A 142,215-nucleotide genomic window follows, 5' to 3' on the forward strand; every position below is an offset into this window, starting at 1 on the left:
GGAAGGATGCAAAAATCTTCGCAAGCGGCGAAGCAATCACATTTCTCGCTTCTCAAAGCAGCTGAGGACAAATCTGGTCCTGCCCTGGTGAGTTGTCAATCTTAATGTTTGTCAAAATTTTTAGCACATCAACTTCCTCAATCTCTATCCATTCCAGCTTGCTTACCTGCTCCTCAATGGTTTCATTCACTACACGGTCCCTTTCTTTAGTAAAGACAGAAGCAAAAAACTCATTTAGGGCTTCCCCAACCTCCTCAGACTCTATACACAAGTTCCCTATGCTATCCCTGATCGGCCCTACTCTTTCTTTGATCATTCTCTTATTCCCCACATACGTGTAAATTGCCTTTGGATTCTTCCTAATTCTTCCTGCCAAGCCTTTCTCGTGCCCCCTCCTGGCTCTCCTCAGACCATTTTTGAGCTCCTTCCTCACCTGCCTGTAATCCTCTAGAGCTGAGCAAGACCCTTGCTTCCTCCACCTTACGTAAGCTGCCTTCTTTCTTTTGACGAGAAGCTCCTCTGCTCTCGTCATCCAAGGTTCCTTTATCTTACCCCTTCTTGCCTGTCTCAGAGGAATTTCATCACTGACAGTGCAGTACCCCCTCAATACCTGTACTGAGACTGTCTGGGTGATGCCACAAGATTCACACCCAGTTTAAAACATCTTAGTTCCCAAAACAGGATCAAAGAGCCAGCACTTTGCAATGGAGAGAAACATATTCCTCAGTGTGATTCTGACAAAGTGATGATGGGGATAAATTGTTTTTGAGTAGACAGGGTTGCAAAACCATTTCCCTGGAGAGTAATTCAATCATTTCCCAGTTCCATCCTTGTCGAGCTGTAGACTTATCTCCCTCAAACAGCTGAGCAATTTCCCTGTAAATTTATTCAGCTCCCAGCACCTTCAAAGGCAGATTTGCTTTTACAGATAGCTGGCATAGACATGATGGGCTGAAATGCCTACTTCTGCACTGCAACCGTTCCACCTGTCTGCTCCATTTGCTCCAGCCGCCTGTATCATCCTGAACTCTGTCACCAGCCTCCTCACTTCAAAGGCATTTCAAAACATTTGCAAACTTTGAAATTGTGCCTCTTCTGTGTCCAAGTTCCAGTCATTAATATTTCTCATGAAACATAACAATCATAACTGGGAACACCCAGGATTAATCTTCTCTCTTTTTGTCTGCGTTCTGTTTCTTATTCAATTTTGGGGCCAGTTAGCCACAGTCCCTTCATTCCCAGCAACTTCACAGTTGCCAGCACATCCCTGATGAAGGGCTGCAGCCTGAAATGTCGATTTTCCTGCTCCTTGGATGCTGCCTGACCTGCTGTGCTTTTCCAGCAGCACACACTCAACATTAAAGGTTTTTAGGACAGTTACTGTGGTGCCTTTGCGATTGCCAAGTGACATTTTTAATCGTCAATCAATATTCCTTTCATAGATTCGTAGAATCCCTACAGTGTGGCAACCTTTGGCCCAACAAGTCCACCCCGACCCTTCAAAAGCTAACCCACCCAGACCCAATCCCCTACCCTATTACCCTATATTTACCACTGACTAATGCACCTAACTTACACATCACTCAACACTACAGGCCGTTTATCATGGCCCATTCACCTCACATGCACATCTTTGGATTGTGGGAGGAAACCCATGCAGACACGGGGACAACATGCAAACTCCACACAGACAGTCGCCTGAGGGTGGAATTGAACCCAGGTCCCTGGCAGGCCAGGTGAGGGCGGTGGTGGTGGCTTCCACTTCCTGGCATCCAGTTTAGTGGGTATCACATTCCCTGGTCACACAAGATGCAGGAACTATGGCAGTAATTCTTTTATTAATTCTTTCACAGAACAGTACAGGTCAGGAATCTGGGTTCGACACCAGCCCAGGCTGACTGTAGGGAGTTTACACGTTCTCCCTGTATCTGCATGGGTTGCTGTCGGGTGCCCTGGTTTCTTCCTGCAGGTTAGGTAGGTTGGCTGTGATAATTACAGGAATAGGGTGGAGTGCTTCTCTTTCTAAAGCATGGGGCTTCTATGATTCCTCAGGATGAAGGCATTGCTGACTGGGCCAGCATTTGTCGCTGACCTGAATTGCTCATTTAAAAGTCAACCACATTGCTGTCACATGTAGGCCAGACCAGGTAAAGATGGTAGCTTCCTTCCCTGGAGGCCATTAGTGAACCAGATGGGTTTTTCTGATGATCAACAATGGATTCATGGTCATCATTCGATTCTTAATTTTTAGATTTGGAGATGCCGGTGTTGGACTGGGGTGTACAAAGTTAAAAATCACACAACACCAGGTTATAGTCCAACAGGTTTAATTGGAAGCACACTAGTTTTCGGAGCGATGCTCCTTCATCAGGTGGTGAAGGAGCGTCGCTCTGAAAGCTCGTGTGCTTCCAATTAAACCTGTTGGACTATAACCTGGTGTTGTGTGATTTTTAAATTTTTATATAGTGAGGTGGTAGTGACACCTATTGGTAGGACTGGGACACTGCAATGTGACAGAGAATGTCACGACAAAAAGCTCAGAGAAACAGGATTCAGGGAAAGATGTACTTCCTGATTAAACTGGAGGGCAGATAGATGGTGATCAATAATGATAATCAGAGGAATAATTCAAAAGGAAAAGTAGAAGGTGAAACATCAAAATAGAACATTTTCTATGTCAAATTGCTTTAAAGTTGCATTTAATTTAAACCGTAAAACTGTAAGACGTAAGAGCAAAAGTGGCCTTTCAGCCTATCAAGATCGCTCTGCATCCAATGAGGCATCTGCAGTTGGGCATTTGTGGTGGTGGAGCAGTTTTTCAGCAAGATGATATCTCCAACTCCCTTCCTCAAGCCTAGTCTCCTTATCGTTTACTGAGTGCCTTTACACAGCAATCCCCTTGTTATCAAAATTATCTTTGATACAGCCTTCTGCACTACGTGATCAATGTCAAATAAAGACAGCTGAGTCAACAGTGTTTGCTTGTCACACTCCTTGAGTGATGAGTTCCACCCTGGGATTAATACCAGTGACTTCAGCATGAGACACCGAAACCAGCCCTCATCACCAAGATAAGGGGTTTTAATGGTGGCGGGACCCACAGACATTGCTACCATTGACTTAAAGATGGAGTCAAGTGGGCAGTGGGTCTCAGTCATTCTCCCACTGGATGACATGCCCTCACTTCCACCACCAAAGATGTCAGAAGGGAATTGCTTACATTCCACCCGATGAGTGAGTTACTGCTTAGAGATAGTCTCTGAGGAGCAACATCTGCCCAAATTCAAGGATTCAGAGGCCATTCAGCATCCATTGCTCATGTGCTCATTTTTGACAGAGACCTTCAGATCCACAGCCCTGTCTCTGACATCTCTTATCCATGGTGCAGGGCAGAAGACCGTCATGGTATCTTCTAATGTGCTGCAACAACCGGTGTATAAGTGAATGGTTCTGAAAGGGTGAATGTTGAATACTGCATTAAGTTCCACACAATCTGATGATGCTTTGCAGGTATGACTGGAGTAAAGCAGAACTTTCTCGGATCACATTGAGAGTAAGCTATATTCACAAGTTTTCTCTTGTCTTCTCAGAGTGGGTAAGATAGTGGATTGTTGGTGAGAACTGCTACTTCACATTATCAGGGGACCTGGGCTCAATTCTAGCTTTGGACAAGTGTCCATGTGGAGTTTATGCATTCACAGCTAAAATGATTATAGAGGAGTTGCTTAATGTTTTTCATGAGGTATGGATGATCCACAGAGATACAATCAGATGAAGGGTCAAATTTTACATCAAAATTATTCAAGGAAGTTATGGATAGCTAGGAATAAACAATTCAAGTCCACTGCATACCATCCAAAATGACAGGAAGTATTAGAATGATAGCATCAAACTTTAAAGACTGTGATGAGGGCTTATAATCAAGACTATACAGAGGATTGAGACAAAGCAATTCCATTTGTACTTTTTTTGCTATTAGGGATGCACCAAATGAATCTTGAATTATTTTTTGGCATGAAGTGAAAGGATCACTGAAATTAATTAAGGAAAAATTGGGAGAGTCAGAGGTCAGAGACCATATATGTGGATGATGTGTCAACTTTTAGGGAAAGATTTAGGGAAAGGGTGAGTTGGCTAGATGTCATTTAAGAGTAGCACAACATGTGATGAAACTGGAAGCTGACAAGGAATCAAATATTTGGGATTAATCTAGTGGAGATAGAATATTAGTGTTATTTCTCAGTGGTAAATAAACCTTTAAAAGCAATGTCTGATGGGCCTTATTAAATTGAAAGGAGATTGAGTGCGATGAACTATTTAATAAGTATACCATGACACAAAGTGTGTCATGTGAATGTGCTCAAAAGGTAGTTTGATAGGGACAGAAAGCAAAATGAGAATGTGTTACTGTTTACAACACTAAATGAAGAAGCAAGTTCAGAATTGGACCTTCCTCAAATTGAATTGGAAAATGAGGAAGTTCTCAAAAATTGGCATAAATTATTGAGTTATCATACAGAGGGAAACTGAAATGACTTGAAAGAGTTATTACAATCTCATGGAGAGGTATATGGGAAAATGCTGGGAAATACTAATCTAATTCTACATGATGTAGAGTAAGAAACTGTTATTTCAATTCAGCAACATCCTTATCAACTTAACCCACTAAAATTGGCACAGGTTCAAAAAGAGATTGAGTGCATGTTTGATAACAATATAATCAAAGTGAGATGCAGTGACTGGAGCTCACCCATAGTAATGGTGCCAAAACCAGATGGTTCCCAACAACTACCACAAGGTCAATGCAGTTACAAAATCTGATTCATGTCCAATTCCACATTTGGAAGATTGTGTTGAGAAAACAGAACAAGCAACTTATTTTTCTCAGTTGGACTTAGTCAGAGGATTCTAGCAGGTACTTTTACTGAAAGAGCGAAGAAAATTTTAACTTTTGTGATACTAAATGGACTGTACCAATTTAAAGTCACACCATTTGGTAGGAAAAATGCACATCAATATTTCAGAGACTTGCCAATATAGTCTTTTCAGGATTATCCAATTGTGTGGTGTACATCGATGATCTGATGATTTTAAGTCACACATGGAAGGAACATTTGCAGCATCTTTCAGAATGATTCAATCGGCTTCGGGAAGCAGGCTTGGTGACAAACCTGTCAAAGAGTGAGTTCGCAAAAACTCAAGTCTCATTCCTGGGCCATGTTATAGGACATGGACAGATGGTCCCACAGGGTGGGAGTTGCCCATACCATTAACGAAGAGAACAGTTTGTGGGCGGCACGGTGGCACAGTGGTTATCACTGCTGCGGCACAGTGCCAGACACCCGGGTTCAATTCCCACCTCAGGCGACTGATTGTGTGGAGTTTGCACGTTCTCCCCGTGTCTGCGTGGGTTTCCTCCGGGTGCTCCGGTTTCCTCCCACAGTCCAAAGATGTGCAAGTCAGGTGAATTGGCCATCCTAAATTGCCCATAGTGTTAGGTAAGGGGTAAATGTAGGGGTATGGGTCGATTGCGCTTTGGCGGGTCGGTGTGGACTTGTTGGGCCGCCCACAAACTGTTCTCTTCGTTAACGGTATGGGCAACTCCCACCCTGTGGGACCATCTGTCCATGTCCTATAACATGGCTCAGGAATGTTTCCACACTGTAATGTAATCTAATCTAATGTAATAGAATCTAAAAAAGTACTACGACTCCGGGGATTGAATGGTTTTTATCAGATGGTTGCATGAAATTTTAGCAGAATGGCTACTGACTTACAGACTGACTTACTGAAGAAGTGCAGAAATGTCAGTGGACGGCAGCCTGTCAGAAAGCATTTGACAGCCTGAAAGCTGCATTAACCACTGCCCTAGTGCCAGCCACACTTAACTACACAAAGCCATTCAAGGCGGCAGTCAATGCGAGTGATGTGGGTGTCAGTGCTTTATTCTTACAAAAAGGTATCGAGACAACAGCAAGACTTATTGGGTATTTTTCCAGAAAATTGAATGATCATCAACAGAAATATTCTACACTTAAAAAAGAAACTTTGAGATTGGTGTTGGCATAATAACATTTTAACATTTATATTACCAGTATAAATGTCTGAGACATTTGTATGTACTGATCACAATCCCTCAAAGTTCAAGGAGAAATTTAAGGACAAAAATTCCAGACTGTTTAAATGGAGTTAATTAATGCAGCCATTCAATTTGAAAATTATACACATGGCGGGATGAAAGAAAATAACCAATGATGTGTTGTTGTGACTTTGATGAAGAAAAGCGAAGGCTTTTGGTGGCAGAAATAAATAGACTGAAATCGGCTGTAGCAGTGAATGTTTGCATGGTTAGAGTCAACATAATATATATGTATTGTAGTGCACTAATAGAGAAAGACTAAGAGGTTTTAAAAATAAAGCCATCTTTGTATGTTGATGGTTTCCTTTTTAAGGGGGGGATGTTGTAGTGATTCTGTGGCCTTTAGAGGGGTATTTTGTCCTTTTTTAAAGCAAGAGATTGAATGAGAGGTGTCGAGCAGTACGTGCTAATGTAAACAGGTGTGAAACTTTGGATTTTTTTAAAAAATTGAGACAATAGAAACGGCCTGGCTGGGTATGACCAGATCTCACTGAACAGGATTTTGAGTTTTTCGACTTTTTTCAGCTTTGACATTAGTCAGCAGTTGCTTCTGGGTTCTCAACAGAGTTTGAAGCTGCAGTAAATGCCTCTCTGGGTTTTCTCTTGATGTTTATCCTTTTGGGTTGCTGGAGTTACCTGTGAGGCAAATCAATTTTCTGAATTTGCCTCCTTTTTTTTGCCAAGCTGGGTGTTTATGGGATGTTACTATACTGGAACAGTTCATTAACAATAGTTACGGTTTGTATTATTTTGTTAAGTTTTCCAGTAGAGTTAAGTTATTGTAAGTTTTTTTTAATCATCGTATTTTAATTGTAGTGTTTGAATAAATTGTGTTTTGCTTAACACTGAATAGTTTGACCAGTCAAATTGCATCTGGAACACAGCACCTCACATTTACCTTTGAAATATGAAAAAGTTAGGGTCGAGGCTACTTTCTTAATATATTTTGAGCAGGTCTAATCTGGCCCATAATAAAATGCCTGATGGGACTTCGGGACAATGTGAGTTAAAAGAGAATGAACAGATCAAGTAAGCTCTGTTTGTTTGTGAGGCTGGTCCTGGACACTAATTGCAAGCTGACCCTTGATTACATGATTCTAAGAGACAAAATTCTGAGACACACCCAGTTTAGCAGCAATGTCCTTTAGAACCTAACCAGCTCGATCCGTACTGCTGCTGCTGACCCCCTCTCAGTGGCAGACATCGAAACTCCCACCCACTCCACAAAATACATTTTATGCCCCTGCCTTCCTCGATGACTCCTCTAAAGTGTTGTTCAACATAGACAAGGACTGATTCATCAACCAAGGGAGAATGGTGCATGATAATCAGCAGGAGGTTCCCTTGCCCTTGTTTAACCTGAAGCCATGAGGACACCCAGGGCAACTCCCTCCTGACTGTATGTCCACTGTGCAGTCACCTTTGCTGGGCCTGTCCTGCCAGTGGAACAAAACATATCTCGAAATAATGGTGGTGGTGTCTGGGACTTTGTCTGTAAGGTAAGATTACATGAGTATGACCACGTAATTTCATTGCCTGACTAGTCTGTCAGACAGCTCTCCTAATTTTGGCACTAGCTCGCAGATGTAAGTCAGGAGGACTTTGCAGGGTTGACAGGGCTGTTTCTACCATTGTCTGTTAAGGTGCCAGGTGACTCATTTGGTCTCCTTTCTTTGTTGAGACTTTATAATGATTGGTACAACATTGCTGTGGGTCTGGAGTCACACATAGACCAGATCAGGTGAAGCTGGCAGGTCTATTTCCCTAAAGGAAGGACATTCATTATTAGAATTTTTTCTGGCAATTGTTTCATGGTCATCAAGAGATTCATAATTCTGGAATTTTTTTTATTGAACTCACCATCTGCCATGAGTGGGACTCAAACCCAAGTCCCTGGAAAATTTCCTGAGTTTCTGGCTTAATGCTCAATCAATAATATCACTAGGCCATCATCCCCCTTTCATTGGAGATACAAAACCAGTGTCTAGAAATGGATTTTTCACTAAGTCTGAGACAGGTTGTTCAAAGTCTGGTTAGAAACTATTGGAGTGACTATTTCAGGGCCTTTGATGGTTTAATTTCAATGCGTTGTGAATACAGAGATAGAAAGGCTGTTTTTGTTCATCTCTTTGTCTCTGTGTCATATCAAGATGAAAAGCTTCAACAAGGTGTTTGTCTTTTCAGTAATATTCATTTTCATCAAGAGATAGTTTATAATAAACCCAACGTTTTAAAATGGAAATGCAATTGCCCAAATATTATACAAAGCTGAATAATGTTTTGAGAGATTACGAGAAGCAGTGTATTCAATGGTGGAGTTTTATAACTAAAGGAAACACAAAAGTCATCTCTTCCAAAAAGTTATGGTCCCTTGGCATGTTGTAAGATTTCAGTTTAATGCAATACAGGCTTTTCCCAGGTTATGAATACCTGAACTTATGAACTGACCTCCGCAAAGCCTATTATTTTAAAAATATTGAGTTACATACAGTGGTTTGTACTAACTACTACTTTGCACAATGCTCAAAACATTGCACGTTTTCAACGGTTCATCGGCACGAGGGAGAACAATGCCACATATAGCTGAGGACATTGCTGAAGCCAGGCATGCTGTGGTTGGTATTGAGAACAATCAACTGCAGTTAGACATCAGTGAAGACGGTGTCTTAGACTTTCTTAAATCCCATGCCAAAGACCTGACCAATGAAGACCCTATGGCGCTGGAGCAGCAGATGATAGCATTTGATGAAGGAGGCTGAGACCTAGAAACCCCAGAACCCAAGATGTTTTTGATGAAGGAGTTAGCTGAAGCCTTTCTGTCATTGAAATAGGGATGGCAAAGTTAGAGGAGCAAGCTCCTAATGCAGAGAGGTTCACCAAAGTTTACCGGATAGTTACCGACGGCCTCAGCTGCTACAAGGCCATTTACAATGAGAAAAAGAAAAGCTCTGTTCAAGCCACCCTTGATGTTTACTTTAAGAAATTGGCTTCTGAAGTAAACCCCCCACTCTGCAGCAGCAGGATCAGACCCTGACTCTCCAGTAGTTGTATCAATCCCTGACTCTCCAGCACCAGGTTCTTCCTTGTGAGTACCAGGCCCATCCTCTCCAACATCAGGCCCATCCTGACCAACACCAGGCCCATCGTCCAATTAATAAAGTCATCTTAATTATTCATTAAGGTCCCTTCCGGTATGCAAAACATGGATTGGAATGAGAGTAGGTGTTAACCTTTAATCATTATCTTTTCTTTCTAAACAGTTTAAGAAATGTTTCTTTCATGTTTTTTATATCTATATACACACACACATATTCTCTCTCTCAATTATCAATACTGCACTGTAGTTACATCTATTATTATTATTACTGTATTATTATATTTAAGATGTTTTAGGTAAAATATATACAATATACTAAGACAAACATTTGACTAATTGACGCTAGATGTGAACCGTACGTAACTGTTCCGACTTACATACAAATTCAACTTATGAAAGGAAGTTAAAAACGGAACTCACTTGTGACTGGGGCACTTCCTACATTTACGTAATACTTTTGATTTTTCATGAAACGATGAATAGGAACTAAAGATTTGTAGAGATGAGCTGCCTGTTCTGCAATTACCCAAGTTAGTACACATTACTTTCAATTAAATTTAAGCTGAACAGAATTGGATTGAATTTACAGAATTTGCCACTTTGCATCAATTTTGTGTGAAAGTGATTTAAATCATTTACATTTGTGGGATTGCTGTTTTAAGATACACACACTGATTTTGAAATTCCTGTTCATTTCTCCATTCCCAGTTGTCTCTCCTGGAAATTGGAAAAAGACTGTACATAAAAATCAGGACAAGTCCCACCCAGCCAATTACCACCCCATCAATAGACTCTCAAGTGATGTAAGGTGTCACAGACAGCACTGTCAAGCTGCACCTGCTCAGCAATGACCTGCTCAGTGATGGCCAGTTTGGGTTCCACCAGGGTCATTCAATTCCTGACCTCATTACAGCCTTGATTCAAACGTGGACAAAAGAACTGAACTCCAGAGGGGAGGTGAGAGTGACTGCCCTTGACATCAAGGCTGCATTCAACTGAGTGCAGCATCAAGGAGCCCGAGCAAAACTGGAATCAATGGGTATCAGAGGAAACTCTCTGCTGGTTGAAATCATACCTGACCCATACGAAAATGGCGTCATTGTTGGAGATCAGTCATCTCAGCTCCAGGATATTTCTGCAGACGTCTTCAGGGTCGTGTCCTAAATCCAAGCATCTTCAGCTGCTTCATCACCTCATTCCCTCCATCATAAGGTCAGCAGTGGGGATATAATCACTGATGATTGTGCAATGGTCAGCACCATTTGTGACTCCTCAGATACTGAAGCAGTCTACCTTGAAATGCAACAAGATCTTGACAATATCCAAACTTGGACTGACAAATGGCAAGTAACATTTATGCCACACAAATGCTAGGCTTTCGCCATCATCAATGAGACATTCTAACTACTGCCCCATGACATTCAATTGTTACAATCATTGAATCCCCCACTGTCAACATTCTGGGGGTGACCATTGACCAGAAACTCAGCCGGACTTACCATACAAATACAGTCACTACAAAATCAGGTCAGAGGCTGGGAATACTACAGCGAGTAACTCACTTCCTAACTCCCCAAAGTCATATACAAGGCACAAGTCTGTAGTATGATAGAATATTCCCCACTTGCCTGGATGAGTGCAGCTCTAACAACACTCAAAGAACTTGACACTTGACAAATCAGCCCACTAGATTAGCACCACATCCAGAAGCATCTACTCCCTCTACCACCAACACTCAATAGCAGCAGTGTGTACTATCTACAAGGTGCTATGAATAAATTCCCCCAAGATCCTCAGACTGCACCTTCCAAACTCAAAACCACTACCATTCAGAAGGACAAGCACAGCAGATACATGGGTGCACCACTATCTTCAAGTTCCCCTCCAAGCTACTTACCATCCTGTCTTGGAAATATATTGTCTTTCGTTCACTGTTGCAAAATCCTGTTCACTGTTCACAAAATCCTGGAATTCCTTCACTAATGGCATTGTAGGTCAACCCATTGCAGGTGGACTGCAGTAGTTCAAGAAGGTAGCTCACCACCATCTTCTCAAGGACAACTAGGGACTGGCAATAAATGCTGGCCCAGCCAGGGACACCCATATTCCACAAATGGAGAAAGAAAGACAGAAAGCAGGAGGCTGTAGGTTAGTTAGGATGATGCATTGTCATTGGAACAATGTTAAAATCAATTGTGACAGACATTAAAACAGGGCTAATAGAGAAATTCAAGGCAGAGACAACATAATTTTGTTAAAAAAGAAATCACATCTAACCAATTTATTGGAGTTCTTTGTGAAGTGGATGCAATGTAGACTTTCAGAAACCATTTGATAAAGTGCCACATCAATGGTTACTGCAGAAAACAAAGGCCTATGGTGTAAGGGGTAACATCTTGATATCGAATAGGAGGAAGGAGAGTACACATGTGGGTCATTTTCTGGTTGAATGGGCATGGTGTGCCAAGGGATCAGCACTGGGTCCTCAACACTTTACGATCAAAGTAAATGATTCAGATGAAGGGATCTGAAGTAATGGTGAAGGGGTTTGGCCCGAAACATCGATTTTCCTGCTCCTCGGATGCTGTCTGACCTGCTGTGTTTTCCAGCTCCACATCTATTGGACCTGAAGTAATGGTTGATCAATTTGCTCACAACAGGAAAGTAGATAGGAAAGTAAGTGATGAAGAGGATACAAGGAGACTACAAAATGATATAGGTACGCTAGATGAGTGAGCATAAACCTAGCAAATGGAATACAATGTAGGAAAATATGAAATTGTAAATTTTTGCAGGAAGACTAAAACATCTAAATGGTGACACGTTGCAAAGGAGACTGGATATCCAAGTGCATGAATCACAACAGTTTAGTTTGCAGGTACAGCATTTAATTAAGAAAGCAAATAATGTTGCTATTTATTGCAGGGGAAATGAATACAAAAGTAGGGAGATTATGCTTCACTTACACAGGGCATTAGTGATCTAACACCTGGAGTAATGTAGACTGTATTGGTCTCCAACTTTAAGGAAAGATGTAAAAATGTTGGAGGCTGTTCAAAGAAGGTTTACTGGATGAATACTTGGGAGTCCTAGTTCAGGATTCTCTGAGGGTTAACATGCAGCTTCAGTTGGCAGTTAGGAAGGTGAATGCAATATTAACATTCATTTTGAGAAGGCTAGAATACAAGAGAATAGTGTACTGCTGAGTCTGTACAAGGCTCTGATCAGACCACATTTGGAACATTGTGAGCAGTTTTTGACTCTGTACTTAGGAAATATATGCTGACCTTGGAGGGTGTCCAGTGAAGGTTCACAAGAATGATCCTGGGGATGGAAGGCTTGTCATATGAGGAACGGTTGAAGACTCTGGGTCTGTACTCGATGGAGTTTAGAAGGATAAGGGGGGATCTGATTTAAACTTACAGCATATGAGAGGCCTGGATAGAGTGGACATGGAGAAGATGTTTCCACTGGTAGGAGAGACTAGAATCCGAGGGCACAGCCTCAGAGCAAAGGAACAATCCTTTACAACTGAGATGAGAAGCAATTTCTTCAGTCCGAGGGTGGTGAATCTGTGGAACTTATTGCAGCAGAAGGCTGTGGAGGCCACGTCATTGAGTATATTTGACTTAAATACCTATCAGAGATAGGTTCCTGACTGGTAAGGAAATTAAGGGTTATGGGGAGAAGGCAGGAGGCAGGAGAATAATGGGGTTGTGAAACATATCAGCCATTATCGAATAATGGAGCTAACTCAATGGGCCAAAAAGCCTAACTCTAGCCATTTATCTTATGATCTAAAAGATAGTAGAGGCAGAATCTCTGAGTACTTTTAAGGCAGAGGTAGACAGATCCTTGACAAGCAATGGGGTGAAAGGTCACTGAGGTAGGTCGCAATGTATAATTGAAGATTAAACTAGATTATCCATTATCTTAATGAATGGCAGGGCTGGCCCAAACAGCCAACACCTTCTCCTAATTTTTTTGCCCATCTTTATATTGCTTTGAACTGCGGAACTTATGGGGCATAGCAGAGGGCACTGATGCTTGGTATCATTAGTATAAAAGCAATAATCAGTCATATTGCAGTGCTGGGGAAGCGAAAGTTGAAATGAGCCTGGGGCTTTAGTATAACATTACTGTGCTGTTGGCTGGGTAGCTCAGAAAAACAGGGCAGGAACCATATAACACACATCGCCCTTTAGGTGGGTGTATGCTCCATAACAGGGAGAAAGTGAGGACTGCAGATGCTGGAGATCAGAGTCAAGAGTGTGGTGCTGGAAAAGCACAGCAGGTCAGGCAGCATCTGATAAGCAGGAGTATCATCATTTCAGGCATCAGCCCTTCTTCTTATGCTTTATCTTATGCTCCAGACCAGCTGTTAGTCTGATGAAAACCCTCCCACAGAAGCTGTGGTTCTGATCATCTGTTTTCAGCTGGAAGGGAGGGGGAAAGGAAGCAATGCTTTCCAATAAATCAGGAAGTATTCAAAACAAAACAAATTGGCTCAATTTCACTGCCTAAAATCGCAGCACCTAATATCTTGTCCTTTTGACATCTTGAAATATTTGTTGAGTTTAAATGCACAGTGAGATGATTAAACTTTACTAAGTTAATAAGATCACCATATTCTGTGCCTTTAGTGAGGTTGAAGCATCATATATTGATAATTTGCATTGTGAAGAGTTGCCTGATTGAATATCTGCTTTCGAGGTGAAATTAGTCATTCATCTTTATCTGCTTATTATTTCCTTTTCCACATTTTTCTGAGCATCCTATGTTGGATATAATCCAGTTAGTAACAGGCAGATAAATGCAGTAAAACAGGGTCTAATAATGTTCCTATGAGCAAAGGCTAAAGAGGTTAGGACTGGAGTTTCGAAGAATGTAAGTGATCCCACTGAAACATATGGGATTCTTAATGGGCTTGACAGAGTAAAGGCTGAGAGGATGTTTCTGCTGATGGGAGAGTCTAGGACCAGAGGGCACAGTCTCAGAATAAAGAGCCAATTTAAGGCTCAAGTGAAGAGGAACCTCTTTTCTCAGAGGGTTGTGAGTCTTTGGAACTCCTTGGCACAGAGAACTGTGGGGGCAGCATTTTTCTGTACATTTGAGGCTGAGAGGGCTTGACAGAGTCCTAACAGTGTGCTTGCAAATTTTGGATAAACAAGAGTGTAATGTGATAATATTTTAAGCTGTATACTGTTCCACTGACTTGATAATCTTAAAAAGTCTGCTGAAAGCAGAGGCTCAGGTTATCCACAACTTCCATTATTAACACTGCTTCACTGACCAGACATGAAAACAAGAACATTATATGTCTTTAAGAAATGGCTGAACGATATGTATTGATTTGCTGCTAACTGACAAATCCTTGTTATATGATTTTTTTTTCTGTTTTCTGTGCTCGAGGTAAAAAGTCATTTTGTCTGTTGATTCGTGAGACATATTCCTCATGATTTCCTGATAAATGGCCCTTGCCAGAAATGTCGACTCTCCTGCTCCTCGGGTGCTGACTGCCCTGCTGTGCTTTTTCAGTACCACACTATCAACTCTAATCTCCAGCATCTGCGTCCTCACTTTCACCTATATTCCTAGTGCCTTTCTGTTTTGTTAGAATTTTGAAAAGATGCCCTTGCTCTGAAGCTGGCAAATAGTGATGCATACTCCAGAATCTCCGATTTCTAATTTGGCACATGTGAAACTTTACACCTGCTCTTTATTATACATGTCAATTTCTGTTACCGGCTCAATTTTTCACAGAAGCACATTTACAAGTTTTAGGATTGCTGTTCCAAGGCAGGTATAGTTCAGTTGAATGATCAGCCTCTGCTTTTGCAGAAGCAGAACTTGTTCAGACCTATGTTACATACCTTCAGCTATTAAATAGTTAAATTCACCACATATTGATGAAAGTTAATGGAATTTTCCTCACAGGCTAATGTCCCTTTTGAAGAGCTATACAGGCTTGAAAGAATTGGAAAGATTTGGGATGAAGTGAAGCGTCAGCTGTGGAACTTCTTCCATAACAATGTACAAATGAACATAATATGTGTAATGATGTGGAGGTGCCAGTGTTGGACCGGGATAGATAAAGCTAAAAATCACACAGTGCCAGCTTACAGTCCAACAGGTACTTTTGGAACTATACCTTTTCTGTGTGCTGCTCCTTCATCAGGAATTAGGCAGGCAGGATCACTGGAAACAGATTAAAGTGTCATACAACTGGTGCGAAGTATTGAACAAGACTAGATTGCTGTTAAGTCTTTAATCACTTGGAATGGGATTGGAGATTTCAATTCATTAATATGTAATTCCCAGAACTTCTTTCAAGTCATATTCCTCAGATAACTTAAGGTTCTATTATAAAGAAAGTGACATCTCAGCTCAGACATTACATTAAATGTGTGAGCTTAGAGTCTGTCTGTGTCCCAACTTTTAGGCAGATTGTTTCTATTTCCAAAGCAGGAATTTATAAAGTCTCACATGGACTGACTGTCTGCAGAATTTGTGCTTTTTGAACAAAATAGAATGTATCTGTAAATACAAATCTGCAAATGTAAATTCATAGTCTTATATGTATGAATGTGTGTGTATATGCGTGCATGTGTGTGTGTGTGGTAGAGAGAGAATGTGTGTGTGTGGGAGGGAGTATGTGAGTGTGAGTGCATGTGAGAGTGTGTGTGCATGTGTGCATGTTTGTTAGTGCGTACTTGACTGTGACAGAGTATATGCCTGTACACATGATTGTGGATGTGTCCGTGTGTCTGAGAGACAGCATGTGTATGAGAGGGTTTCTGTGAGTGTGATCAAGTGCAAAAGTGTGTGTATATATGTGTGCGTATGGTGTAGTGGGTCACCTGTAGTGTGTCATGAACCCAAGATTCCCGTTGAGGCCACCCTCATGGGAACCGAACTTGAATATCAGCCTCTGCTCAGCAACTCTGCGTTGTTGCGTATCCCAAAGGCCACCTTGAAGGACGGTCACCCGAAGATCTGAGGCCCAATGTCTTTGACCGCTGAAGTATTCCCTGACAGGGAGGGAACATCCCTGACTGGTGGTTGTTGCGCAGTGTCCATTCATCTGTTGTTGTAGCGTCTGTGTTGTTTCGCCAATATACCATGACTTGGAGCATCCTTGCCGGCAGCGGATGAGATAGACAATGTTGGCTGAGTCACATGAGTACCTGGTGCGCATGCGTTGGATGGTGTCCCCATTTGCAATGCTGGTATCCGTGTCGACACTCTAACACATCTTGCAGTGGTTGCCACGACAGTGTTGTATGATGTTGTGGTCATTGTTGTCCTAAAGGCCGGGCAGTTTGCTGCGAACAATGGTCTGTTTGAAGTTTGGCAGTTGTTTAAAAGATGTAGAGGCAAGGGGAAGATCTTGGTGGGGTGCTCTTCTTAATCGATAGCAAGTTACAGGCTGCAAAGAACATGGCGTAGTTTCTCTGGTCCTGAGAAGTAGTGTATTGGTCACCGGGACAAGGTGTAACCTTAACTGCACAGCCACCTCTTATCTCTTTCGCTTTTGTTACCATGATTGTGTTGTTTGTGATCGAGAAAACAGCACATCTAAGGTGTTTAATATTTCACTACTTTCATTGTTTCCTGTACCTGGTTTTTTATGGCCTGTTTGTACTGAGTCTGTACTTTGTATGATCTTACCATGTCAATCATTCTCATACATAGTAACAGGTGAGACAATCATAGATGGCTACCATAAGAATAAATTGTCTATATTTTAAAAGAATCTACAATACCTCATGATTTATAAATGACTAACACACCCTCTTAATGGACATCCCATAGGAATGTTGGTTTATGTTGAAGAGGTTTATTTCGCTTGTTATTAGAATGTTCTGGTTAGACCACACTTGGAATATTATGTTCAGTTCTGGTCTCCTCATTATAGGAAGGATGTGGAAACTTTCGAGAGGAATGAAGACAAGTTATGCCAGAATGCCTGGACTGGAGAGCATGCCTAATGAAGAAAGGTTTGGGGACCTAGGGCTGTTCTCACTGGAGTGATGAGAGATGACATGATAGCGATGTATAAGATGATGAGAAGCATAGATAGAGTGGTCAACCTGACTTTTTCCAAGGGCGGAAATGGCTATCACGAGGGGGCATAATCTTAAGGTGATTGGAGGAAGTTTAGGGGAGATGTCAAAGGTTGGTTCTTTACTCAGAGAGTGGTGGGTGCATGAAATGCACTGCCAGCTATGATAGTAGAGTCAGATACATTGGGACATTTAAGTGAATTTTGGATAGGAACATGGATGGTAGTAAAATGAAGAGTATATTGGTTAGTTTGATCTTAGAGTAGGATAAAAGGTCGGCACAACATCGAGGGCTGAAGGACCTGTACTGTGCTGTACTGTTCTATGTTCTAAGACATTCCAAACCTCAAATAGCAAAATATTTTAAGATCAACTCTTAAATATATTCAGTAATTACATGGAGGTAGGAAAACAGTTAAATTTAATTGGAACAGGACTGTGTTGCAAATTTAACTATTTTCTGTTGTCTTTGCTGCGTATGTCAGCGAAGTACAATCAACTAGATGCTGCCTGCACTACTGTATCTGTTGACAAACAACTCATCTCAACAAAGGACATTTCCTGAGCAAAGCAGCCCTTAAAACATTGATGAACTTCTGCAGCCATAGAGATATACAGCATGGAAACAGACCCTTCTAACTCATCCATGGTGATATTTCTGTATAAATCTAGTCCCATTTGCCAGTATTTGGTCCAAAAAACCATCTTAACCTTTCCTATTCAGACACCCATCCAGATGCCGTTTAAATGTTGCAATGGTACCAGCCTCCACCACTTCCTCTGGTAGCTCCTTCCAGACATGCACCACCCCCTGCGTGAAAACGTTGCCCCAAGGTCCCTTTCGGATCTTTCCAAGTGTATAAGTCCTACTCTGATTTGCTTTTCCAAAATGCAGCACCTCACATTTATCTGAACTAAACACCATCTGCTACTCCTCAGCCCATTGGCCCATCTGATCATGATCCCGTTGTACCTAAGGGAACCTTCTTTGCTGTCACTACAACTCCAATTTTCATGTCAATTGCAAACTTACTAACTATACCTCTTATGTTCACATCTAAATCATTTATATTCATGAAAAAAAGACATGGACCAAACACTGATCCTTGTGACACCCCACTGGTCACAGGCCTCTAGTCTGAAAAGCAATTCTTCACCACTACCCTCTATCTTCTACCTTGAAGGGAGTTCTGCATCCAAATGGCTAGTTGTCCCTGTGATTCATGAGATCTAACCTTGCTAAGCAGTCTCCCATGGAGATCCTTGTCAAATGTCTTACTGAAGTCCATGTAAATGATGTCCGCTGCTCTGGCCTCATCAATCCTCTTTGTTATTTCTTCAAAAAATTCAATCAAGGGTTTGTGAGACATGATTTCTCATGCACAAAGCTGTATTGGCTATCCCTAATCAGTCCTTGCCTTTCCAAATACATGTAAATCAGGCTCACTGGTATATAGCTCCCTGGCTTTTACTTATCACCTTTTTTTTTTTGGAAAACATGTTTTGGGCTGGGATTGTATTTATGGACTTACACGCCGGTCGAATAAGCTTTGAACTCACGTGAAGTATAAAATCCCAATGGACATTGATGCAGTGAAACAAACAAATAAAATAAAACACAGGTTTGTTTCATTGGTGTGTGTGAACAGAATTCCTGTCACTGAAATGCACAACCAACTGCAGACTCTCAGCAAGTTCATAAAAGTTCAAAGGACAAAATCCGATTTAGAGACAGAAATATCCAAACTATGATCTGCAGGCACTGCACCACCTGCAAGCCCTGTCCATCTGACCTGCCGACTACAATAATTTGCTTTTCTCCAGTCTTCCCTGGATTTGGACAACACATTAACTCAGAATGTGACCAATGATTGAGGAAGAGGCAAAGTATGAGTGTTATTTCCAATCTCATGGGGACAATTTAATTTTAATGCCTCCTGCAAATTTCCCAAAAGAGATGTTGGGTATTGACTGGACAGATTGTGTGATCTGTATTACTCACCACCCACCTCCCTCTGTACTGTACATGCTGGAAATCTAAAACACAGAAAATGCTGACAGTACTTAGCAAGCCTAGTGGCCTCTGTAGACAGAGAATGTTTCTTGTCAGTTACCTTTCATGAGAAATCAGGAGTCAGGACTGGGGAACAGGGAATGTGTGTGGGAAGTGACTAGAGACAGAAGGACTCTGAGTGAGTGATAGGATATAAGGCCCAATAGAAGATTACAAAGATTGGTTGTTGCTAATCCATAGATTTGAAAAGATTTGGAACATTTTGACCATAACAATGCTGGGTTCAGAAAAAACATTGAGGAGAGTAACAAGTAAATGCTCCTTAACCTGAAGATAAGGAACAAAAAACAATTTTAAAGCTTCATGGATCCCATTATTGTTTATTTGAGATAGCAAGCCATCCTGTATTCTGTTCGCCATTGAGCTGGCAGTGTGACTGGGGCTAGAGGCTCCTGGAATGAAGACTGTACTGGGGAAGGGGGTGTGAATACATGGTACGTTTCATTACAAGAGAAAATGGGACACTGTGGGGTAGATCTATGGACCCTATTCTGTGCAACGTTATTGAGTACCTAACTCTTTTAGAAGAAATCAAAGCTTCTGCTGTCCAGGTATTTTAGGATGGGCCGAACAATACAATAAATATCACGTCCATTGGCAAAGCAAGAAGTGTCATTGTTAGAAATTGTGGCATTGAATCAAAATTCCTGAAGTGAACATATTCTCTCCTTGAACAATAACTCTTATACAATGGATGGTTATTTCTGACACTGAATCAAAGTACAATCATTTGAATGATCCCCATGGCTGCTGAGTCCATTGAGGTTTGGTGCAGCTCTTTCTTCATCATTCTTCTTTGTTTCATGATGTTTTGTTTTTCCTTATCCCCCCCAAACCCTAGTCCAGGGTTGTACATGGCAAAACACAAAACATTTTTATCACTATGAACTGGGCAGTAATCTGGTAGAGTGGATCACACAATGTTTTAAAGAACTAATGTCATTTTCATTGCATTTCATTGAATAGATCTACCCCACAGTGTCCCATCTTCTCTTGTAATGAAACAGACTATGTGTTCACACCTCCCTCCCCAGTATAGTCTCCATTCCAGGAGCCTCTAGCCCCAGTCACACTGCCAGCTCGATGGTGAACAGAATACATGATGGCTCGCTATCTCAAATAAACAGTAACGCAAAAACAAAGTTAGACTGCATAATCTAATCTTCTCACCAGAGTAGGAATCATTAGTGCCAAAAATAGGATTTATGCTATCATTATAGGGCCACTGTGGTTAAATCAGATTAGCAACTTGGACAAAAGCCTCTATTGCTGCTTTTGTGATAACTCAATGGGGAAAGGCATCACATGGTGAGAACTTGGGCCATACAGATTGGGGGGTTCTTCAAGCTTGATGCCCAGCCTGTACTAGTGTACCTGAAACAGCTGAATGATGCAATTTTCAAAGACGGAACAAGAAAAACTAGCAACGACACCCACCCCGATTACAGGCTCCTGACTTCTATTAGGAAATGCATTTGGTGCAGACAGGAATAGACGTAGGTGCATTGTCCCTGTAATCATCTGATCTGACAGTAATATTTGGGCTCAGATGTGCAGAATCTGGCAAAATACTGATGGCTGTGGCCTAACTCCCTCAATTTGGAGAACAAAGTGTTGTCAACACTTTTGTCTTTAGATGTGATGTTGGTGACACTGACGAGGACAAGGTTCGTTACCCATCTCTTATTATCCTGGAACAGATTGTCTTTGTTAGGTCATTATAAAGGGCAGCTAATGACCAATCACATTGCCATGAATCTGAAGTCACATGTAGACTAGACTGGATTTCCTTCTCGGAAGGGCATTAGTGAACAAGATGGGTTTTGAACCACAGCGATGATCAGTTCATGAGGTAAAAACAATGACTGCAGATGCTGGAAACCAAATACTGGATTAGTGGTGCTGGAAGAGCACAGCAGTTCAGGCAGCATCCAACGAGCAGCGAAATCGACGTTTCGGGCAAAAGCCCTTCATCAGGAATAAAGGCAGTGAGCCTGAAGCATGGAGAGATAAGCTAGAGGAGGGTGTGGGTGGGGAGAGAGTAGCATAGAGTACAATGGGTGAGTGGGGGAGGAGATGAAGGTGATAGGTCAAGGGGGAGAGGGTGGAGTGGATAGGTGGAAAAGGAGATAGGAAGGTCGGACAAGTCCAGACAAGTCAAGGAGACAGTGCTGAGCTGGAAGTTTGAAACTAGGATGATCAGCACCAGATGATCAGTTCATGGCCACTTTCACTGAAACTCGTGTTCAATTCCAGAATTAATTCCAGTTGCCAATGTGGAACTTGAACCCTTACCCCCAAAGGTCAGCCTGGAAGCCTTGATGATTAGTACAGTGCCATTACCACCAAGTCACCAGCTTCCCCATAAACTAACCTAATTGACCATTTCATCTTGCTCCTTTTCCATACAACTCCTCACAGATGGCCTTGTTAAAACCACCTTTTGCATCCATCCATAAAAGCCATCACAATTTCATTCACTTCACTTCTGAAAACTTCTCCATTCCTGTATGTTCCCACACTGTCTGGTCCTGTAGCCTTTTCCTTCTGTTCTCGCCGCTCTTGGCAGAGGCTTTTGGCAGTCTCCTGGCAGAGGCATCTCAAACAAACTCTCTTTGATTCTCAGTAAAGCAGTGTATTCTTCTCATGTATCCCAGTCTTTGAAAGTGTATTCAGATCTACCTAAGAGAAAAAGAGATTGTCAGTTGTCTGACTCCTTGCTCACACTGAACACTGCATCTGTCACTTCTTTTCCATTCAAAGAGCCTCGATAAAGACAGGCGAATGTTGGTGAGAATGGATTGACAATTCTGGTGATTAACCAGGCAGCAGGCAGTGGTACAGGCCTGGACTTTATGGAGCATCCGCACTGGGCAGGGTGGAGGGTCAGAGAGTGAAGTTATAAGAGCTGTCCATCAGCAATTTCTCAAGAAGAAAAGCCATTAAACTTGAATTGACGTGTTCTGGTTTGTGTCATCTTGCATTCCTCAAAAAGAGACTCTTGTACAATCCAAAATAATTTGGATCCCTTCAGTCAACACTGACGGAAGTGTCAATTACTTTAAGGAGGAACTGCTACCCCTTTCTCAGGAGAAAATCTACCCCTGAGAGTTACTAGCCAATCAGACAACTGACTGCTCTGTAGTCTCACCATGATACAGTGGCCATTGCTGGGGCTACAGGCTGCCCCACCAATTAATCGACATGTTGTGCCGTTTCAGTCAATGTTTGTCCCTCAGGTATAGGGACCCTGGTCTGCAAGCTTATACTCAAAGCACTGACTCTCCTGCTCCTTGGATGCTGCCTGACCTGCTGAGCTTTTCCAGCACAACACTGTTGAGTCTGATCTCCAGCATCTGCAGTCCTCACTTTCTCCTCTGCGGTCTGTAGGCTGATCCAATGGAGGGTATGTGCTACATCTGGGAAAGTTTTGCTTATTTACAAGACATGATTGAACCCGAAATTATCAGGACTCACACCAACATTGAGGTGCCATTGGGGATTTATGTCCAACAGATGCAGTATCCCTACTTTGTTCATGAAATGTTCATACTTGGTGCATTTAGTAAAGTTTTCCTTGTTGTTTTTGAAAATCATCGGAACTTCAAAACTTTGCAAGTTACTGCCACTACAAGCAAGCTTCACCCAGTGACAGCACATTGTGGGGATTCAGGTGGCATTTTCTGGCCTGAGTCTCTGACAGGCAGGTCGCTCTGGAAGAATTATAGCAGGAAGTTAGCCGGTACATACTGCCCTCAGTAAACATGCCCTGCTGTATGTAGTGTGAGAAGCGAAATGCCCATATCACATGTTCTGTGTCATTGATATGTTAGATATTCAATCCTCTGCAACACACTATAACCCACCCTTCACAGTGCTACAGGTCATTCTGCTCTATTGTGACAGTTGTGTTCCTCTGCAACCTCGCGCTGTAGCAAATTGTGCTGTAGATTACCGCGATAGAAAATTGCACTGTAGAAGATCAGTAAGAGAAAATCATTATGGTGGTAAAAACAATGACTGCAGATGCTGGAAACCAGATTCTGGATTAGTGGTGGTAGAAGAGCACAGCAGTTCAGGCAGCATCTGAAGAGCAGCGAAATCGACGTTTTGGCAAAAGCCCTTCATCAGGGATAAAGGCAGAGAACCTGAAGCGTGGAGAGATAAGCTAGAGGAGGGTGGGGGTGGGGAGAAAGTAGCATAGAGTACAATAGGTGAGTACCCGTTCAGCAGAAGGTTCGCACGATCCAAACAACTTCCACAATTCATCAATTACATTATAGCCAATTCGCTTTGACTAAACACACGTTATAGCAGAACGACCTGTGCTTCACAACTTCGGCAAAGTCTATCCTGATCTTACAGCTTAACAAATGTAATATTAAATTAAAGTACCACTGACAGAAGTCGGAAATTAATTGGAAAAATGCTGGAAATACTCAGTAGATCTGGCAGTATTTTGAAAAGGTTAACAGAGTTAATTCTTCAGGTCTGTGACCTCAGCATTTTGATCAAAGTTTGTTGATCTGTAACAGTAGTAAGGATGTAATGCAGCCTCCCAGAGTGACCTACATTGATGTGTCGGCCTCTATAATCATAGGAGAGATCATATATCACAGTCCCACCCTTGTTGGGAAAACCGATTGCAATAAATCAGTGGCAGAAATGGGTCATTGTGAGGAATATGCTCCCTGGTTAAACAGACTCCTATTGAGTCACTGAATATTCATTATCTCTGACTGCTCCACAATTTAATGTTGATATCAGAATTCTCCCCAAACTCACATGAAGGTGGCGCTAAATAGTGATTGTCGTGCTGGTTTTCCTCATTAGATTAGATTAGATTAGATTCCCTACAGCATGGAAACAGGCCCTTCGGCCCAACTAGTCCACACCAAACCTCCGAAGAGTAACCCAACCAGAACCATTCCCCACATTTACCCCTGACTAACACACCTAACTCCACGGGTAATTTCATCTTTGGACTATGGGAGGAAACCGGAGCACCCGGAGGAAACCCACGCAGACATGGGGAGAATGTGCAAACTCCACACAGACGGTCGCCCAAGGTGGGAATTGAACCTGGGTCCCTAGCACTGTGAGACAGCAATGTTAGCCACTGAGTCACCATGCCATCCCAGTGATGCCAGGCCGAAAAATGGAAGGAAACACACTTAATGCTCGAGAAATTAAAACCTTAGAAAAGTATTGTCATCCTACCAGCAGATAAGGGATACATGACTGGTATTTTGAAAAAAATCTGACAACCTTAAAAAGGCAAATGCAATTTGACAAAGGGCCAGTTAGACTCGAAACGTCAGCTCTTTTCTCTCCATACAGATGCTGCCAGACCTGCTGAGATTTTCGAGCATTTTCTCTTTTGGAGGCAAATGCACTAGTTGCAGATACCAACATTTACCAGCAAGTGGCAGTAAACCTGACCCCACAATTATTAAGTAAAAACAATGACTGGAGAAGCTGGAAACCAGATTCTGGCTTAGTAGTGCTGGAAGAGCACAGCAGTTCAGGCAGCATCCGAGGAGCAGTAAAATTGACGTTTGGGCTTTTGCCCGAAACGTCGATTTTACTGCTCCTCGGATGCTGCCTTAACTGCTGTGCTCTCCCAGCACCACTAATCCAGAACCCACAATTATTAAACAGAATCTTATCCTTTTTAACAGCAGTTTTAAAAATCAGGAGAATCAAACAGGACAGACTTCCAAAACATGAAACTAGATGGATCCAACACACCACGCTTCTATGGATTACCCAAATTGCACAAACCAGCAGCCCCCTCAGACCCTTAGTCTCCCTACCTGGTACACCAACATAGCAACTAGCCAAATAACTCCACCAAAAAGTAAGACACCTAATTGAAGATTCACACTCCATTCACTCCATCCAAAAATTCCTGAACACCATCAAAGACACCAAGATAGAAGAGGACAAAATAATGGTCATCTTTGATGTTTCAGGCCTTTTCACATCAATTCACATCGATCTGGCCAAAGAAACACTGGCATTACTACTAGGAAAACCAGGACCACAACCACCTGGCAGCACCAACTTCATCAGCAAAGATAACAACCTCAAGCTCAAGGATCTGTCCTTCACCACCCACTTCACATTCACTAACAAAACCTACAAACAAGTGAATGGAACACCTATGGGATCACCAATATCAGGGCAGTAATGCAGAGACTTTAACAAGCTGCTCTCCCATCTATCCAACCCAAACTTTGGGTCTGCTACATAGATGTCACCTTTATTATCACAAAACGGAACACATTAGAGGAAACATACAACACCATCAACAATATCCTGACAGGCATAAAATTCACAAAAGAGGAGGAGGATGACAACAGACTCCCATTCCTAGATGTAACAGTTGAACGTACAGTTAACGGAGAACTTTAAACCAGTGTCTACAGAAAAATAACACACTCAGACCGAATACTTAACTTCAGCAGCAATAATTCCAACACCCACAAACGAAGCTGCACCAAGACTTTATTTCAATGAACTATATCACACTGCAGCACCCAAGAACTACAAAAAGCAGAAGAAAAATATCTATTCAATGTTTTCAAAAAAAAAGAGTACCCAATAAACACAATTCGCTGATTCCTCAGAAACAAACGCAAACAAGCAGACACAATGCAAACAAAAATGATAGCCACATGACCTTACATCAAAGGCACAGCAGAAATGACTTCCAGACTACTCAGACCCCTTGGCATCATGGTCACCCACAAACCTACTAACACACTTAAAAACAGTGACTAATGAACCTAAAGGATCCAATAGATAACACCAGCAAAACTAATGCCATTTACAAGATATCATACAAGAACCGTAAAAAAAAACACTACATCAAACATACTAGCAGGAAATTAAGAAGCTGGTGCTGAGTTCGAGGGATTTGACTGAGACAAGGTGGGGGGAGGGGAAATGAGGAAACTGGAGAAATCTGAGTTCATCCCTTGTGATTGGGGGGTTCCTTTGCGGAAGATGAGGCGCTCGTCCTCCTACTGTCGTGTTGCTATGGTCTGGCAATGGAGCAGTCCAAGGACCTGCATGTCCTTGGTGGAGTGGGAGGGGGAGTTGAAGTATTGAGCCACAGGGGGTTGGGTTGGTTGGTCCAGGTGTCCCAGAGGTGTTCTCTGAAACGTTCCGCAAGTAGCCGGCCTCCCCCTCAACTTCCCCTCCCACTCCACCAAGGACATACAGGTCCTTGGACTCCTCCATCGCCAGACCATAGCAACACGGCAGTTGGAGGAAGAGCACCTCATCTTCTGCCTAGGAACCCTCCAACCACAAGGGATGAACTCAGATTTCTCCAGTTTCCTCATTTCCCCTCCCCCCACCTTGTCTCAGTCAAATCCCTCGAACTCAGCACCGCCTTCCTAACCTGCAAACTTCTTCCTGACCTCTCCGCCCCTACCCCACTCCGGCCTATCACCCTCACCTTGACCTCCTTCCACCTATCGCATTTCCAACGCCCCTTCCCCAAGTCCCTCCTCCCTACCTTTTATCTTAGCCTGCTGGACACACTTTCCTCATTCCTGAAGAAGGGCTTATGCCCAAAACGTTGATTCTCCTGTTCCTTGGATGCTGCCTGACCTGCTGCGCTTTTCCAGCAACACATTTTCCCCAGTTTACTCAGGTCACAGATGTTAATTCCCTGGACTTGCAGAAAGTTACAATGCAATTAAATTCAAAGGCCTAAGTTTGTGAGGTCAAGTCTGACAATTAGAACACGGGAAGAACTTGCCTTTTGGACACAGAACTGGCTGAAGGGTAAGAGACAGAGGGTGGTGGTGGAGGGTTGCTTTTCAGACTGGAGGCCTGTGACCAGTGGGTGCCACAAGGATCGGTGCTGATTGCATTGCTCTTTGTCATTTATATAAAGGATATGGATATGGATATAAATATAGGAGGCATGGTCAGTAAATTTGCAGATGGCACCAAAATTGGTGGTGCAGTGGACACTGAAGGCTGCCTCTGAGTACAACAGGACCTTGATCAGATGAGCTGAGGAGTGGCAGATGGAATTTAATCTCGATAAATGTGAAGTGCTACATTTTGGGTAGGCAAGTCAGTGCAGAACTTATGCACTTAATGGTAAGGTCCTGGGGAGTGTTGCTGAATAAAGAAACCTTGGAGTCCAGATTCATAGTTCCTTCAAAGTGGAGTTGCAGGTGGACAATGTAGTGAAGAAGATGTTTGGTACACTTGCCTTTATTGATCAGTGCATTGAGTGCAGGAGTTGGGAGGTCATGTTGTGGCTGTATAGAACATTGCTTAGGCCTCTTTTGAAATACTGTGTTCAATTTTGGTCTCCTTGCCTTGGAAAAGGTGTTAAACATGAAAGGGTTCAGAAAAGATTTACAAGGATGTTGCCAATGTTGGAGGGTTTAAGCTATAGGGAGAGGCTGAATAAGCTGGGGCTGTTTTCTGTGGAGCACCAGAGGCTGAGGGGTGACCTTATAGAGGTTTATAGATTCATGAGGGGAATGGATAGGGTAAATAGACAAGGTCTTTTCCCTGGGGTGGGGGAGTCCAGAACTAGAGGGAATAGGTTTAGGGTGAGATGACAAATATTTAAAAGGAACCTAACAAACTTTTCACACAGAGGGTGGTGTGTGTATGGAATGAGTTGCCAGAGGAAGTGATGAAGCTGGTTTAATTGCAACATTGAAAAGGCATCTGGATGGGTGTTTGAATAGGAAGGGTGGAGAGGGACATGGGCAAAATGGTGGCAAATGGGACCCTAATATAATTTAGGATATCTGGTTGGCAGGGACCAGTTGGATCAAAACAACTATTTCTGTGCTAAATATCTCTTAGACTCTAGTAGACATCATTCATGCTGTACATTCATGGTTCTGAAGGGGACAATGTTCATGGTACATTGATTCCACCCATTCCACTGATGTCACACACACTCTGGCACACTCGGGAAAATGCATTTCGGTCTGCTTCCTAAAGACCTAATTATTATGCTTGACCACCATACTAGGTGGAACATATGAGAGTCCCTCGCTAGATTGTCCATTCCTAATTGCCCAATAGGCAGTCAAGAATCAACCACATTGCAGTGGTCTGGAGTCACATGGAGGCCAGACCAGCTGGAAATGGTGGTTTTCCAATCCTACAGGACCAAACTGATGGATGAAGAAGATGCCAAAGTAAACATAGACCCTTAGAGATTGAGGCTGGGGAAATAATAATCAGGAACAAGAAAATGACAGAAGAGCTGGATATATACATTGCATTGGTCTTCCCAACTGAGGATGCTAATATCATTCAAAACTACAGAATAATCACGTCTAAAGGGGGTTGGGAATTAAACACAGCAACTATCACAAGACAATAGGCCTGATGCCTGACCTGTTGTGCTTTTGGGAATAAGGCTTATGGGCCGGGTGGGGGGGGGGGGGGGGGTGCTGAGAGATAATTGGGAGGGGGTAGAGCTGGGGGAAGGTAACTGAGAATGCACCAAGGGTGGGTCCTGCTCTTCCACCCCACCAACCTCTGTACACATCACATCATCCTCTGCTATTTCCACCACCTACAAACAGACACCACCAGGGATATATTTCCCTCCCCACTCCTATTAGCATTTCGGAGAGACCATTCCCTCCGCCTCCCTTGTCAGATCCATGCAGCCCCCACCAGCACATACCCCATTCCCGGCACCTTCCCCTGCCACTGCAAGAAGTGCAAAACCTGTATCCACGCCTAAACCCCTCACCTCTATCCAAGGCCCCAAAGGATCCTTCCGCATCCGATAGAAATTTACCTGTACTTCCACAAATGTTATCTGCTGTATTTGTTGCACCCAACGTGGTCTCCTCTACATTGGGGAGACAGGACACCAACATGTGGATCATTTCAGAGAACATCTCTGGGACACCTGCACCAATCAACCTCACCGCTCTTTGCTGAACACTTCAACTCCCCCTCCCACTCCCCCAAGGACATGCAGGTCCTGAGCGTCCTCCATCACTAAACTCTAACCACTCGACACCTGGAGGAAGAATGCCTCATCTTTTGCCTCGGGACTCTGCAACCACAAGGGATTAATGTGGATTTCACCAGTTTCCTCATTTCCCCTCCCCCCACCTTATCCCAGTCCCAACCTCCAATTTGGCACCGCCCTCTTGACCTGTCCATCACCTTTCCCATCTATCTGCTCCACCCTCCTCTCTGGCCTATCACCTTCTCCCCCACCTTCACCAACCTATTGCATTCTCAGATACCTTCCCCCCAGCCCCACCCCCTCCCATTTATTTCTCTCCCCGCCCCAGTCCACAAGCCTAATTCCTGATGAAGGGTTTATGCCAGAAAGGTCGATTCTCCAGCTCCTCAGATGCTGCCTAACCTGCTGTGCTTTCCCAGCACCACACTCTCGTCCCCAGATCATTAGCCTGGCCCTCAGTCCAGTGACATTATCACTATCCCTGACAATAACATATAAACATATGGGAACAGTTCGTGCTGAACTTTGCAAACCACTGGACGTTGGCACATTGCTGAAACAAAAGCCTCATAAATGGAAGTCAGTATTGAAGTCGCTCACTGATCTTTTGTCTCCCTTCCCTGGAGCATTCTTTCATTAAAACTCTGCATTTATTGTGGCAGCAAATGTCGTTGATTTCGGAAAATATATTTCAGATTACTTTAAATTATGAGCTCAAATACTCACACTGCTCGGATTGTTGAGCAATTAACATTCCCACCACAGAGAACAGATTGGGCATCTAAACATCAGAAACTTCTTTTGACAAGCGGAAATAAGATAATGCTGTTGTGGGATTCGAGATGAGCGATCTCTTCGCTCACCCACTCACAAGCGCTTTTTATTTACTGATTCATAAATCGCTACGACAACACGGTCTCACTCATTCATTCATAAAACCGTGGGTCGGTGGTATATTTTACTATCACCAGACAGACCACATTAAAACAACCCATTCCTGCAGTTGTGGGGTTCAGCAGGAGCCCACAGGGCAGGGAAGAATAAAAGGGGGGAATTAATTGGATCAGGGAAACTTCATTAGATCAGAATCAAAGTTTCCAGTGGCAACAATATTGATAAAAAGGGAACTAAAGGGAGCAGGACGGCGTCCCCGTCTAACCTGGTAAAAACCCTTGAGATCACAGCGGGGGGGGGGGGGGACCGCAAAATGTTTCCATTTGCTCTAAACCATTGAACTGAACAGACAATTCTCAAATACCATCTGAATGGGTCAGTTTCAAGGACGTTACAGATGAAACCAACAAACCATCGTAACCACGGGAAAGGAGAATCATTTCAATGAACTGCTAACTGCATCCTGTAAATGTGAGACACATTAATGATCCGATAACTGTATCCTGTAAACATTAAAGCTATTAATATATTGACACTTGTATCCTGAAATTGTTGATCATATTAATGAGCTGTTTGTTATGAAATGCTATAAGAAAGTCACTTCCACTCAATGCTGCAGTTTCAGCTCAGAAACCTGGAACAGCAAGTTCCCCGATTAAAGAGAACTGAAGGCCATTTCACCGTCTCTGTCTCTCCCTCCGGGTCATGGTCTCAAACAAATCCCCATCAAATTGGCGGAGTTGGCAGGATCACAGGAACGGGTCCGCTTTCCACAGTCGGCACTTCACTCCACAGTGAGGGAAGGGATCCTCTTTTCTAAAATTCCTCGGGAGAAGGACAGACCCCTTTTTGGAAAGTCAGAAACACAGTGAGTTCTCCGAAAAGGGAGACGTCCTTGGCGGTAATTTGATAAAAATCATCTCAAACAAAGTCACAGCCGAGACACAGAAGAGATCGACAGTAACGGCGGGGAAAGTCCCACCAACAGGAAAAGGCGGGCAGGCACGGCCGGATACATTGGAAGGGGAACTGCTCCAGAGATTAAAAGAATATATTGAACAACAATTCCACCTCTCTTCCACTTTCACAGAAATCTCCACCAAGTATAGAATCTCCATGGGACAATGGTCTTTAGACGATATTAAAGGAGTCTGGGGAGAAACAACTTGACTCAGACATAAGTAAAGGACTCCCTTGGTCTCTGTGTGCCATGCAACAAATCAGACAGAGACAGGAAATCATCACCAAGTCAAATCATGACAGAGAAAACAATAGCCTTAAAGACCAATTGGCCAACGTCTGTAGTGAGTTAAAAACTACTAAAGAAGAGTTGGCAAAAACACAGAAGGAAATTGTACACCTTAAACAGGCAGAGGACCATACCCTGACCCTATTTACAGACCTCTGCCCCTTACTCATTCCCCAAGAGGATCCAGTGCATCGTCACAGTCCCCCTAAAACTCATCTTCATCCCCACCCCCATTCATCCTTTGTACTCTTTGCTACCTTCCCCCACCCTTCTTTCTGACCTATCACCTCCATCCCCACCCCCACTCACCTATTGTACTCTATGGGATTCGTGGTGCTGGAAGAGCACAGCAGTTCAGGTAGCATCCAACGAGCAGCGAAATCGACATTTCGGGCAAAAGCCCTTCATCAGGAATAAAGGCAGTGAGCCTGAAGCGTGGAGGGATAAGCTAGAGGAGGGTGGGGGTGGGGAGAGAGTAGCATAGAGTACAATGGGCGAGTGGGGGAGGAGATGAAGGTGATAGGTCAAGGAGGAGAGGGTGGAGTGGATAGGTGGAAAAGGAGATAGGCAGGTCGGACAAGTCCGGACAAGTCAAGGAGACAGTGCTGAGCTGGAAGTTTGAAACTAGGATGAGGTGAGGGAAGGGGAAATGAGGAAGCTGTTGAAGTCCACATTGATGCCCTGGGGTTGAAGTGTTCCGAGGCGGAAGATGAGGCGTTCTTCCTCCAGGCGTCTGGTGGTGAGGGAGCGGCAGTGAAGGAGGCCCAGGACCTCCATGTCCTCGGCAGAGTGGGAGGGGGAGTTGAAATGTTGGGCCACGGGGCGGTTTGGTTTTACCTTATTGTACTCTATGCTACTTTCTCCCCACCCCCACCCTCCTCTCATTTATCTCTCCACCCTGCAGGCACTCTGCCTCTATTCCTGATGAAGGGCTTTTGCCTGAAACGTCGATTTTCCTGCTCTTCGGATGTTGCCTGACCTGCTGTGCTTTTCCAGCACCACTCTAATCTAGACTCTGGTTTACAGCATCTGCAGTCCTTGTTTTTACCTGGACAAAATAATTATTGGTCAGAGTATTGGGTACAGGAGTTGGGAGGTCATGTTGCGGCTGTACAGGACATTGGTTAGGCCACTGTTGGAATATTGCATGCAATTCTGGTCTCCTTCCTATCAGAAAGATGTTGTGAAACTTGAAAGGGTTCAGAAAAGATTTACGAGGATGTTGCCAGGGTTGGAGGATTTGAGCTACAGGGAGAGGCTGAACAGGCTAGGGCTGTTTTCCCTGGAGCGTTGGAGGCTGAGGGGTGACCTTATAGAGGTTTACAAAATTATGAGGGGCATGGATAGGATAAATAGACAAAGTCTTGTCCCTGGGGTCGGGGAGTCCAGAACTAGAAGGCATAGGTTTAGGGTGAGAGGGGAAAGATATAAAAGAGACCTAAGGGGCAACTTTTTCTCGCAGAAGGTGGTACATGTAAAACAGGCAAAGGACCTACCCTGTCCCTATTTGCCCCTTACTCATTCCCCAAGAGGAACCAGTGACCCGTCAGGCCCTATCTCAGAGGCTGATCCCGAAGAGGAAGAAAGACAGGAACTCTCATCCCGTATGTAACCGGTCCCATGTGAGAGGACTAAAGGACATAAGGAAACTGACATAGATGCAGACTACAGGCTGACAGGCAGGTCCCAATATAACTTTCAGAAATGAGTTCTCCATGAACCTCCTGACACCAAACTCATTGAATGGTGGTCGAAAGAACTGTCACCAGAAAGGGAGGACACAAGATCTGGTCAGAATTGGAGAAACTGAAAAACATCTTTTGTCTCCATCCACTAGACGGGGTCCAAATTCTTACAGACATAGTAGGCTCCATGGCTGGAGCAAGACGGCTCAGAAAGGTAAAAGGCAGGCTGGAGCAAAATGACCAAGGTTTGGATAAGGGATGAGAAGCCTTCTGCGATTGGCTACATGAAGATGGTTCCCCCTAAAACTGACTGGACAAAAACATCATCTGGCCAACAACAAGGCTCTAAGGACGTGAGAGATTTTGGTCAAAGATTTAGTAACATCTGGATCGAACATTCAGACCTGGCGAGCAAAGCCAACTCAGAGAGAGGAGAGGGACATACACACCCTCCCCTTAAAGTAGCCTTTGGAGCTGGCTTGAAGCCCAAACTTACCAAAATGCTCAAATTCCAACATTAAGATCGGGGGGATGCGTCTAAGTATTTAGAGCATTGTTCATGGGAGAAAATAACAGAGTCCCATGAGTGTTTAGAACCTTGAGGGAACTCAGTGTGAGGCTGCATGAGTTGACTGTAACTATCTATTGAATTTACAAAGACCCAAAAAGGATTGTAGCCCCTGAACGGTGGTGGGATCTTTCACAGAGTGAATAGTAGCTGTTGTGTCCTAAGCAATTTCACGTTTGCCTGAGGAGATTTTCTGTCCCACATAGATGACCTCACCCTACACAAGCTGGAAAGTTAAAGTTCCCCAGAACAACTACCCTGTCACTCTCGCTCCCACCCAGAATTATCTTTGTTATCCTATCCTCTGCATCTCTGGAACTATTCGGAGGCCTATAGAAAGTCCAGACAGGATGGTGTCTCCTTTCCTGTCTCTAATCTCAGCCATTCTACCTCAGTGGATGAGTCCTCAAATGTCCTTTCTGCCACAGTAATATTGATCTTGACTAACAATGCCATACCTCCCCCTCTTTTATCATCTTCTCCATTCTTACTCGAACATCCAAATCCTGAAACCTGCAACAATCATTCCTGTCCCTGCTCTATCCATGTCTCTGACCCATTTGCAAGTTCACCCACCTTATTCCGGATGCTCCTGGTGTTGAAGTACACACACTTCAAACCACTTTCCTGCTTGCTGGTGAACCTTTGCCACCTTGAACACTCATTTCTGACCTCACTACTCTCAACCTCCTGGGCACAGTATAGGTTCCTATCTCCCTGCTGAATTAGTTTAAAAACTCCTGAAGAGCATTAGCAAACATCGCCCCCCCCCCGCCCAAGATATTGGTACCCCTCTGGTTCAGATGTAGATCATCTTGTTTGTAGAGGTCCCACCCCCGCCCACCGGAAAGAGCCCCAAGTATCCAGGAATTCGAAACCCTCCCTCCTGCACCATCCCTGCAGCCACGTGTTCAACTCCTCTCTCTCCCTATTCCTCGCCTCGCTAGCATGTAGCACAGGCAACAAACCAGAGATAATAACTGTTTGTTCTAGTACTAAGCTTCCACCCTAGCTCCCTGAATTTCTGCCTTAAATCCCCATCTCTCTTCCTATCTATGTCCTTCATGCCTATGTGGACCACAACTTGGGGCTGCTCCCCTTCCCCCTCAAGGATCCTGAAAACACGATCCGAGACATCATGAACCATGGCACCTGGGAGGCAACATACCAATCGCTCCCACCGAAACTCCTTTCTGTCCCCCTAAGTATGGAGTCCCCAGTGACTGATGCTCTGCCCCTTTACCCCATTGCCTTCTGAGCAAGAAGGACAGACTCTGTGCCACAGTCCTATACCTCGTGGCTTCCCGCTGGTAAGTACATCCCCAAAAGTATTCAAAATGGTATAATTGTTACTGAGGGGAACAGCCACAGGGGTTCCTGCACTGCTTGCCGGTTTCCTTTCCAACCTCTGACTGTAAACCATCTGCCTTTTTCTTGCACCTGAGGTGTGACTACCTCCCTTTAATTCCTCTCAATAACCCCCTCCACCTCACGAATGATCCAAAGTTCATCCAGCTCCAGCTCCAGTTCCCTATCGTGGCTTTCGAGGAACTGGAGTTGGGTGCACTTCCTGCAGAGGAAGTCAGCAGGGACACTAGTGGTGACCCTTACCTCCCATATTCTGCAGAAGGAACATTCAACTGCCCTAACCACCATTCCCACTGTTCTAAATTCCTAACAAGACTGTAGAAAAATAAAGAATAAAAAAAATAGCTACTTGACCAGCGTACAGAACCTTTTTTTCAGTTAGAGGAGGAGGATAGGTGGGAAACACTACCTGAGTAATATATTTGGGTGGTTGCGTTACCCAAAACACTTCCTAAGTAATGTTTAGCTAACGCAACCAAATAAATATGTTACTTCACTGACTCAGCAGTCCCATGTCCATTCTTGCTCAGAGTGCGCTCCACCTATTCACGAGGTAAGTTTTAAATCAGTGATTCACCTTCCCGTCAGCCCCCTGGTCAAAGCTCCTGCTCTTCCTCCTGCTGAAGCAAGCCCCATCCAGTCTTTACCAGACAGCAGGTAGGCATTCCAGTTTCTGAGCGCTGGGCTGGCACCCTGTGGGGTGTGCATGTCCAATGGGAATGGAGTGACCCTGGTGGGCGGGCCATGTCGAGGTGTTTGTATCTGATCCTCATGTGTAGCTGCAATACTGAAAGGCACAAGTCAATGGAACTGTGATAAGCAACAAAAAGCATGAACTGGTTGGTTAATAAAGAATCCATATTGTTTGCTGTGTGAAATTAAATCCTCGTGTGTCTTTGGCTGAATCATGCCCCAAAAACACCAAGGAGGAAGTGAGGACTGCAGATGCTGGAGATCAGAGTCAAGAATGTGGTGCTGGAAAAGCACAGCAGGTCAGGTAGCATCCAAGGAGCAGAAGAACTGACATTTTGGGCATAAGCCCTTCATCAGGAATGGGGGATAGCCCGGGGCGAAGGAGCTGAGAGAGGAGGGTGGGTATGTGTGTGTGTGTGTGTGTGTGTGTGTGTGTGTGTGTGTGTGTGTTTCCCCTCCACCGCCCTATCTCCGTTCCAACCTTTCAACTCAGCACCACCCTCATGATCTATCCTACCTGTCCATCTTCCTTCCCACCCATCTGCTCCACCCTCCCCTCTGACCTATCAGCATTATCCCCACCTACATCCACCTATCACATTCTCAGCTACATTCACTCCAGCCCCACTCCCCCTCCCATTTATCTCTCCACCCCCGAGGCTCACCACCTCAGTCCTGATGAAGAGGTTATGCCCAAAACGTCGACTCTCCTGCTCCTTGGATGCTGCCTGACCTGCTGTGCTTTTCCAGCACCACATTCTCGACTCTAATCTCCAGCATCTGCAGTCCTCACTTTCTCCTGGAAACAAGTCCCAGCCTATCCAACCTCTCCTTGGAAGTCAAATTTCCAGTCCGACAGCATCCAAGTAAATATTTTCTAGTTTAATAATATCCTTGGTATCGTAGAGAAACCAGAACTGCACACAGTACTCCAAATGTTGCCTCACCAAGGTCTTGTACAGCTGCAACAAATGTCCCAGCTCCTGTACTCAATGCTCTGGTGAAGGCAGCATGCCGAAAGCCTTCTTCACCACCCTAAAAATGTGTTGCTGGAAAAGCGCAGCAGGTCAAGCAGCATCCAAGGAGTAGGAGAATCGACATTTCGGGCATCAGCCTTTCTTTCCTGAAGAAGGGCTCATGCCCGAAATGTCGATTCTCCTGCTTCTTGGATGCTGCCTGACCTGCTGTGTTTTACCAGCAACACATTTTCAGTTCTGATCTCCAGCATCTGCAGTCCTCACTTTCTCCTTCTTCACCATCCTGTCTACATGTGAATCCATTTTCAAGGAGCTACGCTTGTGTGATTTGGATGTCACTACGAATGCCGTCATTTGTTGACCTTGAGACTACCTTGCTTGGCCATTTCAAAGGTCAGTTAAAAATCAACCACATTACTGGGGGTCTGGAGTCACATGTAGGTCAGACCAGGTAAGGAAGGCAGATTTCTCTCCTTAGGTCTGCAGCAGACTTGTTAACCACAATTAAGCCAACACAGTGCATGGGTAGCTTAGCTGTGTTGCTATCTCATGCATGCGGACAGGGTACTGAACAACACTTTCAGACCACGGCAACCCCTCCAGGAAACCCCCTTTTGCTGGGGTACCAAGAACCACCAACCATTGTGACATGGCCCAGGATGACATATCCTCGAGAACAGGCACCTGAGTGCCCTGGGGCTCCTATGTCTGAGCACAGTGCCAGCTGGAAAGCTGTGAAAGAGGACTATGTGGGTGTCACACAAATAAATAATTTTAAGCAACCATCCTCACTCGGATTTGGATGATGTGACCTGTCCACACAGAGACTGCAACAGGCATGGGGTCAGCAGTATCATATGGTACTTTTCATAAGCAATGGCTGTAACAAACCATTTCACAGACAATGACGTACCATTGAAGTCGGGGTCAGTTTGCTCAGATGGTTGGTTTATGATACACAATGACACCAATAGCGTGAGTTCAGGTTCTGCACTGGCTGAGGTTATATGAAGGACTCTCCTCGTCAACCTCTCCTCTGGCCTGAGGAACAGCGATCCTCAAGTGAAACCACCACTAGTCAACTCTCTCTGAGAGAGCAGTCCTCTGGGACGATGGTGACTTCACCTTTTACCACTGCAGTGTAAATCCTGTTTTCAGGTAGTGTGTGTCACAGCCAGTTTGTGTACAACAGGGTCTGGCAAAGTTCAATAAGAACCAGTTGGTTTGTTTGAGATGTTGGCTTTTTTTTTGATCAGGGCCAATCACCTGACCTTCTTCACAGCTCTATGGGATCCTTCTGTCCACTTGAGAGAGCAGTTACATCCACAAGGACAAGTTGGATTGAAGAGTCTGTTTCAGTGCTGCATGATTCTATTACTCTATGACATGATCTCAGCGCAAGATGTCACCTCTGACATCCTACGTTAGCCTTCATAGTTCTGACCAAGTCCTGGGACACATCCTGAATCTAAAGCCTTCAGCTCAGAGGGGAGAGCACTGCCAACTGAGTCCAAGGCTGAAACAATGTGCCCACAGTGAGGGCTACCTCTGTGCTATGCCCTCCACTGTGTTGCACCTTTTATATTACATTTATTCATGGGATCGGGGCATTGCTGGCTAAGCCCAGCATTTATTGCCCATCCCTAATTGCCTGGGGGGCAGTTAAGTGTCAATCACGTTGCTGTGGGTCTGGTGTCACATGTAGACCCTGGTAAGGATGGCAAATTTCCTTCCGTATGGGGCATTAATCAGCTAAGAAAAGTTTTTATGAAAGTCAAGTGCTTTCATAGTTAACACTAGACTATTTTTATTTTACAGATTTTTTTCCCTTCATTGAATTCAAATTTCACCATGTGTTGTGGTGGGGTTTAACCTCATGTTCCCAAAGCATTAACCTGGAGTTCTGGTTTACCAGTCCAACGCCACTACCCAACAACGTCCCCTTCCTCCTTGCTCCCTGACTTTAGGAGACTGCCTGGCTGACCAGCCACAACAGCAGCATATCCATATCCGTACCCCTTCAAGACCACCCTGGGACTGCTGCCTCACTGAGGTCCTGGTGAACATCCACAGCAGAATCCAGCGACCACCTCCCCTTCAGGAATAGCAAGCATCCATGTCTCCCTATTCTGAAGAAGAGTCACACTGCACTCAAAACATAACTCTTTCACTCTCCACAAATGTACCAGACCTGCAGAGTTTTTCCAGCACTTTCTGTTTTCAATCCTTTTCCCCATGTCCTGGCTGTAGCTCACTATTGCCTGCTGACCCACCACGTGTTGGTCAGAACCCTGCACCGATCTCCAAGGTACATATCGTGCCAGTATTCAAGCTGCAAGCATGAGATAAAGTGCCGGGATCTGTTCATCGGTGCTGTGCTGTTGCAGTCTCCCTTCCTCCTGGAACTCCTGTACCTGAGCAGGTGGCAGTTCCAGCATGACTCAAATCAGATCTCAGAAGGAGAAAGCTGATCTGAGGGTATAGGGTGTGGGTGGGAAGCAACAGGTTCATGATTATACCATCAGCAGCTTGTTCATCAGAAAGCAGGGTTAAGGTGAACTGGGAATGGTGAAGGGGCATGTAGAGTTCAGGAGATGGAGGTAGCCTTGCGATGCATTGGCTTTATTCTGTTCCCTTCTTTTATGAGAGAGGGCAGAGTGTCTGTGACTGGCTTGCATTGTGATTGGCTGATCTGTTCATCATCACTAGCTGAAGGAATGTGGAGCAGCAAGAATCAAGGATATGTCTTGTAGCATTGGGCGGTGAGTGTGGGGCCAATCATTGTAACTCCTGAAAGTCAGGGAGTGGCTCAGTGAAAGTGTTGGTGGGTGGTGGGAGGATCAAAGTTTAAGGAGAGGTTGAGAAGTGACAGGTAATGCTGCAGTCATTGGTGAGTGAAGTCATTACATTAGACTCCTTGAGACACTAATGCCAAGTTTTCAAGTCCATGGGGCAGTACGGTGGCTCAGTGGTTAGCAATGCTGCCTCTCAGTGCCCAGAAAGTAGGTTTGATTCCAGTCTTGAGTGACTTGGCTGATAGGAGTTTGCATGTTTTCCCTGTGTCTGCATGGTTTTCCTCCGGATGCTCCAGTTTCCTACCACAGTCCATAGATGTGTGTGCTGTGTGGATTGACCATGCTAAATTGCCCATTATGTCCAGTGTGGTGCAGGTTAGGTGGATTAGCCATGGTAAATGCAGGGTTATTGAGTAGGGGGTTGGTTGTGGGTAGAAGCTGTTGGAGGGTCAGTACAGGCCCAATGGGTGGAATGGCTTCTGTCTGCACTGTCGGGATTCTACTCACATTTTAAATGTTGGCCACCTGCTCCAATCCCCTTTTGGTGCTTGTGTGGTACTTCAAAACGTCTGAGGGCCAATGGAGCCATCCTCCTAATCACTTCCTCCACTAAAACCTCCAGTGTCACATTATTCCACCTTGCAAATCTCTCTTTGCCCTGGTGTTCATCATTCAGTGCAGTATCCCTTCAACATCAATGGACTACCTTTAGGAAGGGTGCTCAACACACTATGGACAACCTTTATGGGTTCAGCACCCCCTGCTGAGTGCAGAAGCAGCCAGGAGTATTGGGACCCACTGAGGCTCAAACTACAATTCTGCTAATAATTTGGGAATGTTGTCTTCCTCTGACAGAACTCGTGGAGGCAGAATGTGTCTCACGTCTCCCATGCCCTAAATAACCAGCGCTGAGGAATTTACCGAATGATGCTGCTGACCACAGCAGTGAAATTCTTTCCAGCTCCAGCAGAGGTGTTCGCCACTTTGCAGCAAAGTTTCGAGCAACAGCTGGAGGCACTGGTGCTGATAAAGGAAGACAATGAATCAAATCAGCCTCAAGCAATTTCTGCTTCTCAATGTTGTCCAAAATCACACGTTCAATTTCATTAAATGATCTCTTCTGAAAGAAATGTTACTCAGAATCAATTGCAATGTTAATATTATATTGACTCTTAGATGTACAAAAGAGATAACTGGAATAGCTGCTGATTGCACAGGCAGATCCTGTTCACCACGTGAGATTGATCCTGATACAAGGTTGCTGAAAGGTGTTTGTGAACTTTTCCCAGTGAAGAATCAGAATTCATCCTCTTTGATCATGTACCTCCAGGGGCTGCCAAATATAAGTGGAGCTACAATAAGGTGCTTTTCTCAAATATCATTAGCAGCTCCTATGGCTTTTACAAGGCTTATCATATCAGCCCCAGGCCACTGCGACAGGATAACCCTCAGGGTAGCCTCCTAGGCAGAATTATCCTCACTGTGCTTCACCAATGCTCTTCCCTTCACTCGGACACTGCTGCTGATTGCACGGTTTTCAGCTCAATTCACAATTCTTCGAATAACAGAACTGTCTGTGCATTCATGACACAGGACCTGCACAATATCCAGGGTGAACCTGGCAGGTGGCAAAGTGCCAGGCAATGACCATCTCCAAAAAGTGAGAATCTAACTATCTCCTCTTTACATTCAATCTGATTACCCTCACTATTACCATCCTGGGGATTACCACTGGCCAACAACTAAATTGATATCATTCTGGAACAGGTCAGGGACCCCACAGTGAGTGCTACATCCCTGCAGCCTCTCTCCCCACCACCTCAGGTCAGTTCGGAAAGTGACAATAACACTCATCTGAAGAATAAGTATGAACCCATGTCTAACTATATATTTGTATATTTCTTTGAAAGGGACTTGTATCTTGGCTTCAGTGCTCTCGGATCATTCCACTTTGATGGAATCCTCCAGTTTCTCAGCATCAATCTCCCCTTTTTACTACAGATTGGGAGTGACTGCTTTTCATTGGAGGGACAGCAGTGAAATCCTGCATTTTCCACATCTCCAGCTTCCTCCTGCAGGCTACACAGAGCCAAGCCCTGGAAGTTGTTGATAATGTAGGGATTGATGTCTTCCCATGATCAGTTGCCAGGAAATATGCAATTACTATTGTGAACACACTATTCACGATAAAGATGGATTTTGTGAAAAAAAATTTGGCTAATTTGTCTTTTGCTTATTTTCAAGCTCAGATTGTAATGGCATCAGTGTGAAGTATGTTTTAAACTTTGTGTCCAGGAGCACATATCTCATGTCCTGTTAGAATCCCTTGGTATCCATTGGAATTAATGGATTGCCAATCCAGGTGGTTTCATTGTGGGTGGGTGATGGGACTAATAGATCACTGTCCGAGTGGGAAAGATAAAAATGGTTTACAGTATAGCGTACAATTCTGCTCCCCCTGCAATAGGAAGAGTGATACTAAGCTGGAAAGGATGCAAAAAAATTTAAAAAGGTGTTACCAAGACTCGAGAGTTTGAGTTATAAAGAAAGGCTTGATAGGCTGAGACTTTTATCCCTGGAGCATAGGAGGCTGAGGGGTGACCTCATAGAGGTTTATCAAATCATAAGGGGACATAGGTAAGGTGAATAGCCAAGGTCTATTTCCCAGCATAGGGGAGTCCAAAACTAGAGGACATAGTTTTAAGGTGATAGGGGAAAGATTTTAAAGGAACCTGAGGGGCAACATTTTCACACAGAGGGTGGTGTGTGAATGGAACAAGCTGTCAGAGGAAATGGTGGATGAGGGAATGATTACAACTTTTAAAGAAATTTGGACAGGTAAATGGAATAGGAAATATTTAGACGGATATGGGCCAAATGCTGGAAAATGGGACTATTTCCATTTCGGATATCAGGTCAGCATGGTCAAGTTGAGCTGTTTCTGTGCTGTGTGACTCTATGACCCTGTCGAGAGAGTCTCCACAAATCTGCTAAATCCATTCTGACTTTTACTGTCTCGAAGAGCTCCAAACTTTGTAAGACATTGCATAACATCTTTATGCAGAACCCTTCTGCCCCACAGCCCTATTGCCTCTGCACTTCACAACATCACAATCTAACCCTTTAACCCACTGCATTTGTTTAATCTAAATATACAGGTGGTTGAATTCTGTGATAATATGACACACTATCATGAAGCACCAACTATGCAGAATAAAACATGCAACTACAGGAGCGTTTGGGAGGTAATCAGAGAGTCGGAGGATTTCAAAAGCAATCACCTACCCTACAGTGGTTCAGTGATACCGACCTTTACACTGCTACAGGCCAAACACCGTGTGCTGTGCTTAGTCCTTGATGTTTCTGGGACCATGGGCTCGGTAAGGCTATTAGTAAAGTTTATTTCACAGAAACCTCACTTCATACTGTTGTGTGACTTCATGCAGCAATCCAGAACAGGTCAGAAGCTGGGTTTGCTGAGACAAGTGGCTCATCTCTTGACTCCCAGGTCCTCTCTGTCACCGACAGAGGGGACTGGAACAATTTCCACTTGCCTGTAACAGTATTGAGAGTGGTGATAACATTGAGGGAAAAGCAGTCTGCTTGATCAATCCCAAACTAAATGAGTACTTGCAAATCTTATTTCTGAACGTTATGTTGAAACAATTCAAATAAATGACTGCATATTTCATATGACTGTATCTTTTATTTGTTTAAATAGGGGAAGTGCATTAACAGACTATGACAAGCATCTGAGATATTCCTACTGCAGATCATTGAAGCAACATCAGAAGTTGGAATTGTCATTTTTAATAACACTGCAACTATTCAAACAAATTTGACAGTGATCGATCGTGATGTTGTCAGGGATGAACTGGTCCAACACATACCGACCTCGGCTAATGGGAGGACAAGCATATGTGCAGGGTTTCGAGCTGGTTTTCAGGTGAGTTCAGGAAATTTTAACAGCTCATTGCTTTTAGTTAGCACTTTTCTCCCCAACACTGACAATAACTAATTGCTTTGCAAATAATTCACAACGACAATGCAACACGCGGTGATGAAATTTTGCTGACTGATGGACAAGATTCCACAATGAAGGGGTTTTGCCAGAAACGTCAATTTTCATGCTCCTTGGATGCTGCCTGACCTGCTGTGCTTTTCCAGCACCACTCTAATCTAAGCCCAAGATTCCACAATAAGCAGTTGCTACCCAGAAGTGAAACAATGTGGTGCCGTGATCCATACCATAGCATCTGGACCAAGTGCATCTGTTGAATTGGAACAGTTGTCAAATATGACAGGAAAAAAGCCTGAAAGGCCATAAGACCATAAGACCATAAGACATAGGAGTGGAAGTAAGGCCATTTGGCCCATTGAGTCCAATCCGCCATTCAATCATGGCTGATGGGCATTTCAACTCCACTTACTCGCATTCTCCCCGTAGCCCTTAATTCCTTGTGACACCAAGAATTTATCAATCTCTCCCTTGCAGACATTTAGCGTCCCGGCCTCCACTGCACTCTGTGGCAATGAATTCCACAGGCCCACCACTCTCTGGCTGAAGAAATGTCTCCACATTTTTGTTCTGAATTTACCCCCTCTAATTCTAAGGCTGTGTTCACGGGTCCTAATCTCCTTGCCTAACGGAAACAATTTCCTAGCGTCCACCCTCTCCAAGCCATGTATTATCTTGTAAGTTTCTATTAGATCTCCCCTTAATCTTCTAAACTCCAATGAATACAATCCCAGGATCCTCAGCCGTTCCTCAAATGTTAGACCTACCATTCCAGGGATCATCCGTGTGAATCTCCGCTGGACACGCTCCAGTGCCAGTATGTCCTTCCTGAGGTGTGGGGACCAAAACTGGACACAGTACTCCAAATGGGTCCTAACCAGAGCTTTATAAAGTCTCAGTAGCACAACGGTGCTTTTATATTCCAACCCTCTTGAGATAAATGACAACATTGCATTCGCTTTCTTAATCACGGACTCAACCTGCATGTTACCTTTAGAGAATCCTTAACTAGCACTCCCAGATCCCTTTGTACTTTGGCTTTATGAATTTCCTCACCGTTTAGAAAGTATTCCATGCTTGTATTCTTTTTTCCAAAGTGCAAGACCTCGCATTTGCTCATCATTGAATTACATCAACCATTTCCTGGACCACTCTTCCAAACTGTCTAGATCCTTCTGCAGCCTCCCCACTTCCTCAGTACTACCTGCCTGTCCACCTAACTTTGTATCATCGGCAAACTTCGCTAGAATGCCCCCTGTCCCTTCATCCAGATCATTAATATATAACGTGAACAGCTGTGGCCCCAACACTGAACCCTGCGGGACACCGCTTGTCACCAGCTGCCAATCCGAAAAAGAACCTTTTATCCCAATTCTCTGCCTTCTGTCAGATAGCCAATCCTCAATCCATACCAGTAGCTCACCTCAAACGCCATGGGCCCTCACCTTGCTCAGCAGCCTCCCGTGTGGCATCTTATCAAAGGTCTTTTAGAAGTCTAGATAGACCACATCCACTGGGTTTCCCTGGTCTAACCTACTTGTCACCTCTTCAAAGAATTCCAACAGGTTTGTCAGGCATGATCTCCCCTTACTAAATTCATGTTGACTTGTTCTAATCCGGCCCTGCTCTTCCAAGAATTTAGAAACCTCATCCTTAATGATGGATTCTAGAATTTTACCAACAACCGAGGTTAGGCTAATTGGCCTATAATTTTCCATCTTTTGTCTTGATCCTTTCTTGAACAATGGGGTTACAATAGCGGTCTTCCAATCATCCGGGACTTTCCCTGACTCCAGTGACTTTTGAAAGATCTCAACCAACGCCTCCGCTATTTCCTCAGCCACCTCCCTCAGAACTCTAGGATGTAGCCTATCGGGGCCAGGAGATTTATCAATTTGAAGACCTTTTAGCTTTTCTAGCACTTTCTCTTTTGTAATGGCAACCATACTCAACTCAGCCCCCTGACTCCCTTTAATTGTTGCCCTCCACTGTTAAGACTGATGCAAAGTACTTATTAAGTTCTCCTGCTATTTCCTTATCTCCCATTACTAGGCTTCCAGCATCAGTTTGAAGTGGCCCAATGTCTACTTTTGCCTGTCATTTGTTTCTTATGTGTTGAAAGAAACTTTTACTATCATTTCTAATATTACTGGCTAGCCTACTTTCATATTTGATCCTCTCCTTCCTTATTTCTCTCTTTGTTATCCTCTGTTTGTTTTTGTAGCCTTCCCAATCTTCTGATTTCCCAGTGCTCTTGGCCACTTTATAGGATCCCTCTTTTTCTTTGATAGATTTCCTGACTTCTTTTGTCAGCCATGGCTGTCTAATCCCTCCCCGGATAATCTTTCTTTTCTTGGGGATGAACCTCTGTACAGTGTCCTCAATTATACCCACAAACTCCTGCCATTTTTGTTCTACTGTCTTCCCCGCTAGGCTCTGCTTCCAGTCTATTTTTGTCAGTTCCTTCAATTATGTCTTGTAAGATCACCATGAAAGTACTTCTGGTCTCTTGCACTTTGTGTTTTTTTATATATACGTAGCTAGCCTACTATATACTACAGAGAATTGAGTTTATTTACAACACTACTTACACAGCTATAAAAAGGCTAGGAATTCTGCAGGAAGTCACTTTCTGACTCCCCAAAGCCTGTCCACCATCTCCAAGGTACAAATCAGGAGTAGGATGGAATACTCCTCATTTGCATTAATGACAACAACTCCAGTAACAATCAAGAAACTTGACACCATCCAGGGCAAAGCAGCCAACTTAATTGGCACCACACCCACTCCACTGCCCCGGGACTCAAAATGTCAACTGTGTTTATCTCTGATATGGAGATGCCAGTGGGTGGACAAAGTCAGAAGTCACATGACACTAGTTTATACTCCGAAAGGTTTATTTGAAATCACAAGCTTTCATAGCACTGCTTCTTTGTCAGGTGATGTTTTCACCTGAGGAAGGAGCAGCGCTCTGAAACCTTGTGATTTCAAATAAATCTATTTGACTATAACCTGGTGTTGTGTGACTTCTGACTCAGTTTTTCTCTCTCTGCAGAGGCTGCCAAGCCTGCTGAGTTTCTCCAGCAATTTCTGTTTTTGTTCATTTAAGTAAGTTAGTTGCCATCTCAATGAAAATAATGGACAAAGAATTTCCAGGTGAATGTGCTCCAATCACTGGGCAGATTCTGACGGGGAATTGGAAGGACTTTTCCTTCCTATTTGTGATCCTGGCGTTTGCTAACAGGAAACACACTGTACTTTTTGAATTTATTGTAAGTGACATCACACAATATCTAATAACAATATTAGACAAGTATTAGAAAGCCATCACAATTGGGAAGCAAAAGTCAAAGTTTTTAAGTTACACTGAGATTACTGGTGTAGTGTTCCATAACATTTACAGCATAAAGCAGACCATTCAACTGAATGGACCCTTGGTAATATATAACTTGCTCAGAAGGCTCTTCAACTTTCTGTGTCTAACTCCATTGATATATTTTACCCCCCTGCACTTACTTCAAACGGATCTTTGCTCATCACTTCAAATACCTCTTGTTGTCATGAGCTCAAGACTTTCGCCACTCTCTTGGTGAAGTGAGGATTTATTTGGAGCTATCTTACCTTTTGGATTCTCTCCTGCATTGTGGGTGTAACGAAGTGGCCAGCATTTGTAATCCATCCCTAAGAAATGCGAGGTACTGCATTTTGGGAAAGCAAATCTTAGCAGGAATTATATATTTAATGGTAAGGACCTAGGGAGTGTTACTGAACAAAGAGACCTTGGAGTGCAGGTAGAGTTGCAGGTAGATAGGATAGTGAAGAAGGCATTTGGTATGCTTTCCTTTATTGGTCAGAGTATTGAGTACAGGAGTTGCAGCTGTACAGGACATTGGTTCGGCCACTTTTGGAATATTGTATGCAATTCTGGTCTCCTTCCTATCGGAAGGATGTTGTGAAACTCGAAAAGGTTCAGATTTAGGGTTCAATTCCCACCTTGGGCATCTATCTGTGTGGAGTTTGCACGTTCTCCCTGTGTCTGCGTGGGTTTCCTCTGGGTGCTCCAGTTTTCTCCCACAGTCCAAAGATGTGTAGGTCAGGTAAATTGCCTGTAGTGTTAGGTGCATCAGTCAGGGGTGGATGTAAAGGAATGGGTCTGGGTGGGTTGCTCTTTGAATGGTTGGTGTGGACTTGTTGTGCCGAAGGGCCTGTTTCCACATTGTAGGGAATCTAATCTAATCTAATCTTAAAATCCACACAGGTGCAATCCATTTCATTCCCTTCATGATCCATCTCTGTACTCCATCAAAAAATTCAATTTGATTAGTTACGCATGCCCTGTATTTTATACACGTGTATTGGTTATCCATTATTGTCCCAAATCACCTGTTAACTTTTCTTCTATAAATTATTGTTTTCAAAAGTCTTACCCAAAACTGATTTAGTTTCTTACACTTTGTATGTAATGATTAGAATCAAGTGACAGCCTAGTTGAGTTTGTGGGATGGAATAGTTTATCAGTTCTTTATGTGTGACCACATTTCTGGACTTTAATTGCCAACTCTCCTGGTAACACAAGCTGCAAGGTGGTTTAATGTTTAGCACTGTTGCCTCACAGCACCAGGTACCTGGGTTCAATTCCAGCCTCAGGCAACTGTCTGTGTGGAGTCTGCACATTCTCCCTGTGTCTGTGTGAGTTTCTTTTGGGTGCTCTAGTTTCCTCCCACAGTCCAAAGATGTGCAGTTTAGTGACTTGCTCATAGTGTTCAGGGCTCTGTAGGCTGTGTGCCTTAGTCAGGGGTAAATGTAGAATAATGGATTGGTGTGGACTTAAAATTGGGGTAAAATGATCCACAGTTTATCATAGAAGCAAGCCATTCAGCCCATCAAATTCACACCAATCCTCTAAAGAGCATCCACCCTCTACCCTATCCCTTCATCTCCCATTGTCAATCAAACTAGCCTACACATCGCAGGAGTTTATGAACAATTTAGCATGGCCAATCCATAGAACCTGCTTTGGAGGAAACCACAGCATTTGGAGGCAACTCACGCAGGCATGGGGAGCATGTGCAAACTCTACACAGGCATGGGGAGCATGTGCAAACTCCACGGAGGCATGGGGAGCATGTGCAAACTCCATGCAGGCATGGGGAGCATGTGCAAACTCTACACAGGCATGGGGAGCATGTGCAAACTCCACGCAGGCATGGGGAGCATGTGCAAACTCCACGCAGGCATGGGGAGCATGTGCAAACTCCACACAGGCATGGGGAGCATGTGCAAACTCCACGCAGGCATGGGGAGCATGTGCAAACTCCACACAGGCATGGGGAGCATGTGCAAACTCCACACAGGCATGGGGAGCATGTGCAAACACCACACAGGCATGGGGAGCATGTGCAAACTCCACGCAGGCATGGGGAGCATGTGCAAACTCCACGCAGGCATGGGGAGCATGTGCAAACACCACGCAGGCATGGGGAGCATGTGCAAACACCACGCAGGCATGGGGAGCATGTGCAAACTCCACACAGGCATGGGGAGCATGTGCAAACTCCACACAGACAGTTGCCCAAGAGTGGAATGAAATCAGGGTCTCTGGCACTGTGAGGTAGCAGTGCTAAATACTGAGCTACTGTGCCGAATTAACTTTCATTGGGTGGATTCTGTCACACTGCAGAAACCCATGGATGCCTATTTCAAAATTAAGTTCTTCATTGGAATTGGCGAGAGGTTTTCTCTGGATTTATGACATTTCCTTCTTATTCTCTAGGGATTTGCAGTTTGCAGCCACTGATAACCTTGATACCAATGGATTAATGGATGCTTTAATTGGATTAGTATCAGGAAATGGTGACGTTCGTCAACAGTCTGTTCAGGTTTGATTGCTATCAGAAAATGAGTTTCCGATTCACATTTCAAATTTCATTTGTGCTAACCTAACAGGAAAGCATTAAACACAGTAATTCTATTTGCTTGGTCTCAGTGTGAAAGTTCTGGAATAAAGATTGATGATGACAGTTGGTTAAATGGTACAGTATTTGTCGGTAAGACCATTGGGAATGACACATTTTTTGTCATTACATGGAAGAGGTAGACACTAGGTGTGTTCGGACATGACTCCAGTGGAAAGATATACGACAGCGGTGACTTTAAAATTGATAACACCATACAAACAGCCCATCTGAAGATTAATGGCACTGCCCAGGGATGATTAAATTGTTTCTTTTGAAAATCTATTTCTTATCAATTTAAGCATGTTTCCTGATAATATTGTTTATGTTCAACTTGCTTACAGTCACTCATCCGTGAATCAGAAAAGTCTCCATTAAACACTATCCTGGCAAGACCTTTAGATTCCTATATGTTTCAATATACCTCACACCATTCGAAATTCCAATGGATACAGCCCCATTCTGTTCAACATTTCCTCATAAGATAAGCCTCTTCATCCCAGGAAATAACCAAGGGAATCTCTGAACTGCTTCCAATAAAAGAATGTCCCTTCTTTTAAACAGCTACTCTCTGCTTACTCAATCCCTGAAATCTGGTCTTCCCATCGTCTTCAATAGTTTACTTTCCTGGTTATTTCCACCATGTGAGATATATTATTTCTACATGGTGCAGCTTCTTATACATTAGTGAGAAAGGAGGGTATTCAGAAATTATCATTCAATTTGATTCACAGACTTGGGAATTAATAGTTGGAAACATTGCAACAGTTGGGAAATATCACAACTTATTCTAATTCTGACCTCATTGACTTTCACACACGACAGTTTCTACCAATGCCATCTGGATAGACACTGAGCAGACTATGAGAAGGTAAACAACTTGTCAGGCCTTGGGTGCTTTTTTTTAAAAGGTTGGAACAATAGTTGCAGCCTGAATGGGTGTGAGCTCCCAAAGAAACAGGGAGGATTTCAGGTTTAGCTTTCAGCAGTTGCTGTTGGGGTCTTGAAGAAGTGCAAGCTATTTTTCCCTCTCTCAATTACAGCCAAAAGCTGGGGAATTCTCTTCCGAGGCTGCTGGATTGCATGGGAGACAAAATCTGTTTTCTGAATTTGCCTTTTGCCAAGGGTGCATTTGTGGGATGTCACTGTATTGGAACAGTTAATTAGTAACAGTAATTATATCTATTATTCTGCTCGGTTTTCCAATATAGTTGTTATTCCATGATCTTCTTTCTTTTGTTGTATTTTAACTACAGTTTTTGAATAAATTCTGTTTTGTTTAACCAAAGAAATTGCATCTGGAGCACAGCACCTGACATTTAATTTTAAAGTAAGAAAACATTAGGGTCTAGGCCGTCTTTTTATTATATTTTGAAGGAGTCAGATCTGGTCCATAACATTGTCTCATTGTCAGTCAAGTAAGCTGACATTGTGCGGGGACGTAGGTATCAACATAAGGTGATCAACAGGAATTAAAGACTGGCGACACCCTTTGTATTAGAAATTACAGAGGGTCAGCGTTAATCTGCTCTGGGATAGTAGCATCAGATGTTACTCTTTTTTCACCAGATATATATATTGAATGGCTAATGAAGGGTGAGATAGAGTCATTGAAGTGACCACAGGAATAATAATCCAGAGACCAATCTCGTACTCTGGAGTCATGGATTCAAATCTTTCATTGACTGGATGTGAAATTTGAGTGGGCCATGATGAGAGATCCACTCAGAACTTCTGGTTGTGAACGGCCCTGGTCCTCACCTTCCACCCCACCAATCTCTGGATACAAGTCATCCTCCGCCTTTTCTGTCACCTGCAGTCAGACCCCACCACCAGAGATTTATTTCCCTCCTCACTCCTTTCACATTCCATAGAGATCATTCCATCCGTGAATCCCTTGTTAGGTCCAAGACCCCCACCAACCCACCTTCCAGCCAACGCCTTCCCTTGTCACCGCAAGACATGTGAGACCTGAGCCTAAACCTCTCCCATCTTATCCACCCAGGTCGCAAAGGATTACTTCCACATCCTGCAGTGATTTTCTTGCACCTCCAAACACCTCATCTATGTGTCCGTTACTCTTGATGTGGTTTTCTCTACATTGGGGAGACTGGATTCCAACTTACAGAGCATTTCATAGAATATCTCTGAGACACCCTGGGCCTCCTTCACTGCCAAACCCGAGCAACCTGATGTCTGAAGAGTTTAAGGCTTTAAACTCATAATCTAAATGACATTTTCTACCACAATAAATGCACTGAGTTTTATGAGTGAATACTCCAGGGAAGAGTTACAAATGACACTGAATTTGTCAGCAACTTCAATACTGACTTACATTTATGACATTTTGTTTCAGCAATGTGTTAGCCTCCAGTGGTTTGCGAGATTCAGCACTAACTGTTCCCATATATTTATATGTTATGGTGGGATAGTGAGAATGTTACCTGACTGAAGGCCCAGGCTAATGCTGTGGGGATACAGGCTCAAATCCCACTCCAGCAGTTGGTGAAATTTAAATTCAATGAATAAAATAGATCATGGGGTACAATCTTTTTAGGAACTGTGTGATGCTGGCTTTGGTAGGATTTCCAACAGAATTTGATGAAAACTCTGGTGAGGCCCAATATAATAGGATCATATTTGTGCATTTTTTAACGCTTTCAAAATGCAGTGCAGCAAGTGTCTGGCTAGACAGTGGCAAATTACAACGAAGATGATTATTACCTGTTCAGCATCTTGTTAATGGCCCAACTCACCAACAATCTTCCATTCTCACATTCCAATCACTAAGTCTGCACTCTCAGCATCCTTCCTCTCCCATTATTGTATAAATTCTCCTCTTCACACTTCATATCAGCTCTGATGAAGAGTCATCTGGACTCCCAAGTCAAAGAGTGTGGTGCTGGAAAAGCACAGCAGGTCAGGCAGCATCTGAGGAGCAGGAGCATTGATGTTTCAAGCAAAAGTTCTTCATCAGGAAGATGAACTGATGAAAGGTTTATGCTCAAAATGTCAATTCTCCTGCTCCTCTGAAGCTGCCTGACCTGCTGTGCTTTTCCAGCACCACACTCTTCGACTCTGATCTCCAGCATCTGCAGTCCTCACATTCTCCCATCTGGACCAACAATGTGAGTTGGCTGTCTCTGCACAGATGCTGCCTGATCTGCTGTGACTTCCAGCCTTTTTTTGCTCAAAAGTCAAAAACCAATTTGTTGGCACCATGTACACACTATTTCCTGTGCAACCTTTGCAGCTAGATAACTTGAAATGCATTTCTCCCAGAAGGAAACTTTTACCTATAAACAGGAAAAGAGGAAAGAGCTGTTGTGACAGATAATGTGGCCAATGGATGTTGCCCATTCTTTTAATTTTTCCTTGTTCATCCATGAAACAATGACACTGACTGTATCGAGGCTTGGATCTAATGAGGGCTTTTGTCTTTCGCAGAAACAAGGTCTGGAACAGTAACACAGAAAGCGAAGGAACAAAAATAATTCCTCAAACTTTAACTGTTCCTGTAGTGTGTTGTTTTCCTGGATTAAGGACACCTCAAGACATTTGAAGCATATTCTTGAACAGGAGAGTGAAAAACCATACATTATTGTACATGTTGGTAGGAATGACATAGTTAGGGAAAAGATTCAGGGTTTACAGAGTGAAAAAAGAAGATTGGTTGAAGATTAAAAAACAGAACCTCTAAAGTAGGAATCTCTGGTTTATTCCTGGTGCCAAACTCGAATAATGAGAATAAAAGTATAAAGGAGATAAATTAATGGCTGAAGAGGTGGTGTCATGTTCAAGGATTTGGGTTCTTGAGTCATTGGGATCTCCATTGAGGCAGAGAAGACCTATTCAAAAAGGGTGGATTTCACCTGAACTGGAAAGGGACCAAGATCCTCGCAGGGGGATTTACTAATTCTATTAAGAGAGACAGTAAACTATTCCAGTGGGTGTATCGGTGGAGGGATCCCAAGTAGCAAAGTAAATAGATAGATTTGGATGGGGGTGAATCTGAAAAGTATAATTAATTAGAAAAGACAGACAACAGCATTTCAGAGAATGAAGTTACTCTGAAGAATTAAACTGCATTTTATTTCAGTTTAAGGGGTCTTCCAGTTAAGGCTGATCAACTCCAGGCATGTTTGGGAACATGGGAGAGGGAGATCATAGCTATTACAGAAACTTGGCCAGGGGATGGGCAGCACTGATAACTCAATGTTTCACATGATACAGGAAGGATAGGAAAGGAGGCAAACCAGTAGGGGGAGTGGCATTTTTGATAAGGAAAGCATTACTGCAGATACCAGACAAGATATTTCAGAAAGGTTGCCCGGTGAATATATATGGGTTGGAGTTCGAAATAAAAAAGAAATGATCATCTTGTTGGGCTTGTACTATAGGCCCTTCAATAGTCAGATGGAAATCAAAGATTGAATTGAGAATTATGATCCCTATACCCAAAATATACCTCCACTATTCATAGACAGCCTGGTGACTCACAGCGTCAGGGACCCGGGTTTGATTCCCGCCTCAGGTGATTGTCTGTCTGGAGTTTGCATATTCTCCCCGTGTCTGTGTGGGGTTCCTCCCACAATCCAAAGATGTGCAGGTTAAGTGAATTCACCACGCTAAATTGCCCATCGTGTCCAAGGATGTGAAGGGCTGGTGCATTCGTCTGGGGTAAATATAGGGGAATGGGTCTGGGTGGGTTACTCTTCGGAGTATTGACGTGGACATGTTGGGCTGAAGGGCCTGTTTCCACACTGTAGAGATTATATGATTCTAAAAAATATACAGAGAGATCTCAGATATATGTAGGAATAATACGATTCTAATTGTTGGTGATTTTAATTTTCCAAACACTGACTGGGTCTACCATCATGTTAAAGGTTTGGATGGTGAACAATTTTTTACTTGTGTTCAAGAAAACTTTCCTTATTAATTTGTAAATGTTCTGTCTCGAGAAGGAACAAAGTGGGACCTTCTCTTCGGGTGTAAAACAGGACAAGTGACTGAAGTGATTAGAATTATAGAATCCCTACAATGTTGAAGCAGGCCATTCAACCCATCGAGTCCACAATGACCCTCTGAAGAGTATCCCACACTGACCCTTGTCCCATCCTATCCCTGTAACCCTGCATTTCCCATGGCTAATCTACCCAGCCTGCACATCCCTGGACATTATGGGCAATTCAGCACAGGCCAGTCAATGTAACCAGCACATCTTTGGACTGTCGGAGGAAACCAGAGCACCCAGAGGACATCCACATAGATATGGGGAGAACACGCAAATTCCACACAGACAGTCACCCGAGATCCCTAACACTTTGAGGGAGCAGTGCTAACCACTAAGCCACCATGCTGCCCATGAATAGTAGAGGTACATTTTAGGTATAGTGATCATAATTCTATTTGTTTTAAAATAGTTACAGGAAAGCATAAGCCTTTTATTAAATTTTATAAATTCAGTAAGACAAATTTTAATATTATAGACCAGAACTTTCAAAAGTTGATTGGAGTATTCTGTTCACATGTAAAGTGATCCCCGATAATGGAAGGCTTTTAAAAGTGTGATTATGAGACTTCAAGTCATTATGTTCCTGTTAGAGTGAAAGGTAGGACTGGTTGGTTCAGAGAATAACTGATGAATAAAGATATTCAGCTTTTAGTCAAGAATAAAAGAGAATCATATATAAGATATTGACATTGGGTTCAAATGAATCTATTGAACAATACAAAATGTGTAGAATAATTCTTAAGAGGGAGATCAAGAAAGTAAAGGCAGGATATGAGGTAGCCTTGGCAGATAGAACAATGAACAAAGAAAATTTACAGCCCAGGAAGGCCCTTCGGCCCTTCAAGCCTGAGCTGATCCAAATGTACTGTCTAAACCTGTCGGTCAATTCCTAAGCATCTGTATCTCTCTACTCCCCAGCTACTCATGCATTTATCCAGGTGCATCTTAAATGAATCTACTATGCCGCCTCTACCACCTCTGCTGGCAACGAGTTCCAAACGCCCACCATCTTCTGTATGAAGTACTTACTGCGTGTATGCCCCTTAAGCTTTCCACCTCTCACCTTGAAAGCATGACCTCTCGTTATTGAATCTTTCACCCTGGGAAAAAGCTTGTCTCTATCCACCCTGTCTATACCCTTCATGATTTTATAAATCTCAATCAGATCCCCTCTCAATCTCCTTTTTTCTAATGAAAGTAAACCTAACCTAATCAATCATAAGGTGAAAGATAATCCAAAGAGATTCTACAAACGCATTAAGAGCAAGAAAGTAACTATAGAGTGTGAGGGGCCCCTTAAAGATCAAAGAGGTCATCTTTGTGTTGTACCTCAGGAGATGGGGGAGATAATGAATGAGTATTTTGCATCAGTTTTTTTTATTGTGGAGAATGAAATGGAGTTTAGAGAACTCAAACAAAAAATGGATGCTTTCAAAAAGTTCACGTTACAGAAGACGAAGTGCTGCATATCTCAGAAAAAATGAAGGTGCATAAATCTATCGCACCTGACCTATTCTAACCCAAGGCGTTGTGGGACGATAGGGAGGAAATTGCGGGGCCCCTTTGGAAAAATATTTGTATCATCTATTACCATTGGTGAGGTATCAGATGACTGGAGAGTGACTCATAGAATCCCCACAGTGTGGAAACAGGAACCCGTCTGCCCAACAAGCTCTACATTGACCCTCCAAAGATTAACCCACCCAGATCTCTACCTTATGTTTTACCCTTGACTAAGGTACATCACCTACACATCCCTGAACACCACAGGGCAATTTAGCACAGCCAATTCACTTAACCTGCACATCTTTGGACTGTGGGAGAAAACCAGAGCACTGGATAAACTCCACGCATCCCTGGGGAGAATGTGCAAACTCCACACAAACAGTCACCCAAGGCTAAAATCAAACCAGGGTCCATGGTACTGTGAGGTAGCAGCGCTAACCACTGAGCCACCATGCACATGTTGTGCCTTTGTTTAAGGAGTGACATAAGGAAAAGCCTGAACACAAAAGACATGCGCATCTGATTCAGTGATGGATATGTTTTTTGAAGTGATTCTGAAAAATAGGACTTATATGAATTTGGAGAGGCAAGGAATGATTAGGGATAGTTAACATGATTTTGTGTCATAGAAATTGTGTCTCACAAGGTCAGATGTGTTCCAACAAAATGCCCTTTGTCATTTACCAATCAGCAAATACAGCAAATAGAAGTCGGCCATTCGGCCCCTGAGACTACTTTGCCATTCAATAAGATTGTATCTGACCTTTGGTGTTTCAAATTCCATGTTCTCCATCTATCCCTGTCAATCCTCGATTGATTCAATCCCAAGTTGACTGGGAGCAGTTACTTGCAGATAAAACAGTGTCAGATCAGGAGGAGGAATTCAAGGAGGAAATAGCATGAGTAGAGGGCAGCTAGATCCCATGAAAAAAACCAAAGGTTGGAGCCAGGCTGGAACCCGAATTGTTGAGGGACATAAAGTTTCAGTTAAGGAAGAAAGTAGTGGCTTATTGCAGATCCTAATGGGCAGAATTCCTGAAGTATTACAAAAAGCTTGGATGGGAGAGGATTGAAAAGGAAAGTAGGAAAATAAAGAATGGTGCACAAGGACAGGGGAGGAAGCTAGTGAGGTGATTTTGGGATGATAGCGAAGGAAGTATGCTCGGTCTTGCAGAGAGAAACCTTCCCCAGAATTCATCAAAATCATTAGAGAGAAGAAGTTTGAGAGGTGAGTTAATAGAGACATACAAGATGATCAGAGGATTAGGTAGGGTGCACAGTGAGAGTCCTTTTCCTCAGATGGTCATGGCTACCACAAAGGGACATGCGTTAAATTGAGGGATGATAGATACAGGACATATGTCAGAGATAGTTTCTTTACTCAGAGAGTAGCAAGGGCATGGAATGTCCAGCCTACAGCATGAGCAGACTCACCAACTTTAAGGGTATTTAAATGGTCATTAGATAAACATATGGATGATAACGGAATAGATTAGGTTAAAGGGGCTTTAGATTGGTTCCACAGGTCAGTGCAACATTGAGATTCTGGATTAGTGGTGCTGGAAGAGCACAGCAGTTCAGCAGCATCCAATCGAGAGTCAAAGAGAGCCTGTACTGCGCTGTAATGTTCTGTGTCTAAATTGGCAGGGTCAAAATATTATAAGATTCAGCTCATAGTATTTAGAAATGACATTAGTAGAGGATTCTAAATGGGTCTTCACCATCTCGGGTGAGAAACAGCTTGAAGCAGAACTTCCTGGTCACAAGTCACAGAGTTGTTGCACTTGATTTATTCACAATCCTTGCATAACTCTGTGCAAAGACTCATTATTTTTGCCATCGGCACTGGAAGAGCTGCCAATTCCCCCTTAAATCTGTCAATGCCAATGAGAATGAGCAATGAACAATTCACAAGCATGATGTGACTCACACATGAAAAGCTGTCCAGGATAAAGAAAATTGCGCTGTGTTTTCTTTAGCAACAATCCAAATCAATTGGATTTCACTGGATACCACATTCCATGGGTCACTGCAGGAAAGCCTTTATTTACATGTTGTGACATCAGAGACCATTATATGAACTTGACAAGCTACAGTCTGGAAACAATCTGAACACAGCAGTAATGAGATTCCAAAAAGCCAAAGTGTACCGGAATAAAGCTGGAGAAGAATGGATATCGAGACATAGTTATTGCCATTAGCCCGAACATTCAACATAATGAACAGCTGATTCAAAATATTCCGGTGAGTTATTGATGTGTTGCCTGGTATGAATTAATTATTTTTTTTCATTGTATGTCGTTTAATGTTATATTTAATGTTAAGAATTCAGGATTTGCTGAGAGGGGGAGTTAAAGGAATATATTAAATACTTTTTCTTTAGTCCTGAACTCACCGCCACATCTCTTCCATGTGTACCTACCTTGAAGAAGTTCAGCTCTTCAGTTGCGATGAAGGTTCACAGAATCCAAAATGTTAACTCTACTTTCTCTTTACAAGACCTGCAGAGTTTTTCCAGCAATTTCTCATTTTGTTTCTGATTTTCAGCATCCACGATTCTCTGTGCTTTTTAAAATTATATTTGTTTCCCTCTCACCATTTGATGAATGAATGGAGCTGTTTTGATATTAAAACTGGGTTTGTGTTTTACAGGAAATAGTGACTGCAGCCTCCTCCTACCTTCACCGAGCGACCAAACAGAAAGTTTATGTTGCAGATGTGAAAATCCTTCTGCCTGTAACATGGCCAGTTAGTTCCCATGTGGTTCATAGAGTGACAACTGAGTCCTATAAGAAGGTAAGGACAGAGAGTGAAGAGTAACAATTACCCAGAATCTCCTTCTGCTCAGCTGCTGAGGCCTCACAAAACCCATATACAATTGACTGGCTTTTATTTTGCCCTCTGATGTAGCAGCAGCAACTCTGAGACAAGTCTCACAGAACCTGAGACTTGAGAAATGTTGTCTTGAGCATGAAAATCATCTCTGGCTGAATATGTGTGGAGTTTGCACACTCTGTCTGTGTCTGCATGGGTTTCCTTTGGTGCTCTAGTTTCCTCTCACAGTCTGGGAATGTGCAATTAGGTGGATTAGCCATGGTAAATTCCGGGGTTACAGGAATAGACTTGGTGGTGGTGGGGGGGATGGCTGGTGGGGGGCGCGGGGGGGTGGGGGGGGAGGTGAGTCTAACCTGGTCAGCTCAGGTTACATAGACTCATAGAGATGTACACCACAGAAACAGACCCTTCAGTGCAGCTCGTCCATGCTGATCAGATATCCCAACCCAATCTAGTCCCACCTGCCAGCACCTGCCTCAAATCCCTCCAAACACTTCCTATGCATATACCAACCAGATGCCTTTTAAGTATTACAATACTACCAGCCTCCAACACTTCTTCTGGCAGCTCATTCCATACATGCAGTACCCTCTACTTGGAAAAGTTGTCCCTTAGGTCCCTTTTAAATCTTTGCCCTCTCACCTAAACCTATGCCTTCTAGTTCTGGACTCCCAAACCCCAGGGAAAAGGCCTTGTCTATTTATCCTATCCATGCCCCTCATGATTTTATAAACCTCTATAAGGTCACCCCTCAGCCTTTGATGCTCCAGGAAAACAGCCCTAGCTTATTCAGCCTCTTCCTATAGCTCAAATCCTCCAAACCTGGCAACATTCTTGTAATTTTTTTCTGAACCCTTTCAAGTTTCACAACATCCTTCTGCTAGGAAGGTGACTCGAATTGCACGCAATATTCCAATGATGGCCTAACCAACATCCTGTACAGCCGCAACATGACCTCCCAACTCCTGTTCTCAATACTCTGACCAATAAAGGAAAGCATACCAAACGCCTTCTTCACTATCCTATCTACCATTGACTCCACTTTCAAGGAGCTATGAACCTACACTCCAAGATCTCTTTGTTCAGCCACACTCCCTCGGACCTTACCATTAAGTGGATAGGTGCTACTAAGACTTGCTTTCCCAAAATGCAGCACCTCACATTTATCTAAATTAAACTCCATCTGCCACTTCTCAGCCCATTGGCCCATCTGGTCAAGATCCTGTTGTAATCTGAGGTAACCTTCTTTGCTGTCCACTACACCTCCAATTTTGAGGTCATCTGCAAACTTGCTGTCTATAAATCCTGATGAACAGTAGTGGACCCAACACTGATCCTTGTGGCACTCCACTGGTCACAGGCCTCCAGTCTGAAAAACAAGCCTCCACCATCACCTTCTGTTTTTTACCTTCAAGCCATTTCTGTATCCAAATGGCTAGTTCTCTCTGTATTTCATGAGATCTAACCTTGCTAATCAGTCTCCCGTGGGGAACCTTGTCAAATGCCTTACTGAAGTCCCTATAGATCATGTCCACCATTCTCCCCTCATTAATCTTCTTTGTTACTTTTTCAAAAAAACTCAATCAAGTTTGTGAGACAGGATTTCCCATGCACAAAGCCATGTTGATTATCCCTAATCAGTCCTTGCTTTTCCAAATATGTGTAAATCCTGTCCTTAAGGATTCCCTCCAACAACTTGCCCACCACTGATATGAGGCTTACTGGTCTATAGTTCCCTGGCTTGTCCTTACCACATTTATTAAACAGTGGCACCACTTTAGCCAACCTCCAGTCTTCTGGCACCTCACCTGTGACTAACAATGACACAAATATCTCAGCAAGGGACCCAGCAATCACTTCCTCGCTTCTCTCAGAGTTCTTGGGTGCACCTGATCAAGGGGGATTTATCCACCTTTATGTGTTTCAAGACATCCAGCACTTCCTCCTCTGTAATATAAACATTTTTCAAGATGTCACCATCTATTTCCTACATTCTATATCTTCCATGATCCTTCTCCACAGTAAACACTGATGCAAAATACTCATTAGTATTTCCCCCATCTCCTGCGGCTCCATACAAAGGTTGCCTTGCTGATCTTTGAGGGATCCTATTCTCTCCCTAGTTACTCTTTTGTCCTTAAAAAAACCCTTTGGATTCTCCTTAACCCTGTTTGCCAAAGCTATCCCATGTCAGCTTTCTGCCCTTCTGATTTCCCTCTTAAATATACTGCTACTCCCTTTATACTCTAAAGATTCACTCAATCTCTCTTGTCTATACCTGACATATGCTTCCTCCTTCTTTTTTTTAACCAAACCCTCAATTTCTCGAGTCATCCAGCATTCCCTACACTTACTAGCCTTTCCTTCCACCCTAAGAGGAATATACAGTCTCTGGACTCTCGTTATCTCATTCCCTTTACCTGCGAATATCTACCCCCAATCAACCTTTGAAAGTTCTTGCTTAATACCGTCAAAATTAGCCTTCCTCCAATTTAGAACTTCAACTGCTACTTTAAAACTAATTGAATTATGGCCACTGGCCCTAATGTGCTCCCCCATTGACACCTGCTCAGAGTGCATGTAGAAATCAACTCCATAAGCAAAGCCAAGAAGAACATCCAACCCATTCCAAAATAGAAAAGGGAAAAATAAATTCTGAAGCAATTATGAGGAGCAAATTATTGTGAATGCTGGAATCTGTACTGAAAACAAAAGTTACTGAAATCACAATGGTAAACAAGCAGGAGGCTGGAAGAACACAGCAAGCCAGGCAGCATCAGGAGGTGTGGAAGTCAATGTTTCAGGTGTAACCCTTCTTCATGTGGTGACAGAACAAGATAATATTTCAATTCTAGATGACTCTTCATCAGAGCTGACGTGAAGTATGCAGTGGTGGAGGGTGGAGTGCTGGGGGAGAAAAGGTACTGACGGTGCAGAGTATGTGATCACAATGTGAAAATAGCAGAAAAATGGTGTGTTGAACTTCTTTTAGTTTTAATTGTTCCATTTTATGTCACAATGTGCTCTCTCCCTTCACCACCAACCCAAACCGTCCCCCACTCCCTCCAGTGGGACCCTCTATTCTTCCCAGTTTGGCAGTTGAACCACTGTTCTGTCATTCTCACATTCTAATCACTCAATATGGTCTATCAGCATCATTCCTTCCCCAGCGCTCCAGCCCTGACTAAGGCATAAATGCTGCCAATTCCATTTCACATCAGCTTTTTCTCCAGGGTTGTTGCTTGACCAGCTGTGATTACCAGCATTGTTTGTTTTCACTCAAATATTTATTGTTTTAGTTTTATTCACACATAAGATGTGAGTTCTGCTGGCCAGCACAGCCTTTATTGCCAGTCCCTAGTTACCCGAGAGAAGGTGATGGTGATCTGCCTTCTTGAACCACTGCAGGCCATGTCCTGTAGATAGACACACAGTGCTCAGCAAAACTGACAACTCGGGGGAGACACGGGTTTGAACTAATTACTGCAGGGAGCAGACATTTGAGGGGAAGTTTTAAAGTCAAAATTACACAAAGATTAAGGGGAGTGAAGAGGCGAATGATAATCGAAGTATGACAGGAAGGGATAGAAAATATGCGTAGAAGAATGCATCTGAAAATTGAACCAGAATAATTTATAATGATGAAAAGCTTACGGCTTTTTAAAAATCTGAATACATACAGCATTTGTATCATGTAGATGATGGCTTTGTGATATTATTGCTTCAGTATTAATCCAGAGATGCAGCAATGTTCTGGGACATGGGTTCCAATCCTATCATGACAGATGATGGAGTTTGAAAACAGTGTTAAAAATCAGGAATTAAGAGTCTAATGATGAGGAACACCTCATCTGGATCACCAATGACCTTCAGACCATCAGATAATGGAGTGTAATTCAAAGAATCCCTGCAGAATAGAATCCCCACAGAAGAGAATCCTGACCAGAATAGAATCCCTACAGTGTGGAAATAGGCCATTTTGGCCCAACAAGTCCACACTAACCCACTGAAGAACAACCCAACCAGCCCCACACCCCACCCCACATTTGCTCCTCACTAATGCACACAACCTACATATCTCTGAACATTACGGGCAATTTAGCATGCAATTCACCTGCACATCTTTGTGATTTTGGGAGGAACACAGGATAAATGTGGCTTTCAATAGCTTTTCATTTCCCCTCCCCCCACATTATCCCAGTCCCAAGCCTCCAATTTGGTACCGCCCTCCAGACCGGTCCATCACTGCCCCCTCTGACCTATCACCTGCTCCCTCACCTTCATTCACCTATCGCTTTCCCACCTACCTCCCCCCAACCCCACCCCCCCTCCCATTTATTTCTCAGCCCCGATTCCCAAGACTCATGCCTGATGAAGGGCTACTGCACGAAACGTTGATTCTCCTGCTCCTTGGATGGTGCCTGACCTGCTGTGCTTTTCTAACACCACATTCTTGACTCTGATCTCCAGCATCTGCAGTCCACACTTTCTCTCACCTGGAGAAAACCCAGGTTTCCTGCCACAGGCAGGGGAAGAATGTGGGTCAAGATTAGAGTGGAGCTGGAAAAGCACAGCACGTCAGGCAGCATCTAAGGAGCAGGAAAATCAATGATTCGGGCAAAAGCCCTTCATGCAAATCCCACACAGACAGTCGCCTGAGGCAGGAATCAAATTTGGGTCCCTGGCTGTGTGGCAGCAGTGCTAACCACTGAGCTACCGTGCTGCCCCTAATTGAGTCACTGTGCCACCCTGGCCATTCGGCCCATTGAGTCTACTTTGTAATTTGATCAGTGGCTGATATATTTCTCAACCCCATTTTCCTACATTCTCCCTGTGACCCCTGATCCCCTTACTAACCAAGAACCTGTCTACCCTGGTATTAAATGCATTCAATGACTTGGTCTTGACAGCCTTCTCCACGAACATGTTCCAGAGATTAATCACTCTGTGGCTTAAGGAATTCCTAAAGGGAATTCTAAAGGGTCATTCCTTACTCTGACCCTGTGTTTTTGAGTCCTAGTTTTTCCAAATGTGGAAACATCTCCATGTCTCCTCTCTCCAGGCCTCTCAGAAGTTTTTAATTTCAATCTGATCCCCCTTCAATCTTCTAAACTCCACTGAGTACAGAGCGAAAGTCTTCAAGTGCTCCATATATAACAAACCCCTCATCCCCAGGATCATTCTTGTAAAACTCCTCTGGCAATCCTCTAAGGCCAGTGGGCCCTTCCTTACATAGGGGGTCCAAGGTCCCCTACACTATATTTCAAATGTGGTATGAGCAGAGCTTTATTCAGCCTCAGGTAATACAATCCTATTCTTGTATTCTAGCTTCAGGGATGGAAACTGCCATCCATACCTGGTCTGACCTACAAGTGACTCCAGACTCACAGCAGTGTGATTGTCTTTTAATTGCCATTCCATAGTCGCTCATGAGAAGGTCATAGCCAGTTGCCTTCTTGAATTGCTGCAGTGCATGTGTGTTCAATAGAACCACAATGCCATTAGGGAAGGAATTGTGAGATTTCACCCAGTAACACTGAAGGAATGGGAACATATTTCCATGTCAGGATGGTGAGTAGCTTGGAGAGGAACTTGTACGTGGTGGTGCTCCCTTATATCTGCTGTCCTTGTCCTTTGGGATGTAGGTTGGGAGTTGGAGGTGCTGCCTCAGGATCTTTAGTGAATATCTGCAGTGCGTCTTGTGGATAGTACACACTGCTGCTACTGAGTGTTGGATACTTGTGCATGTGGTGCCAATCGAGCTGACTGCTTTGAGCTTCTTGAGTGTTGTTAGAGCTGCAATCATCCAAGGATAGAGGGAGTATCCCATCACACTCCTGACTTGTTGCTTTGTAGATGGTGGACAGGCTTTGGGGAAATCAGGCGATGACTTACTGACTGCAGGATTCTGAACCACTGACTGGCTGTTGTAACCACAGTATTTATATAGCTAATCCAGTTCAGTTTCTGACCAATGGTCACCCCAAGATGTTGATTGTAGGTGATTCGGTGACTGTGATATCAAAGGGCAATGTTTAGATTCTTTCTTGTAGGAGATGGTCCTTGCCCAACATGGATGTACAAGCATTGTACACAGTTCAAAAGAGATTCACCAGGCCGGTTCCTGGGGTGAAGGGGCAGACTGATCAAGAATGGTTAAACAGGTTAGAGATCAGAAAAATGATGGTTGTGTTCTTACTGAAACACATAACATTCTGAGCGGCCTTGTCTAATGGTACCACAGCTTTAAAAGATGTGGTTTGTCCTCTTTCTTTGAAAAAAGGTTGAGACAGAGGAGCCAAGAGTCTGCTCCAGCCAATAAAGTAAACAGTTTATGAGGCTTGTGGTTTTTTTTAAAAGTTGGAACAACAGAATGGGTGGGGTCAAGCTTCCACAAAAAGCAGTTGCCGGCTGGGTTCTTGAAGCTGGATGTTTTTCCTCTCACTATTACTGGCTAAAAGCTCAGGGTCTCTTTCTGCTACTAGAATTGCATGTGAGACAATCTATTTTACTGAATCTGCCTTTGTGAAGGGAGTCTTTCTGGGATTTGCTCTACTTGAACAATTAATTAGTCATAGTTTATATGTATATATAATTTTATTAATTATTTAGATAAGAGTTACAGGTAAGCCAATTCTTTTCCACTGTTTTTATTACCTGTATTTTAACTGCAGTATAAGAATGAAGTGTGGTTTGCTAAAGACAAATAGATTAGATTCCCTACAGTGTAGAAACAGGCCCTTCCACCCAACAAGTCCACAATGACCCTCTGAAGAGTCATCCAGCCAGACCCATTCCCTCTGACTAATGCACCGAACACTATGGGCAATTTAACATGGCCAATTCATCTGGCCTGCAGGAGGAAACCTGCACCCGAAGGAAACCCACACAGACACAGGGAGAATGTGCAAACTCCAAACAGACAGTCACCCAAGGCTCAAATTGAATCTGGGATCCTGGTGCTGTGAAGCAGCAGTGCTAACCACTGAGGCACCGTGCCGCCCTAATAGTTTGACCAATCAAGTAGTCAAGTAGTTTGACCAATCAAATGGCATCTGGAATGCGACACCTTACACTTAAATTAAGAAAAGTCTCGGCTATCTTCTCAAAATACTTTTGAGCTTGTTTGGTCCTATCCATAATACTTGACAGAGCAGATGTTGACAAGTTGTATCCATTTGTGGAGGACCACATTAAAGGAACTTTTATTTAAAACAGGTGTGAAAGAATTTCTTCTCCCAGAGGGTCGTGAATGCCTAGAATCCCAGAGCCCAGAGAGTTGAGGAGGCTGGATGACTGAAAGTGTTTAAAGAGGAGGTTTGTCTGAATTTGAGGGCTATGAGGAGCTGGCATTAAAGAAGAAATAAAGCCTGTGTCAGAATAGCCATGATCTTGCTGAATGCTTGCGGGGTAAGCTTGAGAATGGCCTACTCTTGCTCCTGTGTTTTGTATTCTTATCTTCTCACAATGATGGTGACATCTACATCCTGTGAGAGAATACATTTTAAAGAACGGTGCCATTTGTTTGTAGTCCATAAGGAAAATCCACATTTTCCAATTATGGAACAGACTATTATTTCCTCAGCCACATAGAAAGTGAAATCATCCATTTTGGAGGACAAAGGACTAATTCTTCTGTTTTTACAGATTATTTCTTTTTTCTACTTAAAACTAAGAAAATCTGCAATGTGCAACATTTAATCTTATTTTGTATGTTCTATGCCATAGTAGAATTACTGCAATTTTTAACTTTTAACTTTGTTCTTTCTTTCTACCTTGTTCTTTAGATTCTGTACCACGGTACTTGTACCTAAAATGGCACCTTGTGTGGCAACATTATACACTTTTCACTGTACTCCTGTACCTTTGTACATGAGTATGTTTTAGCCTCATGAATTGAAACACATGAATATGAATTATTTTATGACATCCCATCATTCCTAGCTAAAAATTTCTACTTATAACAGATGGCAATCTTCAAACCAATTGTTAAGTAATAAGTGTGCCCGTAAAATCCCACAGCCGTTTCCCCCCTCAACTAAAATATTTAATGTAATAACTAAAGATATAATTTTGTGAAATTAAGCTATCACTACAGATACTTGCCAGTTGGGAGTGCCTATCATTATTTCCCTCCCCATAGATACCAGGTATGATGAACAGAAAATCAAGTGAAACCCTTATTAAATGGATTTTTCTCCCCGTACATAAGAAAAACCATCGGCAATGTACTTCAAATTTTCAGTTCCTGTCCTTATTTTGAAATCCCTCCATGACCTCTAGCTCTCCTCAACTCCAGCCCCATAACCTGTCAAAATTTTAAAGCTTTGTCTAAGTCTGGCTTCTTGAGCATTTGCGATTTTAATCACTCCATCATTTTCAGCTGCTGAATTCCCAACTACCAACATCCTGGGATGGGGGATTCCGTTGACCAGAATTTGTACTTGACTAGCCATAAAAATACTATGGTTCAAGAGTAGATCTGGGGCATGGGTTATGCATGGAGTAACTCATCTCTTCACTAGTCCAGTTCAGCTTCCCCCTTTGCAGGATGTTGATAGTTGGGGATTCAGCATTAGTACTGTCATTGAATGTCAAGAGAACAATGTTTGGATTCTCTGTTGTTGGGCGTGGTCATTGCCTGGCATACATTTGACATCAATGTTACTTACCACTTATTAGTCCAACCCTGAATGTTGTCCTGATCTCATTACACTTGAACATAGAACACTGCAGTATCTGAGGAGTTGCAAATGGTGCTGAACATTGTGCAATCATCAGGGAATATCACCCCTGATGAAGGAGGAAAGATCATTTATCAAGCAACTGAAGATAGTTGGGCTCAGAACAGTGCCCTTAGGAATTCCTGAAGTGATACCCTGGAGCTGAAATCATTGACAATCAACACTCACAGCCATCTTCCTTTGTGCCAAGTATGACTCCAAACAGTGGAGTGTTTGACCCAGATTCCTCGTGACTTCAGTTTTTCTAGGGCTCCATGATGCCATTTAAGACCATAAGACCATAAGACATAGGAGTGGAAGTAAGACCATTCGGCCCATCGAGTCCACTCCGCCATTCAATCATGGCTGATGGACACTTCAACTCCACTTACCCGCATTCTCCCCGTAGCCCTTAATTCCCCAAGACAACAAGAATCTATCAATCTCTGCCTTGAAGACATCTAGTGTCCCGGCCTCCACTGCACTCTGCGGCAATGAATTCCACGGGCCCACCACTCTCTGGCTGAAGAAATGTCTCCGCATTTCTGTTCTGAATTTACCCCCTCTAATTCTAAGGCTGTGTCCACAGGTCCTAGTCTCCTCACTTAACGGAAACAATTTCCTAGCATCCACCCTCTCCAAGCCATCTTGTACGTCTCTATTAAGTCTCCCCTTAATCTTCTAAACTTCAATGAATACAATCCCAGGATCCTCAGCCGTTCCTCATATGTTAGACCTATCATTCCAGGGATCATCCGTGTGAATCTCCGCTGGACACGTTCCAGTGCCAGTATGTCCTTCCTGAGGTGTGGGGACCAAAACTGGACACAGTACTCCAAATGGGTCCTAACCAGAGCTTTATAAAGTCTCAGTAGCACAACGGTGCTTTTATATTCCAACCCTCTTGAGATAAGTGACAACATTGCATTCGCTTTCTTAATCACAGACTCAACCTGCATGTTGACCTTTAGAGAATCCTTGACTAGCACTCCCAGATCCCTTTGTACTTTGACAGGTAGGCAATGGTCAAGTGGTCTTATCACAAGGTTATCATGAGATTATCAGTCCTGAAACTCAGCTAACCTTCTGGGGAGCCAGGTTCGAATCCTGCCATGACAGATGGTAATGTTAGAATTCAATTTTTTAAATTCTGGAATTAAGAATTTGTCTGATGTACATGAAACCATTGTTGATTGTCGGGAAAACCCCATCTGTTTCACTAATGTCCTTCAGGGAAGGAAGGGTGCCATTGTTACCTTGTCTGGCTCTCAGAGGGGTGGTGATGGTCTAGTGATATTATAGCTTGACATTAATCTAGAAACCCAGAAGAATGTTCTAAAGACCTGAGTTCAAATCCTGCCATGGCAGATGGTGGAATTTCAATTCAATAAAAAAATCTTGAATTAAGAGTCAACTGACGACTATGAAACCATTGTCAATTGTCTGAAAAACCCATCTGGTTCACAAGCATCCTTTAGGGAAGGAAATCTGCCATCCTTACCTGGTCTGGCCTAAATGTGACTCCAGAGCCACAGCAATGTGGTTGACTCTCAACTGCCCTCTGAAATGGCCTAACAAATCACTCAGTTGTATCAATCGGTAGAAAGTCACAACAAAGAGTTGAAACCACAACAAGTGGACTGCAGCAATTCAAGAAGGCAGCTCACCACCACCTTCTTAAGGGCAAATAGAGATGGGCTATCAATGCTGGCCAGCCAGCGACGCTCAAGTCACACAAATGAATTAAAACGAAATGACTCTGGACCCTACAGCAATGTGGTTGACTTTCAACTCCCCTTTGAAATGGCTGAGCTGGTCACTTAGTTCAACAGCATCCGAGGAAAGGCACTAAATGCTGGCCAACCAGAGACGGCCACAGCCCACGAGTGAATTATAAAGATACTGTTGGTCAGAACTCATCTCAATATCAAGAGCAGTCAACTTTGCTTCCTCTCTGGAGTTCAATTCTTTTGTCCATGTTTGGTCAGAGGCTGTATTGAAGTTAGGAGCTGAGTTGGCTGGGCGGAACCAAACTGAGTGTCAGTGAGAAGGGTAGAATTGGGTAAGAGCTGTGATAGCACTGTCAATGACACTTTTAGATGTTACAGTTTAGTTCAGAGTTGAACAACACAAGGCAAAGTTATGACAACAGATATCGGATATCAACAGATTCTTACACGGTTGTATCCATTTATCTTTTCCTAGGCTGTGATCATTGAAGAACCATACTGTAAATATGGAGATGAGCCATAAACCCTGCGGTATGGTGGATGAGGTGAGAAGGGACGGTACATTCACTTCGCACCAAACTTTATCCTGAACAGCAGTCTGGTTTCATTCTATGGACCGAAAGGTAAATTATCTGAATTAAGTTAGAATTGAGTAGCATATGCTTTAAGCACCAAATTAAGACTGCTTAGTTGGTGAACATGATGCTAGCTGATGGTCATGAAATGGAGGTGCCAGTGTTGGACTGAGGTGGACAAAGTCAGAAGTCACCTGACACCAGGTTATAGTCCAATAGGTTTATTTGGAATCACAAGCTTTAGGAGAAAATGAATATAGGTGTTGTTATGACAACGAGGTATGATAAAGGCAAAACTAGGATTACAAAATCCTTTTATTATCAGGCAGCTATTGGACCTGGAGTGTGTCAGTTAATCAAATATTCTGGTCGATTAAGAGATCCACATGACCAATGCAAAAACACACACGAAATAATGTAGGGGAGATACACATCACTTTATTAACAGAATAAATCAATTAAAGAATAATGCAGCTTTGATTTAAATAACTTTTACTGGCAGAGAGCTTTACTCACACAAACCCTCAACTGACCACTTGGACATCACAGAGATTGTGATAATACAGTAAATTTCCAGTGTTTGAGGTAGATAATTTTTTGCCAGATTATTGAAATTGCTGGTTCAAAAGATGCTGTTTAAAGCAAAATTTGCATATTGAATCTTGGTGAACTAATTAAAAGCAATGCCATACAAAGAGCAATTTCGTTTTTATTTTGCTCCTTTCCCTCCAAGCCAATGGAACACTGAACTTTTCAGTTTTACCCTCTGAGTCACCAAGTTGATCCCATACTCAGAAGTACTGCACCACTAACACAGAGGAACTGAATATTGATTTCTCTTGTGAAGTCACAAAATAACAGAATGCCATCACGTGTATTTTGTACCCATAAGTGGTTAATGCCAATATTCAAACTTTCAGAAGGACAATTTAATTTATTTCTTGCAGAGAATGGATGCATTAGTTTCATTATTTTAATAAAAAGTGCTTTTGTTTCTACAGGTAGAGTATTTGTTCATGAATGGGCTCATCATCAGTGGGGAGTTTTCAATGAATATAATGAACTGATGCCCTTCTATTTATTTAATGGAACGAATGAAGCAATGAGGTAGGACAGCGCTGATTAGAGTATTCTGCTCAGTGAAAAATGTCTCCTGTGTTTTCTAGATAATTCCATACAGAGCACTGAACATGGAACATTACAGCGCAGTACAGGCCCTTCGGCCCTCAACGTTGTGCCGACCTGTGGAACCAATCTAAAGTCCATCCAACCTACCCTATTCCAGTCTCATCCATATGACTATCCAATGACCATTTAAATGCCCTGAAAGTTGGCAAGTCTACTACTATTGCAGGTAGTGCGTTCCATACTCCTCCTGCTCTTTGAGTAAAGAAACTGCGTCTGACATCTGTCCTATAACTATCCCCCCTCAATTTAAAGCTATGTCCCCTTGTGCTAGCCATCGTCATCTGAGGAAAAAGACTCCCACTGTCCAACCTGTCTAACCCTCTGATTATCTGATATGTTTCAATTAAGTTGCCTCTCAATCTTCTTCTCTCCAACAAAAACAGCCCCAAGTCCCTCAGCCTTTCCTCATAAGACTTTCCCTCCATATCAGGCAGCATCCTCGTAAATCTCCTCTGAACCTTTTCCAAAGCTTCCTATAATGCGATGGCCAGAACTGTACACAATTCTGCAAATGCGGCCGCACCAGAGTTTTCTACATCTGCAGCATGATCTCATGGTTCTGAAACTTAATCCCCCTACCAATAAAAGCTGACACACCATACATCTTCTTCACAAACCTATCAACCTTGGTGGCAACTTTCAAGGATCTATGTATCTGGACACTGAGATCTCTCTGCTCATCTACACTACGCAGAATCTTACCATTAGCCTAATACTCTGCAATCCTGTTACCCCTTCCAAAGTGAACCACCTCACACTTTCCTGCATTAAACTCCATTTGCCACCTCCCAGCCCAGCTCTGCAGCTTATAGACAATAGATAATAGGTGCAGGAGTAGGCCATTCAGCCCTACGAGCCTGCACCTTATCTATGTAACCAGAACATTCTTCCTCACTATCCACAACTCTACAGACTTTAGTGTCATCAGCAAATTTACTAACCCATCCTTCTATGCCCTCATCCAGGTCATTTATATAAATGACAAACAACAGTGGATCCAAAACAGATCCTTGCGGTACCCCGCTAGTAACTGAAGTCCAGGATGAATATTTCCCAACAACCACCACCCTCTGTCTTCTTTCAGCTAGCCAATTTCTGATCCCAACCGTTAAATCACCCTCAAATCCATGCCTTTGTATGTTGTGCAATAGTGAAACTTATCAAACACCTTACTGACATCCATATACACCATATCAACCGCTTTATCATCATCCACCTGTTTGATCACATTCTCAAAGAACTCAATAAGGTTTCTGAGGCATAACCTGCCCTTCACAAAACAGTGTTGATTATCCCTAATCAACTTATTCCTTTCTCGATTATTATAAATCCTATCTCTTATCACCCTTTCCAACACTTTAACCACAATGGAAGTAAGGCTCACAGGTCTATAATTTCCAGGGTTGTCTCTGCTCCTCTTCTTGAACAAGGGAACAACATTTGCTATCCACCAGTCTTCTGGCACTATTCCTGTAGACAATGACCACATAAAGATCAAAGCCAATGGCTCAACATCTCCTCCCTGGCTTTCCAGAGAATCTGAGGATAAATCCCATCTGATCCAGGGAACTTATCTATTTTTACACTTTCCAGAATTGCTAACACCTCCTCCATATGCAATTCAGTCCCATATAGTCGAGTAGCCTGTATCTCAGTATTGTCCTTGACCACATTGTCTTTTTCTGGTGTGAATACTAACGAAAAGTATTCATTTAATGCTCCTCTCTCTCCTCTGACTCCATGCACAACTTCCCATTACTCTGCTTGATTGACCCGAGTCTTACTGTAGTCATTCTTTTATTCCCGACATAGCTTTTGAAAGTCTTAGGGTTTTCCTTGAGACTATCCGCCAGTGACTTCTCATGTCCCCTCCTAGCTCTTCTTAGCTCCCTCTTTCGGACTTTGCTGGCTAATGTGTAACTCTTAAACTCCCTAACTGAGCCTTCTCATCTCATCCTAACATAAGCTTTCTTCTTCCTCTTGACAAGAGATTCAACTTCCTTAGTAAACCATGGCTACCACGCTCGACAACTTCCTCCCTGCCTGACCGATACATACTTATCAAGGACCCACAGTTTCAATTGTGCCCATCTCCTGCAGTTTCCTTCCCCATCCTCTGCATCCTAAATCTTGCCTAATTTCATCATAATTGCCTTTCCCCCAGCAATAACTCTTGCTATGCGGTATATACCTATCCCCTTCCATCACTAAAGTAAACATAACTGAATTGTGGTCACTACCTTCAAAGTGCTCACCTACCTCCAAATCTAAATTAACGCCTGGCCAGGTTCATTAGCCTGTGGCCTCACTCCTTGTTGGCCTGTTGACATACTGTGTCAGGAAACCCTCCTGCACACATTGGACAAAAACTGACCCATCCAAAGTACTTGAACTATTGTATTCCCAGTCAATATTTGGAAAGTTAAAGACCCCCATAAAAACAACCCTGTCACTCTCACACCTATCGAGGGTTATCTTTGCCATCGTATCCTCTACATCTCTGAACTATTTGGAGGCCGATAGAAAACTCCCAATATGGTAACCATTCCTTTCCTGTTTCTAATCTCAGCCCATACTACCTCAGTAGACAAGTCTTCAAATGTCCTTTCTGTAATACTGTCCTTGACTAACAATGCCACACCACCCCCTCTTTTACCATTTTCTCTGTTCTTACTGAAACATCTAAATCCCAGAACCTGCAACCACCATTCCTGTCCCTGCTCTAGAATGGCCACAACATCAAAATCTCAGGTACCAACCTATGCTGCAAGTTCACCCACCTTATTCCAGATGCTCATAGCATTGAAGTTAGTTACATTTCAAACCAACTTCTTGCCTTCCGGAGCTTTCTTGCGATCTTGAAATCTTAATTGTAACTTCACGACTCTCATCCTCCCGTTTACTTGAACTACAATTTCGGTTCCCATCCTCCTGCTGAATTAGTTTAAATCCACCTGAAGAGCACTAGCAAATATACCCCCAGGATATTGGTACCTCTCTGGTTCAGGTGAAGACCATCCTGTTTGTCGAGGTCCCACATAGCCCAGAAAGAGACCCAACTATCCAGGAATCCAAAACCCTCTCTCCTGCATCATCTTTGTAGCCACCTGTTCAACACCTCTCTCTCCTTATTCCTTGCCTTGCTAGCACATGGCATGGGCAACAAACCAGAGATAACAACTCTGTTTGTTCTAGGTCTAAGCTTCCACCCTAGCTCCCAGAATGTCTGTTTGAAATCCCCATCTCCCCTCCTAACTATGTCATTGGTACCAATGTGGACCACGACCTGGGGTCAATCCCCATCCCCCTCCCCCTCAAGGATCCTGAAAACACGGTCAGAGACATTACGAACTCTGGCACCTTGGAGGCAACACTCCAACTGTGAGTCTCTCTCATTCCCACAGAACCTCCTATCTGTCCCCCTATCTAAGGAGTCCCCAGTGACTCATGCTCTGCTCCTCTTCCCCCTGCCCTTCTGAGCAACAGAGACAGACTCTGTGCCAGAGACCTGCCAGAGTCCCTTGACAGTAACCCATCTACCTTCATTTTTACCTGAGGTGTGACTACCTCCCTGTAATTCCTCTCTGCCTTTGGCCTAGATCCCTTGATACCTTTGCTTAGCAAAAATAACTCTCAGATTTTAAATTATCAACTGATCCACTAATGTTTGTGCAATAGCGTTCCAATTATCCACCACCCTTTGTGTGTAGAAATGCTTCCCAACATCTGTCCTAAATGGTTTGGCCCTAATTCTCAAGCTATGTCCCCAGCTCTGGAATCCCTTACCAATGGAAATAGTTAATCTTTATCTACCCTGTCTTTTCCTGTTATTAATTTTGCAGTGTGGACTATCCATACAAATACTTAGCCGAACCCTATTTTCTACAGGTCATTCTTCTGGGTAACTCAAATGACCATCTGACTAAGACGGGAGCCATATTATTTGATTTAAATCAAGATCCTGTGAAAAATATTAATCTCTCCAGTGGCATTTAAGGAGAATTTCAAACTTCTAGTTTTATAGTTCCTTTTTAATAATTTGATACAATCTGGGCATGGTGAAAAATAGAAATAATAACAAAACATTATTTTTGTCTCTATACATTGATAACTTGGAAACTGCAGTCATTGTTCCAAGACTAAATACCTCAATTCAATTATTGAGGATTATTGAATTATCCTCAATAATTCACTAAGGATTACTTCTGATTTACTCTTTGATTTACCTTATGTTTAAAAGTCACAGTCCTCAATTATAATCATCTTATTAAACAAAACATACAATCCTCAAACAATGATTGAACAAACCTTACAATAATACCATGGGCATATGGTACATAAAGACAAATCTGTGGAGCTACAATCCCATCCAAAGGAATTTTATCCTCAGCTTTTCTAAATAAACATGTCCAATCGCATTGGTGAAAAATTATCAAGAAACATTCCAAGGAACTGTATAAATGATCAATTAAGAAGGCATAAATTAATCAAGGAGGGTCAGGATGGATCTGTTCAGGGAAGACTGAGTCTGACCAACTTGTTTCAATTGTTCAGCAAGTAAAATGGAGGGTTTATCTGGTTAATGCGTTTGGTGTGATCTCCATGGGATTTTGCTAGGCTTTTAGCAAAATCTCACATGACAGACTGGTCAGAAAACTAAATGTTTGTATGGGATTTCTAAACAAGTAAAAAATTGGATGAAAAATTAGCTCTATGGAAGGAAACAAAGGATCTATGGATATCTTTGGGACTGGAAGGCTGATTTCAATGGTGTGTACGAGGTCCCTTACTTTTCATGATATACATTTATATTACATATACAGATTCAGACTTCAATGTAGTCATCATTATTAAGATGTTTGTACTTGGTATCAAAAATTGGCCACATGTTTCATGTTCAATAATGCAAACTGCAGAAATATAAATGGATTATCAAGTTGGTCGAAAAGTGACAAATGAAATTCTATCCAGAGAACAGAGAGATAATGTATTTAGATTACTTATAGTGTGGAAACAGGCCGTTTGGCCCAACAAGTCCACACCAACCCTTCAAAGAGCAACCTACCCAGACCCATTCCCCTAACACTATGGGCAATTTAGCATAGCCAATTCACCTAACCTGCACATTTTTGGACTGTGAGAGGAAACCAGAGCACCTGGAGAAAATATACACAGACACGGGGAGAATGTGCAAACTCCACACAGACAGTTGCCTGAAGCAGGAATTGAACTCAGGTCTCTGGCACTGTGAGGCAGCAGTGCTAACCACTGTGCCACTGCTGCCCAATTGTAGGACTGAGGATGGTGAAAATGAGCAAAAGGAACATATAATACAGAGCTGATTACTGAGAAAGGTCGGAGGAAAGACTATCATTCGAGTGTATGCTCCGTGAAGATAAAAAATGGCAATTGGAATGGTGGTGAAGAAGGCATACAGATAGATTCCTTTATTAGCTCAGGCAGAGAGTACAAAAGTAGGGAGGTTATTCCAGAATCATATGAAATACTGTTCAGTGAACAGCTCATGTACTGCATATTGTGAAGAGCATATCTTTTTTATTTAACTGTATTTTTTGATTGTGGTCTGAAATGGAATACAACTGGTTTAAAAACCAAGATTATTGAAAGGATAGCTGTACATTCTTAAAGCAAATAACTTGGCACTCATTGTAGGAAATGTTTACACAGCTGTGTGTGCAAGAGATGGGGCAAATCTAGTTCCAGATGATCTGTGTACAAACAGAGATTTGGCTGGCAACAGGTACCTGATTGTTGCATGGAAGAGTGACCAGTTATTGATAACAAAGGCCTTTTGCCTGTCCACAGCAATGTGACTGGCTTCCAGTTAGCTGAGCAGCTTACAGCTGTGATTATTCAAGTCAAAAACAACCAGAACTCCAGGAGGAAAGGAGTTGTGATCAGCAAAAGGATCATCTGACCAAACCCTGTGGGCCTTCTGAAATGTTTGCTCCACCTGTAATGCCCTTTTCTTTGTGTCTATCTGTATGTGTGTGTGCAATGGGAGTTTTATAAGTAGGTTAGAATTTTAACCAGTAGAGTTACGTGTCAATTGATCATAATTTTTTTATCTGCAGTTAGAATCTATTTATTTGTAATATATAGTAATCCTTGTTACGTTTACATTCCTGGTCCATGCTTTCTGTCAACTTGGATCCAAAAGATGGGAAAATTGGGAATTTTGTGACATTTTGAAGTCTTGAAAGTCTACTTATGTGATGACTTTAGTTATAGTGGGGCTTGGTTTTCAGTGTCTTATTCCAGTGAGACATAACAGAACAGTTCTGGTAACTGTATGTCAGTTAGGCTAGTATACACTGAAAGACGGTACAAAGGACATTTATTGGGATGTTGTCTCAACTAGAGAATGAAGAATGAATAAACACTGGATAGACTCGAGTTCTTTTCTTTGGAAAGAGGGAGCATGGGGACATTTAATTGAGATGAATTAAAATTCTAAACAGCTAAGAGTGGAAAGGAAAAAATCAATTTCCTGAGAGGAAAGTGGTTGGTGATAACCTTTCTTAGTCAGCAAGGAAATGACGGATGAAAGTTGTGAATGGTATAGAGGAAATGTTGTAAGTTTTAACCTTATTCAGTGATTTCTCATTGGCGAAATGTTATTTGGAATCAAGGAGTGATCTTTGATCATTTTTACTTCCAGATGTCCAGAAGAGATTCGAAGACAGATTGCTGACTGCGCAGACAGCTCCTGTTCAGGGTTTGACACAGATGCCAAGTCAGGACTGCCAAAAAGGGATTGTAAATTTTATCCCAACAGAAAACAGACTGCATCCTCCTCAATGTAAGTAAAGTGATCAATTGTAAGTAAAGTGATCATGATTTTCAGATTTTATTTCACATTTGTAGCATCTGTGATATTTTGCTCTTGTTGGGTAGTCTCACATTTTGACTCCCCAAAGCCTCTGTCTCTCTGACAAGGCACAAGTCAAAACCATGATGGACTGCTTCCTATGTGACTATAACAACAAGTAGCTCAATACTATCAAACATGAAGAACTCCACTTAGTCAGCTCCATCAGCCACTTTAAACATTCACTTGTCCCATTATTAACACACAGTGACTGGATCGTGTACCAGTTGCAGGGTGCATTGTATCTGTCACTAAGGCTTCTTCAACAGGACCTTAATCTTCAGCAAAAGAAGCAGATGAATGGTGTTGTGCCCAAGACTGGGGAGTGGACGGCCTCTGTCCAGTGCCATCACAAATATATTTACTTTACACAGTTACCAAGATAGCCAATGATGCTTTATCTATATTTTCAAATTAAAATACAAAAGATCCATTAAATAAGCATCTCTAGTCAGCAATAAAATTATTGATTTATTATAAAACAAAACTTACTCAAGAAAAATGCAAACACACAAGTGGAAGTCTCAAATGATATATCTTCGAAATAACCAAACGTTTGTCAATTTAAAAAAAAACAAAATTCTCGACAAAGATATGGAATGAGGATATGAAGAGTAAGGATAAGGCTTTCATCCAGCTTCCAGGCACATGGATATCGAAGATAGACAGTCACCACAGGGATCCTTATGGATGTAGTTTATTCTGTAATCACCAAGAAGTATTGTTGAAAAGGTATTCCAGGAGAACAGCTCATACACTGGTCCCTCAAAACAGCTTCCATTAAAAGGCAGAGGATAACCATCTCAGGAACTGAATTCTAGACAATATTGATAGCCCTAAACCATGACATGTGTTTTCCAATAAATCACTGTAAGTAATTAACTTAAATCATGTGACTTCCAGCAAGTGTCTTTAAAAAAAGGTCCAATGGGTCATTTAGTGACACTTTTGAGACAAATCTCCAGGTATCTTCTGAAACAAATAGCTGTCTGCATTTCTTTAAACAAATCCTCAAAGAAACTGTTCATAATGAAGCACCTTCATAACAATAGCAGCACATTGACATCCAGGTTCTCCTCAAAGTCCAATAATAATTCCCAACTTTGAAAATTATCATTATCACTGAAATCCCCTAACGTTACAAATGGTTCAGACAATTGACACTGCTGTGCCTCAAGAAGGTGAATCACCATGTCCCTGTCATAGTTAATTCGATCCTGCCAGAGATATCTATACTGTAATAATTAATATAAAAATAAAATGAAGTCTCCATATTCCGACCAGGCCAAGACTGCTCTCCCATTGGATTGAGGCAACGCGTGATGCCTTAACCAGACAGAAACCACAGCTCAGGTGAGGGTAAAGGTTGACAAGGACAGTCCTTCATGGAAACCTCAACCAGTGCAGGAGTCGAACATTATTGCTATCACCTCTGTGTCATAAATCTGCTGTCCAGCCAACTGAAGTCTTTGTACTGGCAGCAGTGCTCTGGGAGAATTTCACTTTGATGAAAACCTGCAATTTCATAAAATCCTGACAGCGTGGAAAGACACCATTCAGCCCATCGGATTTGCCATCAACCTTCCACAGAGAATTCTATCCCATACCGGTAACCTCATTTGCCATGGTCAATCCACCCAGCCTGTACAGCTTTGGACAATGGGAGGAAACCAGAGCACCCAGAGGATATCCGTGCAGACATGGGGAGAGCATGCAAACTTCACACAGTCTGTTACCCAAGGCTGAAATTGAACCCAGGTCCCTTGTGTATGAGGCAGCAGTGTTAACCACTGAGTCACCTTACCATCCCCCTAATTCCTGAGCATCACTTTCCCCATTTTACTGCAGATTGGAGGCATCTCCTCTTCAATGGATGACAGCAGTGACCTGCCTTTTCCACATCTCCAGCTTCCTCTTTCAAAGAGCAGGGCCTTTGAGATTGATGAGATTGATGCACAGTTTGGTGTCTTTCCCTTGTCAGATGCCATTGACTGGGGAAGGGCAGGAAGCAAACATGAAACATTTAAGGACTTAACAGTTCTGTCCTTTTCTTGTTTAAAATACATATTATGATGTCATCAAGAAATCAGGGATAAGTTTTAAACACTGAGGGTAGTTGCAAACTTACATTGTGGATTCCTTCTTGTCAGACATCTGTGTGATATCCGAGAGATTCAATGTAATATCGATCCTGTGGTCTTCACAAAGGGTGGGTGACCATTTCCAACAGTATTCTTCCTGGGAATGGAAGGTAAAAATAATCCATACCCACCCTAATCTATCTGCAGCCCCTTTAACCTGTTGCATCTTGTTTTTAAAAACATCCAGGTGACTGAATTCTGTGACGATAAGACTCACAATCCTGACGCACCGAACATGCAAAACAAAATGTGCAACTTCAGGAGCACTTGGGACGTAATCAGCGAGTCGGAGGATTTCAGAAACAATCCCTCACCCTACAGTGGTTCAGTGATACCGACCTTTACGCTACTACAGGCCAAACACCGTGTGCTGTGCTTAGTCCTTGATGTCTCTGGGAGCATGACCTTGGTAAGGTCAATAGTAAAGTTTATTTCACAGAAAGTATTGACTTAGACCCACATTTGTGCTATTGTGTGGCTTCACACAGCAAGTTAGAGGAGGTCAGAAGCTGGATAGTCTGAAACGGGTATCTCATCTCCTTACTCCCAGATCCTCTCTGTCATCTACAAAGCACATATCGAGAGTTTGACAGAACACTCTAGAATTTTAGAGCATGCATTGGTATAGCAGTAATGTCAGGGTGGCAATGTAGAGACTCCTGATGAAGGGCTGATGCCCAAAACATAGATTCTCCTGCTGCTCGGATGCTGACTGACTTGCTGTGCTTTTGCAGTACCACAGTCTCGACTCTGATCTGAAACATCTGCAGTCCTCACTTTCTCCTGGTAATGTAGAGAGCCATGCTAATATTGTGGAGACTTGGGCTCAAGGGGGAGATGATGGCACAGCTCCAGTATCGTTCAACTATTAATGCAGAAACTCAGCCAATGTTGTGGGGACCTGGTTTCGAATCCTGTCATGGCAGATAGTGGAATCTGAATTCAATTAAAATGTTTGGAATTAAGAATCTTCTGATGACCATGAAGTCATTGTCAATTGGCGAAAAAACCCATCTGGTTCACTGATGTCCTTCAAGAACGAAATTTATCATCCTCATCTCGGCTGGCTGACATGTGACTCCAGACTCACAGCAGTGTGGTTGACTCTCAATTGCCGCCTGAAATGGCCTAGCAAGCCATTCCTTTGTGTTAATCATTACAAGAAACAAAACCAGACAGATTGCTTAGCATTGACCTGGGCAGTGGAAAAGACAATAGCAGAAACAGTCCTGTCTACCCTGCAAAATCCTTCTCATTAGCATTTGGGGCTAGTACTAAAATTGGGAGAGCTGTCTCACAGACTAGTCAAGCACCAGCCTATAACAGCCATTCTCGTGAAATCATACATAGAACATAGAACAATACAATGCAGAATAGGCCCTTTGGCCCTCGATGTTGCACCGATGTAAACTAATCTAAACCCATCACCTTACACTATATCATCATCATCCATGTGCTTATCCAAGGACTGTTTAAATGCCCCTAATGTGGCTGAGTTAACGACATTGGCAGATAGGGCATTCCACACCCTTACCACTCTCTGAGTAAAGTACCCGCCTCTGACATCTGTTTTCAATCTATCACCTCTCAACTTGCAGCTACGACCCCTTGTAAAAGCAGATGTCATCGTCCTAGGAAAAAGACTCTCACTGTCCACCCGATCTAATCTTCTGATCATCTTTTATGTCTCTAATAAATTTCCTCTTAGCCTTCTTCTTTCCAATAGGCTGCAGATGCTGGAAACCAGATTCTAGATGAGAGTGGTGCTGGAAAAGCACAGCAGTTCAGGCAGCATCCAAGGAGCAAGAGAATCGACGTTTCGGGCAAAAGCCCTTCATCAGGAATAGAGGCAGAGTGCCTGCAGGGTGGAGAGATAAATGAGAGGAGGGGGTGGGTGGGGAGAAAGTAGCATAGAGTACAATGGGTGAATGGGGGTGGGGATGGAGGTGATAGGTCAGGGAGGAGGGTGGAGTGGATAGGTGGAAAGGAAGATAGGCAGGTAGGACAAGTCATGGGGACGGTGCTGAGCTGGAAGTTTGGAGCTGGGGTGAGGTGGGGAAGGGGAAATGAGGAAACTGGTGAAGTCCACATTGATGCCCTCGGGTTGAAGTGTTCCAAGGTGTAAGATGAGGCATTCTTCCTCCAGGCGTCGGGTGGTGAGGGACCGGCAGTGAAGGAGGCCCAGGACCTCCATGTCCTCGGCAGAGTGGGAGGGGGAGTTGAAATGTTGGGCCACAGGGCAGTGGGGTTGATTGGTGTGGGTGTCCCGGAGATGTTCCCTAAAGCTCTCTGCTAGTAGGCGTCCAATTTCTCCTTCGAATCCTCCCACTTCCTCCAGACCAAAGGGGTAGCCATGGGCACCCGTATGGGCCCCAGCTATGCCTGTCTCTTGTTGGCTACGTAGAGCAGTCGATCTTCTGTAATTACCACTCCCCACCTCTTCCTCCCCTACACTGATGACTGCATTGGCGCCACCTCGTGCTCCCGCGAGGAGGTTGAGCAATTCATCAACTTCACCAATGCATTCCACCCTGACCTTAAATTTACCTGGTCAATCTCTGACACCTCCCTCCCCTTCCTGGACCTCTCCATCTCCATTAATGATGACCAACTTGACACCAACATTTTTTACAAACCCACCGACTCCCACAGCTCCCTGAATTACACCTCTTCCCACCCTACCTCCTGCAAAAATGCCATCCCGTATTCCCAATTCCTCCACCTCTGCCATATCTGCTCCCAGGAAGACCAGTTCCACCACAGAACACACCAGATGGCCTCCTTCTTTAGAGACCGCAATTTCCCTTCCCATGTAGTTAAAGATGCCCTCCAACGCATCTCATCCACATCTCACATCTCCGCCCTCAGACCCCACCCCTCCAACCGTAACAAGGACAGAACACCCCTGGTGCTCACCTTCCACTCTACCAACCTTCGCAGAAACCAAATCATCCGCCGACATTTCCGCCACCTCCAAACAGACCCCACCACCAGGGATACATTTCCCTCCCCACCCCTTTCCACCTTCCGCAAAGACCATTCCCTCCGTGACTACCTGGTCAGGTCATGCCCCCCAACAACCCACTCTCCCATCCTGGCAACTTCCCGTGCCACCGCAGGAATTGCAAAACCTGCGCCCACACCTCCTCCCTCACCTCCATCCAAGGCCCCAAAGGAGCCTTCCACATCCATCAATGTTTTACCTGCACATCCACCAATATCATTTATCGTATTTGTTGCTCCCGATGCGGTCTCCTCTACATTAGGGAGACTGGACGCCTCCTAGCAGAGCGCTTTAGGGAACATCTCTGGGACACCCGCACCAATCAACCACACCGCCCTGTGGCCCAACATTTCAACTCCCCCTCCCACTCAGCCAAGGACATGGAGGTCCTGGGTCTCCTTCACCACCGCTCCCTCACCACCCAACGCCTGGAGGAAGAACACCTCATCTTACACCTTGGAACACTTCAACCCCAGGGCATCAATGTGGACTTCACCAGTTTCCTCATTTCCCCTTCCCCCACCTTACCCCAGCTCCAAACTTCCAGCTCAGCACCATCCCCATGACCTGTCCTATCTGCCTATCTTCCCTTCCACCTGTCCACTCCACCCTCCTCTCTGACCTATCACCTTTATCCCCACCCCCATTCACTCATTGTACTCTTTGCTAACTTCTCCCCACCCCCACCCTCCTCTCATTTATCTCTCCACCCTGCAGGCACTCTGCCTCTATTCCTGATGAAAGGCTTTTGCCCGAAACATCGATTTTCCTGCTCCTCGGATGCTGCCTGAACTGCTGTGCTTTTCCAGCACCAGTTTAATTTAGATTCTTCTTTCCAGTGAGAACTGACCCAAGTCCCTCAGCCTTTCCTCATAAGACCTTCGCTCCCGACCAGGAAACATCCTGGAAAATCTTCTCTGCACCTTCTCCAATGCTTCCACATCCTTCCTGGTATGTGGGGACCAGAACTGCACACAATACTCCAAGTGATGCTGCACTATCATTTTGTACAGTTACAGCATGACATCATGGCTCTGCAACTCAATCCTTCTACCAATAAAATCTAACAGTCCGTGTGCCTTCTTACAGCACTATCAACCTGGGTGGCAACTTTCAGGGATTTATGTACATGGACACCAAGATCCTTCTGCACACTCACACTACCAAGAATCTTTACATTGACCCAGTATTTTGTTTTATTGTTATTCTTCCCAAAGTGAATCACCTCACATTTATCTGCATTAAACTCCATTTTCCACCTCTCAGCCCAATTTTGCAGTTTATCCAAGTCTCCCTGCAACCTGCAACATTCTTCCTCACTGTCCACTACTCCACCGACTTTAGTATCATCTGTAAACTTACTTATCCATCCACCTATGCCTGCGTCTAAGTCATTTATAAAAATGACAAACAGCAGTGGTCCCAAAACAGATCCTTCCGGCACACCACTAGTAATTGAATTCTAGGCTGAATATTTTCCATCAACTACCACTCATTGCCTTCATACAGAAAGCCAGTTTCTCATCCAAACTGCTAAATCACCTTCAATCCTGTGCCTCCACATTTTCTCCAATAGCCTACCTTATCAAAGGCTTTACTGAAGTCCATGTGCACCACGTCAAGTGCCCTACCCTCATCCACATGCTTGGTCACCTTGTCAAAGAAATCAATGTGGTTTGTGAGACATGGCCTGCCCTGCCTAATCCATGTTAATTACTTTCCAATCAAATAGTTGCTTGTTAGATGATTATAAATCCTATCTCTTAAATTCCTTTACAAAACTTTTCCTACAACAGACATAAGGCTCACTGGTCTATAATTACCTGGGTCATCTCTGCTGCCCTTCTTGAACAAGGGCACAACATTTGCAATCCTTCAGTCCTTTGGTACTAAATCTGCAGACAACGACAACTCAAAGATCAAGGCCAAAGATTCTGCAATCTCTTCCCTAGCTTCCCAGAGAATCCTTGGATAAATCCCATCCAGCCAGGAGACTATCTACTTTCACATCTTCTAAAATTGATAACACCTCCTCCTTACTAACCTCAATCCTTTCAAGTCTAATAGCCCATTTCTCTGTCTTCTGCCCTACAATATTCTCCTTTTCCTGATTGAAAACAGATGAGAATTATTCATTTAGCATCTCTCCACTCTTCACAGGGTCCAGGCACAAAATCCCACTTCTGTCTTTGACAGGCTGTATTCCTGCCCTAGTCATCCTTTTATTCCTCACATATCTACAGAAACATTTCGGGTTCTCCTTTATTCTATTTGCTAAAGACTGCTCATGTCCCCTCCTTGCTCTTCTTAACTCTCTCTTTAAATCCTTCCTAGCTAATCTGTAACTCTCCATCGCCTCATCTGAACCATCTTGCCTCAACTTCACATAAGCCTCCCTCTTCCACTTAACAAGAGATACGATTTCTTTAATAAATCATGGTTCCCTTACTTGATCACATCCTCCTTACCTGACAGGGACATACCTCTCAAAGACATGCAATATCTGTTTGTTAAACCAGCTCTACAATGTCCCAACTCCAGCATTTTGCTGCCCGATTCCATGCCTCCTAAGTATTGCCTAATTCTATTATAATTCCCCTTTCCTCATCAATAACTCTTGCCCTGTGGCATGTACCTATCCATTTCCATCACTAAACTAAACTTAATTGAATTATAGTCACTCTGTCCAAAGTGCTCACCTATCACTAGATCATTACCAAGCACCAGATCCAGTGTGGACTCCCCTCTTGTCGGCCCTTCGACATATTGTGTCATGAAACTCTCCTGCAAACATTGGGCAAAAACCGATCCATCCAACATGCTAGAGTTATAGCAGTCGAGAGTGTGGTGTTGGAAAAGCACAGCAGGTCAAGCAGCATCTGAGGAACAGAAAAATCGACTTTTTGGGCAAAAGCCCTTCATGAGGAATGAGGTTGGGCACCTCGATTGTGGAAGAGATAAATGGGAGGAGGGTGGGGCTGGGGCTGGGGGAAGGTAGCTGAGAGTGCAATAGGTGGTTGGAGGTGGGGGTGAAGGTGATAAGTCAGAGAGGAAGGTGGAGTGGATAGGTGGGAAAGCAGATTGACAAATGGGACAGGTCAAGAGGACAGTGCTGAGCTGCAAGTTTGGAACTGGGGTAAAGTGAGGGGGAGGGGAATTGAGGAAGCTGGTGAAGCCCACATTGATGCCGTGGGGTTGAAGGGTTCCGATGTGGAAGATGAGGCGTTCTTCCGCCTGGAATTGGGTGGTGAGGGAGTGGCGACGGAGGAGCCTCAGGACCTGCATGTCCTTGTCGGAGTGGGAGAGGGAGTTGAAATGTTCGGCCACAGGGCGGTGGGAATGATTGGTGCAGGTGTCCCGGAGATCTTCTCTGAAGCGCTTTGTGAGTAGGCGGCCAGTCGCCCCAATGTAGAGGAGACAACATCGGGAGCAAAGTATACATTAAATAACACGTGTGGAGGTGCAGGTGAAACTTTGATGGATTTGGAAGGCTCCTTTGGGGCATTGGATGGAGGTGAGGGGGGAGGAGTGGGCACAGGTTTTGCAATTCCTGCAGTGGCAGGGGAAGATGCCGAGCGAGGAGGGTGGGCTGTTAGGGGGCTGGACCTAACCAGATAATCACGGAGGGAATGGTCTTTGTGGAAAGCAGATAGTAGTGAGGAAGGAAATATATCTCTGGTGGTGGGGTCCATTTGTAGCTGGTGGAAATGTCGGCGGATGATATGATGTATATGAAGGTTGGTGGGCTGGAAGAGGAGGCCCTGGAGGGGGGTTCTGTCCTTGTTGCAGTTGGAGGGGTGGGGTTCAAGGGGGGGATGCGCGGGATGTGGATGAAATGCATTGGAGGGCATCTTTAACCACCTGGGAGGCGAAATTGCAGTCTTTAAAGAAGGAGGCCATCTGGTGTGTTCTGTGGTGGAACTGGTCCTCCAAGGAGCAGATGCAGCAGAGGCGGAGGAATTGGGATAAGGGAATAGCATTTTCGCAGGAGGCAGGGTGGAAGGAGGTGTAATTCAGGTAGTTGTGGGAGTCAGGGGGTTGTAGGGAGAGGCTGAATAGGCTGCGGTTGTTTTCTCTGGAACATCAGAGTCTGAGGTGTGATCTTTTGGAGGTTTATAACATCATGAGGGGGATGGGTAAGGTAAATAGATAAGGTCTTTTCCCTGGGTTGGGGGAGTCCAGAACTGGAGGAGTTAAGTTTAGCGAGAGAGGGAAAAGATTTAAAAGGGACAAAAGGGACAACTTTTTCACACAGAGTATGGTGTGTGTATGGAATGAGCTGCCAGAGGAAGTGATTTAAGGCACCTGGATGGGTACATAAATAGGAAGGGTTTAGGAAGTGATATGGGCCAAGTGCTGGCAAATGGGACGAGATTAAGCTTGGAAATCTGGTTGGCATGGATGGGTTGGACCAAAGGGTCCGTTTCCATGCAGTGCATCTCCATGTATGTCCTCCCTCAGCTATTGAATTGATACTCCTCCATGTTGAACAAACATTCGAGGAAGTTCTGAGGAAGGCGAGGACACAAAATGTACTTTGGGCGAGGCATTTCAATGTCCACCATCAAGGAGGGCTCAGCAGCAGTACTACTGATCGAACTGGTAAGGTCCTAAAGCTGCCAGACTGGATCTGCAGCAGGCGACAAGGGAATCAATGTACCTGACCTCATCCTTACCAATCTGCTGTCTGCAGATGCATCTGTCCATGACAGTATCAATAAGAGCGACCACTGCATAATCCTTGTGGAGATGAAGTCCCACCTTCACACTGAGAACATCCTCCATTGTGTTGTGCAGTACTAACACTGTGCTAAATGAGACAGACTTTGAACAGATCGGCAAATATCCCCATCCTCAATGATGGAAGAATCCAACACAGTGTGAAAGTTAAGGCTGAAGCATTTGCAACAACCTTCATCTACAAATACCAAGTTTCATCTGGATCTCCTCCAGTGGTCCCCAGTATCATAGATACCAGTCTTCAGCTAGTTTGATTCACTCCATGTGAGATCAAGAAATGTTTGGAAACATTGGATATTGCAAAGACTACGGGCCCTGACCACATTCCAACAGTTGTACAGAAGACTTGTGCTCCAGAACTTGACACTCTTCCAGTACAGTTAAAAACTGGTATCTATCTGACAATTGTCCAGATATGCTCCTGACCCCACCTGCAAGGCACAAGACAGGTGTGTGATGGAATACTCTCCACTTGCCTAGAGGAGTTCAGCTCTGACAACACTCAAGCAGCTTGACACCATCAAGGACAAAGCAGCTGATTTGATTGGCATCACATCCACAACATCCACTCCATCCACCATCAATGTTCAGCAGAAGCATTGCGTACTGTCTACAAGATGCACTGCGGAAATTCATCAAAGATCCTCAGGCAGCACCTTCCAAACCCATGACCACTTCCTTCTAGAAGGACAAGGGCAGCAGAGACACGGGAATACCAACGCGTTCATGGTTCCCTCGAAATCATTGACCATGCTGACTTGGACATATATTCCTGTCCCTTCACTATTGTTCAGTAAAATGCGTGGAATTCCCTCCTTAAAGGCGTTGTGGGTCAAGCCACAGCATGTGGACTGCAGCAGTTCATGAAGGTAGCTCAACACCACCTTCTCATGGGCAACTACGGATGGGCATAAGATGCTGGCCAGTTGGACAAATGGCAATCATTATTGTAAATAACAAACTAATGGCCTTTCAGAAAGGAAATCTGCCAATGTTATCTGATGCAGATGTGACTCCAGTCTCAGAGACTGTCGTTGACTTTAACTACCCTTGAAATGCCCAGCAAATCAGTCAGTTCAAAGGCAATTAGAGATGGGCAATAAATACTGCTGTTACCAATGACACCCACATCCCATCTGTAAAAAGGAAACATTTGCTTGAATTAATGCAGCCAAAACAATCATCAAAAAAATTTTACACACCATCTCCGGCAAAGCAGAATGCTTAATACTAACTTTAAATTAATTTTTATCAATATTACTTTAAATGTAATGATAAACAAATCAGCTAAATGGCAGTGAGCTGCATGTTACATTGTCTTTTTTTAATTCGATAGGAGAATCGTATTAACAGACTCCAACAAGCAGCCGAGATATTCTTACTTCAGATCATTGAAGCAAAATCACAAGTTGGAATCGTCACTTTTAACAGTGCTGAAACTATCCCATCACATTTGAAAGTGATTGACAATGAAGGTGTGAGGAATCAACTTGTCCAATTGCTACCTACAACAGCTAATGGGGAGACAAATATCTGCGCAGGAGTCCAGACTGGTTTTCAGGTAGAAACTGAAATGCTTCAGCAAACTTTAGTAACTCATTTTACTTTTCAGTTTTCCCACGTTGACAATAACTTAACGGCTTTGCAGGTACTTGGTGGTGATGACGGTGCTACAAATGGTGATGAAGGTGTTTTGCTGACTGATGGGGAGGACAGTGGGATAAGCAGTTGTTTCTCGGAGGTGGAACAAAGTGGTGCAGTTATCCACACGATAGCATTAGGACCAGATGCAGCTGCAGAGCTGGAACAGATGTCAACACTGACAGGTAATAAGAACACAAAGAGTTTCTCATGAATTCTTGGGAGAGAAACATAACTTCAAGCCTTTTTGTTTCAAGTTCTGCTCCCAACTTTTATTGTGGTGGAAGGGTTAACAGGTTTAAAATGAACTGGGTGGGCCCTCAGTGAAAATACTGGACAAAGGAATTTCAGTCGAAAACATTCCAATTACTGGGCAGACTCCGACAGGGGAAGTTGGTGGGACTTTACTCCTGGCACTGTCCACTAACAGGAAATTAGCCAAGTCAATTTATTTATTTAAAGTGATGTCACACAACTTTGATGTACAATAAAAGTCACGGACATGTCCATATTTCTAATCGATCAGAGTTGATTCTCCAAGCTAACTGTTAATATTGCAGGTAATGGGAACATAATGGCTACCACTGCCATTTTAGTTCTTCTTCCCTCAACCACACATTGTTCCAGCTAATCAGACAGGATTAAAATCGATGTTATCGTGTTCAATGTTTTACTCCAAACAATTTGACATTGGGCAGTTACTGTCACATTGCAGAAAGCCCTGACCTCCTTCTTCACTTCAGTTTCAATTGGCATTGCCCATTGACCATGTATTTGATCCATGTTTATAACTTTCTTACCCTCTCCATTCTCTAGGAGGTCGATAGTTTGCAGCCACTGATAATGTGTATGCAACTGGATTAACCGATGCCTTCTCTTCAATAGTATCAGGAAATGATGACATTGGTCAACAGTCAGTTCAGGTCTGTTTTCCCTCAGATAATGACTTTCTCAATACCCGTGTGTTAACTTAACATTAAATTCAATAGATCCATTTCTTTGGTTCCAGCTTGAAAGCTCTGGAACAAAGGTTGAAGAAGACAGTTGGTTGAACAGAACACTTTTCGTCGATAAGACCATTGGGAACCACACGTTCTTTTGTAATTACATGGCAGAAGCAGACACCAGAAATGTTTGTATATGACCCTAGTGGAAATGTGTACAACAACAGAGACTTTAAGATTGACAGTACAACACGTACGGCCAGTCTGAACATTCCTGGCACTGCACAGGAAGGGATCAAAATGTCTCCTTTGATTCTTTATGTTCTGCAGTGTACATTGTATCATTGTTAATCATGTTTTCCAGCAGAGTCATTGGACAGCAGCATGTTTACTCTTAACCATCCTCTATTTCGACAATTATACAGTGCAATCTTTCACATGATCTCTGCCATTAGCCAGTTGAGTACACAGCACACATGGAGTGAACCAAAATAGTTACGTTACGATTTGAAATGTACCACTTCTGCATTGTTCAGCTTCCAATGCATTGGTGAGGACATGGGAATTAGAGTCATTCAATGCCATTGAGAGCCTTGGGAACCCATGGAGGCATCATAAGCGAAAACAATTCTGAGTTCACCTCAATTTTGCTGACACACTTTCGAATAAAGGGTATTAAACACACTAAAGTGCTGGGGACTATGCTCAAGGCAGAGATTGGTAGACTTCCAGATGTTGAAGTCATTAAGAGATATGGAAATAGTGCAGGTCAATGGCATTGAGATAGAAGATCATCCATGATCTGGTGAAATGACAGGGTATGATTGATGTTTTTATTTCTGATTTTCCTGAGTACACAGTTTGATCAATGGTGCCTCAATGTCATGTAAGAAAGACAAGTCAGTCCCCTAAATGACTTCTGTCATTCAGTGAGACCATGGCTGATTTGTATCTTAAATCAATGTACTCAGTTTGGTTCCAAATCCCTTGACATATTTGCCTTTCAATATTCATTGTTCTCAGTATTGAAATATTTATTTGAGCAGCAAATATCCAAAATTCTAAATTTCAATTAGTTCTTGTGTGCTTCCTAGCTTTAACCATTACAGCTGATCCCTCATTTTGTTTGGATGTTCCCGAAGGAGGCAATAAAATTCTTTAATCACCATGAACACTTGGAATAAATCACTCTAAATCGTCTATAGTTCAAACAAAAGCACCTCAGTCTATGAAACATTTCCTCATTATTTAATTCCTCATCACAACAGGAACATCATAAAGAATCTGTGCTGGAAATAAAAACTGAAATTGCTGGGAAACTCAACTGGCCTAGCAGCATCTGTGGAGGGAGAAATAGAGTCCAATGCCCCTTCTTCAGAACCTATTCCATCTTTCCTGGTGGGAGAAAGTAATACTGCAGATGTAGTATTCCCAGAGCTTTACACCGCTGGGATTATAACATCCACACCATTATATTCCAGCCCCTTGAAATGAAGGCTAACATTCTTGTAGCTGTCCATTAGTACAATGTGATCCATCTAGATCATTCCCACAACTACTATTCTCACAACTATTTGGATCAATCTTTCTTGGCGATGGAGTGAATTATCTCATACTTCCCTGCACTGAACTCCCTCTATGATGGTTTTCATTATTCACCTATTGAACTTGTGTTCCTTTCGGCTCTCTATTCACTGTGCTAAACAACTCAGTGTTGATCACAGTGGGTGCCATGTCCATTTATTTTTCTCTCCCCCAACAAGTGACACTGAGGGCATTTGTAAAAGGTTTCCCAGCTCATACCAACAAAGAAGGCACAAAACAGCAAGTAAATCTGGGACATACCTGGACTGCATTGAACAACTGCAGGATACAGTACAGCAACTCAACGAGACCATGGCTATACCTCCATCCAAATCCAAGAACTCTGCCATTTAAAATGACCAAGGCAGCAGGAACTCCTTCAGTTGCAAGTTCCCTTTCAAGTCAATGCCATCCTGATTTGGAACTGTTCCATTATTTCTTGATAAACGCTGGGTCAAAATCCTGGTACTTTCTTCACGTAGCAACACTACCCTAGCTAGAGCACAACAGTTCAAATCACTTTCTCAAGGGCACTTGGGAATGGGCAATGAGCAGATATTCTCCAGGTGAATTTAGAGAAAGCATTCAGGTGTTGCAGAAGCTCTTACTTATCCAGCTGTTGAAAATAAATATTTTTATTCCAGGCAAGTCCTTGGAATTATGGCATCCTGAATCCTGGCATCGAACAGGATATAAGTATCATAGTGACATCCCGAGCAGCAGATGAGAAAGTTCCCCTGGTCACGGTCGATGAGCACATCAGTGAAAAGGATTCGGTTGGTGGTAGGACAATTTACGCAGAAGTCAGTCAGAGATTCTCACCCGTCCTGTTTGCAAACGTGACGGTTATTATTGAACGGCCAACTGGACCAACAACTGAACAGGAACTTTCTGATGATGGCCTGGGTGAGACTGATAATGTGGCTCTATAAAGTGAAATGTATATTCATACTGTCAGTGTCTGTTATGTACATATATCTAATTATAACCTCCAGAATATAAAATGTATCACACATTAAGCCTGATGGACCTGTTGACTGTTTCTACATTTGAAGCAGTGCTTGCAGGGATTATGGGCATTGAGTACATTGAGTGTGGATCCCATGAGTTCTCATAGCTTCAGGTCAAACATGGGAAAAGAATCCTTCCCATTTTATGACACACCACCATGCACACACCCCACCCCACCCCCACCCCCTCCACCCACATCCCATGAGCGAATATATTAAAAAAAACCTGCTGAATCCTTCAGATTCAGACAATAGGTATTAACCTTCCTGGCTACCTGCTCCTACTCCTGTCTGAGGATGGGTCTTGAGGATCTCATGGCCCCATTCCCTCAAGATCCATAGTGTCTCTCCTCCTCTGCACCTCCACCACAGTAGGCTGGCTTCAGCATCTTTTCACTGCTCAGTACACTCTTAAACACAGTGACAGTCAGCAGTGCAGGGGACACGTAGTTCCCACTATGTACATCAGATGGCAGGGTAAGGTTAATGTGTTTCCTATCTACACCAGGCTCGGAATGAGCAGCTCATGAATCCTAAACACAGTGCCTGAGAATCAGCGCAAAACCAATTTTTAACTCCCAAAGTTCCATTTGCATTAATAAATTATGTAAAAAAATGATATTTTGCATTTATAACAATTCACAAAGCAATTAAAGCAATTGGGATTTGAAATTTGAATTCCCAGGTCAATTTGACTTTGCACTTGTCATCAGTGATATCAGTGCCAATCCAAATACAGTGTAATTATTCCAAGCTTCACTCAGTCTGCAGCTACTTACCCTTTCCTTGCCTTTAGGTGCTGATGCTTTCAAGAATGATGGTATTTATACAACGTATTTCTCAAAATATTCTGAAATTGGAAGATACAACTTTAAAGTAAGTGTGCAGGGAAAGGAAGGGAAGGCAAAGACAGCAATCCGAACAGGAGGACATTCCTTTTACATACCGGGATACACAGAAAATGGTAAACAATATTTGGCATCAGTAGTAATCAGAAATGAAATAACTGAAGAATCATCCAGTGAGGCTTTGTGGGTGGAGCTAAGAAATAAGAAGGGGGTGGTGACAATACTGCAGTAGTACTATAGGCCCCCAAATAGTCAATGGGAATTGGAGAAACAAATATGCAGGGAGACTGGGGAGACTTGCAGGAGAAATAGGCTTGTCATAGTAGAGGATTTTAATTTTCCCAACATAGACTGTGACTGCCATAACATTAAGGGCTTAGATGGGTTGGAATTTGTTAAGTGTGTTCAGGAAAGTACATTTCCTCAAACAGTATATGGAGGGTCATACTCGGAAGGGGCAAAACTTGACCTTATCTTGGGAAATAGGGCAGGACAGGTGACTGAAGTGACAGTGGGGGAGCACTTTGGGACCAGTGACCATAGTTCTATTAATTTTAAAATTGTTGTGGAGGGGAACAAAACTGGTCGACAGTTTCAATTTCTAAACTGAGGCAAGGCAAATTTTGATGGAATTAGACAGGAGCTTACAGGGGTTGGTTGAAGTAGTTTGTTTCCAGGCAAAGGGATCTCTGGGATGTGGGAGGCCTTTAAAAATGAGATAGCTAGACTTCAAAGTCTACACGTTCCTGGAAGGGTGAAAGGCAAGATTGACAGGAATAAGGAACCCTGGATGACTAAAGATATTGAGGCTTTGACCAGAAAAAAGGAGGAGGTATGGCTCAGGTACAGGCAGCTGGGATCAAGGGAATCTCTGGAGGTATATAGTGGATCCAAGAGTTTACTGAAGAAGGTAATGAGGAGGGCAAAAAGGGGGCATGAGATAAGCTTGGCTGAGAAAATTAAGGTGAATCCAAAAAAGTTATTTCAGCATACGAAAGGAAAAAGAATAACTAGAGAGAGAACAGGGCCCATTGAAGACCAAAGTGGACATGTATGTGTAGAACCTCAGGAGATGGGCGAAGTCCTCAATGAATATTTCTCCTCTGTGTTTACCATGCAGAAAGACATGAAGACTTGGGAACTTGGGGAAGTTAGTGGTCACATCTTGGGGACAACTCATATCACAGTAGAGGAGAAGTTGGATGGATTAGAATGTACGAAAATGGATAAGTCTCCTGGTCCTTACCAGATATATCCAAGAACATTGCAAGAGGCTGGAGAAGAAATTGCAGGGACCCTGGCAGATAGTTTTGCATCATCGTTAGCCACAGGCGACGTCCCAGAAGACTGGAGGGTAGTGCCATTATTCAAGAAGGGCTGCAAAGAAAATCATGGGAACTATAGACCAGTGTGCTTAACATCTGTGATGGGTAAGTTACTTGAGAAGGTTCTGAGAGATAAGATGTACCTGCATTTGGAAAGACAGGGTTTGATAAGTCAGCATGCCTTTTTGTGTGGGAGATCATGCCTCACAAATTTGTTAGAATTCTTTGATAAAGTGACCAGGAATGTTGACAAGGGCAGGGCATTAGACGTAGTCTATATGGATTTCAGTAAAGCCTTTGAAAAGGTTCCACATGGTTGGCTGCACTGGTCGGTTATCATATGGAATCAAGTGGAAACTGGCAAGTTGGATACACAACTGGCTTGATGGTAGGAAGCAGAGGGTTATAGTGAAAGGATGCTTGTCAGACTGGAGGCCTGTGATTAGTCGAGTGCCTCAGGGGTCAGTGCTGGCCCCATTGCTGCTTGTTATCTATATCAGTGATTCGGATGAAAATGTCCCAGGAATGATGAGTAAGTTTGCAGATGACACTAAAACAGGAAGTATCATGTATGGTAAGGAAGGGTATCAGATACTGCAGCAGGACCTTGATCATTGGGGGAAGTGGGCCGAGAAATGGCAAATGGACTCAATGTAGATAAGTGTGAGGTCTTGCATTTTGGGAAGTCAAATCAAGGTAGGAGTTTCATTGTGAATGGTAGGGCCTTAAGGAGTGTAGTGGAACAGGGGGACCTTGGAATCAGGTGCACGTTCTCTGAAAGTGGAGTCACAGGTAGACAGGGTAGTGAAGAAGTCTTTTGGCACACTGGCCTTCATTGGTGAGGGCACTGAATATAGACGTTGGGAAATTGCAGCTGTACAGGATGCTAGTGAGTCAGCACTTGGAGTCTGGTGTTCAGTTTTGATCACCTTGCTACAGGAAGAGTGTTATTAAACTGGAAAGAGTGCAGAAGAAGTTTACAACGATGTTGCCAGGACTCAATGGTCTGAGTTATAGGGAGAGATTGGACAAGCTAGGACTTTTTTCTTTCGAGTGTATGAGACTGAAAGGGGATCTTATAGGCACAGTTAGGGTGAATTTATTCAGTCTTTTTTCCAGGGTTGGGGAAATGAGCACTAGAGGGCATCAGTTTACATTTAGAGGTGATGAATAAAAGGAACCTGTGGGGCAAAGTTTTTACACAGAAGGTGGTAAGCCTATGGAATAAGCTGCCAGCAGAAGTGGTTGGGCATTGGGACAAATACATGGATAAGAAAGGTTTGAAAAAATATGGGCCAAGTGCAGGTTGGCGTGGATGAACATTTTGGTTCTCATGGAGCAGTTTGGGCCAAAGGGCCTGTCTCTGTGCTGTAGGACCTCAATGACTCTCATGCGCAAATGGGGTATGGGTTTATGTTGTGGTAAACCACTGAGTTGTGATCTCTCCACATCCTTTGGGTGCTATCTGTTTTGCTTTCTACTGTGGCAGGAATGCCACTTTACATAATGCCTAAACTTATGTAGCATTCATTGCAGAAGATTCTCCTAGCCTTTACAGTCCATGAAAAGCTAAATAATGGTGTTGGGCAATGGGGGATGGGAATATAAACACTAATGAGTTTACTGACCCCTTCCTTACTGTGATAAAAGATTGCCTTCTACTGTTGCATGTCGTTCTTCACTGTGTTTTAACGCAATGGTCAAAATCTTGTGCCTTCCCCCAGGAGGACTTTCTGCCACCACCTTCTCACCTCCAGCCTGGTAAATCCATGGCAGGATGGCATTTCAATGGTGCTCTTGAGGCCTTGATGTTCACTCAAGGGCAATGTCCCACCACCATTGGTGTTAAACAGAAAGGTGGACAGAATACCCACCACGTGGGGAAGTCACCATGCAAACCCTCATGGGTTTACTTTCAAGCATCTGGAGACGGGCTCTCTTTCAAAATCACTTGGTATCTGAACAAGGAGCTAAATGTTACGATGGGGATAGCCTACTGACAGCCAATCTTTCTACACTTTCTGCTAACTCTCCCCACCCAGTTACCATCCTTCCTCCTTTTCCACCATCATTCACCTTTCATCCTGGGTTCATTGTTTATTCAAAGCCTTGTTTATGTGTCATACCGGCAACAGCCACCACCTAGCTCCTGGCACTGCTGAATCAAGAGGAGCGACTCCGCTCTGATTGGCTGGCAGCTCCATCCTCACACTCCTTCCCACCCCTCTCAGGGTACTTCATCCTGGACCAAGGCTAGCGTGGTAAATGCCCAATTTGTGCAAGATACACTGAGTATTCTTGAAAAGATGTGGTACTGGGGTCACATATGCTTATGCCAATAGTTGAGATTGCTGTTGCCTCCTCAAATTCCCACCAGTAACTCTAACTCAATGTAAAATAATTTCATAATGCGACCTAAATTATTCCATTGGATAATTATGTGTTGATCCTTGGACACACATCACTGTAAGTTCTTCATACATTCAAAATTAAACCTAACTGATCTAACCCTAACTCTATTGAAGCTGATGGGCCCACGAGACAAGTCTGTTTCCCTTTCTTACTGTGCAGTAATAACACAAATGGTGTTCACCAACAGAAAGATACTGACATCAAACCAAAAACACAGTGTCTGACATCAGATGTGAGTTTGCAATTGGACTACATTTGCTGGATAAGAGTGTGAGGAATTATGCCGACAATCGGTTTAAGGTGGTCCATCAGGCTCGCAGACTGGTGCCCTTGTGTGGACTGGAAGTTCCATGTAATAACACACCAGGCCTTTGACAGACAGAAATTACATGTACATGCTCTGCTCCTACTGCAACTCAACAAGTAGGTGACAGTCGGCCATTGGTTAATTTCTCAGAGCCTGACCAGTCAGAAACAACCCACTTGGTTAAAAATTTAACAGATTTGACTGTTAGCTGTCAATCAATATTAATGAATATATTTTCCATGGCGATGCCTCTACTAATTAGAGACCACTTGCCAACCAACTGGCAGTCTCCCCTGATGTGATATAAATATTGAAATCTCCTTGATTTGGAATTCTTGTGCCAGATACAAGATGAGAAACAGAAGAACAATGAACAATACAGCACAGGTCCAGGCCCTTCTGTCCTCCAAGCCTGCACCGACACATCTCACCCTGACATACTAAAACTGTTGTCACCTACAGGATTCATATTCCTCTATTCCCTTCCTATTTATGTATTTGTCCAGGTGCTTTTTAAATGCTGCTCCTGTGTCTGCTTCCACCATCTCCCCTGGTATTCCGTTGCAGGCACTCACCACCCTTTTGTGTGAAAGACTTGCTTCACACATCTGTTTTAAACTTCCCCCCACCCCACACCATAAACCTCGTACTTATCCCCTACTACCCTGGGAAAAAGCCTCAAACTTCCACTCTCTCCATGCCATTCACAATCTCACAAACTTCTATAAGGCACCCCTCAACCTCTTGCATTCCAATGAAAACAAACCCAGTCGATCCAACCTTTTTTCATTGCTAAAATCTCCCATACCAGACAATGTCCTGGTAAACCTTTTCTGTATGCTCTCTAAAACATCCACATCCTTCCGGGTATGTGGTGACCAGAGCTGTACACAATATTCGAAGGGCAGCCTGACTAAAGTTCAATAAAGCTGTCGCATTACTTGCCTATCCATACATCCAATCTGCTTTTTTTCTCCCATTACTCAAGTTCTGTCCATCTAAACGAGTATTAACGTTATTATATATGTGTATATACAAACATAGAATAGATATATAAATTACACACCTTTCATTACAACATCTTAGGTGTCATATTTGTTTAAAGGTTCTTAAACAATACAATCCACCTAAACATTTACTGCATTATGAAAACCTTTTCCTCATGCTGCATTTGCCCCACAGAACAATGCATGACGTTCATGTGTTTGTTCCTTTTCCAAGGAGGTGGTCACACCTTTAAGCCCAATCAGCAAAACATTAATCATTACTAAATTTCAGACCAAAACCAGAGGAGAGAAGAGAGTTTGAACAAAACTGTTTGGCAAGAGACTCAGAATAAAACAAGATGATAAAAAGAGCAAACTCATGGGCAGAGAGAAACAACAGTTTGAACAAAAAGAAATTAACTCAAAGAGGAGAAATTCAAATTGAAGCAAGAGGCAGAAATAAAACCAGAAAATACCAGAATCACTCTGTAGGTCAGGAAGCTGCTCTGGAAAGAGAAATGTCAGTTTAACTGTACTGGGGTTAACCACACATCAGATCATGCTGCTTGATAGTGTTGGTGCAGGGGAGATGATTCCCCTGGTCAGAGAATCTACAAGTACAGATCATTAGCTCAGGATTGGGTTATTGGCCATTTAGGAAAAGGTTGAAGCAAAATTTCTTCACAGAGTAGGTTATAAAGCTTTGGAATTAAAAGCCAAAGTGCAGGTGAAATACAGCCGGTCTGGTCACATCTGTGGAGACAGAAAAAGAGTTATGTTTCATGTCTGATATCAGACTCGAAACATTAATTCTGTTTCTCTCTCCACCGATACTGCAAGAGTTCCTGTGTATCTCCCACATTCTCTGTGTTTGTATGAGTTTCTGCCCACCTATTCCCTCACACCATGTAGCCAAGGCCAGAAACATGTCCTGTGGGAAATTGGAGGCAAATCCTGCAGATCAAGACTTTTCATGAAACGGTCATGCTCATTAAGTCTGTGTGGTCTGGGTCTAATTAAGATATGTGTCTTCCTCATCATGCAGGCAAAATTAAAATAAATCCACCAAAACCTTCAGTCAATTTGGATGATCTTGAGGCTGTCATAGGAGATTTCAACAGGGTCAAGTCAGGAGGAGCCATTTCAGTTGCTGAAGGGACCCTCAATGTTGACATTCCACCATGTAAAATCACAGACCTTCAAGCAACATTAGCTCAAAATAAAGTTGTGTTGGAATGGACTGCACCAGTAGAGGACTATGGTGAGGGAGCAGGTAATTGTTGCTAAACATTGGTTATTTGTATGGATATTTTCTTTGTGGGACTGAATTAAATAGATCGTTGGTGAATGCTGATTAACAGTGGAGATATTTTAAACAGATGAAATGCACCCACCAGAGGAAGAGAGAAACCAAACCAAGTCTTAGTGAAACTGTGAATTTAGATGTGGCACAGTAGTTCAGTGGTAAACACTGCTGCCTCACAGTGCCTGGGACCCGGGTTTGACTCCAGCCTTGGCCAAGTGTCTGTGTGGAGTCTGCGCGTTCTCCGTGCCTGTACGGGTTTCGCCTGAGTGCTCTGGTTTCCTCCCACAAGCCAAAGATTTGCTGTAAAGGTGAATTGGCCATGCTAATTTGCCAATTATGTTCAGGGTGGGTTAGGTGCATTAGATAGTAGTAAATACAGAGGAATGGGTCTGGGTGGGATACTTTTCGGAGGGTCAGTGTGGGCTTGCTGGGCTGACGGGCCTTTTTCCACAATGTAGGGATTCTATGATGATTCATTGATTGCTTGTATTCCACTTTGATCAATAAATTGTGATGTTTGTGTTATGATGTAACAATGTGTTGTTTTCCAATGAATGGTAAAGCTCCCCATGGATGGTATTCCACTGTTTAGAAAGTTCCACTGTTTACCTCAGTTTAGAAAGTCATCGTTGTTATGTTTAGATGTGAACACATTAGTTTCTTTTCTCTCTTCTTCTATTTCTCCTTTTCATAGCGTCCCGCTATGAGATGAGAATGAGTGACCACCCCATCCACCTACGGGACAATTTCACAGCAGCTGCCCTGGTTAACCTCACCAACTTGAATCCATGTCCATTTGGCTCAAAGGAAACATTCACATTTGTTCCCAAAAACATGGAACTGAAAACCAGGACAACACTCTACTTCTCCCTCTGTGCCTACGATAAAAAGGATCAATCATCCGAAATGTCTAATGTGGCCAAGGTTTGTAATTGCATCTCTGCTTGAGCACCCAAAATGCAGTAGTTTATTGGAGGTCATTTGGATTCTGATAGTTGTTGCAATCCTGGAGTATTTGATCATTGATTACCTGGTTCAGAAAAAAATGCAAAAATAGAACTTCTGTGTGATGTTGAATGTCCTTACTGGAGGAATGAGCAGGCAGCATGCAATTAATTAGTCTAATTATTCAAACACTCAGATTACACTGTATTATATCAAGATTTGGTGCTGAGGGGTTCTAGTCCATGAATGTCCATGGTATATCTCCAATATTCATGCTATTTTCCAGGGATTTCACAGCTTTTCTACCAATGTTGTGGTGCACCTTTCCTCATTATTGGCTTGGAAGAGATAGGAAACTGCATGGATAAATGCAGGAAGGATGTTCCTGACAACTAGGGAGTCCAGAACCAGGGTCACAGTCCAGAGAAACAGGGTGGGCCTTTTAGGACTGGTATAAAGAGAAATTCCTTCACCCAGAGCATGGTCAGCCTGTGGAACTCTGTGCCAAAGAAAGTGGTTTGAACAAAACATTGAATGTTTCCAAGGAGTCGGATATGGTTCTCATGGCTAAAGGGTATGGAGAGAAAGCGGGAACCAGGTACTAAGTTGGATGTTTTTGCCATGATCACATTGAACAGTGGAGTACACTGGAAGGGATGAATGGTCAACTCCTGCTTCTATTTTCTGTGTTTCTCTGTTTAAACTGAAACGGTATGACAGATACAGCCCAGGGGACATAAGCTTTGGTTCCCACCCATCTTTGCATTTTTTTTTTGGAACTTGGGCAATTCTGAGTGCTCTTCCATTCCATGTAATTGATGTTAAAAATATTATTATGCTCTTTTGCTTTGTAAAAAAACCAATATATCGTGTAATTAGAATAGTGTTCTCTTGGAGAGGTTGACACCATTAATTAGAAATTCATGAAAAATGGCCCTGGGGCAACATTACTATTTGAAGTCGATTCTCACAGAGAAAGTTTTCTGAAAACAACAATACCATTCAACTTCCACACTACTATCATCAACAACATACATCCAATTGGCTCCTTTAATATAAGAATATCAACAAGGATCTCAAATGGAAATATGCATCAAAAGGGAAGTTCAACCATGAATGGAGGGATTAGATGATTGACACTAAAACAGGAATTGCTGGAGAACTTCAGCAGGTCTGGCAGCATCTGTGGAGACAGAAACAGAACTTGTATTTCAGAATCTGACCAAGTGTCGCTGGACCTGAAACATTAACTCTGTTTTTCTCACTCCACAGATGCTGCCAGACCTGCTGAGTTCTCCAGCAATTCCTCTTTCTGTTTCAGAATTCCACAATTTTTTGTTTCTTGCTTAGCTGGTTGACCGTCCAGTCGGTGAGATGGTGAGGAAATGTATAAGGGAAGAAAAGAGAAGAGCAGCAAGAAAGGGATTCTGATTGGCTGAGCCAGAAAACAAGGTTAAACATCACTGATGACCTGACAGCAAAGGTGGAGGTATTGTGGATGAGTTAGGAATTTGGGAATGATAGGAGTCCTGTGAAATAATTATGTTTAGTGTTCAAGATGGGGAGAGATGTGGGAGAATTTCTCCCTTTTCTCACCTCTTGGCAGATTGCAACTTAGCGTCATAGAGTCATAGCGTCATAGAGATGTAACGCACGGAAACAGACCCTTCGGTCCAACTCGTCCATGCCAACCAGATGTCCCAACCCAATCTAGCCCCACCTGTCAGCACCTGTCCCATATCCCTCCAAACCCTTCCTATTCATATACCATCCAGATGACTTTTACATGTTGCAATTGTACTCGGCTCCACCACTTCTTCTAGCAGCTCATTCCATACACGTATCACCCTCTGAGTGAAAAAGTTGCCTCTTAGGTCTCTTTTATATGTTTCCCCTCTCCCCCTAAACCTATACCCTCTAGTTCTGGACTCCCCCATCCCAGGGAAAAGACTTTGTCTATTAATCCTAACCATGCCCCGCATGATTTTATAAACCTCTATAAGGTCATCCCTAAGCCTTTGACAATCCAGGGAAAAAGCCCGAGCCTATTCAATCTCTCTCTACAGCTCAAATCCTCCAACTCTGGCAACATCCTTGTAAATCTTTTCTGAACTCTTTCAAGTTTCACAACATCTTTCCGATAGGATGGAGACCAGAACTGCATGCAATATTCCAACAGTGGCCTCACCAATGTCCTGTAAAGCCATAAAATGGCCTCCAAACTCCTGTACTCAATACACTGACCAATAAAGGAACTTCAGAGATACAGTGTTTCATCTCTTTCTAACTTCAAAACACATACATGGAACCTTATTAGATTAAATCAAAAGAACAGATGACCATTTATTTCTCACATTATCTGAACTGTAATCGTAACATACCCAACCTTACATACACTCACACGCGTGACAATGCTGTCACTTCAAGAAGTTATTTTGTTCTGTTTTTTGTTTGAAACGAGCTTGTAAGGTAAATGTACCAAATTTGCTACTGAAGACCAAGTAAACAGATTGGGAGGCGTTGGCCTTTCTTAAAAAAAATCTTGAATATGTATGGCCAGCTCTCACAGGTCCAAATGTCTAGAATTCGGTTTTGTCAGTAACATCAGAAGATATTGGGGTGTCAAAAGCATTGGAAGCTTCAGTGAATGTCTCTTGGCTGCTACTCTCTCTCAATCTTCTCTTGATTTTTTTTTCCTCCTGGTTTGGAGAAATGGATGTGAGACTTTGTCTGAAATTTCTTTTTTGCTAAGGGGTGTGTTTGGAACAATATGGTGTCATATTGGAACAGTTAATTAGTAATTGTTACTGTATCTATTATTCTGATAAGTTTCCAATAGAGTTAAGTTATTCTAAATTACTCTTTCTTTGGTTGTATTTTAACTTCAATGTTTATAATTGCTTCATGTCGAGTAGTTTGACCAGTTGTATCGCATTTGAGACACTTGACATTTGCCTTTACAATAAGAAAAGGTTAGAGTCTAGAACAAAGAACAAAAAACAAAGAAAATTTACAGCCCAGGAATAGGCCCTTCAGCCCTCCAAGCCTGAGCTGATCCAAATGTACTGTCTAAACCTGTCGGTCAATTCCTAAGTATTTGTATCCTTCTGCTCCCCACCTACTCATGCATCTGTCCAGACGCATCTTAAATGAATCTACCGTGCTTTGCCTCTACCACCTCTGCTGTCAATGCGTTCCAAATGCCCACCACCCTCTGTGTGAAGTACTTGCCACGTGTATCCCCCTTAAACTTTCCACCTCTCACCTTGAAAGCATGACCTCTCATTATTGAATCCTTCACCCTGGGAAAAAGCTTGTCTCTATCCACACTGTCTACACCCTTCATGATTTTGTAAACCTCAATCAGGTCCTCCCTCAATCTCCTTTTTTCTAATGAAAATAAACCTAACTTACTCAACCTCTCTTCATAGCTAGCACCTTCCATACCAGGCAACATCCTCGTAAACCTTCTCTGCACCCTCTCCAAAACGTCCACGACCTTTTGGTAATGTGGCGCCCAGAACTGTACACAATATTCTAACTGCAGCCGAACCAATGTCTTGTACAATGCTAACATGACTTACCAACTCTTCTACTCAATACCCTGTCCAATGAAGGCAAGCATACGATATGCCTTCTTGACTACTCTATCCACCTGTGCAGCAACCTTCAGGGTACAACAGTCTAGTTTATGTTCTTAAAATATTTTTCAGGGAGTCTGTTCTGACGTATCGTAAACTGGGGACTCTTGTCATGATCAAAATCGATAATTCCCAAGTCGGGTTTAGGATTATTGGACTCAAAAGGCTGCCAGCGGTTATGGTTGGTGCTTTTTATTTTGGGTATTGAATTCGGCGGATTGAAACAAGGAGTGCCTTTTGTAGTAATGGCTCTTTCACTCACTACGGGTTTTCTGGGGGTGGTAGAAGTGACTTTGGGAGTTTTACACAAAGTGAGCAAGGCAAACCTGTTGGAATTGGCAAACAAGCTGGAGTTCGGGTTGCCCCAGTCCGTGCGAATATTGGAGGGAATTGCACCAATAGCTCGACACTTAGAATTTGCGGAAATGCCAGCAGAATCTTTGGAAATGGCTAAAATTCAATTGCAAATAAAACAGTTTGAATTAGAGGCAAAAGCAAAGGGAAGAATAGCCCTGACAGAACAAAAAGAAAAAGGTAAGGAAACAAAACAGTTTTAATTGCAATTAAAAGCAGAGGAAAAAGAAGAGACAAAGGCCCGAGCAGTAGAAAGAGAAGCAGAAAGAGTTTGAACTTCAGAAGTTGGCAATTAAAAACATTTATACTCTATTTCCTTTGAAATAGAGGCTGATGTTCTATTTGTGTCCCCTTTACTTTCTCAACTTGGATGTGAGCCTTTTGTGCTTCATGGATGAAGATTTCAAATCCCTCTGTTCTGAGGCTTTCTGCAATCTTTCTTCATTTTAAGAATATTTAACTCCACTATCCTTCCTGCCAACATGCATGAGTTCACATTTTCCCACTTTCTACACTCAGTTTTTGTCCATTCACCTAACCTGACTGTATCACTCTGCAGACTCTCCATCATTCCCACCACTCACCTTCCCACCTATACTTTTGTGTAATAGTACATTCACCTTCCTCATCCAGATCATCAATATATATTGTGAATCATTGTGGCAACAACACGGACTCTTGTAGCACACCACTCATTATGGGTTGCCAACCTGAAAATGTACCCTTATGCCAACTCTTTCTTTTCAAGCAAACCCTCTATCCATGCCAATGTACTATCTCCAACACCATGGGCTCTATTTTATTAAGTAGCCTAACATGTGGTTAATTGTCATATGCATTCTTAAAACCCAAACATGCTACATCCACTATTTATCATTTATCCTTCATTTTAACTAGAACATAGAACAGTACAGCACAGTACAGGCCCTTCGATCCACGATGTTGTGCCGATCATTTATCATAATCTGAGATCAATTTAACCTACACATCCCTCAATTTACTGCCATCCATGTGCTTGTCCAGCAGTCACTAAAATGTCCCTAATATCTCTGACTCTACTACCACTGCTGGTAGTGCATTCCACACACCCAGCACTCTCTGTGTAAAGAACCTACCTCTGACATCTCCCCTATACCTTCTTCCAATCACTTTAAAATTATCACCCATCCGGACAGCCATTTCTGCCCTGGGGAACAGTCTCTGTCTATCTACTCTATCTATGCCTCTCATTACCTTGTTCACCTCTATCAAGTCACCTATCTTCCGTCTTCTCTCCAAAGTGAAAAGCCCTAGCTTATTCAACCTCTCTTCATAAGATAAGCCCTCCAATCCAGGCAGCATCTTGCTAAATCTCCTTTGCACCCTCTCTGAAGCATCTGCAATTTTCCTGTAATGAGGCTAACAGAACTGGACACAATATTGCAAGTGTGGTCTAACTAGGGTTTTATAAATCTGCAGCAAAACCTCACGGCTCTTAAACTCAATCCCCCGGTAATGTAAGCCAAAATGCCATATGCCTTCTAAACAACCCGATCAACTTGGGTGGTAACTTTGAGGGATCAATATATATGGCTTTGTGTGGGTCAGGTCATGCCTCACAAGCCTTATGGGGTTCTTTGAGGATGTGATGGGATAAGTTGATGAAGGTGGAGCAGTGGATGTGGTGTATATGGATTTCAGTAAGGCGTTTGATAAGGTTCCACACAGTAGGCTCATTCAGAAAGTTAGGAGGCATGAGATACAGAGAAATGTGGCTGTCTGGATGCAGGATTAGCTGGCCAAAAGAAGACAGTGAGTGGCAGTGGATAGAAAGTATCTCGCCTGGAGGTCGGTGACCAGTGGTGTCCTGCAGGGATCTGATCTTGGGCCTCTACTCTTTGTAGTTTTTATAAATGACTTGGATGAAGTAGTGGAAGGTTAGGTTAGTAAGTTTGCCAATGACACAAAGATAGGTGGCGTTGTAGATAGTGTTGAGGGCTGTTGCAGGTTACAACACGACATTGACAGGATGCAGAGCTAGGCTGAGAAGTGGCACATGGACGTCAACCTGGATAAATGCGAAGTGATTCATTTTGGAAGGTCAAATTTGAATGCTGAATACAGGGTTAAAAACAGGATTCTTGGCAGTGTGGAGGATTGGCCTCACTCCCTTCCTTCCTACATCCCACCCTTCCTCCCTCCACCATCCCTCCCTCCATCACTCCATCCCTAATTCCCTTCACCCCTCCCTCCCTCTTTACTTTCTTTCATTCCTTCTAATGGGTTTTTATTGGTTTACTGTCTCAATCCCAGCCTTGGCCTCAACAGCATCTTCATCCAAGTCCCCCTTACCGTCAGATTCCTGGTCCTGGATTCCTGCTGCTGTCCGATTCCCAGCCCGGACTCCACCCCCCTAGCTGTTGGATCCCAGGCCTGGACTCTCCCCTTGCTGTCAGATCCCAGGCCCAGACTCCCTCCTTGCTGCTGGATCCCAGGCCCAGACTCTCCCTTTGCTGTCGGATCCCAGGCCCAGACTCCTCCCTTGCTGCTGGATCCCGGGCCTGGACTCCCTCCTTGCTGCTGGATCCCAGGCCCAGACTCTCCCCTTGCTGTCAGATCCCGGGCCCGGACTCCCTCCTTACTGCTGGATCCCAGGCCCAGACTCTCCCTTTGCTGTCAGATCCCAGGCCCGGACTCTCCACTTGCTGTCAGATCCCAGGCCCAGACTCTGCCCTTGTAACTGGATTCTGGGCCGGAAATCCCTCCTTGCTGCTGGATCCCAGGCCCAGACTCTCCCCTTGCTGTCAGATCCCAGGCCCAGACTCTCCCTTTGCAGTCAGATCCCGGGCCCGGACTCCCTCCTTACTGCTGGATCCCAGGCCCAGACTCTCCCTTTGCTGCTGGATCCCAGGCCCAGACTCTCCCTTTGCTGTCAGATCCCAGGCCCGGACTCCCTCTTTACTGCTGGATCCCAGGCCCAGACTCTCCCTTTGCTGTCAGATCCCAGGCCCGGACTCCCTACTTTCTGCTGGGTCCCAGGCCCAGACTCTCCCCTTGCTGTCAGATCCCGGGCCCGGACTCCCTCCTTACTGCTGGATCCCAGGCCCAGACTCTCCCTTTGCTGTCAGATCCCGGGCCCGGACTCCCTACTTTCTGCTGGGTCCCAGGCCCAGACTCTCCCCTTGCTGTCAGATCCCAGGCCCGGACTCCCTACTTTCAGCTGGGTCCCAGGCCCAGACTCTCCCATTTCTGTCAGATCCCAGGCCCGGACTCTCCCCTTGCTGTCAGATCCCAGGCCCAGACTCCTCCCTTGCTGCTGGATCCCAGGTCTAGACTCTCCCTTTGCTGTCGGATCCCAGGCCTGGACTCTTCCCTTGCTGTCAGATCCTAGGCCCAGACTCCTCCCTTGCTGCTGGATTCCGGGCCTGGACTCCCTCCTTGCTGCTGGATTCTGGGCCCGACTCTCCCCTTGCTGTCAGATCCCAGGCTCAGACTCTCCCTTTGCTGTTAGATCCCAGGCCCGGACTCTCCCCTTGCTGTCAGATCCCAGGCCCGGATTCTCCCCTTGCTGTCAGATCCCAGGCCCAGACTCTTCCCTTGCAACTGGATCCCGGGCCGCAACTCCCTCCTTGCAGTTGGATCCCAGGCCCAGACTCTCCCCTTGCTGTCACATCCCAGGCCAGACTCCTCCCTTGCTGCTGGATCCTGGGCCCGGACTTCCTCCTTACTGCTGGATCCCAGGCCCATACTCTCTCCTTACTGCTGGATCCTGGGCCCGGACTTCCTCCTTACTGCTGGATCCCAGGCCCATACTCTCTCCTTACTGCTGGATCCTGGGCCCGGACTCCCTCCTTACTGCTGGATCCCAGGCCTGGACTCTCCCATTTCTGTCAGATCCCAGGCTCGGACGCCTCCCTTACTGCTGGATCCCGGGCCCTGATTCCTTCCTTGTTGTTGGATCCCAGGCCGAGATTCTCACTCCAAGACCTTACCTGGTGTGGGCTGTGGTTGTTTGGTTTGAACATGCGGAGACAGGTCTGTGGGGATCCTGGATAAAACACCAACGTGAGTTCAGTCAGTGCATAAACATATGAAATAATTACATTATATTTATCAGTTTGACACTTCATCAGGAAGTCTTATTATCAAATGTTTGCTTTATTATGCTATAGAAATAGAAAAAAACTGTGGATGCTGTAAATCAGAAACAAAAACAAAAATTGCTGGAAAAACTCAGTAGGTCTAGCAGCATCTGTGGAGAGAAATCGGAGATATTATTTCAGAACCAGTGACCCATCTATTCCAACCTGATATTCTAAATTAATCTAGCACCATTTGCAAGCATGTGACCCATGTCCCTGTAAACCCTTCCCATTTATGTACCCATTCAGATGTCTTTCAAGTTTAATAACTGTACTGAGGAAGGATCATTCGACCTGAAATGTTAAATCTAATTTCTCTCTGCAGATGCTGTTATACATGCTGTGTTTTTCCTATAAAATAATATTCTGTCTTTATGCAGTGAAAAAATTTTTGGTATATTTTAAGATGTCTTTGATGTACACCAAATGTTATTATAGCCATTCAATTAAGACATGTAAACCACAGGCTCTTCGTCCTTTAATGTATCAACTTTCTTCCTGCCATCACATTATGTTACATTGTGAAATGATGATCTAAAAGAGCAATCTTTCATGACTGGCCAGGTTTAAAGTCAGAAGTCACATGACACCAGATTATAGCGTCGAAACATGTGGCGCTGGGGGCAAGCAGCATCCGAGGAGCAGGAGTTGACATTTTGGACATAAGCCCTTCATCAGGAATGTTGGGGAAGCAGGCTGAGTGATAAATAGAAGGATGGGGGTGGGGCTGGGGGAAGGTAGCTGGGAAGACGATAGGTGGGTGCAGGAGAGGTTGATAGGTCGGTCGGGAGGGCGGAGCAGTCAGGTGGGAAAGAAGATGGACAGATGGGGCAGGTCATGAGTTGGAGGGTTGGATCTAGGAGGATGTGGGAGATGGGGAAATTCAGAAGCTGGGAAAAATGATTTTGATGTCATGTGATTGAAGGGTTCCAAGGCAGAAGAAAAAGCATTCTTCCTCTCGTCATATGGTGGCTGGATTTGGCAGTGGAGAAGGCCCAGGACTTGCATGCCTTTGGTAGAGTAGGAGGGGGAGTTGAAGTGGTCAGCCACAGGCAGTGGGGTTGTTGGGTACGTGTGTCCCAGACAAGTTCCCTGAAATGTTCCGCGAGTTGACTTTCTGCGTCTTCGATGTAGAGGAGACTACATCGAGAGCAATGGACACAGTAGGTGAGGTGTTTGGTTGTGCAGGAAAATTTCTGCTGGATGTGAACGGATCCTTTGGGGCCTTGGATCCAGGTGAGGGGGGAGGTATGGCTGCAGGTTTTACACCTCTTGCAGCAGCAAGAGAAGGAGCCGGGAGTGGAGGGTGGGTTGGTGGGGTCATGGATATAATGACGGAGTCACGATGGGAATGGTCTCTGTGGAACGCAGATAGGGCTGGGAAAGGAAATACATCTCTGATGGTGGGGTCTGAATATAGGTGGCGGGAATGGCAGAGGATGATGCAATGTATCTGCATATTAGTGGGGTGGAAGGTGAGGACGGTGGGGGGTTTAACCTTGTTGCAGTTGGAGGGATGGTGTTCAAGGGCGGAGGTGCAAGAAGTGGAGGAGATGCGTTGGAGGGCATTGTTGATCATGTGGGAGGGGAGATTGCGATCCTGAAAATAGGAGGCCATCTGGGATGTGCTGAAGTGGAATTGCTCCTCCTGGGGGCAAATATAGCTGGGATGGAGAAATTAGGAAATCGAGATTGTGTTTTTATGGGATTGGGAATGGGAGTGGTGGTTGCAAAGAGTGTATTCCAGGTAGCTGTGGGAGTTGATGCGTTTGAAATAGATGTCTGTGTTGAGTCCGTTACCACAGATGGAGACGGAGAGATCCAGAAAGTGGAAGGAGGTGTCCGAGCTAGTCCAGGTGAACTTAAGGTCAGGGTAGAAGGTGTTAGTGAGCTTGATGAACTGTTCCACCACCTAGTGGGAGCACGAGATGGTGCCAATACAGTCACCAATATCGCAGGGGAAAAGGTGGGTGATGGTACCAGTGTAACTGCAGAACATGGACTGTTCCACGTCTCCTCTGAAGAGACAGGCATAGCTGAGGCCCATGCGGGTATTCACACGCTATCCCTTTGGTCTGAAGGAAGTGGGAGGATTGGAAGCAGAAGTTGTTGAGAGTCAGAGTCAGTTCTGCGAATCGAATGAGTATGTTGGTGGAGGGGCACTGGTTGGATCAGCAGCAGAGGAAGAAACGGAGGACTTGGAGGCCTTCGCCATGGTGGATGGACATGTAGAGGGACTGGATGTCCATGATGAAGATGAGGTATAGGGATGGGCAAACGAAACTCATGCAGGAAGTGGAGGGAGTGAATGGTGTTCCAAATGTATGTGTGGACTAAGGGGAACAGGGTGATGTCAAGATATGAGGAGATAAGTTCGGTGGGGCTGGAGCAGGCAGAGACAATAGGTTGACCGAGACAGTCAGGTTTATGAAGTTTGGATAAGAGGTAGTGCAGGGTTGCAGAATAAGGAGGTTCAAGGCTGTGGATGGAAAATCCCCTCAGGCAATGAGACTGGATGGTTTGGGAGGCAAGGTCAAGGTTGAGGGGGCAGTAAGAGGAGGGATCCGTGAGTTGGCACCTGGCTTCAGCGATGTAGGAATCGGTGCCCCAAACTACCACTGCGCACCCCCTTGTCCACTGGTTTAATGGTGAGGTTGGGGTTGGAGTGGAGGGAGTGGAGCGCTGTGCTTTGTGAAGGTGAGAGGTTGGAAGAGTAGGTGAGAGGGGTGGAAGAGTAGGTGAGAGGCGGTCAGTGCCATAGTGGCAGTTGGAAATGAAGAGATCGAGGGCAGGTAAGAGACCAGGATGGGATATCCAAGAGGATGGAGTATGTTTGAGGCAGGAGAAGGGTTCTCTGCGAGCAGGGGGAGTGGGAGCCATGACTGAAAGCATGAAAGCAGCAGAAGAAAAGTGCAATGTTGCAACGCAAATGAAATTTGTTGACCCAGGAGTGTAGTGCTATGAAGGTGAAACCTTTACTGTGGAGTGATCGTTTATCCTCAGTGAGGGGGAGATCTGGGGGAATGGTAAAAAAACTGGCAAGGCTGGGGGCTGGGGTCTGGTGTAGATCTGGAGTTGGGAGTTGGGGTGGAGACTGTCTCTGGAGTTGGGGGGTGGTGGTCATGTGATCATTGGTAACATCACCAGAGGAAGTGATGTAAATGGCGGCGGAGTGGGGGTGTGTGTGGAAGCAGTGCTTTTGGTGACATCCTCGGGGGTGGAAGTGACATTCTGGGTGATGTTTGCGGTGTCTTCAGCGGCAGCTGTAGAGGCGACATGGTCAGCAGAGCTTCGGTGAGTATGTTCGAACGTGGTACTGTGGCTCAGCGGTTAGCACTGCTGCCTCACAGTGTCAGGGATCCACGTTCGATTCCAGCCTTAGGTGACTGTCTGTGTGGAGTCTGCACATTCTCCCCGTGTCTGTGTGGATTCCCCCCAGGTGCTCTGGTTTCCTCCCATTATCCAAAGGTAAGAGATGGATGATCACCTTATTGGGATTGTATTATAGACTCCCAATACTCTGTGGGAAATTGAGAATAAGTTTCGTAAGGAGAGTTCAGTTATCTGTATGAATACTAGGGTGGTTATGGTAGGGGATTTTAACTTTGCAAATATAGATTGGGAGTGCCATAGTGTTAAGGGTTTAGATGGAGTGGACTTTGGGGCCAGCGACGATAATTCTATTAGTTTTAAAATAGTGATGGTAAAGGATAGACCAAGTCTAAAAGTTGAAGTTCTAAATTGGATGAGGCTTACCTTGATGATATTAGGCAAGCATTTCAAAAGCTGATTGGGGGCAGATTTTCGCAGGTAAAGGAACTGCTGGAAAATTGGAAGATTTTCAGAAATGAGATAAAGACACAGTATATTCCCGTTAGAGTGAAAGGAAAGGCTGGCAGGTGCAGGGAACGTCGGATAACTAAAGAAATTGAGGGTTTGGTTCAGGAAAAAAAATGGAAGCATATGTCAGGTATCAACAGGATAGATCGAATGAATCCTTAGAAAAGTATAAAGGCGGTCAGAGTATAATTAAGAGGGAAATCAGGAGGGCAAAAAGGGGATATGAGATAGTTTTGGCAAATAGGGTTAAGGAGAGTCCAAAGGGTTTTTACAAATACATTAAGGACAAAAGGGTGACTAGGGAGAGAACAGGACTCTTCAAAGAACAGCAAGGCAGCCTTTGTGTGGAGCTGCAGGAGATGGGGTAATACTAAATAAGTATTTTGCATCAGTTTTTACTGGGGGGAAGGACATGAAAGACATCGAATGAAGGGAAATAGATGGTGACACCTTGCATATTACAGAGGAGGAAGTGCTGGGTGTCTTGAAATGCTTAAAGGTGGATAAATCCCCAGGACCTAATCAAGTGTACCCTAGAACTCTGTGGGAAGCTAGCAAAGTGATTGCTGGGCGCCTTGTTGAGATATTTGTGTCATCAATTGTCACAGGTAAAGTGCTGGAAGACTGAAGGTTAGCTAATGTGATGCCACTATTTAAGAAAGGTGGTAAGGTAAAGCCAGGGAACTATAGACCAGTGAGCCTGACGTCAGTGGTGGACAAGCCGTTGGAGGGAATCCTGACGGACAGGATTTACACATATTTGGAAAGGCAAGGACTGATGAGGGATAATCAACATGGCTTTTTGCATGGGAAATCATGTCTCAGGAACTTGATTGAGTTTTTTGAAGAAGTAACAAAGAGGATTGATGAGAACAGGACACTGGACGTGCTCTATATTGACATCAGTAAGGCATTCAACAAGGTTCCCCATGGGAGACTGGTTAGCAAGCTTAGATCTCACCGAATACAGGGAGAACCAGCTACTTCTTGTGCAACACAGACAGAATCCCCCCTTGTCCTCACCTTCCACTCCACTAATCTCCGGATACAGCACATTATCCTCCGCCATTTCTGCCACCTGCAGCCAGCCCCCACCACCAGAGACGTATTTCCCTCTCCACCCCTATCTTAATTCCACAGAGACCATTTCCTCGAAGGTCAAAGGCAGAGGGCGGTGCTGGAGAGTTGTTTTTCAGTCTGGACGCCTGTGAGCAGTGGAGTGCCACAGGGTTCAGTACTGGGTCCACTACTTTGCGTCATTTACATAAATGATTTGGATATGAACATAGGAAATATATTTAGTAAGTTTGCAAATGACACCAAATTGGAGGTGTAGTGGACAGGGAAGACGGTTCCCTCAGATTACAACGGGATCTTGATCAGATGGGCCAATGGGCTGAGGAGTGGCAGATGGAGTTTAGTTTAGATAAATGTGAGGAATTGCATTTTAGGAAAGCAAATCTTAGCAGGACTTAAACGTTTAATAATAAGTTCCTGGGGAGTGTTGCTGAACAAAGAGACTTTGGAGTGCATGTTCATAGCTCCTTGAAAGTGGAGTCGCAGGTAAATAGGATAGTGAAGAAGGCGTTTGGTATGCTTTCCTTTATTGATCAGGGTACTGAGTATTGGAGTTGGGAGGTCATGTTGCAGCTGTACAGGACATTGTTCAGGCCACGTTTGCAATATTGCGTGCAATTGTAGGCTCCTTCCTATTAGAATGATGTTGTGAAACTTGAAAGGGTTCATAAAAGATTTTGACAGGGTTGGAGGATTTGAGCTACAGGGAGAAGTTGAATACACTGGGACTGTTTTCCCTGAGGTTTAACCTCACTGAGGTATATAAAATCATGAGGGGCAAGGATAGGGTAAATAGATAAAGTCTTTTCCATGGGGTGGAGGAGTCCAGAACCACAGGGCAGAGGTTTAGGGTGAGAGGGGAAAGATATGAAAGGAACCTACGGGCAACCTTTTCACACAGAGAGTGGTGCGTGTGTGGAAAGAGCTGCCAGAGGAAGTGGTGGAGGCTGGTACAATTAAAATGCACCTGGGTTGGTATTTAAAATAGGAAGGGTTGGGAGGGATATTGGCCAGGTGCTGGCAAGTAGGACTAGATTAGGTTGGGATATCTAATCGGCATGGCGGGATGGACCAAAGGGTTTGTTTCTATGCTGTACATCTCTCTCACTCAGTGTGCATTTTAGGTGAATTGGCCATGCTAAATTGCCCATAGTGTTCAGGGATGTGTAGGTTAGGTGTATTACTCAGGGGTAAATGTGGAGTAACAGGAATGGGGTAATGGCCTCGGTGGTCACTCTTCAGAGGGTTTGTGTTAACTTGTTGGGCCAAAGGGCCTGTTTCCATACTGTAGTGATTCGATGGATTCATTAAGTGGCAGCCACATGGGCGGATGTAACTCTAGTGGTAGTTTGACCCACAGACCTCTCCACCGCTGGAGCCAGGTGTCAACTCCCTCAGCTACCTGGACTACCCCACCTCCCACCACTTCTCCTGTGACAACACGATCCCTTACTCCCAATTCCTCTGACTCAGCTGTATTTGCTCCCAGAAGGAGCAATTCCACACCAGGACATCTCAGATGACCTCTGATTTCCAGGACCTCAATTTCCCCTCCCACGTGATCAACAATGCCCTGCAGTGCCTCTCCTCCACTTCTCACACCTTTGCCCTTGAACCCCACTCCTCCAACTATAACACAGACAGAACCCCCCCCCACCCCCCACCCGGTCCTCACCTTCCACCCCACTAATCTTCAGATACAGCGCATTGTCCTCCACCATGTCTGCCACATACAGTCAGACTCCACCACCAAAGACGTATTTCCCTCTCCACCCCATCTGAATTCCACAGAGACCATTTCCTCTGTGACCCCCTCATTATGTCCACACCCCACATCAACCCACCCTCCACACCCAACACCTTCATTGCTGTTGCAAGAAATGTAAAACCTGCACTCACACCTCCCCCTTCACATCCCCCCAGAGGATCTTTTCGCATCTGGCAGAAATTTTCCTGCACATCCACCCACCTTATCAACTGTGTCTGTTGCTCTCGATGTGATCTCCTCTACATCGGGGAGAGAAAACACCAACTTGCAGAATATTTCAGGAAAAATCTTTGGGACACACTCATCCAACAACCCCAACACCCTGTGGCCGACCACTTCAATTCCCCCTCCCCCTCCACCAATGGCATGTAGTCCTGGGCCTCCTTCATCGCGAAATCCAAGTCACACGACGTCTGGAGGAAGAACGCCTCATCTTCTGCCTCGGGACACTTCAACCACATGGCATCAATATCAACTTCATGACTTTCCAAATTTTCCCTCCCCCCATCTCAACCTAGATCCAACCTTTCAACTCAGCACCACCTTCTCAGCCTGTCCTACCTGTCCATCTTCCTTCCCACCTACCTGCTCCACCCTCCCGACCGACCTATCACAACCACCTCTCACTTGCATCCACCTATCACTTTCCCAGCTACCTTTCCCCCCCAGCCCCACTCCCACCCTCCTATTTATATCTCAACCCCCATCACCTCTGATATTCCGAAAATCTGAAACGTCAACTCTTCTCCTCAGATGCTGCCTGACCTGCTGTGCTTTTCCAGCACCACATTTTTTGAGTCTGACTCTCCAGCATCTTCATTCCTTACTTTCTCTCTGACACCAGATTATAGTCCAACAGGTTTATTTGAAATCACAAGCTTTCGAAACAAAACACTTTCATCAGCTCCACTGCGCAAGTTTGTGATTTCAAATAAATCCCTTGTACCATAACCTGGTGTCATGTGACCTCTGACTCTGTCCACCCCAATTCAACATTGGCACCTCTTCATCGTGTCCAAGGTTAGAGTTACAAGCCCCATCTAGATCTGACTGTTTTGGTTGTGGATTGTCTACTGCCCTCTCTCTTGGTTAGGTGTTTCAATACGTCATTTTCACTGCACATGTACGTCAATTACATTTCTGAAAGAAAACACATCTTGTTGAAGTTAATTATCCGTGTTTATTTGGACATTTACAAGCCTGCAAAAGGGAACAACATTTTATAATGTATGAGAACAGAGTGCTGGTTAGTTGGCAACAGCAGAGGCATTGCATGGAGAATGCACCAGTTAGATGATGATTGCAAGTTAACAGCCAAGCTTTGTTTACATGTCAGTGAGGCAGATTGACTCTAATTGGTCAAGGCATTGCCCTGATGAATGCACTAGAGAATGGCTGTCACCTATTTTGTTAAGTTGATGGAAGCATAATATGCATGCATGATCTTTGTCACTTGCAGTGGTATTCCATAGGATTAATGTTGGGATTGTTGCAGCTAACGATCTTATCGAGATGTGCACATTGTGGAGGAATGATCTGCACATTTCCATACAATTCCAAGTTAACTGCAAGAGAGAGGACAGTAGACAATCCACAACTAAAACAGTCAGATCTAGATAGGGCTTGTGACTGGCCAATGATGTGTAACTTACAAAAGGACAAATTGATGTGGGTGAACTGAATGGCCGATATGCAAAAATACAGCTTCAAGGAAAAGTACAAACACCCTGTAGAAAATGAACATAACATGGACATTCAAGTGTGTAGCTCTTGGAAGAAATAAGACATGAATTTATGTTTACTGTTTCACAACCCAAGGCCTTGCCAAAGTCATTCACAACCAATAAAGTTTACATTTATTTAAAACAATGCGGTCACGATTGTAATGGCAGAAATGTGGCCCAATATTGCTCAAATTTGATAATGATGAGGTAGTCTGCGGGCTAACGGCTAAATAATGGTCAGAACATCAGAGAAAACTGGGTGTAAGTTTGCTCACTGAGCTGGAAGGTACATCTCATATGTTTCGTCACCATACCAGGTAAAATCATCAGTGAGCCTTTGGTCATAGAGTCATAGAGTCATAGAGATGTACAGCATGAACACAGACCCTTCGGTCCAACCCGTCCAGCCGACCAGATATCCCAACCCAATCTAGTCCCACCTGCCAGCACCCGGACCATATCCCTCTAAAATCTTCCTCTTCATATACCCATCCAAATGCCTCTTAAATGTTGCAATTGTACCAGCCTCCATCACTTCCTCTGGCAGCTCATTCCATACACGTCCCACTCTCTGTGTGAAAATGTTGCCCCTCAGGTCTCTTTTATATCTTTCCCCTCTCACCCTAAAACTATGCCCTCTATTTCTGGACTCCCCGACCCCAGGGAAAAGACTTTGCCTATTTACCCTATCCATGCACCTCATAATTTTGTAAACCTCTATAAGGTCACCCCTCAGCCTCCGACACTCCAGGGAAAACAGCCCCAGCCTGTTCAGCCTCTCCCTATAGCTCAAATCCTCCAACCCTGGAAACATCCTTATAAGTCTTTTCTGAGCCCTTTCATGTTTCACAATATCTTTCCAATAGGAAGGAGACCAGAATTGCATGCATTATTCTAACTGTGGCCGAACCAATGTCCTGTACAGCTATAACATGACCTCCCAACTCCTGTACTAAATAATCTGACCAATAAAGGAAAGCATACCAAATGCCTTCTTCACTATCGTATTTACCTGTGACTCTACTTTCAAGGAGCTATGAACCTGCACTCCAAGGTCTCTTTGTTCAGCAACACTCCCTAGGACCTTACCATTAAGTGTATAAGTCCTGCTAAGATTTGCTTTCCCAAAATGCAGCACCTCGCATTTATTTGAATTAAACTCCATCTGCCACTTCTCAGCCCATTAGCTCATCCAGCACTTCCTCCTCTGTAATCTGGACATTTTTCAAGATGTCACCATCTATTTCCCTACAGTCTATATCTTCCATATCCTTTTCCACAGTAAATACTCATGCAAAATACTCATTTAGTATCTCCCCATTTTCTGTGGTTCCACACAAAGGTTGCCTTGCTGATCTTTGAGGGGCCCTATTCTCTCCCTAATTACCCTTTTGTCCTTAATGTATTTGTAAAATCTCTGTAGATTCTCCTTAATTCTATTAGCCAAAGCTATCTCATGTCCCCTTTTGCCCTCCTGATTTCCCTCTTAAGTATACTCCTACTTCCTTTTTACTCTTCTAAGGATTCACTCGATCTCTCCTGTCTATTCCTTACATATGTTTCCTTCTTTTTCTTAACCTAGTGAAGCACTGGTGTTATGGGGCACTTTCTCTTCAAGTGTTTAGGTTTCCTTGCACTGGTGATGGCATTTCCTGTGTTGCTGATGTCATTTCCTGTTCTTTTTCTCACAGGGTGATAGATGGGATCGAAATTGATGTGTTTTTGATCGACTTCACATTGAAATGCCATGTTTCTAGGAATTTGTGTGCATGTCTCTATTTGGTTTGTCCTAAGATAGATGTGTTCTCCCAGTCAAAGTGGTGTCCTTCCTCAGCTGTATTAGGGGATACTCGTGATAGTGGGTCATGCCTTTTTGTGGCTAGTTGATATTCATGTATCCTGGTGGCTAGTTTTCTGCCTGTTTGTCCAATGTCATATTTGTTACTGTTCTTGCGTGGTATTTTGTAAATAACATTTGTTTTGCTTGTTGCCTGCATAGGGTCATTAGCTACTGTTGTAGTGTGTTGGTGGGTTTGTAGCCAAGAGGTCTGAGTAATCTGGCAGTCATTTCTGAGATGTCTTTGATGTAGGGGAGGGTGACTAGGGTTTCTGGGCATGTTTTGTCTGCTAGTTTGGGTTTGTTGCTGAGAAATCGATGGACTATTTTCATTGGGTACCTCTTCTTTTTGAATATGCTGTATAGGTGGTTTTCTTCTGCGCTTTGTAGTTCCTCGATGCTGCAGTGCATGTTGGCTCATAATAATAATGTTCTAATGCAGCTTTATTTGTGGGTGTTGGGATGATTGCTTGTGTAGTTCAGTATTTGGCCCATATGTGTTATTTTCCTGTAGTCGCTGGTTTGAAGTTCCCCATTGACTGTTCGCTCGACTGTGACATCTAGGAATGGCAGCTTGTTGTTGTTTTCCTCCTCTTTTGTGAATTTTATGCCAGTAAAGTTTTTATTGATGACCTTGAAGGTTTCCTCTAATTTGTTTCATTTAGTGATGACAAAGGTGTCATCCACGTAGCAGGTTTGAGTTGAATGGTTAGAAGAGCTGTTTGTTCTAGTTGAAGAAGACCATTATTTCATCCTCTTCTACCTTAGTGTCTTTGATGGTGTTCAGGAATTCTTGGGTGGAGTGAATGGAGTGGCGTGCATCTTCTATTAAGTGTTTTAGCCATTGGCGCAATTCTTTGGTTAATCTGTACGTTGATGTTCCAGGTAGTGAGACAATGAGTCTTGAGGGGGGCTCCTGGTCTGTGAATTTTGTGTAATCTTTAGAGGCGTAATGTGTTGGATCCATCTGGTTTCATTTTTTGCAAGTCTGTCTTGTTTAATTCTCCAGATTGCTGTGATTCAGTTATCGAGTTGTGGGATCGGGTCTACCACCAAAATTCACTACAGATACCAGTCTTCGGCCAATTCAATTCATTCCAGGTGATAGCAAGAAATGGTTAGAGACATTGGGTACTGCAAAGGCTATGGGCCCTGACAATACTCTGGCAATTGTACTGAAGACTTGTGCTCCAGAACTTACCGCTCCCCTAGCCAAGCTTTTCCAGTACAGTTACAACACTGGTATCTACCCAACAATGTGGAAAATAATCTAAGTAAGTCCTGTACATAAAAAGCAGGATCAATCCAACTCAATTGCATTTGAACATGGACTGCTTCAGTATCTGAGGAGTCGCGAATGGTACTGATCATTGTGCAATTATTGACGAACATTCCCACTTCTGACCTTATGACAGAGGGAAGGTCATTGACAAAGCAGCTGAAGATTGTTGGGCTGAAGACACTACCCTGAGGAAGTTCTGCAGAAATGTCCTGGAGCTGTAGATGAATGACTTCCACAACAGACATACAGATGTTCCATGCCTTCTGGATGTGGATGTAGCCAAAAAACAGTCTATTGAAAGAATCCTCTTTCCACTCCCTGTCAATAATCTGGCTGCGGCATTCTCCACATGAATGTATGGCCAATTATTGCCTATGAGTCTACTGCCAGTAAAGTGATGGAAGGTGTCATCAAGAGCACTATCAAGCAGCACCTATGCAGCAATAACGTGCTCAATGACGCTCAGTTTGGGTTCTGCCAAGGCCACTCAGCTCCTGACCTCATTACAACCTTGGTCCAAGTATGGAAAAAAGAGCAGAATTCCAGAGGTGAAGTGAGAGTGTCAGCTTTTGACATCAAGGCTGCATACAACCGACTGTGACATCAAGGAGCCCTGACAAAATTGGAATCAATGGGGATCGTGGGCAAATTCTGTGGTGGTTGGTGTCATACCTGGCATACGGGATGATGATTGTGGTTGTTGGAGGTCAACTAGGAGAAACTGAGGACGGCAGATGCTGGAGATCAGAGTCGAAGAGTGTGGTGCTGGAAAAGCACAGCAGGTCAGGTAGCTTCCGAGGAGCAGGAAAGTTGACATTTTGAGCATAAGCCCTTCGTCAGGAGGGAGGAGGTCAGTCATCTCAACTCCAGGACATCTCTGCAGAACTCAGCCCAACAATCTTCAGCTGCTTCATCAATGACCTTCCCTCTATCATAAGGTCAGAAGTGGGGATGTTCGCCAATAATTGCACAATATTCAGTACCATTCACGACTCCTCAGATGTTGAAGTACTCCATTTCAAATGCAACTTGATCTGGATAATATCCAGGCTTGGGCTGACAGCTGGCAAGTAAGATGCATGCCACATAAATGTCAGACTAACCATCAGCCTTGGCATTCAATCGTTTTGCCATCACTGAATCCTCCAATATCAACATCCTGGAGGTTATCATTGACTAGAGACTCAGCTGGACTCACCACAGAAACACAGTGGTGACAGGAGCAAGTCAGAAGCTCGGGATACTGTGGCGAATAACTCACCTCCTGACTCCTCAAAACCCAGTTCACCATCTACAAGGCACAAATCAGGAGTGTAATGGAATACTCCCCAATATCCTGGATGAGAGCAGCCCAACAACCCTCAAGAAGCCTGACTCCATTCAGGACAAAGCAGCCTGCTTGATTGGCACCACATCCACAAACACCCACTCCTTCTACCACCGAAGCTCAGTAGCCACAGTGTGTACTATCTACAAGATGCACTGCAGAAGTTAACCAAAGATCTTCAGACAGCACCTTCCTAACCCATGACTACTTAAGACCATAAGACCATAAGACATAGGAGTGGAAGTAAGGCCATTCGGCCCATCGAGTCCACTCCGCCATTCAATCATGGCTGATGGGCATTTCAACTCCACTTACCTGCATTCTCCCCGTAGCCCTTAATTCCTTGAGACAACAAGAATCTATCAATCTCTGCCTTGAAGACATTTAGCGTCCCGGCCTCCACTGCACTCTGCGGCAATGAATTCCACAGGCCCACCACTCTCTGGCTGAAGAAATGTCTCCGCATTTCTGTTCTGAATTTACCCCCTCTAATTCTAAGGCTGTGTCCACGGGTCCTAGTCTCCTCACCTAATGGAAACAATTTCCTAGCATCCACCCTTTCCAAGCCATGTATTATCTTGTACATCTCTATTAAGTATCCCCTTAATCTTCTAAACTTCAATGAATACAATCCCACTTCCATCCACAAGCAGCAGATATATGGGAATATCACCAGCATCAAGTTCCCATCCTGACTTGGAAATCTATTGCTGTTCCTTCACTATCACTGGTCAACATCCTGAAATACCTACCCTAATGGCATTGTGGATCAATCCACGGCAGGTGGACTGCAGTGGCTCAAGAGGGCAGCTCACCACCACCTTCTCAAGGACAACTAGTGACGTGCAATAAAATGCTGGACCAGCCAGCGACATCCACATCCTACAAAAATAATGAATAAAGAGAAATAAATAAAACTAGCCATCTTTACTGGAGCAGGGGTAGTGCATTCATGTGGAGAATAATGTCTAGTGATCCAGACCTCCACACAGAGACATACAGATGCACCTTGCCTTCTTGATATGGATGTAGCCAAAGAACAGTCTAATGAAAAAATCCTCTTCCCACTCCCTGTCAATAATCTGGCTGCTTTTTCTGTTTGTTTTTCTTATATTTCTGAATTACTGTCTCACACACTCCCTTTTTAGTGCTTTCTCAAAAAAAAAAGCTTTTGATTCCAAAGCTTTGTTCAACAGTACTCCCATGACCCCAAATTTCAGATGGCACCTGTCTCCAGTCCAAAAGGGTGACTGTTTCCCCCAGGGACCATTTGGGGACTTGGTGGGAAAATCGTGGCTTCTGTTGTCCACCCTGAAAGTGAAAGTGCTGACTCCTAATTCATTTAAATGGTTTTAGACAAATCTAGCACATTTTCGTGCACAAACTTGTAGCTAACTTCAGGGTGTGTCCATTAACAACTTTAAATTCTGTTAACAATAAATCATATATCAGCAAAGTCAGCATGGGTTACCCAGATGGAACTAGTTTGAAAGAATAGACGTCTTTGTTCGGATAACTCAGATGTTATCTTGATCTGACTGTTCATTTTCTTACAGTAATTATCGTGTGTTTACTTTTTACCCTGAGCAGATACAGAATCATAGAATCCTTCCCGTGTGGAAGCAGGCTATTCATCCCATTGAGTTCACACTGATCCTCTGAAGAACAGGGTCAAGGGCATTGAAGTATCTGATCAGCCATGATTTAATTAAATGGGAGAGCAGGCTTGATGAGCTGAATGACCTACTCCTGTTTACCTGAAATTGTTATTGGATACAACTTTCAAAAGGTTAAGTAAAACCTATGAAGGTAAAGCGTTATGAAGATGTGGGTGAACTATACCTTTAAGAGAGTAAAAGCTAGTAATGACAGCACCAAGTGTTCTCAATAAGATGCAATGCAACATATGCTCCAGCTACTGGGGTAGCTAGTTGCTTCGTAATGAAAAAACAGTTTCAAATTAGGCCAATCAGTTTAAATTATACCCCGATAAATACCAAATTCCAATCCAGTTTGAATTGAGTATATTGACAATTTTAAAAGCCAATGACACAATCCAATGCTTTGGTGTCTAAGACCGGGCAAAATTGAACAGTTGGGAGGAGAATTGCTACCAGAGCAACAGCTGTAGACTGCTAGTCAGAACTCTCTGAGAGGTACCTATCTAGAGAAGACGTTTGCACAAACAAAAACCTCAACACTGACCTGGAGAGCCAACCTACCAATGAAGATAAAGAGAAGATTCAACTGCTGGCTGGTTTACAAATTTGAAATTTTCTGTAAATCTTAATTGGGAGTTTTATTGGACCAGTATTATAGAAGGCAAAGTAAGAGATAGGTTACAGGAAGGAGTTATAAATAAGTGCTAGGTAATTATTCTCTGTTATACTCTAAGAAATAAAGTTGTTAATTTTTACTTCAAATAGTTCTTGGCCACTCAATTTTTACAGATTACTGCATGGGATAAATCTTTTCTGTGCTGCTGGTTTTAAATTAAGCAAGAGGATTTACCCCATGTCGTAACAAAAAACAAAGAGACTCAAAGTTTGTGAGAAGATTTGTAGCTCGGGTGCTCGTTGTTGTGGTTCTGTTCGCCGAGCTGGGAATTTGTGTTGCAGACGTTTCGTCCCCTGTCTAGGTGACATCCTCAGTGCTTGGGAACCTCCTGTGAAGCGCTTCTGTGATCTTTCCTCTGGCATTTGTAGTGGTTTGAATCTGCCGCTTCCGGTTGTCAGTTCCAGCTGTCCACTGCAGTGGTCAGTATATTGGGTCCAAGTCGATGCGCTTATTGATTGAATCTGTGGACCCAATTGAATCATCGACCTGGACCCAATATACCGGCCACTGCAGCGGACAGCTGGAACTGACAACCGGAAGCGGCAGATTCAAACCACTACAAATGCCAGAGGAAAGATCACAGAAGTGCTTCACAGGAGGCTCCCAAGCGCTGAGGATGTCACCTAGACAGGGGACGAAATGCCTGCAACACAAATTCCCAGCTCGGCGAACAGAACTACAACAGACAAAGAGTCTGATATGTTTAGCCTATCTTCTTTGAAAGAAATGTAATGAATGGGTTCAGAATTGAAAGGGTTAAATAAAACAACCTTCCAATTTTGTATTTTTCTGTTTTACTTTATTGCAATCTTTGTTTATCTTTCCCATGTGACCCTGCATAGGTTCCACCACTCTGCCATTCCAGTTTACACCTGTCCCAACATCACTGGCAAATACTTGCTACTGGTCAGTCATGGTCCTGCCCAGGTGTAAGCAGAGCATGAAGTAAATATTTTACAACATTTAGAACATTTAGCAAAAGATTCAGAAATTGTAAATTTGACCCTCCAACAATCAAGTTGGAAAACATGGAGTTACTTCAGAGGTTGGACAGCATTATCTTTTATCTCCCAGAAATTTATCAAAGTGACTCAGAATTATAAACCAAATTGCGGGAATAAGTCAGGAAAATGTCTTTGGTGTTCATGATGTTAATGTGGGGACTATATTACTTAGAAAACAACACATCTGCAGCTCAATCTAGAGTGATTTACTCAGGCGAGTGATGAGTGATGAGATTAAGTTCATGAAATAACACCATGTTCCTGACTGAATTCAATTTTTGTATTTGGTTTTACCTATTGTAATGACGCCAAAACTGGATGTGTCACAAAGATTCTGTATTGAATATCTCAATGAATGTGGTAACAAAAACCAATTTATTATTTCCAAGACTAGAGGACTGCATTGAGCAAATTGGACATGCATAATATGACTCAAAAGTAACCTACTTGCTAAAGGGATATTGGTCAATTCTGTTGACTGATGGAGCCAAAGAAAAAGTGGGTGGACTGTATCAAAATAAAGTCACATGGTTAGAATGAGATATGCACTGGCTGCATATTAATCAAGAAGGGCATGAAAGGATGATGTAACTGTGTTGCTTATATCAACGCTTTGGTTGTTTTTAATCTAGGCTGGGAGGAATATTTACACTCCTTGACCGAACAGATTGGTCGGTCACAAAATGCCAATTTGGTTCAGATAGAATTTTGCCAAAGCAGAAGTGACTTATTTAGGCCACACTATGGAGTAAGTCCAAGGAGCACCTATAGAGCTGGAAGTACAGGCTATTCTGGATTTTTCTGTGCCGAGGACAAAGCCTAAAGTTTTATGCTATGTTGCCATAAGTGGAGTTTATCACAAGTGTGTTCCGAATTTCAGTGCCTAAGTTCCAAATTTATTGAAGAAAGGTAGAAAATCTGAATGATGCTAGAGTATCAAAGTGCTTTTGGAAACGTGAAATCACTGCTGCCAAGCACAGCAGGTTAAGCCACACACAATTATGAGGGGCCTTTCAAACTGCATTGTGGGGACTGTTTTACTGCAAGGGACAGAGGCAGGGATTGAACAGCCTGTCAGGTACTTTACAAAACAACTGATTGCATATCAGCAAGAGAATTCTACAGTGGAGAATGCGATATTAGGTCTTGAGATGTCAACAAAACTTTGAACCAAACATCAACAACACTGTGGAAGAAACTGTTTATAGGCCGCAACATTTTTGTAGGAAATATTTTTAAAAAAAACAGTTTGGAATTATTTTGACAGAATTTAATTCTCAATCATGTAGTTTGAAAATTGCTCTTGTGTGTGGAAAAGAGAAATTTTTGAGGTCAAAACTACCAAGAGCACATTTGAAGGACACTGAGTAACATGGTATCTATGAACTTTTGTGAAATATGGTTGGTATGTGCCTCATTGTGTGTTTAATGTCAATATGTACCTAACTGTTAATGTGACCTAACAATAGTATTAAGTTAACCTTTGATTTGTCTGTTTCTACATATTAGTCTCAATAATATCATGTGCAACAATTTCCATACTCCAATCAGAGTCTGTTTTGGATTTATATTGGGGGTTAGGCTCCCTTTTATTCTTGTATCCTAGTTTTGAACACTCTCAGGAGTGGAAACATTCCACATGTACCTTACAGAACATTTAAAGTCCTCTGTACAGGTCATCCCTCCAACAGCTGCTTCTCTAGTTTGAAAACTTTGAATGGCAATTGATAGATACACCAAATAAAGAACTTTATGAGAATTAGTTAAATAAACTAAGGATGTGATGACTAAGGTTTCACTGTGACTCTTCTCAGTGCTCAGTTTTAATTGGACTGTGGTTTTTCAGCTCTAATCCTTTCCAATCATGATTTGACAGAAACAGCCCCATTAATTAGGTGTAACCTGTTTTGCAATGAAAATATATTCTTTTGCTGATGTTGGGTACAAGACAAAATTCAAGACAGTGTCTTCTTGGATGTTGCCAACAAGCCTATCATTGATTGCTGATCCCAAATTGCCTATGAAGGTGGGATGAGTTGCCTTCTTGATCTGCTACATTCTCTCTGCTGAAGGTACAACCACAGTGCCGTAAGGGAGGGTGTTCTAGGTTCTCAGCCCAGCCCCAGTGAAGTTGCTGTATAGGTTCCAAGTCTGAAATAAAGGACTGGTTGTGTACCTGTGCATTTTGTCTTTCTAGAGGTAGAGACCTTGAGGTTGGAAGGTGCTTTTGAAGAAGGGTGGCACAGTGACACAGTGGTTAGCACTGCTGCCTCACAGTTCCAGAGACCTGGGTTCAATTCCCACCTCAGGCACATTCTCCCCGTGTCTGCATGGGTTTCCTCCGGGTGCTCAGGTTTCCTCCCAGAACAAAAATGTGCAGGTTAGGTGAAGGGGCCATGCTAAATTGCCTGTACTGTTAGGTGAAGGGGTAAATGTAGGGGAATGGGTCTGGGTGGGCGACGGGTCGGTATGGACTTGTTGGGCCAAAGAGCCTGTTTCCACACTGTAAGTAATCCAATCTAATCTAAAACCAAAATTGACAGGCAGGGGGGCTGGAAGAACACACCAAGCCAGGCAGCATCAGGAGCTGGAGAAGTCAACGTTTGGGTGTAACCTTTCTTCAGGACGAGGGGTGGGTTTAGAGGGAGCTACAGATAAAGGGGGTGGCAGGACAGGGTGGTGAAGTGGGGATAGGTGAAGACAATTAGAAAGTACATCCTAGTTGGACAATAGAAGGAATGAATCTAGTTGGTGGCAGGGAACAGTGGGAGGGAAGGGAAGGGAAGGGGAGGGGCTGAGAAAGGAGTCAGAGGATAGGGCAGGAGGTTATTTGAAATTAGAGAACTGAATGTTGAGCTCTACAATGTAGGCTGCCCAGGCGGAAGATGAGGTGTTGTTCCTCCAATTTGTGATGTGATTCACTGTGGTAATGGAGGAGGCCAAGGATGGTCATGTCGGTAAGAGAGTGGTTGGGGGATTGAAATGGGCAGTGACTGGGAGGTCCAGCCGGTCCCTGTGGATCCGGCTGCAATGCTCAGTGAACCGTTCCCGAAGTTTAAGTTTGATGAAGAAACCTTGGCACCGGATGCTGCAATGCATCTTGGATATGGTACAGGCTGCAGGCTTGAGAATGCCCTCCTTCTGTACAATTCGATTCTAAGTCCCAGATGGACTGTGGGCCTGACTGAGTGTATTAGAAGCTCTCTGAGTGCAATTCTGCTTGGAACTTTTATTTGAAGAAAGTTGTAACAATGTGAATTTTATCTTTACATGAAATGATGTAGTTTTAGCCCCCACTGTTTAAAATGATTTCTGCAGGAACTTGTGGACGGTTCAAGTAACCTGAGGGACCAACTCTGACAGCAGTACATGTGCCCCCATTGGAAACACTTATATTGTCTGTTTAAAAGAGGTGTGTGTGGCTGTCAGTTAACTTACACCAAAGGTCATTAGTAACCATAAAAGGTCAGGGGAGGACACTTCACTGGATGAAAGGAAGTTAATAATTACTAGTGCTGATGGCAAGAACATCGGCAGAAACAGATGGAATCATCTGTCCAGCTCAATGTAATGAGGTTGGGCTGTGAAACAAAATGTTAGATGCAGCAGAGCTGTCACTTAATGGTGATAAGAATGGATTAAGAGGAGTGCTTTAAACATTCTGGATGCAGATCTCCAGAAAATCCTCCACAAAAAAAAATAAACTTTGAGCAATATGTTCTGACCAGGTACTGGTGACTTTGCAGGCCAGCCAAGTTCTTTTCAGAAAGGTGTTCAAACAGCCTTCCCTCACACCCCTGAGGCTGAGCTGGATGGTTTGGAGCTGGTGGGAATTGGCTCATGTTCCATGACAGGGAAAGGAGTGAGCTGTTTGGCAAGCTTCTGGGAACAGCTATTGTTAGATTTTAACATAGCATGCAATTAATAACACATATAAATAACAAATAATACAGTTAAATAATTAATTACTGGGCAAACATTGGATATGGGATCAATAATCCTTTACACACACACAAACACACATATATACACACATACCTAATATAGGCACGCATAAATATCATGAAAAATAACACCACTGAAAAGGGCCTTCCAGTCCCAAAGATATCCTGAGTTCCTTATTCTTCATTTCCCACCATAGAATTAAGTTTACATCCAACTTTTCAGTTGTTTGGAGATCCCATGTAAACTTTCACTTTTCTGATCAGCCTGTCATGTGAGATTTTGTTAAAAGCCTGGCAAAATCCCATGAAGACAACGGCAAGTGCATTAATCAGATAACCCCTCCACATTACTTGTTCAACAAATGAACCAAGTTAGTCAGACTCAGCTTTCCCTGAACAAATCCCTCCTGACTCTCCTTGATTAATTTGTGACTTTTTAAATGATAATTTATGCTGCTGCTTGGAATCTTTTTTGATAATTTTCTCACCAATAAGATTAGAAATGTTTATTTCAAAAAGCTAAGAACGAAATTCCTTTTGACAGGTTTGTCATGGGTCATAGTCTAAGAATTAGGGCTAGACCATTCAACAAAGATGTCAGGAAGCATTTCTACACAAAAAAGGTGCTACATATTTGGAACTCTCTTCTGCAAACAACACTGGATGCTGAATCAGTTGATAATTTAAAATCTGAGCTTGTTAATTGTTTTGTTAAGCATCGGTCTCAAAAGATATTGGCCGAAGGCAGGTATATGGAGGTAGCCAATAGATCAGCCATTAACTCATTAATAGAACAATGAACAAAGAAAATTTACAGCCCAGGAACAGCCCCTTCAGCCCTTCAAGCCTGAGCCGATCCAAATGTACTGTCTAAACCTGTCGGTCAATTCCTAAGCATCTGTATCCCTCTGCTCCCCACCTACTCATGCATCTGCCCAGACACATCTTAAATGAATCTACCATGCCTGCCTCTACCACCTCTGCTGACAACGCATTCCAAACGCCCACCACCCTCTGTGTGAAGTACTTGCCACATGTATCCCCCTTAAACTTTCCAATTCTCATCTTGAAAGCAAGACCTCTTGTTATTGAATCCTTCACCCTGGGAAAAAGCTTGTCTCTATCCACCCTGTCTATACCCTTCATGATTTTGTAAACCTCAATCAGCCCCCCCCCCCCCCCAATCTCCTTTTTTCTAATGAAAATAAACCTAACCTACTCAATCTCTCTTCTTAGCTAGCACTTTCCATACAATGCAACATCCTCGTAAACCTTCTTTCCACACTCTGCAAAGTATCCACATCCTTTTGGTAATGTGGCGCCCAGAACTGTACACAATATTCTAAATTCAACCGAACCAATGTCTTGTACAATGTTAACATGACTTGCCAGCTCTTATACTCAATACCCCGTCTAATGAAGGCAAGCATACTATATGCCTTCTTGACCACTCTATCCACCTGTGCAGCAAACTTCAGGGTACAATGGACCTGCACTCCTAGATCTCTCTGCCCATCAACCTTTTCCAAGGATCTTCCGTTCATTGTATAGTTTGCTGTAGAATTAGTCCTGCCTAAATGCATCACCTCACATTTGTCTGGATTGAAAACTATCTGCCACATTTCCGCCCAACTCCCCAGTCTATCTGACAGTCCCTTATGCTTTCTGCTACTCCACCAATCTTTGTGTCATCTGCAAACTTGCTGATCATACCAACAGTGCCTTCTTCCAAATCATTTATGTATAATACAAACAATAGTGGCCCCAATACTGACCCCTGTGGAACACCACTGGTCACCTTTCTCCATTTCAAGAAACTCCCTTCAACTACTACTCTCTGTCTCCTGTTGCTCAACCAGTTCTTTATCCACCTAGCTAGAACACCCTGCACACCATGTGACTTCACTTTCTCCATTAGTCTACCATGGAGAACCTTATCAAACGCCTTACTAAAGTCCATGTATATGGCATCAACAGTCCTTCCTTCATCCATCAACTTGGTCACTTCCTCAAAGAACTCTACTAAGTTGGTAAGGCACAATCTCCCCCGTACAAAACCATGTTGCCTATCACTGATAAGATCACTCATTTCTAAATATAACTCTATCCTATCCCTCAGTACCTTCTCCAGCAACTTTCCCACCACTGACGTCAGGCTCATTGGTCTGTAGTTACCTGGAATATCCCTACTGCCCTTCTGGTACAGGGGGCCAACATGAGCAACACTCCAGTCCTCCAGCACCTCACCTGTATGCAAGGATACCACAAAAATATCTGTCAGGGCCCCAGCTATTTCCTTTCTCTCCTCCCTCAGTAAACTAGGATAGATCCCATCGGTCCTGGGGATTTGTCCATCTTAATAACCTCTAGCCTACCCAACACATCTTCCCTACTTATGTCAACGTGATCCAGTCTAATCAAACTTCTATCTCTAATCTCAACATTCATCATGTTCCTCTCCTCAGTGAACATTGATGCAAAGTAATCATTCAGAATCTCAGGCTCGACACACAGCCTTCCTTTGTTATCCTTTAGTGGACAATCTTTTTTCTATTTACCCACTTACTTCTTATATAAGAATAGAATGCTTTGAGATTCTCCTTAATTCTGCTCGCTAAAACTATTTCATGACTCCTTTTAGCCCACTTGATTCCTTGTTTAAGACTTGTCCTACTCTTCCGATATTTCTCCAGAGCCCATTCTGTTCTTAGCTGCCTGGACCTTACGTACGCTTCCTTTTTCCTCTTGGCTAGTTGTACAATTTCTTCTGTCATCCACGGTTCACGAATCTTGCCTTTTCTATCCTTTGCCTTCAACAGGACATGCCTATCCTGCACTATCTTTGAAAGCCTCCCACATCTCAAATGTGGACTTCTGTTCAAATAGCTGTGTCCAATCTACATTTCTGAGCTCCTGCTTAATTGGCCTTGGCCCAGTTTAGTACTCTTCCAATAGAACCACTCTCTTCTTTATCTACGAGTATTCTAAAACTTACAGAATTGTGGTTCTTTGTTCCCAACAAAATCCCCCACTGAAACTTCTACCACCTGGCCTGGCTCGATCCCCAGTACCAGGTCCAATATGGCCCCTTCCCTGGTCGGACTATTGATATACTGCTCTGGAAAACTCTCCTGGACGCTTCGTACAAATTCTACCCCATCCAGACCTCAGACGGTAAGTGTGTCCCAGTCAATGTTGGAAAAATTAAAATCTCCCATCACCCTACCCTATTGCCTCTACATCTTTCCATAATCTTCTACCTCATGCTCACTGTTGGGAGGCCTGTAATACAGCCCCATGAATGTAACTGCGCCATTCTTATTTCTCAGCCATAATGCCTCACTACCCAAGACCTCCATAGTGTGCTCCTTTAGCACAGACGTGATATCAACCCTGACCAGCAATGCAATTCCACTCCACTACCCTCCCCCCCACCACCCATTTACTTCCCTCCCTGTCCTGTCTGAAGCATCTATATCCTGGAACATTTAGTTGCCAATTATCATTCCCTTCCATAAACCAAGTCTCTGTGATTGCAATAAAGTCATACTCCCAGGCACCAATCCAAGCCCTAAGTTCATCTGCCTCACACAATGTACTCCTTGCATTAAAGCAGATGCATTTCAGGCCACCAGTTTTTTTGGGCTCATCTGCACTCTGCCTACTCTTCCCTTTATTAATGCTATCTTCATAATTCTTACAGTCTGCAGTCTCCACCTCACTGCTAACTTGTTTTCTCTTCTGGTTCCCAGCCCCCTGCCACATTAGCTTAAAACCTCCCCAACAGCAGTAGCAAAAACTCCCCCAAGGACATTGGTTCCGGTCTGGTTCAGATGTAGACCGTCCATTTTGTAATAGTCAACCTTCCCCAGAACTGGTCCCAATGTGTCAATAATGGTGTAATAGCTTAGGCTAAATGGCTTACTCCTGTTCCAATATTTCTATGTTCCCATGTTAAGTAGCTAGGCAGAATTTCATCATCTTTGTTGACTGCTACACAAGTCTGATCTCGCTCAAGATGGTGTAACTTTCACAAACTGCCAGACAACTTGTGTCTGAACTGTTTTGACACATCAAATTGCAATAACAGTAAGTTTTCCCATGGGCATTGTGAGTTATTTAGAAAACACAGGAGACACTTTTCAGTGAGCAGAATACTACAATCAGTGTTGTCCTATCTTGTTACTTCACTAGTTCCATTATGTAAATAGTTCATTACATTCATCAAAAACTCCCCACTGAAGATGAGCCCATTCATGAACAAATACTCCATCTGAAGTAAGAGGAGCACTTTTAATTAAAATAATAAAACCAATGCATATAGTTTCTGCAAGAAATAAGTGACAACATGTTTCTGAAATTTCAACATTGGCATTATACACTCGCGGGTACAAGATACATCCCATGGCATGAAGTTACTTTGTACTTCACAAGAGGTATCAGTATTATGTTCCCCCATGTTAGTGGTGTGATGCTTCAGAGTATGGGGTAGAATTTGTGCCTCAAAGGGTTTAGCTGAAAAGTTCAGTGTTCCATTGACCTGAAGAGAGAGCAGCTCGTTAAAAAGGATATTGCTCTGCTTGTAGCATTGCTTAAATTTTTCATCAAGATTTACTGCAGCAAATTTTGTTTTAACCAGCATGTTATGAACTGGCATTCTTGATAAACTGGCAAAAATTATGTATCTGAAATATTAGCGGTTTACTGTATTACTACAATCTCTGTGATGTCCAGATGGTCAGTTGATGGTATGAGTGAGAAATGCTCTCTGTCGGTAAATTTTATTGAAGACAAAGTGGCATCATTGTAAAGTTGGTTTATGCTGCAAATGAAGAATGACAGTGATGTGTATATCCCCTGTACTACTTAGTGTGTGTTTTTACATTGGTCACCTCTTGGTGAACGGCATGCTGCCACGCAGTGCCAGGAATCAGGGTTCAATTCTAGCCTCGGGCGATTGTCTGTGTGGAGTTTGCACAAGCTCCCCATGTCTGTGTGGGTTTCTTTTGCGTGCTCCAGCTTCCTCCCACAGTTCAAAGATGTGCAGATTCGGTGGCTTGGCCATGCTAAATTGCCCATAGTATCCAGGGATTTGTTGGTTAGGTGGATTACTAGTGGTGTTCCACAAGGATCTGTTTTGGGACCACTGCTGTTTGTCATTTTTATAAATGATTTAGACGCAGGCATAGGTGAAGTAGTGGACAGTGTGGAAGAATGTTATAGGTTACAGGGGGACTTGGATAAACTGAAGAATTGGACTGAGAGGTGGCAAATGGAGTTCAATGCAGCTAAATGTGAGGTGATGCACTTTGGGAAGAATAACAGGAAGGCAGAGTACTGGGTCAAGGGAAAAATTCCTGGTAGTGTGGATGTGCAAAGGGATCTTGGAGTCAATGTGCATAGATCCCTGGAAGTTGCCACCGAGGTGGTTAGTGCTGTTAAGAAGGCATACGGTGTATTAGGTTTTATTCGTAGAGGGTTTTATTCCAGAACCGCAATATCATGCTGCAACTATACAAAACGCTGGTGCGGCTGCACTTGGAATATTGCACAGTTCTGGTCCCCATATTTTGGGAAGGATGTGGAAGCATTGGAAAAGGTGCAGAGGAGATTTACCAGGAGATTGCCTGGTCTGGAGGGAAAGTCTTATAAGGAAAGGCTGAGAGACTTGGGTCTGTTCTCATTGGCAAGAAGAAGGCTAAGAGGGGATTTGATAGAGACATACAAGATGATCAGAGGATTAGACAGTGAAAATCTTTTTCCTCGGATGATGAAGTCAGCTTGTACAAGGGAGCATAACTACAAATTGAAGGGTGATAGATTTAAGACAAATGTCAGAGGCAGGTTCTTTACGCAGAGAGTGGTAAGGGCGTGGAATGTCCTACCTGCTAATGTAGTCAACTCAGCCACATTAGGGAGATTTAAACAATGTTAGATAAGCACATGGATGATTTTCGGATAGTGTAGGGGGACGAGCTGAGAATAGTTCACAGATTGGCAAAACATTGAAGGCTGAAGGGCCTGTTCTGCGCTGTATTGTTCTATGTTCTATGTGCCTTGTTCTATTAGCCATCCTTCCCATAATGCAGTGACCAGGACTGCATGCAATAATTCAGCTGCGGCCTTAGCAGTGACTTGTACAGCTGAAGCATGACCTCGTGGCTCTGAAACTCAATCCCCCTACTAATAGACGCCAACACACCAGATGGCTTCTGAACATCCCTATCAAACTGGGTGGCAACTTTCAGGGACTTATACACCTGGACACCGAGATCTCTCTGTTCATCTATGCTGCCAAGAAGTTTACCATTATCCCAGTACTCTGCATTTCTGTTACTTCTTCCAAAGTGAGCTACCTCACACTTTTCTGCATTAAACTCCATTTGCCACTTCTCAGCCCAGCTCTGCAACTTATCTGTGTCCTTCTGTAACCCACAACATCCTTCAGCACTATCCACAACTCTGCCTACATTCGTGTCATCTGCAAATTTACTAACCTAACCTTCTATGCCCACCTCCAGATCATTTATAAAAATGACAAACATCAGTGGACCCCAAACAGATCTTTGCGGCATACCACTGTTAACTGAGCTCCAGGATGAACATTTCCCATCAACCACCACCTTTCAGCTTGCCAACTTCTGATCCAAACCACGAAATCACTTTGAATCCTGAAACTCCTTATTTTGTGCAATAGCCTATTGTCTGGAACCTTTTCAAATGCCTTACTGAAGTCCATATACACCACATCAACCACTTTACCTTCATCCACCTGTTTTGTCACTTTCTCGAAGAACTCAGTAAGGTTAATGAGACACGACCTACCCTTCTCAAAACCGTGTTGACTATCCCTAATCAAATTATTCCTTTCCAGATGATTATAAATCCTATCTCTTATAACCTTTTCCAACACTTTACCCACAACTGAAGTAAGACTTATTGGCCTATAATTACCAGGGTTGCACCGACTCCCTTCTTAAACAAGGAAACAACATTTGCTATCCTCCAGTCTTCTGGCACTACTCCTGTTGACAATGATAACATAAAGATTGAAGCCAAAGGCTCTGCAATCTCCTCCCTGGCTTCCCAGAGACTCTGAGGATAAATCCAATCCAACCAGGGGTCTTATTCTGTTTTCAGATCTTCCAAAATTGCTAAAACCTCCTCTTTGTCAAACTCAATCCTATCCAATCTTGTAGCACGTATCTCTGTATTCTCACGAACATTGCCCTTTTCCAATATGAATACTGAGAAAAAGTATTCATTAAGCACTTCCCCTGTGTCCTCAGGTTCCATGCACAGCTTTCCACAACTAGCTTTGATTGGCCCTAATCTTACTCTAGTCATTCTTTTATTCCTGATATACTTATAGAAGGCCTTAGGGTTTTTCTTGATCCTGTCCACCAACAACTTCTTATGTCCCCTCCTGGATCTTCTTCGCAATCTCTTTAGATCTTTTCTGGTTAACTTATAACTCTCAAGCCCCCTAACTGAGCCTTCATGCCTCGTCCTCACATAAGCCTTCTTCTTCCTATGGACAAGTGCTTCAACTTTTTTTTAGTAAATCATAGCTCCCTCTCTTGACACCTAGCTCCCTGCCTGACAGGTATAGACTTATCAAGAACCCGCAGTAGCTGTTCCTTGAATAAGGTCCACATTTCAAGTGTGTCCATCCCCTGCAGTTTCTTTCCCTATCCAATGCATCCTAAATCTTGCCTAATCACATCAGAATTGCCTTTCCCCTAGTTATACCTCTTTACCTGCGATATATACATCTCCCTGCCCATTGCTATTGTAAACAGAGCCGAATTATGGTTACTATCACCAAAGTGCTCACCTACTTCCAAATCTAATACCTGACCGTGTTCATTCCCCAGTACCAAATCCAATATGATATCGCCCCTTGTTGGTCTGTCTACATACTGTGTCAGAAAACCCTCCTGCACTCATTGAACAAAAACTGACCCATCGAAACTACTTGAACTATTGTATTCCCAGTCAATATTGGGGAAGTAAAAGTCCCCGAAAACAACTACCCTGTTACTCTCACTCCTATCAAGAATCATCTTTGTTATCCTTTCCTCTACATCCCTGGAACAATCTGGAGGCCTATAGAAAACTTCCAGGGGTGACCTCTCCTTTCCTGTTTCTAACATCAGCCCAAACTACCTCAATGGATGAGTCCTCAAACATTGTCTCAGCTGTTGTAATACAACCCTTGATTAACAATGACACACCTCCGCCACTTTTACCTTCATCTCTGTCCTTGCTGAAAAATCTAAATCCTAGAATCTGCAACAACCTCCTCTCACCATGCCTCTGAAATGGCAGCAACATCGAAATCCCAGGTACCAACCTGTGCTGCAAGTTCACCCACCTTATTCCAGATACTCCTGGCATTGAAGTACGTACATTTCAAACCAACACCCTGATTGCCAGTGCCCTCTCACAACCTTATAAACCTCTCCCTGGCTTCACTACCCTCAACCTCCTATACACTGGAACTATAATTCAGGTTCCCATCCCCCTGCCGTATTAGTTTAAACCCCCACGAAGAGCATTAACAAATTCCTCCCCCCCCAACCCGCAGGATATTGGTACCCCTCTGGTTCAGATGAAGACCATCCTGTTTGTAGAGGTCCCACCTTTCCCAGAAACAGCTCCAATTATCCAAGATTCAAAAACCTTCCCTCCTTCACCATCCCTGTAGTCACGTGTTCAGCTCCACTCTCTCCCCGTTCCTCGCTTCACTAGCATGTGGCATGAGCAACAAACCAAAGACGACAACTCTGTTTCTTCTAGCTCTAAGCTTCCACCCTAGCTCCCCGAATATCTGCCTTAGACCCCCATCCCTACTCCTACCTATATTGTTGCTATGTGGACCATGACTTGGGGCTGCTCCTCCTCCCCCTCAAGGATCCCGAAAACATGATCAGAAATATCATGAACCCTGGCATCTGGGAGGCAACACACCAATCGTGACACTCTCTCATTCCCACAGAACCTCCAATCTGTTGCCCTAACTGTGGAGTCCCCAGTGAGTAAAACTCTGCTCCTCTTCCCCCTTCCCCTCTGAGCAACAGGGACAGACTCTGTGCCAAAGACCTGTGCACCATTGCTTACCCCTGGTAAGTCATCCCCCCCAAATTGTATACTTGTTCTTGAAGGGAACCACCTCAAGAGATCCCTGCACTGCCTTCATCTACCTTCTTCATGTGGCTGTGGAGTAACTACCTCCCTGTAACTCCTCTCAGTAACCCCCTCCACCTCCCAAATGATCCAAAGTTCATCCAGCTCCAGCTCCAGTTCCCTATCACGGTTCTCGAGGAGCTGGAATTGGGTGCACTTCCCACAAATGAAGTCAGCAAGGACACAAGAGGTGACCCTTGCCTCCCAAGTACTGCAGGAGGAACATTCAACTACCCTAACCTCCAATTCCCACTATTCTAAATACCCAAATAGACCGCTGAAAAAAATGAAACACAAAAGAAAACACTTGTCACCTTACCAACCGACGCACAGAACTTTTGTTTTGGTTAGAGGAGGAGGATGGGTGGGAGACACTACTCGAGTAGTGTTTTGGATAAAGCAATTGTTTGAAGGTTAAACAGTGTTAGCTTAGTGTTTGTGCTACAGACAGTACAATACATCAGAAAGGAGAAAGGTGACCTGGATTATTTGTACCAGGAGGCTGTCACACCACCTAGGAAAGGATCTTCTGATTTGGTCAGTAATCAGGAACAAGAGGGCAGCAGTGCAGACATGTCATCCTCTGCTAATGTTTGACAGATTGATGTCGTCCCAAACTGTTTGGATGGGAGAAGGGGTTACTTTCAAAACATATAGAAATGCTTTCAAACACTGGTGTTAAAACAGCTCTTTCTTATTTTGGTCGACAGATTCAAAAAAAATAAAAAGACTGAAACTATTCAGAGTTGGTCAGTATCTTATTGACGAGATGATGTATTTTTCTTTGTTAGTCACCTTCCAGGAATCCTTAGATTCTGGAAAAGTCCTGGAGCATTGGAAAACTGTGGATGTAACGCCCTTATTTAAAAAGGAAAAGAGACAAATATCATAAAATGTTGTGGTTCTGTTCGCCGAGCTGGGAATTTGTCTCGCAAACGTTTTGTCCCCTGTCTCGGTGACATCCTCAGTGCTTGGGAGCCTCCTGTGAAGCGCTTCTGTGCTGTTTCCTCTGGCATTTATAGTGGCCTGTCTCTGCCGCTTCCGGTTGTCAGTTCGAGCTGTCCACTGTAGTGGCCGGTATATTGGGTCCAGGTCGATGTGTTTGTTGATAGAGTCTGTGGATGAGTGCCATGCCTCTAGGAATTCCCTGGCTGTTCTCTGTTTGGCTTGCCCTATAATGGTAGTGTTGTCCCAGTCGAATTCATGTTGCTTGTCATCTGTGTGTGTGGCTACTAAGGATAGCTGGTCGTGTCGTTTCGTGACTAATTGGTGTTCATGTATACGGATCGTTAACTGTCTTCCTGTTTGTCCGATGTAGTGTTTTGTGCAGTCCTTGCATGGGATTTTGTACACTACATTAGTTTTGCTCCTGTTGGGTATCGGGTCCTTCGTTCTGGTGAGTTGTTGTCTGAGTGTGGCTGTTGGTTTGTGTGCTGTTATGAGTCCTAGTGGTCGCAGTAGTCTGGCTGTCAGTTCAGAAATACTCCTGATGCATGGTAGTGTGGCTAGTCCTTTGGGTTGCGGCATGTCCTCGTTCTGTTGTCTCTCCCTTAGGCATCTGTTGATGAAATTGCGAGGGTATCCGTTTTTGGCGAATACCTTGTATAGGTGTTCCTCTTCCTCTTTTTGTAGTTCTGGTGTGCTGCAGTGTGTTGTGGCCCTTTTGAATAGTGTCCTGATGCAACTTCGTTTGTGTGTGTTGGGGTGGTTGCTTTCATAGTTTAGGACTTGGTCTGTGTGTGTGGCTTTCCTGTAAACCTTTGTGGTGAATTCTCCGTTCGGTGTTCTCTGTACCATCACATCTAGGAATGGGAGTTGGTTGTCCTTTTCTTCCTCTCTAGTGAATTCTAGGGAAGTGAAAGTATGACAGCCAAGTTTGTGAATGACACAAAAATAGGTGGGACGGCAAGTGGTGGAGATGACACAGAGTCTACAGAGTGATTCAGGAAGATTACGTGAATGGGAAAAAAGCTTAGTGGGTAGGATATAACGTGGGGAAACGTGAGGTTATGCACTTTGGCAGGAAGAATAGTAGAGTTATAGAGTCGTAGAGTCATAGAGATGTACAGCATGGAAACAGACCCTTCGGTCCAACCTGTACATGCCGACCAGATATCTCAACCCAATCTAGTCCCACCTGCCAGCACCCGGACCATATCCCTCCAAACCCTTCCTATTCATATACCCATCCAAATACCTCTTAAACGTTGCAATTGTACCAGCCTCCACCACATCCTCTGGCAGCTCATTCCATCCATGTACCACCCTCTGCGTGAAAATGTTGCCCCTGAGGTCTCTTTTATATCTTTCCCCTCTCACGCTAAACCTATGCCCTCTAGTTCTAGACTCCCCGACCCCAGGGAAAAGACTTTGCCTATTTATCCGATCCATGCCCCTCATAATTTTGTAAACCTCTATAAGGTCACCCCTCAGCCTCTGATCCTCCAGGGAAAACAGCCCCAGCCTGTTCAGCCTCTCCCTGTAGCTCAGATCCTCCAACTCTGGCAACATCCTTGTAAATCTTTTCTGAACCTTTTCAAGTTTCACACATCTTTCCGATATGAAGGAGACCAGAATTGCACACAATATTCCAACAGTGCCCTGACCAATGTCCCGTACAGCCGCAACATGACCTCCCGACTCCTGTACTCAATGCTCTGACCAATAAAGGAAAGCATACCAAACGCCTTCTTCACTATCCTATCTACCTGCGACTCCACTTTCAAGGAGCTATGAACCTGCACTCCAAGGTCTCTTTGATCAGCAACACTCCCTAGGACATTACCATTAAGTGTATAAGTCCTGCTAAGATTTGCTTTCCCAAAATGCAGCACCTTGCATTTATCTGAATTAAACTCCATCAGCCACTTCTCAGCCCATTGGCCCATCTGGTCCAGATCCTGTTGTAATCTGAGATAATCCTCTTCGCTGTCCACTACACCTCCAATTTTGGTGTCATCTGCAAACTTACTAACTGTACCTCTTATGCTTGCATCCAAATCATTTATGTAAATGACAAAAGGTAGAGGGCCCAGCACTGATCCTTGTGGCACTTCACTGGTCCCAGGCCTCTAGTCTGAAAAACAACCCTCCACCAACACCCTCTGTCTTCTACCTTTGAGCCAGTTCTGTGTCCAAATGGCTAGTTCTCCCTGTATTCCATGAGATCTAACCTTGTTAATCAGTCTCCCATGGGGAACCTTGTTGAATGCCTTACTGAAGTCAATATAAATCACATCTACTGCTCGGCCCTCATCAATCTTCTTTGTTACCTCATCAAAAAATTCAATCAAGTTTGTGAGACATGATTTCCCACGCACAAAGCCAAGTTGGCTATCCTGAATCAGTCCTTGCCTTTCCAAATACATGTACATCCTGTCTCTCAGGATTCCCTCCAGCAACTTGCCCATCAATGAGGTCAGGCTCACTGATCTATCGTTCCCTGGCTTGTCCTTACCACCCTTCTTAAACAGTGGCACCACGTTTGCCAACCTCCAGTCTTCCGGCACCTCACCTGTGACTATCGATGATACAAATATCTCAGCAAGA

General features: G+C 43.6%; 1 pseudogene; it reads left to right on the top strand.

The window, feature by feature from the left end:
- Positions 1 to 8,972: 8,972 nt before the first annotated feature.
- Positions 8,973 to 101,333, top strand: LOC140479371 (calcium-activated chloride channel regulator 3A-1-like; annotated as a pseudogene).
- Positions 101,334 to 142,215: the final 40,882 nt, after the last annotated feature.

Source organism: Chiloscyllium punctatum, chromosome 7 (assembly GCF_047496795.1).
Source record: "Chiloscyllium punctatum isolate Juve2018m chromosome 7, sChiPun1.3, whole genome shotgun sequence".
NCBI classification, from domain to species: Eukaryota; Metazoa; Chordata; class Chondrichthyes; order Orectolobiformes; family Hemiscylliidae; genus Chiloscyllium; species Chiloscyllium punctatum.